The sequence below is a fragment of the Labrus mixtus genome, chromosome 7, assembly GCF_963584025.1.
Source record: "Labrus mixtus chromosome 7, fLabMix1.1, whole genome shotgun sequence".
NCBI lineage: Eukaryota > Metazoa > Chordata > Actinopteri > Labriformes > Labridae > Labrus > Labrus mixtus.
Window position 1 is genome coordinate 21,526,848 of NC_083618.1, and position 144,179 is coordinate 21,671,026.

General features: G+C 42.7%; 1 protein-coding gene across 6 annotated transcripts; it reads right to left on the reverse strand.

The window, feature by feature from the left end:
- Nucleotides 1–9,771: 9,771 nt before the first annotated feature.
- Nucleotides 9,772–114,395, reverse strand: LOC132976945 (plasma membrane calcium-transporting ATPase 1-like). 6 transcript variants are annotated; one of them, XM_061041231.1, is made up of 22 exons: nucleotides 113,836–114,395; nucleotides 73,648–74,105; nucleotides 61,109–61,306; nucleotides 60,668–60,925; nucleotides 60,045–60,170; nucleotides 59,084–59,209; nucleotides 54,976–55,011; nucleotides 47,910–48,092; nucleotides 45,307–45,521; nucleotides 44,885–45,127; nucleotides 42,698–42,939; nucleotides 42,372–42,609; nucleotides 39,525–39,704; nucleotides 38,735–38,822; nucleotides 38,411–38,517; nucleotides 34,812–35,003; nucleotides 30,616–30,829; nucleotides 30,304–30,515; nucleotides 28,397–28,504; nucleotides 26,245–26,427; nucleotides 20,536–20,746; nucleotides 16,274–16,431 (listed from the first exon to the last, which is right to left on the reverse strand). In XM_061041231.1, exons 2-22 carry the CDS (start codon nucleotides 73,841–73,843, stop codon nucleotides 16,427–16,429), a joined length of 3,561 nt encoding a protein of 1,186 aa, XP_060897214.1. In that variant the 5' UTR covers nucleotides 73,844–74,105; nucleotides 113,836–114,395; the 3' UTR covers nucleotides 16,274–16,426. The 6 variants fall into 6 exon arrangements, with proteins under 6 accessions (XP_060897211.1, XP_060897212.1, XP_060897213.1 ...); XM_061041228.1 differs by lacking the exon at nucleotides 20,536–20,746 and having other exon boundaries at nucleotides 9,772–16,431; nucleotides 113,836–114,392; XM_061041229.1 differs by lacking the exons at nucleotides 20,536–20,746; nucleotides 113,836–114,395 and adding an exon at nucleotides 81,165–81,329 and having other exon boundaries at nucleotides 9,772–16,431.
- Between the last annotated feature and the right edge of the window lie 29,784 nt (nucleotides 114,396–144,179).

The following is a 144,179-nucleotide window of genomic DNA, read 5'->3' on the forward strand; positions in this document are numbered from 1 at the left end:
CACACACACACACACACACACACACACACACACACACACACACACGTTACATAATCAGGTGATTTGAAAAGGAGGATAAAATTCAATTGAGGGATTATCATTTTTCTATTTTCTGGTCTAATCCGCCCATTTCTTTTGGAGAGACTCAAAGTGGTGAGAATAAAAAAAGAGGGTTACATAGTTGTGTAGGTGTTGAGGCTGCAGACACAGACACACACACACACACACACACACACACACACACACACACACACACAGGGATGAGTCAGTTCGTATAAACTGAGCGTCAGCAAACTGTCCGTCACTTCAGGTTTAAACTTTTCTAAACTCGCTCTCTGTGTAGTTAAGATGCTTGGCGCCTGGAGCTGCTCTCTCTGGCTCCCTGACATCACAACACTAATGAACACACAAATGTACCGCAGTCTCCGGTTGCCATGGTGTCACCTCACTACCTGACATGGACGCAGTCATCCTGACAACAACCTAACAGGGCGAGTTTCCCTCACACAGAAATGTGGGCTGCAGTCAGAGGAGGAGGTTCAGTGATTTAGTCCATTAGAGAGTGAATGACGGCGGTTTGAAGACGTTCAAAGACAAAAGGAGACGGACAGAGAGGACAGAACGCAGGAAGGAGATGAAAGAAAAAAGAGAATGATCCAATCAGCAAATGGAGTAGGCTTGAGGCCGATCAGATCAGGTTTTTACTCGCGGTCAGTTCAACATCAGATCCTGGGTCAGTAACATATTTACTCCTATTTGAACATTTTGACAAAAGAGCTTCATTTTTATTTATGTCCTCAATTAAAGGGGACATATTATGAAAAATCCACTTTCACAGTGTTTTTGAACATATCTTTGGGTAACCTGAGTGTCTACTGACCCACAAAATGTGAAATAAACCCATCCAGTCCTTTGTTTGTGGTCTGCATAAGTCTTACAACACAGAGACAAATGCTCCGTTTCAAATGCGCTCCCCTTGTGATGTCACAGTGGGATTCTGGTATAAAAAAATCCCCTCCCCTCACCTGGTATCTCCACCCATGGACTCCAACCCCAGACTAGAACAAAACTTTTGCACAGGTCCACCATTTTTATTTTCGCTAGTGTAGGAGTGGCCCGAAGTTTCTGTACACAGACATGAATGAAGAGCATTTATTTATCTCTTTTGTCGGCAGTAATAACATTTTAAGAAACACAAGATCATGGCAACATATTCATCTTCTAAGGTTCATTCTTTAAAGCATCCAGTGAGACCAGTTCCTGCTCCAGCTCTTTTTGTATTTCATTCCAAATAAAGAGAGAGCGTACATAAGTTCTTATTCCCTCAAAGATATTTGCAATAATTGACGAGATTAACCTGCATGCTCATTTCTTATTATCTCTCTCTGACTCTCGCTCACGCCCCTCTTGTACTTCTGTAGTACTAGAAATCGGTCTTGGTCTCAAGACTGGTACGATACCACTCTTTGAAGGTCTTGTCTTGGAATCAAAAGCATTTTTAACCGGTCTTGTCTCGGTCTCAGACTAGGCGGACGGTCAAGACCACCACTGAACGGTTATTTTTCCACCTCATCATTGTGATTAGAAGGAAACTCCTCTTTCTAAAAGAAGAAATTTATTCATAATTAGATTTTCATCCCCTGTTTATCGCCTCAACCTTCTGGGTGTTACGTCTAAGAGAGTGACACGTTCAACGTTGCACACAAGATGACGATTTTCATTGCTATTTATGGTCTTGGTCTTGGTCTCAGTCTCGTCCTGCCTTGGTCTTGGTCTTGAGTCGGTCTCGATCCCTAAATGTCTTGGTCTCTGTCTTGGAGCACTCCTGGTCCTGGGTATGTCTCGGTCTCAGTTAGTGTGGTCTAGGCTACAACACTACCCTCTTGCTCTCTCTTTTTGTCTGAGGTATTTATTGACTTATACTGGTTTTCTGGTGTTGAATTGTTGACTTTACCCTTCAATCATTTCTGTTTCGTTTTGTGTCAGTGTGAAGGCATGAGGAAATGTTTTCTTTAAATGCGTCTGAATAATCCCAGATGGGACGTGTTGAGGCCAGAAAGGAAAATAAAGATTCATTCATTCATATTTGACTGAATTTTTCTCAATCGTTGCCTTTATTTGGTAGGACAGTGGATGTCGAAGGGGAATGACATGCGGGAAAAGAGACGCAGGTTGGACCAGAATCTTGGCCGCCCGCCTGAAGGACCACAACCCCATACATCCTAACCGCCAGGACATCTGCAGCCCATCATAAAGGTCTTTATAATCTGCAAGATGGCTGCTGCTGAAGTGGAGAAGTCTGAATCTCCAGTGTGAGTATGAAGGAAGGCTGAAATTGTTTTGTGTAAGAAAACTGGAAGCAGTAAGAATTGGATGTGGAAACTAGCCACCTAGCCTAGCAACATAATGCTAATGTACTTTATTTTTTTGATCTAATTGGCTGCAGGGGCATTCAGCTTTGCAACCATTTAAAACAACCCATGGAGATGAGAAAAAGAACAGAGAGGTTTCAGAGTAATCTGAAGATGACAGACTCTCTAAGACTTTCTAATTCATTTATGCCCTGCCTCCATGTCTCCTCTCTCCTTTGTACTGCGGCCTGTGATGGGAAATCAATCACAACGCCATCTTGAAGGACGTCTCAATTCCTGAGAGGCATCTCGAGAAAGCAAAGGTGTTTCCTTTGTAGGACAAATAAAAGAGGTGCGACACATATTTGAAATAAGCAAAGAATAGAGAGAGAGGCCTACAGTATACAAAACATAAATGATCAGCGATGTGCTCATGTGAGAGAGATGATAAACAGAGGCGCTGCTTGTCAAGGCGGGCAACTGTTTAGGGCCGCAGGTCATTAGGGGACCCCTGAGGGCTCCAAGACTTTAAACCACAGCAGTACTTCAACAACCCTTTTCCCGTGAAAACCAAAGTTTGTCAGTGAAAGTCACCAAAGGAATGAAACGAAGATCCACCTTGGAGTGAAAAAAAAGAGGAAATAATACAGAAAGACAGCGTTAAGTGGGTCAGATAATGACGATTAAATAAATAAATTACTTAAGGCTGCTAATCAAGCCTTTACTTTGGGGTGGAGACACTTGAATGATGCAACTTCCAGCAGCATTAAATTATAGTACTTGTTCTTAATAATAATAATTGTGCAACAGTGCTGCTTATGTTCTATTTTGTTGTTCCAGCTTCTCAAAATGTTTCACACATAGGATTGGATTAATTGCAATATTTTACAAATAAGAAGCATTCAGCAAGCAAGATCTATGAAAGATGAATCAGGTCTGATTCGAAGCAGACCATGATAAACAGGAATCAGGTGTAATACCGCTCATCACCACCTGGTGGCAGTGTTGCACTGACTAACAGAGGAAAAGGAAGTCTTGTGTTCTCCCAGCTGGGACTGCAAATCCAGGAGAAGTCGAAAAACACTGACATTTTCTGATATGTAACATTAACTGTGAATACATTTAGAACTGTTAAATAGCGCCCCCTAGTGGAGGAAGTGTTTATTACAGCCCAATTCTTGTTAAGCCTTAATACCAACACCAATGAAAGATGAATTCAAATCCTCGACTTCATTTTGTGTATGTGAGAAATACCTGGATGTAAACTAGACCGGCCAGAATTTTTAAGTAAGAAACGAGAGCAGACTGGTCATACTAAACTGCCTCAAAATGCATTGCAGCAAGTGGCACGGGTAATAATAATAATAATAATAAATTGTATTTATAAGCACCTTTCAAGACACAGAAGGACGCTGTACAACAATCAACATTTTAAAAAACAACGATGGATAAATTCAGCATACAATAAAAGAAATGAAATGTAGGACAGTGCAGTTAAAATGTTAGAGTGAGTAGGCGATCTTGAACAGATGGGTTTTCAGTCTGGATTTGAAGATGGGGAGAGAGTCAATGTTGCGTATGTCAGGTGGCAGAGAGTTCCAGAGCTGGGGAGCAGAGCAGCTGAAAGCTCTGCCCCCCATGGTGCTGAGGCGGACAAAGGGCACGGTGAGGTGGATGGAGGAGGAGGATCTGAGGGAGCGGGCTGGAGTGGCGATGTGAAGGAGGTCAGACAGACATGGAGGGGCGAGGTTGTGGATGGCCTTGAAAGTGTACAGTTTGAAGACGATTCTTTGCTTCACCGGGAGCCAGTGGTAGCCTATCTGCCAGCACTCGCAACATGCACAGAGGCTTTTGTCCTCGAGAGCAGGCCGCCCAAGTTTGAAACAGACCAGTGGCAACTTTCCCCACTCTCTCTCCCCCCCCGGTTTCTAACTCTATCAACTGTCCTTTCTCTAAAATTAAGGAATGTAAAGCCCAAAAAATAAATGTTTAAAAAGAGCAATGCATACCTTAGTTCAATGGTTTCCAACAGCCTCAGTCAGGACCCACCACCAACTTCTTGAAGTGAAGATGCGTCACAAATTTCAGTTTGTTTTTTGAACCTACGCCCATCCAGGGTGAAATTACCAATTAGAGGAAGTTTCACAAATGAAAATCAGTAGAAAACTTGAGGTTTTAATTAAAGTAACTCCATGGAAATAATCTTAAAGTCAATGTTTGAAATGTGTCCTGAACAATGTTTACTTTTATCTATATGCTGTTCTTAAATTAATCACTGCTGCATCAAGGTGTAAGTTGGAATTTACTGCTCTGGATGTTTAGGGTTGAGGCTAACTTTAACGACCTTACTGTCGTGTTATTCAGTCTGCAGCAGTGCATCATGGTCTATGAGGTCATCCTGTCTGCAGTATCTGGTCTGGACTCCCAGGTCAAGCAGAAATCAATCTAACATCGTTATCATCCTCGGCTGTGGGACCAGAAATCATTTGACAGCAGACCGCAGGAAAATTATTTCTCCTTTTAACACGAGAAGGTAAAAGCTGTTTCTATGGTAACGAAGCGATCTAAAATGTCCACAGTATAAATGTGATTTGAGGGATTTTAATCCTGCACAGGAGCTCTCTGATGTTCAAATCCCCTCACTGTCTTTTTACCTTTTCAGTCAGTGATTTATGACATGCGTTAAAGAGACAGTACAGGTGACGACTGATGATCATTAATGACCCCAAGTTGCTCCCGCTGCTTCGTCGTCGGCGTATGAATGTGTATGAATGGGATTAGTTACTTCTGATGGTCACTTTACACAGCAGACTCTACCATCAGTGTGTGAATGTGTAGGTGTGACCTGCAGTGGAAAAGCCCTTTCAGTGGTCAAAAAACTAGAAAAGAACGATACAAGCTCAAGTAAGTCCATTTACCATTTACCAAAAAAGCTGTTGAATGTAGTTTTTTGGGCTTTATGTTTTATGGCCATTGTAGGTAGAAAAAATAAATAAATGCAGAGAGATCTTTTTTGAGAAATGAACTTTACATCTCCAAGAAAATAAGCTCAAGGTTGCATTCAGTCCCTGAGTAAAAAAAGGCTTTTAAATTGTGACTATGTCTTCATCGGATTTCTGATTTATTATATTTACAATTTCACATAAGTATTCCGTTTCTGATGTGTGACTTTAATCTTATTATTTTCTTGGTCATTTGTAACTTAATTATACCAGAGTTAATCAGAGTTATTTTTCATACTTCTGTGATCATTTTGACAGATTTACAACTTTCATTAAGAACATGTTCTGTTGTATGTTGCGTAATACTTTTTTCTATTTTCTTGTTTTGTAAAATTTTAATGTAAATTTATGACTTCAATATTACCAAATTCTGACGAATTTATTTGAATATTAACAACCTCCACTGACTCCCTATTGTCTCCTTTATTGTCCTAAAACTCTAAAATGAATCTTTACACAGAGACAATTATAATGTTGTGAGTAAAGTTCATATATGTGTTTTGTCGTTGTAGTCTTCTGGTTCTGTCTCAACCTAAAGCTGTGGGGACAGTTTCCAAATCTGTGCACTAGGTTAAGGAAACAGTACATGGAAATAGATTTGGTAACATCCTTTTCCTTGTTTTTTTAACCTGAACCTTGCAGGGCTCAGTACAGCTTCCTCCGGCTTCTTGCAGAGATGTTATAAGGGGTTTATATAATTCAGCAGTTTAGCCTACGTCCACACAGGCATTGTTTAATAGTCTGGATTATAAATGCTAAAAAGAAAAATCAGGAAATGAGAAAACATTTTCATAAAGAAAACTTAAAAATCACAAATTGACACTGATTTATTTCAAATTCCAATGGCTTTATTTTATGTATATAGATTTGTATATATTTATATATATTTATATATTATATATATATACTCATGTAACAACTTTTACTCAGTTGCTTGATTATCATCTTTTGTTCAGCTTAAGTTCAAACGACATGACACTAAGACCAAAGGCATTCCACACGATCATATCTTACAAAAGAGTAAAGAAAACAACATGAGTGTGTGCACTGTCCTGTCGTACAAACACACACACGTACATACATCAATGTACAGGTGTCGTGGTTCTGTTCGTAGAAAGAACTGAAAAAGAAAAAAGGAGGATAAAGACGGAGACGAGCAGACAGAGTGAGAGCGAGAGGGAGAGAAAGAGAGAAACCAAATGAACCTCTGGAGTCAAACTGGAGGATTCTGTTGCATAGATCGAAGCAAACAGGAGGAGGATGTTTGACAGAACGAGGGGGAAGGTGACGTACACACTGAGGAAACACAACAGAGCCAACACACACACACACACACACACACACACACACACACACATATGCACACACACGTTAACACACGCACACAGGGAAGCACAGGAAGTTTTATTTTGGCTCACAAACAAATCACTTCTGAGGCTAAGAATCTGCCAACCAGGACCAAAGACGCTGAGTTCATGTCCTCTGTGTTTTAGCAACGTGAAGGAAGTCATCTTCTTGATCTAAATAAGACATAGAGCTGGCAGCCGAGCGAGCTGCTGTGTGACTCTGACAGAGCAGCGCTAGAGCATATTAACTAGTTAAGTAGGTTAACATGCTACCAATCTCAATAATTTAATGTAGCCTGTTGTCATGGTAATATAAATTTGTTAATTTACCACGGCAACATCTTAATTTAACCTGTTAACATGCCACATTAGCGAAATACTCCTCTGTTACTTGAATCGGTACGCTAACATATTTGCTTGTCTTCCATCATTAATCTTATCTTAGGCTGTTACTACGCTAACATTTGCCAATTAACATTCTTAGCTTAGCATTAGAGTATTTTAATATTTGCTAATTTACCATGTTTACCATCTAAACTTTACCCGTTTACATGCTAAAAAAATTGCTAATTTAACGTGCTAAGCAGCTTATTGTAACCTGTAAGTATGCTAAAATTAGCTAATTTACCATGTTCACAATCTTAGTTTAGACTAGTGTCATGTTAATCATCTCAGTTTGGGCTAATTACATGCTAACTCCAGAATTTCTCATGTTTTATTTCTTAATTTAGCCTGCTAATATGAACTAATTACTTTGTTAATGTCCATATTTAGCTTCTACACATGCTAACATTAGCTTGTATGTTCACCAGCCTGTAAGTATGCTAACATTTGCTGATACAACATGTTTACCATCTTAGTTAAAATGCTAACATTTTCTTTTAGCATTAAACACAAAGGTACACTCGACACAGATGGGCATGACATTAGTTTAAAGGTACGTCTTCATACAAATAATCAACAGAGTCTGACGGTCACCAACGCTAGAAAGAATTTAACCTCTTCATGGCAAACTATTTCAAAATGTTTTTTAGATATTTAAGTCTGGATAACAGTATGGACTAACTGTCCAAAACCAAAGTCATATAACTTGGGAAAACCCAGTCAAACAGTAGTTCTCAGAAAGGTTACACGTTTTAACTTAAATCTCAAAATCCCTGAACATGTTTACAAATATTCTTGTTTTGTTGTGACAGCTAAATTTACAATTAGTCCATGTGGTCAAACAGACACGGTATTGGATCTCGTGACCTTTGGGAAAAGTTAACATGGTCCCATTATTATTTTAATCCTAACCATAATCTTTCCTAGAAATAACCAAGAGGTTCAGGTGCCTAAACATCTCCCATCAGCTACGGAAATCTGGTTAATTAAAATGATGAAATAGTCGCAGTTTGGTAAGATTAAGAAAAAGTAAATAGTTTGGAATAAAACACATCAGTCTTGAAACTTGGTGTACAAAGGGACAAGAAAAGATTGTCTCCTGGGTGAAAAACTAAAGGCTTTCTAGCAGGATACCTTGAAGGAACACATATCGTGCGACCACCAGGTGATGTGATTTAAAAGACTTTGGTCATTTTCCAATAATTAAAATGGAAAGGTTCATGTCTTTGGAGAACAGCCCCATAGATTACATTTTGTCACAAACTGCAGATAATCTAAAAAACTGAATAACCTAAATGATAAATTAGCATATATCTAAATAATTAAAGGGACAGACTTTATTCTCCTGTTGCATTGAGAGCCACTTGGGTTAGCGTAGCGCCCTTGTAACGTCTTAAATCCTGCAGCCTGATTTTGAAGAAGACTGAACACACAGTGTACTTTAATGCAACCAAAAAGTCCAACAATAATTTCAACATGATGACCAACTTTAATGCTGTGAATTATGTCACCATCACAGACACTTTGTATGTATCATGAAATGTTCTTGTTCTCCGTCTTTTGCAGACTGTCAGTTATTCTTTGTGCATTTGAAACAGACGTCGGACAAGGCCATGTTGTAGCCTAGCTTAGCACAAACACTGGAAGCAAAGGGAAACTGTTAGCCGGCCTTCATCAAAAGAAAATCAACCTTACAACAACTTAAAACTCTCTTGTTCATAATTTAAATGTGTTCACATTCAGGTGAGGAAATCGAACACTTGGAAGGACACATTTTGGTTTTAGCACAATTTTTTTGGTGTGTTGTAACTTTTAAATCAAAGACTAATATTGATGTGTTTAAGAGCCTGATTTTAAAACTAAGTTTGTGTTTTTTTTAAATGTTGAAATCCCCAAATAACTTTCTGATGAAGCAAACATCTGTTAATCAAAAATTAGGACCAACACGTGTGGGATTTGAATGTAGCTAAAACGACTGCTAGCATGCTAGTTAAATTATTGTTAAGCTAGTAACATTTAGCGTTCGGCTAAGTAATTAAGGAAAAAATGTTCTGCTTTTTAAACTGAATGTCATTGAGCCTTCGACAAGATGGAGGGATTTGAAGATGTCATCTTATACTGCCAGTCTAGAGATAAAATCATAAATTGGTTAATTGTAAAAAACAGAGGCAAATGCTGGAAGATCAATACATTTTGAAAATGATCCTGGTGGAAAATCTGAATAATGATATCTTAACTGAAGTGTCATATCAGCCAAAATAATCGGTCCATGTTGGGCTCTTGCATGAACACAAACATGAGCAGATGGAAAAAAAAAACTCTGTTATCCTCGTTTCCTCCTGAAAGTGACAAGTGGAGACAAACGGGAGGATAATGGATTGTGGGGATCGATGGATATGATCGGTGAGATGACAACACCTGCAGAGCAGAAGCCTACCTGAACAACATGCTGAATGTTTCAGGTCTGTAAACTGTCATCGTCTCCCTCCTCCTCTCACTGCACAGATGAGTGGGTGATGATGAGTTCAGGAAACATCTGTAAATCTGAGCGTTAGTTTGTCTTGTGTGTGGTCGGGACAGGAGGATGAAAAAAAAAAAAAAAAAGTTGGACAAGCAGACAGATTTGTTTTGTTTCTGGCTAAATGAGAAATTAAAAGTAAAAATCTTCATCTTTCATCAATCCATCCATCAGAAGTCACACAGTTTTAATTTCCTCAGTGTGTTTCACCTCACAGTGCAAATACATGTAAGTGTGTGAGTGTATGTGTGTGTCTGTGTGTTGGTAATGTTGCGCGTGTTTGGGGCGTGTATTTGAGATTCATTTGGAAAAACAAGTCGAAATTTAGGGATGTTTCATTCCATACTAAAACATGCAGAACACAGAACATTGAACACGTATACTGAACAGTTAGTTTTATCCAAATGCAGTTTCTCTTTTTTTTTTTTTTTATCTCTTTTTCGCACAGAGTGGCTTTAGGCTACACAGAACACGACAGAACCAATCGCACCAGGTTGGACATATTGCTTTAAACCACCAAATTTTTGTATATATGTCATGCATGCCACATAGATGATATTATGTTTATACAAAAATAACACCAACGCCTATTACTGTGTATCATAGTAATTACAGAAAACAACTTTTTCAGTCTTTTTTGCAATGAAGTTCAAACCATATATATGTCTATGTACTTATATCTAATATATATATACAAACATATATGCATACTAGATATAAATATATAGAGATAGTGTATAAATATATAGATATATATGTTAAGTGGTTATGACTTTTCCAACTATTCCAGTTCGTTTGGACCATTTTTTAAATCATGATTCTTGAGGTGGATGCCAAGGTTCTCCAAAGAATTCCTTAAAAATCCGATGACAGGTGCTGTTTCGAGAAAAGGCAGCGCTCTGAAGAGGAAGCAGTCAAAACGCAACAATGACATGACAATGATCAGAAGTGAGTTCCTTCGCCTTGCAGAAGTCCAGGTTGGAAAACTGTGGCAAACGGAGATTCCTTTAAACTCCAAGACAAATTGAACCTAAAAGCAGGTGAATATTTTCAGTCCGCTGCTTAGTCTCGTCCGGACTTTTTATTCATTAAACCAGAAGCACAAACAGGCCTGGAGCGTCTCTGATGGCGAGGCTGTACTGTGCGCCTGGCATGAGATTTGAGGGCAACCAGTCCAACCAGTCCAACAGACGACCACCACAGCCACACTGAGGCTATGGCAAGAGCAGAGGGACAATCGTATCCAAGCAGGAGGAAGGGAAGGGGGCATGTGGCAGCAAATTTTCTATCAAACTTGTGCAGAAGGAAGAAAAAAAACAAAAAAACGACTTTGGCAGAACATTCTTAAAGCTTTGCTGGGTGATGATTGGCTGATTGCCCCCTCTCCCGTTTCCCATCACGGACACAGACAGCAGGTACACTTCATTCATGTATATGACAATATTTACATTGTACTGACTGGAGGAGCACAGGTGTTCTGTCAATTCATTCAACAAAACAAAGAGGAAAAGCGTCATCGTTTTGACGGTGTGTGTCTCATTCACAGACAAACAGACACCCTGCAGGAAGAGGAAGTGATGTCACAAGCGCTTTAACAGTCCCGCTCTCTTCCCAAAAAGTGTTTTTTTTTTAAGTTTGTAGTTGGTACAAAATGGCAATGACGTCTACATCTGCATGTCCTGTCCCTGGCTCCGCCTCCTTTAATTCTTGATATTTCATGACCGAATTAAATATCAAGACTGAAGCTTAAAAAATGTGGCTTCCTGATCTTTCTTTGGCCAGAATTTGGTCAACAAAACCTTCAATCCAGGGCCGACCCAAGCTTTTTTAGAGCCTCGAGTTTGGGCAAGACAACCCACTAAGCCCCCTTACCCCCCAGTGTGCAAATTAGTTCCAAAACTGTTTTTGAAGATAGCATTAGTCAAAGCAAAATGTTGGTGTTGCTTTAAATACAAAAAATCTAAAGAAAGAGTTAACATTGGTTCTTCAAAAAGACTCCACATTTCATTTGGCAGTTTTTATTGGTCCTATAATTTTTTTAGCAACAAGATCCAACCAAAGACCCAAGTCAAGCTAAATTTATAAATTGGTCAGTCCAGTTAGGACATTGAATGTATAAAAAAAATGGACGTATCCTCTGGTTTTAAAGGTAATACCAACGAGGAAGTGCCTTAAGCCTGCATTGTTTCTAATTGCCAGTACATGGCGACTTTTGTTGTTTCAAAAAGATGTAGAATATTTAGAATCCGTTTCTCAATCCCTAGTTGAATCTTCTTCAATACACCACCATTGGTAATTCATATTGAGCAGATCCAATCATCCTTTGACAGTTTGACTGGGTCTTTTGGGTTAGAGCCTACAGACTTTATGCACACCCAGTTCAGGAAAATATTTTATTCCTGGTTCATCTTTGACTTCCTGGCTTGGGGTCTTAAAGCAGCTCATGGGTTTATTTTATGACTCGGGCCGGCTCTGCTTTGGTTCTAAGGTTTCTGTTTTTTGGTCCATCTGAGGGATCAGAAATCTTTCTGGACTTTAAAAGGAGGCGGAGCCCGAGTCGGGACACAGCTTTGATCCTCTTTAAAGTCACCAGCTCTGACATCAGTCAGTTAGAAAACAGAATCATTCCACTCATTCAAAGAAATCAGTCGTAGTAGCTTCAAAGTACAGAAACAAAGATACCCAGAGGTTGGATAAATAATTATACACTCCCATTTAATGTTTGATACAGTTAGCTGTATTCACGTTGCATTGGCTGAACTCTACTGGAGTTGGATAACTGCAAAATCACATAGGCTGTAGTGTATCACAACATCTTAGATAAAGTGATTATACTCAATTAAAGGGGGGCTGATGAGAATAAAATTGTTGGGATTCCAATTGGATGGCCGACAGGAAGTAAACAAGTCACTGCAGGTTTCTGAGCCCTAACATTAGGTGACGACACACGTGGCATAAATATTTAGAGAGCTGTAAAAAGACAGAGTCCACGTTAGATTAATCTCATTCATGTACTGTACTGTCACCAAACTTTTCAGCCTATACATATATATTCATATATCTCCAAAATATTAAAAAGTACTTAATATAAAAATACAGAAGAATTGTAAAAAATGAGCAAAACATTGAATTTTATATGAAAACCATGCAAGAAAGATTCCCCATTTAGTTAAATAGTAACTCTAAGATTCAGGAAAGCAAGGGAATGAAAGGGAAGTGGTCGGATGAGAGAAGCGCAGGCGAACTGCCATCCACTTGCTTTTCATGTAAACATTGTAGAGGTCCTTTAAACTTGGTTCGGCAGTGACGACTGAAGATTTTCTCCTTGCTTTTTTGGTCGTGTTTGGAGTAAAGGGCCAGGGGAGGAGGAGGAGGGGGAAGGATTGGGGTTGGGGTTAGGAAAGTCCAAAGGAAACCTTGATAACAATGAGATAAAAAACAATACAGACAACCTATAAAATATGGCTCTGAGTTACATAGAAAAAGCTCATCAGAGGGGAGAGGAAGAACCTAGTTGTGACAGGAAAGTTGGAAATATGGCAGTAGTAGCACATTACTTCAATAACGTGTCCTAGTTCAAAGATAGCTTGATGGTTACTAGTTGGACTAAGAGGGGATTAGACTCATCACTGCCTCTGATTGGTAGATGATTCCTTCTTCTTTTAAGACAGTAATCTGTGGACAACGGCAGGCAAGAAGTACTGAGCGGCAGCACTGACACACAGTGGGTTTTACTCTACAGGCCGACTGGTGACATCATCAGTCTCCCATAAACCTCAGCGTGGCAACCACACTGACGACTGTTAATCAATCACAGCAGAGCAGAGAGGGATGATGATTGAACACCTTCTCCTCTGCCAGCTGTGCAATGTCACTGATTGAGTTTATGTTCCTGAAACTCTTGACAAATACAGGAACAAAAACTTCAGAGTTGGTACTAAGATTTGTCTTAAACACAGAGAGACGGTCCAGAAACGGTTCAGAGATCCTTTAACTCCCTGTTTCTTGAACTGGAGATCTTCCATTGTGACTCAGAACAGACTTGTCAATAGTTATATCATTTTAAAGCTCCAATTCAGATGAACAGAAGTCTAGTTTTAGAGGCAATATCATAACATATGAAGTCAACTGAAAGCCGCATATGGCACGAAGATGATTGGATTAGCTGTGGTTGGTGAAACCTAAGACAAAAGAGATAGTTGAAGTGGTTAACTTTCTGATCCAGATGACTTGCTGTTGCTTCATTCTGGATTTATCTCGCTGCAGAGATTATATACTATCTGGTCTTGGAACATATCAGGGTCGACTAGGAAGAGTTTTGGGAGGTTTCTGGGGAGGAAAGTGGGGGCTACCTTTATTAATCTGACGCCACTGAAACTAAGAAAATGAAAAGAAAATTAAGTACATCTTTCAACGAGGATTTCTATTTCCAGGATGATACTTTTCATCCTTTGGCAGTACTGTTTTTTCGTTGACTCTGACACAGTAAACAATAACTGGATCTTTCTTTGTAGCTGTGAGGGTCCACTGGATGTAAATTTGGTCAACTGCAATGTCATTACAGCGGGCAGTGATTAGCGATGGGGGTCTCACCTCACAGTGTCATGGTCAGATGTGGTCTTTTACATTTTTGATTGGTTTACAGGAAAGAGAAGCAAAGAATGCAAGGAAGTTGGCAATGGAGTCCTTGATGCACAATAATTGTTAATCCCATATTTTGCATGAAACCAACCAATCTGTTGTCATCAACATCAGGCTGGTCCAGGCTGGGGGTGATGGTGTGATAGTTTCAAGGGAGTCTGCATCCTTTCTTTTCAGGAATCAGGCCAATCAAGTATCTATTGTGGCCTCATTTTATCAGTACTACCTCCGCTGTGACAACTGCAAGAGAGGCATCAATGGCTCAATTGGGAGAACCCAACTTTCGCCCCATGGGAGCTGGGATTGGCTCCTTGCCTAGAGGGAACCATTAAACTAAACTAAGGAAAGCATTGGTTGTAGGCAGGTCAACTGGGCCTTTGAGTGGTACACTTCCTTGTACATAGATTGGGGATGCTACCTAACCACTTGAGACAAACAGTGTTAACGATTAAACCAGATATTTTATGTTATTTCTATCAACGATATCTGTAGATGGCAAACCGGTTAGGAATGCCAGTTCAGGGATCTCTAACACAAGCTCTTCCAACATTGTCTTGTTGGTCAATGTTTCCGGTCACAGATCTGGATCACCTCTCCTTTCTCTTTAAGTGAAATATGAAATATCCTTAAAATCTGCTGCTATATGGTGAGACACTCTTAGTTTTAAATTATCTTCACCAGTATGACCAAGCTTGGATTATGCGCTGTATAAAAAGGTCATGTAATGTGAGTATGCCCGAACTACGTGCAACACAGGTAGCACCAACCACTGTAGCAATCCTAATGCAAACCCTAAACTTTTCTTCAGTTTTTCTCAACATGATTTGTCTATTGACAAGTCTGATCTCGTCCTGTTGTGCGAACAGGAAGTTCAGTCCCACATTCAGGAAGTTGACCGAGCTCTGAACAGAAGCTGCTGCAGACTAACTAACATAACATACGGTTGTCTAAACAGAATCCCAAATATTCATTCCAATGTTATCATGCGACTCAACACGAACGAAACATAACATGCACTCTATAAGAGGAGGAAACATGAAGCACACTCCTGTTTCCTATCAACACTGTGGACTTACCGGGGGGAGGGGCAGAGAGAACCAAAACCCCCAACTAAGGTGAGATGAGCAGAGAGCGAGCCCTCTCTTGACGCCCCAATGTTAGATATATTTATGTGCAGTTAACATTCTGTCCTTCCACATGCAACACAGCAGCTAAAGAAAAAGTGACACATACAGACACGATAAAGGGAAGAACATTATTTTAACAGTTGAACCTTGCAGACTGTAGTGTCACACTCACAAGACATTCTCAGGAGTTTGAATCAATGATTGGAGGAGGTTAAAAAAAAAAGACAAAAAAAAAAAAAAAAAAGATTACATTTTTGCATTTGCCTTAAAAATGTTCTGATCACCAAACCCCGGCCGTTAGCTGTGTAGAAGAGCAAAAGCGTATGTACATGAGAATCACTGCACTCTTTGAAAAGTTCGGTGCCGTTTTTGAGAAGCGTTACGCAGGAATGAAAGCGAGTACAGAACACGACATGCTGCTGAGAGTCCCGCAAAAAAGATTGAAATTGACATAGTTTAAAAACATATTTTTTTTAAAAGGATCATCAAGTTAAAAAAAACAAAACATGAATGGACCAGGACAGGCCTTCCACAGTGGAGACTCTGGACTCCACCCCTCTGCTGATACATGTATGGTGGTGGTGGAGGGACAAACTCACAGGCTGAACAACGCCACAGTCAGTATGCAAGACACAATGTGGCAGCGATGACTGGGGGGTAAGGAGTTGGGGGGTGGGGGGGGGGCAATGTGAAGCATGTGTGCGCGTGCAGGATGGCGGGATGAGCAGAGTGATGACTTCCCTCCTTGGTGCAACAGTTCGGTTGGCGGGATGACAGATGATGCTGAAGGGAGGAGGAAGAGGAGAGAGGAGCTCAGATTGATAACTCGCGTCTGCAGGGGAAGGCGCTCGGCGGCTCTCCTCCTCCTCCCGCCCCGGAGGAGGGGCTTGGTAGGGGTTCGATCTCGTCTCCGGTCTCCTCGATGGGGGGGATGCGAGCCTCCTCCTCGGACAGCGGGACGAACTCGGGATGGGCCATGAAGCTGTGGATGGAGCTACGGGACTCTGGGCTCTCCAGCCCCGCCGGGTACAAGGAGCTACGGAAAGCGTTCACCACCTTAATCTGAAACAAGAGCAGAAAAGAAACATCAGACGACTGGGAGAGGGACAGATACAGAGTCCAATTATGAAAATGTGATGTCAAACTGGCAGCGGGGGCTGATGGGACACAGGGTGGACGTGTGTCTGAATCCGGGCAAGGAGGTGCAAAACCACAAAACACAACAACGACAACAAGTGATGCAGGTCGGCTTGATGAGGAAACAGTGGGAGAACTGAAGTCTACAAAATATCAACACAAGCGTTCATAAAAATGATATTGCAATGCATGAAGATAAACTGCAACAAAAATCTACAAGCAGGCAACTGAATATGGAGGGGCGTCGCATCCATGCAAACAAACATGTTCAGTCACTTAAGGGCTATTTCATAGACTGACTTTCATTTTATGCGGGGTCACTTAAAGGATAACCAATGCTCCCTAAACCTAAATCTTACCTGAATATCAATCAAATCAATCCCTTTCAAATGGACCCCAACAGGCATTTTTGCCTACCAGGGATAGAGTCCCCAAAAAACAGGTCATAAGTCTGACGTATGACCCTGAAAGTGACTAAGTCACACACACACAGTCACACACACACAGTCACACACACACACACTCACACACACACACACACACACACACACACACACACACACACACACACACACACACACACACACACACACACACACACACACACACACACACACACACACACACACACACACACACACACACACACACACACACACACACACACACACACACACACACACACACACACACACACACACACACACACACACACACACACACACACACACACACACACACACACACACACACACACACACACACACACACACACACACACACACACACACACACACACACACACACACACACACACACACACACACGGGGTTAGGGCTCATTTTAATATTCAAATACTACACCGATGTGTCCAAAGTTTGTGAACAGCTGACCTTTAACCTTTATGAGGAAGCCAAATACGTGGCTGAAAAACCTTAATCGACTAGAATTATTTTACCAGCCTCCACTCTTCTTGATTCAGTTCCACCAACACTTTGGATCCCAGCTGCCGAGAGTTGTTCTCAAAAGCATTACTGAGGTCATCAAACTGATGTTGGGACTTAAGTTTTGGTTTCCAGTCAGCGTTCAAGTTCATCCCAAAGTGTGATTAATGGGTTTCAGTTCAGGGCATCAAGTTATTGCACAACAAACGGGGAAACAGGTTCTTTATGGACTTGGCTCTGACCAACAGGGCCACTGAAATGTTGGAATAGGAAACTGACTTTCACAAACTGTGAACACAAAAACAAAACCTCTGTTTGCTCTATAATCAAGAGTACATCTCTGTCAAATTGAGCAACATGTGACAAATCATAAACTAATATGTCTGAAGCATCTCGTTACTGCTGGTGAAGGGTTAAGGTGTAAAGACTGTGGGTGGATTTCATCACCACAGCACCCCTGCGGGGGTTTCCCCGGCAGCCTTGGGCTATGTCAACACAGACGGAGCGACTGTCTGGGATGGACTGTTACACCAAATCGTTTTTGATTACGACAAGACTAGTCTTTGAATCTGTGTCTGTTGGGGAGATGAGACGCTGCAGTCAGGGACTTCAGACTACTATAACAGTGGCAGAACAAATGACTTATCACCCCCCCGACATATTTTTAATATTTAAAACTAAAAACCTTTTGTCCATATGTAGACAATCCTCTGCAGGAAGTCTGTGTCCCCACAAACAATCACCCAAACACTGAGGCCATGTCCTGAACCTGAAGGCTTTTTGTGGTTTAGACCATACGGGGTTTCAGAAACGTTAAAGGAAGAATGTGCGACTTTTTGATCCAGTAGATGTCGCCCTTGAACACCAGCAGGAAACCAAAACAAACGGCTGTTTGGCCACACCTCCGCCCTCCTCCAACCCCCCTTTCTTGCGTTCGCACAAAAGGAGTCAAATCGAAGCGACGGACAAAATTGTCCTTTGCTTGAGCAGCAATCGCCTGTTGTCTGCATCGCTGTGTTAGCCTGCTAATGTTAGCGCTCTTTAGTTAGCTCGTAGCTTCACATGTAAATTGTAAAAATGTAAATTGACACCCAAAGGCTAAAACGCTGACGTGACGTTCAAATAATCAATGAGTATGTTACTCCTATTTTCTCTAGTCTCTGACAACAACACAGCCAGCGGGACTCGAGCTTCTCCCTCATTGTAGACAGTCATGACTCAGAGGATATACATAATTTCTGATATATTTAAAATGTTGCACAGTCTTCCTTTAAAAGTCAGAAAGCTTTAAATATTTTTGGACAGCTTGGTCTTGATTCATCTTCATCTTGATTTATAAAATTGTATACATAACAAAACAACCCCTTGACATGCATGGAAAATGTGACCTGTAGAGGCTCCGGGATTCTGCCTCCCGCCTTTACAAACCGGTAATTCATCCTTCATGGTGTTGGCAGCGAGATAGAAAATGTTCAAACGATACGCTGCCCCAGTAAACAACGCATGCACAGCACACACACACACACACACACACACACACACACACACACACACTGGGGAAAACAACAAACACATGCACACTCTAAAGTATTTATAATCACATTCAGAGCGGACCCATATTGTCCTCTAGCTGCTCTCTTCTCTGTGCCTTAAGTAATTTCTTCTGTCATGAATCCACAGAGGCTGCAGCTGATCACATTGATTTATACGCACCAGCAGACACTCTTCATCATAATTAATAACCCTGCAGTTCAAAGCTCTCTATTACTGAAGCACAGGAGAGCTGCAGGCTGAGCACTGCAGCTTAGAGCATACATGTTACCACCACACACTCACACACACACTCACAAGTTAAAAAAGCTCTTGGCTTTTAAACCATGAGAGACTTGCTGAGCCTGACAGATTTAACCCTGCTCAGGATTAACCCATAAAATTATCTTGCTGCCCAGGCTGTCAGGCTGTCGCCTCAGAGAAAAAGGAAGAGAATAAAAAACAACAAAGAAACTAGAACAGGGATTTTTCCCCCCCTCCTCTAAGTCACGAATCAGAAACGATCTGCAGCTTCTTTCTCTCGTGGTCGGCGCACAGTTGTGATCTGTCATCGACTCGTCAGGCAGCAAGTCACACAAGGGTTAATAGAGGCGCGTTATGAGTTTAAATCGCCACAACATGCAGGAGGGGAAGCAGCAGCAGCGGGCCGGATGGAAATGATGAAAGGTATTAAAGCAAGGAAGAGAAAGGATGGAGGAAAAGCTGCAGCAGAGGAAGGTCACACGTTGTCTGCACATGAAGCTGAATTTTTTTTTCTTTTTTCTTTATTTTCCAAATTTTAAAATCAAAGCACATAAACTAACAATATGCTAGCCTGTCTCTTAAACCTCCTTACTGTCTGACTTCCCTGATCTGAGTGTGACACACTGCTTTAAGTCTGCACGTCTTTTCTGAAGATGAAAATCTTACAGCTCAAACTTTATTTCATTTTAAGCAGCTAGGATTTTACGTTTCAGCTTTGGAAATATTTAGTAAACTTAATTTGTGTCAATAAAAAAAGCTCCATTATGGTTTTTTTTGATGGAGCAAGGTTAGCTGTTTCCTCCTGCGTTCTTTACGCTAATCTAGGCTAACCAAACTTAAACTGTATCTTTAAACATCCAATATTTGAAGCACTTTTGTATCTTCTAATCGAATATCTGTAGTTCTAATTATGGTGTGCTAATTCTTTTTAATAACTTTAATAACAAACTGAGCATTTCATTTTGTTACTGCTTCATATTTAGAGATTTCCAAGGAAAGGTTTGAGCACTTGCCAAACAAAATTTGATAAACCTTAATAACTAAATGTACAGCTTTGAACTTGGAAACTTTTGTCTCAGCTTATTTTTAGTTACTATGATGCTGTACCGGCCAGTTATTGAAAATGAAAGGTCAGAGAATCCCTCAGATTTTTCAGATGTGCAGACGTCTGCTGATGACAGAAACAGTACGAAGGTTTTTAGTGTTGGTGAGTCATGCAGAGTTCAGCGTTTCATGCATTTCAAACAGAGAAACAAAGAGAGTGCAGCCGGGTGAGGCGTCACCGACTCACTGCCTGCAGTGGAGGAGGAAGCAGCAGCAGCAGGGGGCGGAGCCCCAGCCGAGTTGGTGAGAGAGGAGGAGGAGCTAAGCCCTACGTGGGTGGGGCTAGAGAGAGTTTTGCCGGCAGAGGCGTCATTGTGCTGGCTGACGACAGACGGCTGGCGGCGCAGGGCACCGGGCACCGCCGCCTGGCCCGTCTGGAAGGTATAGACCACATCCATCTGAAGGAAGGACAGCCACAGTGTTAGAGAGCACAGAGACAGAGCAAGGAGACAGGAGAGGGAGACACCTATGGAGAGGTTAAAGAGAGTTAAGTGGTAAAGTTAGACAGCTTGGATTTTGAAGATCAGTTCTTACACAGTTCAAGTGAAGCACAAACCCGACAGACAGAAGAGGGAGAGAGAGAGAGAGAGAGAGAGAGAGAGAGAGAGAGAGAGAGAGGGAGCAGCAGCTGGGATGTGTTTATCTCTGAGAGTGAACATTTACTTCTCTTTAAGAGATGAAACAGAACAGAGGTGTGTCGGGAATCTACCGGATTGTTCTTACATAAAAAAAGAATAGGAGTATGATGACCATGTTTCCCTCAGCTGTGTCTCTTTTAAACTGTTTTTTTTTTAAAGGTCAATCGGTTGTTTGTTGGTCATTAAAGGTTTCAGGTGTCCAAAGACGACAGTCACTGAGCCTCTGTATGTTTAGTGCAGAATATCTATGTGTCATCACATCTAACATTTCTGATCTGAGCACGTCTGCAGAAGAGGTGGCGGCTTGTTATCTTTGATTCATTTATTTTTAAATAATGTGACACGTGTCATTAAGACCTGTCTAAATATTATATTATCTGCAACATTTACACTGTAAAATATCAAATCCTAACTAGTGTATTTGTCTATTTGCTAAACAAAAGTATCTCATTACACTTCATATAAAGGTCCATTCACGTGAGCCGTTCAGATTGACTTGTTTAATCTAATTTAAACAATCTTAACAAGTTATTATTTATGAATGCATTGACAGCCATTTGTACAAATCACCATCAATTCAGGCCTCATTCTTAGTTTGTAAAATCTCCTTATCTCCAGAAAACTAAAGTTTGTTTTCTGAGGATAACGTCGTCATTTGGGTCATTTTCTCGAGATAAAGAAGTTGTGAAAACAACAAATGTGTACTCGTCATGGAGAGACTGAGTTAAAAAACAAAAAAAGTTAAGAGTGTATGTCCACTTTGGGCTACCGTAGATTTGAGTTTTTGCAGTGATCGCCTTCATTATCATGTGTTTCTCCAGACACATCCAAACTCACATCAGGGGTTTATACAAGACGGAGATGATCTTTAACCTTTGATTTCATAAATAATGTTTAGAAAGTGCTTGAGCTGAGTGTTTCAGGACGAAGATAACACGTCTTTGAATAGGATGAGGTAAACAGTATTGATCCATTCTGCAGCAGAAACACACATCATCATGTCGATAGAAAGAAAACAGACAGGAAGTAGACAATAGAGAGAGAGAGAGAGGGAGAGAGTGAAAGCTGTCATTTAGTTCAGAGTGAAAGACAAAATACGAGTGTCCAGAAGCAGCTCTGAGAGAACGGAGTGCAGGAGGAGAGAGAGAGAGAGTGATGAATAAAGGGCTTTTGAATCGGGCTGAAAGCTCTCATGGAGGAGGGAGAGGAGAGAATGCGTCTCTCGGAGCGACTGATAAAGTTTCGTCAGCGAGGTGCTGCTTGTACCAATTATTCCCCCACTGTGTTTGACTGGCGAGGCGTTGAGCGGCACAACACTGCCCACCAGGATTAGAGAGGAGGAGGACAGGAAGAGGAGCGTGGAGAGATAAGAACCTAATTAGCTTGCAGCCTTTTTCAGAGCCCCCACCCCCCCCTCTCCCCTCCACCACCCCCTATCCCAAGAGGGCGACAGACTGATATTCAGATACACAGACATGACGAGAGAGGAGAGAGCGTCCCCTTTGCTGAGCAGCGCATCGGGTGGCTGAAGAGACAGAAGAGGACGAGAGCTTTATTTCTGTTCCTTCTTTCACCACGTTCTGCAGCTTCATGAAGACCTGCTGAGGATTCTTTTTTGGCACTCTGTGATTTAGAGTTCCTACCTTCAATCAATCAAACTCCGCACCTGCTCGTCTCTTCAGGAGCTCCTGATCGAATCACATCAACCAAATCTGCAGATGTTCTTGTAGACATTTGAACTTTTAAGAACTACAGCCTGCTTTACACTTCTGCGTCAAATCATGAGCACTACACACTTGTTGTTGTATCTGCGTCACTCTGCCTAAGAATGCTAATTGGCATTGCGATTAGCATTCTGGTTATATCGTCAGCTTCCAGTTCTGACACACCCTCTGCTTCTCTGTGTGCAGGAAACAATGGTGACTGAAATGTTGGCGTTGGAGATGATAAAAAGCGTTGTAGCGTTCTTCCTCCTGCAGATGTTTTGAACATGGCGGCGATTCAGGAAGTGTTGGAAATGCAGGAAATAAGATGCTATCCAGCGGACCAATCACAGGGCTCGCAGTCTGCTTTGTTTCGATGCATAGTTACGTCTTTGAGGAGGTGCATGTCAGCCTACATACAGTATGTAGGCTTCTGCATTGGTACAGGGTGACGCGACCCCTCAGCAGAGAACAGAACATCACTTCAGCCTGGTCTCTGACAGACCTCTTCACTTCATGTATCCAAAATGCGGCTTGATTTCATACAGTTGTTTATCAAATTTGGGGGATATCAGCATATTTCAGTAAAATCCAGTTTCTTGCGTTCCCAGTTTTAAGTGCTTTGAGCTCAAGAACAGCTGACGCCTGCTGCCGCTGATAACAAGAACGTTCCTGTTTGATACGAAAACAGCCGCGTTAAATGAGACGTTAATCGGATTTATGGAGCATAAAGGTGAAGTTTGATTTCAGGAATATTTTGTTATGGTTGTTTTTTTTTTTTTGGAAAGGACAAATATTGGGACCAATATTATTCAGTCTTTACTTTTCAGACTTTTCAGAGAGTGAAAGGTTTCTGAGGAAGCTTCGGCAGAGGTCAAACGGAGAAAGTGAAGAGGACTCAGCAGGCGACAGATAGAAGTTATCAATAATTCAGAAGATTTTACCCTCCAGCAACAATAACAACAAGTTAGTGCACTGCTGAGAGGAAAGACCTGACCTCTGCGTGTGTGCGCGCATGTGTGTGTTGTGTGTGTGTGTGAGTGTGTGTGTGGGAGAGAGCAGAGCCTCGGCTGTTGTTACTGTAGGTGGGTGTTAGCATCGAGGCTAATGAACCCCATAGGGACTGAATGGGGACTGCCTGTGGACATGCTAACGCTCAGTGAGAGCTGATCTATGCTGTAGGAGGAGGATAACACACACACACACACACACACACACACACAGTATTAAGTCCCAGACTGTGCGATGAGTCACAGGGGAAGGCGGTGCTGTGAAGGTGCTGCTGTTTGCCACCAACACTGACTGACTGACTGACTGAAGTGTAAAAATATCCAAAGTGCTTTTTTGTCCTACGCTGCTTGCCGTCTTCACTTTCGGCTTTTAATAAAGTCGTTCTGTGCCGTCGCTCTGCAGCAGAGTGTGAAATTAACTCCTGGGTGTTTGTGTGTGTGTGTTAAAAAGCTCCTGTTAACGTCCACACACTCTGCTGAGGTTTCATCCGTCTTTAACACAAACTGAAAATGTTGAACACGGAGGACGGTTCGAGTCAAAACGAGACGATAAGAAGCTCCAACCCATCATTTTTCTCTTTCAGATCTGAGACGTCCCTGACTTAATTTCTCTCATCGTTGCACCAAAACCGCTGAGCTTCTACTTTGCTGAGAGGCTGTTCCAACATATTTTTACATTTCATATTTTATCACCTCTCTGAGATATTCATAAAGCTCGTGTTTTCTTTTGCTGTGAGGGGCTTCAGTGTTGTGCTGCTCCACAGGGGGGCCGTGCTGCTGCAAGTCAAAGTGAAAACTACACTGCAGAAATAAAAATCTAACTGATTTAATCCCCCAGCAAAGATCATCTAAATAAATCATCCATGTGTCCTGCGGTCGGGATCTACTCCTCTTTACCTCGGGGCCACACTGCATCTCTTCAGGTATCTGAAGCAGAGCGCTCGCCCTCCTCAGCTGATCAAACACTTCTGACTTTGACTTGAGAGAAGGTTTTTAAATATTAAAGTAAGAGACGTGTTGTTCCCCTCTTTGTTGTGTGTAACTTCTAACACTGTACACCCTGTACGTTAAGTACTTATTTGAGTATCTTTGGTCAGACTCAGATTTAAAGGTATAGTACGTAGAATTGTATGAAAATATCAAATATCTAAATTAACTATAAATGTACTAAACCTATGTTATATATAATCTTTTGTTGAGTACTTGCATTACCTCAATGACAGACACAATGTCATGTTTATTGTTGCCATGGAAACACCAGATGTTACGTCAAAAACCGCTGCATATAAGTGTGAGCTGCTACTGAAAGCTGTCGTACTGTTTCTGTAAGAGGAGCTGCGATAAAGACGTCATGTGAATTATACTCAGATACATCGTCGGTAAACATATTCTCTTCCTCAGGTCGGTTTCGCCCCGGTGGTCTTGACTACGGTCAACTCAGAGTTGGTTTTCAGCAGGGGGGGGGAGGGAGGGAGTAGCAGAGAGAATCACTCCCATGATTCCCCGCTGGACTCGACATCATCTTTTGTTATTGTTTCGATTGAGAGCCCCCTGGTGGAGGAATTATACCGTCTGTGTTTATTGTCTTGACTTCTTTAAAGTCAGCGTAAAGCAGAACCAGAAATTGTTCTGGGCGCATTTTACGTGTTGAAAAAAAGGTGCTGAAAGGACTACTGGGGGGCGCCGGAAGCCTAGTGGTTAGGTTAAAGGTAAGTGGTTATTGTCCTCCAAGCGGGCGGCCCCAGGTTTGAATCTGACTTGGGCTCCTTTCCCGCATATCATTCCCCGCTCTCTCTGTCTCTCTCCCCACGATTTCTGAGACTATCCGCTGCCCTATCTCTAAAATAAAAAGATCAAAAATAAACCTTTAAAAAACAAAAAGGTTGATAACTGTGTGTGTGAATGGACGGTCTGGAGGGCTGCAGCTGCTGCTCAAACTGTTTCTAGTGATTCTCTGTTTATGTAAAGCACTTAGTGTAACATTTGTTGTTGTATGAAAAGTCTGATTGTTTGATTTAAAGTCTAATATCTGAACTCTGCTTCCTCCTGCATGGATCTGATTGGACAAACATCCACTGTAGCTCTAACAACCTGTCAGAAATGTTTTTTTTTAGTGTTCATGTCTCCTCTTTTTTATTTTACTGAAACATTTTTGCTGTGACCGTTTGGCTCTGCTCTCCGCTCTCTTTCCGTCCGTTGGTTCATCTCATGTTTGTTTGATTTTTGGGGGAGTTGAGGCGAGGAGGGGGAGTTGCAGCGGAGTTTGATTTAAAGTTTGTTCTGCAGACGAAACATTCCTGAAAAGCTTCCAATGGTTAAAACAATTATTCACCTGCAATGCAAACAAAAGCAATAATTATAAAAATAAAGAAGTGATCTCCTCTGCCTCCTGAATCACTAAAGATAATCATGTTCCTGCAGCTCAGAGGAAGAACAGATGTTTGAAGTCATCATCTCGACCTCAGGAGCCTGAATATCAGAAAAATCCTTCAAACAAAGAATAAAGTTTAGAGTGGGCATAAAGTCTGCGGAGCTGCGTCCGTACCTGCGTCTGGATGCGGTTCAGACCTCTGAACCACAGGATCTGGCCTCTCCTCAGCTCCATCTCGGCATGGTCGATCTCGTCGGCGCCCTCCGTCAGCTCCTCCTCGTGGATCTCCTCCTTCGTGGTGCCGTGACCCGCCTCCATCAGGAACTTCAGGTGGTGCGTGGGGATGGCCGAGATCAGCTGACAACGACGGAAAAATTAAGATTAGAAGTTGTCTAAAAATCACTAAGATTGTTTTATCGGTCAGGTTACCATGACAACAGTTGTATGATTTGGTGGGTGGCAGAGGAAAAATTCTTCACTATAGAAAACATTTTTCTAACTGGAGGAATTGAGTTTCTAAGACTCAGGTGATCCTGGAGAGGATTTAACGTCTTTTCATTTCAGTTAACATTTTATCTTTGCCTCAGCTGGCTCGAGCTTTCTCGCTCCGTGTCCTATTGTTTACGGTGAGAAGGCAGACTCAGAGGGCAGAACAAACACCTAGCTTTGGGAGTGTCACCCACCTGGGGGAGGGGTTACTGCCCTTTGTGATGTCATGAAGGGAAAATCTCCAAACGGCCTGTTTGAGCACACATTTTCTGAAAAGTGGAGCAGGCAAAAGACGGAGAGGATGGACTTTTCTCATCATTGGGAGGTATGAAAACAGACTAGGGTGTTAGAAAAGCAAGGGAAAGTGTATTTTACATCATATGTAACCTTTAAATATCAGGGAAGTTTGCCAAATTCTCATTTAAGTTGAGCTGTTTTCCTGCAAAAAACGCAAGAATTTCGACTCAGTTTTTGTCTTTTTTCCGTACTAAAAAACACTTTGCACATCTTTTTCACATGACAGGTGTGTGGGAGAGGAATGACTCAAACGCTTGCACGCTGTCTCACTTGCAAAAATATTCTTATAGTCTGTCAATGTTTTGACACTAGTAGACCTAGTTTTTGCTCTGATGAAATCCTTGTTGAAATTGTTGTTAGCCGGTGTGCAGGACTCTGCTTGTCTGGTTTTCACGTCAGAAAACACACACTTGTTTATAAGCAGCTCTGCATCTTGTCAACATCATTGAGTTTCCCCTCTTCTCCTTCTTCGTTCTGATTAATGGCCTCTCTGTCCTGTTTCCTGATTCTCGTATTAGATCACCTGTTTAAATGTTTTCTGTGTGAGTAGTGAGGAGGAGATTAGATTGTGTTTTCATCATGAAGTCTCTGTTTGTATAACAACTATTATTATACTGATAACCTACTTTATATTCTTAATAAAGAAAACCAGATTAGATGTGTTGTTGATTCTCCTGGTGTAAATCAGAGCACGGTGACGCACTGAGCCTCCTGCTGCTCTTCAGATTTTTATACATCTGTCACTTCGTCTCTGTTTGAAAAAAATAAAAGACAACACAAAGCTAAACAGACCTGAGATTAGCCTGTTTCTGTCAGAGTCTGTCTATTCTCTGTGACTGTCCTCAACCTGAACCCACAACGCTGCTCATCACTCAACTTTATTCATGTGTGTGTGTGTGTGTGTTAGTGTATGTGAGTGTGTATTTGTATGTGTCTGTATAGCATGAAATAGATTTTTTATGGTGTTCATGTGTCTGTATGTGTGTGTGCGTGTTGAGCAGAATCATGCATGTGACTGTTTGGTTGCATTTCATTTATGTTTGTGTGTGTGTAAACAGGAGTCGCACTGGTTTCATCTGCAGAGCTCATTACCATGGCGATTGTAGTGATGGCAACGCTGCAGCAGCAGAGTGTGACAGACGACAGTTTTTCTCATCCACAAACCTCACAAACACGTTCCCACCTCTTCATCGTCCTCATCCTCACTTTGTTCACTTTCTGTTTGTTCAGAAACACACACACACACACACACACACACACACACACACACACACACACACACACACACACACACACACACACACACACACACACACACACACACACACACACACACACACACACACACACACACACACACACACACACACACACACACACACACACACACACACACACACACACACACACACACACACACACACACACACACACACACACACACACACACACACACACACACACACACACACACACACACACACACACACACACACACACACACACACACACACACACACGGTTCTGGTTCTGGTCTCACCTGTCCCCACAGCAGCTCTCCCACGCCGATGAACACGCACCACAGCCACTGGTCGATGGTCAGAGCCGTGCAGGAGAACGGCTTCCCTCCGAACTGAACGATGATGATCTGAGGAGGAAATGAAACAGGAAATGATCGCTGAGTCAAAGGATATTTTTCTAAACCAAACAAAGACTGAGCTTGTAAACATTAAAAACAGTGAGCACATCAGTGACACGATACTTCATTAAAGTGGACACACTGTGATCTCATTAAACTCATTCAAACTCAGTCCTGCTGTTGGAAACACTCACTCACACAGCTTTAATACGACCCTCAAAAAAGTCCCCGACTTCTACAGTTTGTTAAAAACTACATCAACCAGCTGTGTCAGGAAGTGACTGACTTTTATTAACAAGAATGAAACTGTTTCGTTCCTGCAGCAGAGCATCAAGAGGTTCATGAAACATTAAGCAGATGATGAATAATCTCTGCTCTGTCATTATCAAACACAACATTTATGAAGCTCAAGTCTGGAATTTGTTACAACTTGAATTTCCCAATTGTTTTTTTTCTTGTTAAAAGAAATATCCACATCACATCTTTACGGTTACTTTATTTAACAGTGACACTTTACTGTAACTTCCTGTGAGATAAAAAAAAACTTCATTTAAAAGGGAAATTTTTATGAAAAATCCACTTTCACAGTGTTTTTGAACATATATTTGGTAACCTGAGTGTCTACAGACCCACAAAATGTGAAATAAACCCATCCAGTCCTTTGTTTGTGGTCTGCATAAGTCTTACAATACAGAGAAAAATGCTCCGTTTCAAATTTGCTCTCCTTGTGATGTCACAGTGGGATTCTGGTAAAAGAAAATCCCCTCCCCTCCCCTGGTATCTCCACCCATGGACTCCACCTCCAGCCTAGAACAAAACTTTTGAGCAGGTCCACCATTTTTATTCTCACTACAGAGGAGTGATGTCTACGGGGAAAACTCAGGGGGGGCTCATTGCATTTAAAGAGACACACACACCAAAACGGAGCGTTCTGAGAGAGCTGGTTTATACAGGGTCACAAACCTCCTCTGGTGATTGAGTCATGTTATATTTATCTATCTTTTACTGGTAGTGAAAGACTTTATAATCGTTCATTCTCTGACATCATGGCTCACCGTCTGCTCTGTACTGGCGGGTCTTTAGTGGTTTTGAATGGTTTTATATCTACAATCTCTCGATGTAAATGGAATTCTGTCCTAACTCCATATTGAAGATGAGGAAGCAATTTAATTTTTAAACGCACAATATGTAAGTTCCGCCAAAATGAAAGCTGAGTTGACCGTAGTCAAGACGACCGGGTGAAACCGACCTGGGGAAGAGAATACGTTTACCGACGAGCCAATGTATCAGAGTGTAATTCACATGATGTTTTTTACAGAGCAACAGCACAGCAGCTTTCAGTAGCAGTCCCTGCTTCCTTATGTAGCAGTGTCTGACCTAACAACTGGTGTTTCCACGGCAACGATAAACATGTCATGTCTGTAATGGCGGCCGTTTTGTAGTGAGAGTGGTGTGACTGTTCCAACTCAAAGGCGTTTGTAATCAGATCACAACTCAACATGTTGATGCCAGGTGTAAACAGGGTCTACAGCCAGCTGCTCACACCAGGATCACAGGAAAAGGTCATTTGATGCAGAGTGAAGAAAGCAAACAGCGTGCTTCTCTCCTAAACGCCACCTGGATGACTTATTGTGCAGCTGTAGTCAGCTGGTGCGTATATGTTGTGTTTGTCAGGGGGAGGGGCTTTAGGGTGAGGGGTAAACTGAAGGGCTGTGATGTCGATCAGAGCGATACGGTAACATTTCATACTGTAGCTCTGAAGGCGAATGAGCTTCCATGATTTAAGACAATGCTGATGGAGGCGTTACCTGCAGGGCGAAGGTTCCCAGTACGACGCTGCAGAAGATGGGGTTCCTGTAGATGCCCTCGAACACATTCCTCTCTCCGTGGATTTTCCTGGCGTTGATTTCGTTGAAGAGTTGCATCATGACGAACACGTTGAAGACGATGGTGTAGTGCTCAGACGGCGGTGAGTGCAGGGGAGCGTTACGGCCGTTATCGATGTCGAAAATGCTCTCACCTGAAGAACAAAAAAAGAATCTGAATTTCTCGCCCAACAATGTCGCTGATGATCGTTGTTTCTTCACTTGGAGTTGAATGTTTTCAGTTTTTGGACTCACCAGCGAAGAGCAGCGTGAAGATGATGACGAGCTGGTACACGGCGTGGCCCAGGATGTTCTTCATCATGGTCCTGGAGATGAGCGGCTTGTTGCGGCCGTACGGTCTACGCAGCAGCAGAGACTCGGTGGGTGGCTCGGTGGCCAGAGCGAGAGACGCCAGAGTGTCCATGATGAGGTTGACCCAGAGCATCTGGACGGCCTTCAGTGGAGAGTCCTGCAGGAGGAAGAGGACGACGAGGGGTTAAATTCACATTCAGACATGGTTCAGATGGTTCTCTTTTACAACAAACCAATAACACCACTTTATTTTCCTGCTGTTATTTCCCTCCAGTTTGCCTTCTGGCCGTTACATTTAGGGTACAGGTTGTGCAGCTTCTTCTCCTTTTATTAAATCAAATTTGACCTCTTCCCCTCAGTCCAGGTCAAACACACTCTGAGCGTCCCCTCATGAGGGTTTCTGTCTGCAGCAGCTGGTGTAACATTTGGACCTGGGCCAGGCCAAAACAGAGTTTCAAAGACCTGCCAAAGCTGACTGCACTTGTGAAACACAATGTTACTGCATGTCTGAGGTGCTGGGTCAGTCCTGGAGCATCACTGTTACTCAGCATATAAACCTTAAAGGGGACATATTGTGAAAAATCCACTTTTACAGTTTTTGAACATATCTTTGGGTAACCTGAGTGTCTACAGACCCACAAAATGTGAAATAAATCCATCCAGTCCTTTGTTTGTGGTCTGCATAAGTCTTACAACACAGAGAAAAATGCTCTGTTTCAAATTTGCTCTCCTTGTGATGTCACAGTGGGATTCTGGGAAACAAAAATCCCCTCCCCTCCCCTGATATCTCCACCCATGGACTCCACCTCCAGCCTAGAACAAAACTTTTGAGCTGGTCCGCCATTTGTATTCTCTCTACAGAGGAGTGATGTCTACCGGGAAAACTCAGGGGGGGGGCTCATTGCATTTAAAGAGACACACACACGAAAACAGAGCATTCTGAGAGAGCTGCTTTATACAGGGTCACAAACCTCCTCTGGTGCTTGATTCATGTTATATTTTGACAGCACAGATGTTTCATTTAGACCACAGGGGACTGTTTGAAAAGCGGGATAATATGTCCTCTTTAAAGGACATGTATTGTGGATGACAAGTTGTGGAACTAGTTGAATTATTGGAGGAAAAAAATCTGTTACTGTTTTCTTCTGTTTTGCTTTATAAGGGGGGTCATAAACGTGTTGTATAAAAGCTGCAGGAGCCATTAATGAATTGAAATGAAAAGTATGTGTTTGTATTCATCTCAAGGATGAGGTGTGTAATGGGATATATGTAAGTGTTTTTGGGGTATTATTTTATATAATGTATCGCGTGGTTATATTGAATAGGGCGGCAGCAGGTCATATTTTCAGTTAAACTAAACTAGTGAGGAGAAAACAGATGACTAGTTTTTTTACTGAGGCTCCTGAAAAAAAGGCTCACAGACATTCAGGATAGTGGAGACACTCTCCACTCTTTTCAGCTCTGATTGTCACCAAGACAAGCTCTGCAGGGGACAGGATGTTAGAAACATGCACCTGTCTGTCAACACATAACAGCACGCACGCTACGACCACCTTGTATCTTAAGTTTCTTGGCCAAAGACACATCGGACATGTGGCTGCAGGAGCTGGGGATCAAACCACTGACCTTCCGGTTGAGAGATGACCGACTCTACCAACGGAGCTTACTCTACTTCCTATATCTGACTGTGGCATTAGTAGAGGATTGTCATAAGGTGTGTAATAACCCCCCCCCCCCATCAGCCAACCCCCTGATGGGGGGGAATTGAAACTAGACACTAAAATCATAAAGTCATTAAAAAAAAATGTTTTTCTGATGTAAGAAGGGATGCTCCTTTTCTCATAGACTGAAACACAATCAGATTTCTTTCTTCGCCCCCTGCAGGACGTTAGCTAGAAAGCAGGTTAAAGGCTCCTCTGCATTGTCTTTGGAGGTTGAATCCACTTCTTATATACTCTCTGTTGTACAACCCAACAAAAGAAAAAAAAACGAATCCCTGTTTCCATGGCTGTCGTCATCTTGGCTCCATAAAAATAGATTCAAAAAGTGAGAATTAACTGAAGTCCAAACGTCTTGCAGCAGGTCACAGAGAGGTAAGCGGGTCAGAGTGACTCCCTAAGAAGAAGCTTTACGTTTTTTTTACAACACACAGATTTACTTTGTGTTTCACTCGTTTTCCGCCAACACCGAGGATCAGAAATATCAAAGTGCAGTGTGTTGGCTGCCGGACGGATTTAAAATGTATATAAATGCAGAATTCACACATCACAGGACGAAGCCTACGCCTCCCTCTGCAGACAATAAAGACCAGTTTACAGGCTCTAATGATCTGTGCCAACATGTCAGGAAACAAGCGCCGATGATCAGTCGTATAAACAGAGCGCAGACCTGCTGAGTCCCAGTTATATTTCAGGATGGTGATGGTGACGTGTTGCCATGGTTTCAGGCTGTATCTTAGCCTACTTTGAGCTCGGCGCGCTGCAGACGAGTTAGTTATCTGCCCTGCCAGCTGTGAGCCTTTCAATTAATACACAGCCGCAAGTAACTCTCTTTTTATATTGTGTCAGGAGTTCAGTTTCCTGATTAGAGACACATTAGGAAACAAAAAAAAAAGTGTGACACGCCGCCTCGCCTCCTCGCAGCGCTCAGACCGTCACATCAAAAATAAAAAAGAATGACTTGTTTCTTTCCAGTTTTCTGTGCAGATTTGATCAAAAAGGGAAATGTACGGATGCAATCTAAGAGCAGCAGATGTATCACACACAGTTAACCTTAGAATGTAAAACAACTTTTCCAAAACAAGTCAGTCGATGTTTGATCATCTGAAATCCACGACCACGACGGTAGAAATACTGCTGGTTTAGAAACTCAGCAGACAGGAAAGTTCTCTTTATCGAAAAGAGTGCTTCCTAAATCTGGTTTAAACAAATCCTGTACAAACGTCAAATCCACCAGAATGCAAACAATCATTGGATTGTCTTTTCTTACATCATGTGCAGGAAGTCAGACTCAGCTCTTCTTGTGATTAAAAACTCATCGTCTGAAAATGACAACATATACTGTAGGACCTCAGCCTCTGCACATAGGGGGGCGGCGACATAACCGCGAGGCTATCTGCGCCCCAGAACAAACACCTTTCCTTTTCAATCAACCAGGGAAACAATCGACACATGAGGTAGTTGTACCACAAAACATTTGGGATTTAATCATGTCTGTGATGTCCGTCTGTTTTGAGTGAACTTAGACTAATACTTTCCAAGAGGCTGTTTTTTTTATAATGACACAAACTTCATGCAACTTTTTCAGTGTGAAATGATGCAATATGTGCACAAAAATGCCCGATGGAAATTGATTGTGATTAAAGGAAGAATGTGCGACTTCTTGATCCAGTAGATGTCGCCCTTGAGCTCCAGCAGGAAACCAAAACAAACTGCTGTTTGGCCACGCCTCCTCCATACTGAAGCCTCCGCTCTCCTCCAGAGACACACCTCCAACACCCCTCTCTACTCGCGTTCATACTAAGGAGTTATTAATTGCACCATAATTAAGCACCATTAAGCGCAACAAAATCGTCCTTTGCTCCAGATGACTGCATTGTTGTGTTAGCATGCTAATGTCAGCACACTTTGGTAAACTCGTAGCTTCACATTGCACATAAATTGACACAGAGCGTGATCTAAAGACACTTACATGACATCCAAATAATCAGTGAGTATGTTATTCTTCTTCTCTCTAGTCCTTGACTAAAACAGCTTTTATACACAAGGGGAGGAGCCGGCCGTCGCGTCCATGTTAACACGGCTCTGACAACAACACAGCCAGCGGGACTCGAGCTTCTCACTCATTGTAGACAGTCATGACTCAGAGAGACATTTACACAGGATAGACTTGATTTACGGTTTATCTATATTTAAAATGTCTCACATTCTTCCTTTAAATCATTTTTTGATGATTGACAGCTCTTAACTTCCATAGCAACAACAAAGCTTTCAGCTGTAACGACGACTACGTGGACATTTTAAGAATTAAAACACTTAACGCCTCCAACATGCAGGTTCATTAACAGCAGATTCACGAGTTCAAAACGACCTCTAACATTATAAACAAAGAATTCCTGGCGACAGCAGGATGTATCTTACCTGTGTGATGCAGGCGCCGGTGAACGCCACGATCACGGCCACCACGTTGACGGTCAGCTGGAACTGCAGGAACTTGGAGATGCTGTCGTAGACGTTTCTTCCCCACATGACGGCTTTGACGATGCTGGTGAAGTTGTCGTCGGTCAGGATGATGTCGGACGCCTCCTTGGCCACGTCTGTACCGGCGATACCCTGAAGAGAAGCAGAGAGGGGATGATCACATCCTGTTTTAAGGTCTCAGAGAGTTTGAAGCTGCAAATGTGTTACTCTCCAGGATTAAAGGACTTTCAGAGTTTGCCTTTTGGAGCCCTTAAAGGAATACTTCACCCATTTGCATTAAGCTTTGTATCATTAGAAACCTGGTAGTATTTTTGAATGGTCGTGTATCCTGTCCTCATTTTCCCCTGAGATGGGAAATCTTTGTATTTTTAAGTCTGAAAAGGAGCTTCCGATGACGCAAAACTCGTCATTTGCCGCAGCATCCGAGAAACAAAACCAGCTTGTCGGCAGCAAGCGTCTCGCGGCTATGTTGCTATATTGCTGGACGCCGCAGGCCGCTGCCAGCTCGGCAGCCGAGACTTAAGGCCTGCCTGTCGGCGGCGGTGAGGACGAGGAGCCCGGGCCGGCTCGAGCTGGGGCGGACTGGTAGTGTCGGTGCTCTCACTGTTTGCTCTCACTACGGCCTTTATGTGTTGAAGTAAATATGTCTGTAAACCTGACCTTGAGTGGGAGTGGCCTGCGGTGCTGTGCATTCTGGGATTTGGTGTCTTTCATCCACATGAGCCAAAAAGACACTTTCTGCCTTTTCTCGGCCAAGAAGGCACCAACTTCAAAATGTATTTCACATTTCTACTACATATATGACCCAATGTCAATACAGATTCATGTTTCGACGGGTGAAGTATCCCTTTAAAAGAGTCATGGAGGGGTCGAACTGGGAACGTTGGACTGACAGACGATGATCGTACGCACGCTCAATTAAACACATAAAAATAAAAAGAGCAGACAAATCCTGGGGAACAGAAGACTGATCATGTCATTATTCTTCAGGTTGAAAACACCTGCTGTACAGGTTTCTACAACCTCAGCAACATTTATCTTGTGCCTGCAGTGCGGTGTGACAGGCACGAGGGCGGGGGGCGAGAGACAGAGACCAGCTGCTTGACTTTGGGGTTTACTGTCGACAGAAACACGTGAGAGTTTGTTTTTAATTGATGTTGTTTGAGATTAAATCCTGCCCAGCGACCTCCTGGTGATTTGAGTTTGACACTTGAATGCTGCTGAAGTGTGCAAAACTTTACGCGAGGACGTTTCTGACCCAATGAACTAACGGCTTGTTAAAAATAAAACAGGAACTGTGAAGAAACTGTGAACTCTCTCTCTCTCTTCTCTCTCCCTCCTCTCTCTCCCTCTCTTCTCTTCTCCCTCTCTCTCTCTCTTCTCCCTCTCTCTCTCTCCCCCTCTCTCTCTCTTCTCTTCTCCCTCTCTCTCTCTCTCCCCCTCTCTCTCTCTTCTCTTCTCCCTCTCCCTTTCTCTCTCTCTTCTCCCTCTCTCTCTCTCTCTCTCTCTCAAGTTAAACAGGCGATAATTAAACTGGGACATCGGGGTGGTAACTGAATGTTTTTCAAAGTGTCTCACATCAGGACGGGGAGGTCGTGGCTTTAAGTGTGACGTGTTTGGTCTGACAGCACAGCAGCTGCTCCGCCGCCTGCAGGAGAGCTCGGTGTTCACATGACTTTGTCACAAAATAAAGGTCACAACAACAGCAACAACAACGACAGGCAGAGGAGGCAGCGGATGGTACACAGCTCATCATCAATCCTTGCTTATTCATATAATCACTATTATATCCGTGTTTTTCACCTGATTCATCAAAATAAACCACATTCTGATTGAAAGCTGAAAACGCTTCTCTGTGGCTGCTTGGGACGTGATGGACTTGGGTCTTTTTGTTCATGTTGAGTCTTGGCTTTGACGGAGCATAACAACATCTTCTCCATGTTCTATAAAACACACATGTTCAGTTTTGACATTTTGACACTACAGTTCCCATAATGCTTTGGGTGATGAAACCCGGGGGTCAGTGAGTTCGCTGGTCTTGTTTTTAACCCAAAGTTTAGATCAGTCTGAACTGATTTGGATCACAGTCTGACCTCCTCGAGGGGACCGAAGAGGTCACACATCAGACTTACCAAAAAGTAGTTTACAGTGTTGATGTAGTAAGTACCGGTAATGGTAAGTAGAAGTGTTGTAGTCAAGACCACACTAAACGAGACCAGAGTGCTCAGAGGCAGAGACATTTAGGCCCTTTTTCAAACCAACCCCTCCCCCTCCGTGACGGCGTGCACTCCGTTAGAAGTCACAATCGCAGCTGAATGAAGTCCCCTTCATCAAGGTGTAGGGTAGAAATACAGAGGCAGGCTTTGGGAAAAACTTCCCTCTCTCAGGTGGAAACAGGAACTGTATGTTACCATGGTTACTCAGCGGCATCTTGCGGTAACAGCTTCTTTTTTTTGTAGCGAATGCATTCTGTAAAAATATTTATGTAGCCAAGATTATTCTTATTGGGGGACAGACTTAATATGGCGGACCCTCCACGAGGACGTGCAAACGGAGGGGTAGTGGGTAGGGAGAGTGTGTAGTGGCTGGTTTGAAAAAGACCCTTAGGGATCGAGACCGAGTGAAGACCATGTCACCTCATCTTGAGTGCAGGGGTTGTGTCACTCACTTAGGCCGTTACATCAGGAAGGTTGCAGCATTAAACGGGAGGGGGGGGGGGGGTGATCAAACTATAAATGAATTGAAGTTATTTGTTGTTTAAGAAATAGAGATTTCATTCTAATGACAGTAGTGATGTAAAAAAAAAATAGCAGGGGCGCGCGCCCCATGTATTGAGGCTGTCGTCTCAATCGGGTGGCCCGGGTTCGCATCCTGTCTGTGGCCTCTTTCCTGCATGTCATTCCCTACTCTCTCTCCCTGGTTTCCGACTCTGTCCACTGTCCTATCTCTCCATTAAAGGCACAAAAAGCCCGAAAATAAATCTTAAAAAAGAAAAAAATAGCAGTACCAATTCAGGAGTCCGCTCAGTCTGAGGCCGACACAAAAATGCTCAAAAAATGGTCGCCAAGACAAAGACCGAACTCAAGTACTACAACACCAGTAAGTAGTGAAGCAGTCCAGTAAAGGATCAGGAATCAGGATTTTGATTTATTTGGATGTCTAAATGGCTGTGAGAAGTTTTCAGACTGATGTTAACTGAATATTAATGAAACTATAAAAGACAGAAGCAGCCTCTCTGTTTGTTTGTCTTTGGAGAATAATCGCAGTAGCGCTGAGGCAGAGTGTGACCTCACTCTGCTGATGAACTGAAGCCTCTAACTTATTTATTGATTTCTTCTCCATTTCACAGCCTTCCTGATGAACCCCGGCACCGGCATGACGCTCGGAGAGAAGACTTATTTCATGGCTGCATTAGAGACGCAATCAACTCAAAGGGTTTTTTTTATTTCGTCGGTAATGATGCAGAGCGAGCTGAGGCAGCAGATGAGGAGAGGAGGAAAAAAACAAAGGATAAGAAAATGGAAAGGGGTTCTTCTTACCATGGCGAAGCCCACGTCGGCCTTTTTGAGGGCAGGGCCGTCGTTGGTTCCGTCTCCCGTCACCGCCACCACCTGTCGAGTTTCTCCCACCGTGCTGTCGATGATTCCTGATCAACAGAGCGGAAAAAAAACAAAAAGCAAATCTTCATTTTAATGAAGAGACGGGACGGACATGAACGCTCTGCCTCAAAAAAAAAAACAGACATAAAAAAATAATAATTACAAACAGCGGAAAGTATAATTCAGAGAAAAACCCTCTACCTCTGAATCCCAGCCTCCCCCTCCTTTAGAGTAAATACAGAACCTGCATTAGGATGAACCCACCTTTGACCAGAGTGTGTTTGTCTGTTGGAGAGGAACGAGCCAGAACGCGAAGTTTGGGCCAAACTTTGTCCAGACGCTCCTGCTCCACCTGAAAACGTCAAGAAGGAAGTTTCATTCAAATAATCTGTTTATTAAAATACATTCACAATGAATAAAGCCTCGCACTGGAAGATAGAAATACAAAGATTTACTCAAAGCCACTGGAAACCTGAACTGAAATATTACACATTTCTACAGCATGTGATGTCATCTACAAAACTCTGAGTGAAAATAAACATGCATCATTTTTGTTTTGATTGACCCATGTCATAATGCAGAGAAAAAGCTCACAAGGTTGGCATGTTGTTGAATATCAGCTAACTGGTTATCTCCTTGTTAGCCTACTGGAACCAGTAATGTTTCATCTACGCTTCTGATTGGCCAAACGCGGCTTTACAGTTAGGGTTATATCGTCGCCTTTCATGTGGACAAAGATGCTTTGGAGAGGCTGAGTGTGGATGTTAAAGTGTTTAATAAAACTTGTAGAACTTGTCGTTAATAACACCCCCCCCCCCCCCTTAAACCAAACTTTCTCCCACACAGCTGCAGTAAAAACCTCTGTGTCTCCATGTGCACCGAGTCAGAGACTTGTGCAGGCTCAGTTATGTGACCTCATCATTCAGTCTAAACTCTGCAGACACTCTCTGTGGCTGGGTTTATAAACAGGTGTGTGTGTGTGTGTGTGTGTGTGTGAGTGTGTGTGTGTGTGTGTGTGTGTGTGTGAGTGTGTGTGTGTGTGTGTGTGTCTCACCTCTCCTTGGTCGTTTCTGATCTGCTGGTTGAACTCTTTACCCTCCAGACACAGGAAGTCCTCCCCGGGCAGCAGGATGCCACACTTGGTGGCGATGGCGCGGGCGGTGTTGATGTTGTCTCCGGTGACCATGCGCACTGTGATGCCGGCACGCTGACACTTGGAAATAGCCTCAGGTACCTGCAAGACATTCAAGTTTTTTAGATCTTAAAAACCTCAAATTGAATAAAGATGTCGGAGAAACTTTTCAGTTTTTTTGTTTTTTTGTTTTTTTGACTTTTCTTTGATGATTTTCAAGACAGGGACACAAAGGCAGATTCAAACAGAGTGAGTCTGAAGGTCACTATTTCTAGAAGCTAGCCATGATAAATCAGAGCTGCAGTCACACCTCGAGACGCCGGGATGTGGGACTAAACGTGTGCCGGGGAATCCCTTTGTCGCTGACACTGCAGAGCTCTGCGAGGAGTCCATGTGGACAACACAGCAGCAGCGGTCAGTGGACAAACAGAAAGCTGTCGGCTCAACAGGAGGCTCAGCTGGTGATTTATGGAGAGCAACGGGAGTTCAGCGTTCCCTTACAAATACATTCACACTGCAGAGCTTTGAGTCACGCAGAGAGGAGTGACCTGCCGTGAGGACGGGATAGAAAAAGGGTCACTGACATCGGAAACATCTCCCAAAGCCCTTTCATTCTGGACGCTTATGTTTTATTATGGATATATGTAAAGACCTCCCTGTTCACCTGTGCAGAGAACAAAGCTGAACATTGGATAGTCACTACACCTAGCATCACATCTACAGCCAAAAGCTTTGTTTCTGACGCTAAATGCATGGCTCATTGGGTTACATAAATGTCCTCGTTGTTGGGTCACCCTCAGACAGAACAGCACCAGCAGCATATGACCCTGAAGCTGCGAAGAGACAGTTCAAAAGTAATCTGAATTGAAACGGGCAGCACCACAGGTACTCCTCTTCCAGTGGAGCTGACCTGCTTGTGACCTGACTAACGTGCTATATAGGTAACCACAAACAAAAACACGCCTTGACATTTCTATACCTAAAGGCAGGGTTGGTAATTTTCCTCTAGATCAACTTTTTAAGATTTTTGTTGAAATTGTCTTTAGGTCCTGACATGTGCTCTGAAAAAGGCTGCCGCGAGATACCAATTTTGAGAACTAATGCAAGCGATGAGCTGAGGTCCACTTCTGGAGCAACGGCGCTCGTGCTTGTAAGCGAGGGGGCGTGGCTTTTGAGGGAGCACAGAGGGGAGGGGGCGGGTGTAGACGGAGCACTGAGGGAATGCTGCTTTCAAAAACATGCTAGTTTTCAAAAATGTCCAACCCTGCATTTTAATCTTCACTTCCTCCAAGTCCCCTTTCTCCCTTTTTATCTTTAGTTGTATTTTCTTTCTTTATTTTCCGATGACTTTCTAACCCACTCTCTCATCCTCCTCAAACGTCTGTTATCACATTTCCACACAATAAAAAGCTGTCAGAGTGATGTTTCTGGTCATGAGCTAAACTTGTGCACATCACACCTCAGTTTGCTTAGAAATCACCTGGGAGCTGCAGAGCGCCTCCTGCTGCTCGCCGGTTATTTCCATCCCGTCTCTGATCTTGGTGCTCTGACATTAAAGCAGCAGGCAGCAGCGAGGCTTCCTGCGCTTCATTACAGGCTTCATTTAACTCATCGCAGCATCACAACTCTGCACACCTGAACGGGACAGAACGCGGCGGATGTCTTTCATGGACTATCGAGTTTTTACTCTCACACCCCTTTTTTTTTTTTTTTTTTTTTACACAAATACACTTTTCATGTCTACGAGCAGCCGTCTGATCAGCTCACACTTCCGCTCCGTGATGTCTCGGTTTCCTTTCAAGAATAAACTGAACTCAAGTGAATCTGTGTCATGTGATGGTTGACTGGGGCAATCGACCTGCACCTGCCTGAGCCGTTCAAATAATAAGAGACATATTGCAAATCTAGAAATGATGCAAATCCAAGAACACGTGGAAAAGTCCAAAATAAGAGCAGAGCCTGAAATGTGCAAAAAAAAGCAAAAACAGCAGAACATACTAGGACTCTCAAATGATTTTAAAAAGCTATAAATCGCTATATATTTAAATAGTTAATTGTGATTAATCCCATCTTTTACTGCATGTTTGAAATCTAATTTTAATGTGCTTTGATTTTGAGTACTTTACTTCCTGTTTGGATAAAAACCTGCTTTTATTTTGAAGGAACTTCTGTCGGATTAGAGGCAATGAGATTAATTTAACCACAGAAAAAGGACCACATTCCTGGTCGAGAAGTTAATGAAAACAGCTCAAAAGGATCGGGAGCAAAAGTGACATGTGTGATGTCATAAGGTGGATATTACTTTGGACTCGTCAGCTGAGCCGTCTGAGAGTTTGTTAAAGTGAAATGAGACATTCAAAGACGCTGCTGGGAGACGCTGTGGTTGTGGTGGGACGACATGCAATTAATGCAATAAAAAAAAAAAAGCACTGATTTCAGACTTTATTCAAATCACAATTAACACTGATAGCCCTCGATAATACATAAAGACAGCTAAACAGCTGAACAAGAAACCAGCAAACCCAACAGATCTGCTCCAGACCTGTAGGGGCGCTAGAGTGAGCGTCTTTATTACTCAGCCAATTTGATCGTATCATATCACAGCTTATCGTAGCATATTGTCAGGACTTCCTTGTGTCAGAGATTTTTAATGCTCATGGGAATGTTCCTCTTGATGGTTTAGTTAGAAATCAATAAATAAAACCCGTCTTTAAGACTCTTAACTGACTCCATCAATCTGAACATAACCATGGGAGATTGTCTGCGTACCTCGGGTCTGACGGGGTCCTCGATGCCGACCACGACGATGCAGGTGAGCTCGTTCAGGATGTCGTTCTCGCTGTCCCAGTCCGGCTCTCCGGCCTCGGCAGGAAAGTCCCTGTACGCCACACAGATCGTCCTGAGCCCGTCGCACGCCATCGGCTCGATCACTTTACGCACCATCTCGTCACGGTCCTTCGGCTTGAAGATTCGGGGCTGACCCTGCGCGTCCAGGATACGAGAACATCTGGAGGGGACAGAGGAGGGGGGGGGGGGCATTAGTTAGGGTCAGAGGGGTCTTCCACATCATCAGATTATTTGACCTCTGTTCTTACTTCCTCAGGACGATCTCCGACGCTCCCTTGCTGTACATCCTGTAGCCTCCGTCAGCGTTCTTCAGCACGGTGCTCATGGACTTACGGGAGGAGTTGAAGGTGTACACCTTGTAGAGTTTCTCTTCAGGGACCTCATCTCTGATTGGCTGGTAGTCTCTCTTCAGCTCCAGAACCAGGCCGAGCAGAGAGCACTCCGTCTTGTTGCCGACGTGGCGAGGAAGGCCGCCTTCTTTCTCCGGAGGCTGAGAGGGGACAAAAAGGTTCAGATTCAGGAGCACAGCTCACTTCTGTCTTTACAGCGGCTCCGTTGTGTGAAATTGATTTGAAAGCGTGTGGAAATGTGACTTGAAAATGAGGAAGTGCGTGCATGATTGAAAGTCTCATGAAGCTTCTAAAAAAAACAAAAAACAGACTAAACCTTCATGAAAATAAAATAAACTCAATCAAAATGCTGCTAATTTATAATATTAACACAACTCCTTGAAGGTGTGGCCAATAACATTTAGATTGCAATCTGTCTTCTTCTACACACAGCGAAGGCCGCTATCTGAAAACAATTCACCTGATTGGCTACTGAATTGTTTCAGCGCATATATAGTTTCGATTTTAATTTATTCTATTAATATTTTTCTATTCTTTAAAAAAAATGTTTTTCCATCTTATTATTTTACAATTATTTACTTTTTTTCTTGATATTTATCATATCTTTCACCGTCTTGTTTCTTGTTTGTCCCTTTTCGTGAAGCACTTTGGGCTGCATGCTCTGAAAGGTGCTGCAAAAATGAACTCAACTTGATTTGAGTTATCATCAGTGAGTCCAGGACGATGTTAAGTCTGACCGGAGCCCTGATGCTCAGGACTCAGGACTCGACTCTGACTTTTGCACTAATTTATTTACTTGTTGAGTAATGTGATATTAATGTTGATATTGTTTGTTGTGTGTATGAACTGACCAGGTGGCTAATGAGTTTCTCTGCTGAGGGTTAATGAAGTTTTCTGATTTTATCTCATGACTCGGACTCCAGCATTTACTGCATTCTGATCTGAAGAGGAGGACTCAAACTTTCAAACGTTTTTGGTATGATTCTAATAAGACCCTAATGATTTATTCAGTTTGGAGTGAAGGTTGACACGTGTTCCTTCTCGTGCCGTCTTGTTCAGCCATAGTTTGTGTGTCGTGAAGATGTGTGGATTACAGTCATATATCACTGTGGATTGGGCTACCGGGGTTGTAAAATTAGAATTTCTCATTACTAACAGGTGGGTTGCAGGTATTTCTGAGTTTATTAGACACCTGCTGTGATCCCACCGCAGCACAAACGATTAGTGCGTCTCCCTAAGAAGGTAGCGGTGTGCATTCATGCACGACGAACACCACAGTAACTTTATTAATAAATGAAATCTCAGGATCGTTCAGAATCTTATATTAACAAATGAAACATGTTTTTCTGAACATCCAAATGGTCCCACACAGTCAGTCGAGGTTCAGTCAGTTAAATGGTTTGGTTCTGTGCTGCTGCTTCTATTAAGACAAAGAGGGGCCGCCATTTCTCAGAAAGAGACAAAAACTCTCTACTTGACCTTCAAAATGTAGATATTTTTGGTGAAGAGTACATTAAGTCCATCTCTCACTTTTATGGGTTCTAGACATAAACGGTAAATATTAATGGATGAAGCCTGAGTGACGTCACCCATCTGTTACTGTAGGGGGCTTTGGAGTCCCATCGATGGTAGTCGCCATGCTGGACATGCTGTCTCAACCTATTTTTCAGTCAAGCTAACGACAGGCTAAGAGCTGGACCTGAGGCGGGTTTTAAGACTCTTGACAAATCGTTACATCACTCCCACTTGTCAGTCAGTTCAGCTACACGCCTTAAGGTGAATAAAACAAAACGGACGGAGTAATCAGAGAATTCCTCCCCTGTACAGTGTGTGCTGAGCGAGACGTGAGCATTTCTAACAGGCGTTTTTGAATGGGTGTGTATGTGACTTCCTGTGCTCCTGCAGCCAGCCTCTAGTGGACACTGAAAGAACTGCAAGATTTTTACCTTCCGCATAGGCTTCATTTTTCAACACCGGCGGTTACCATGGTTTCAGACTGTCTTTCAAGGTGAACGTTTTAGATAAAGGTGTTGTGTTGTGTGTTCATGTTGCAGTTTGATGCGGCTCTGACGACGGCGGTCTCACCAGGATCTTGGTGGTGTAGGCAGAGTTGATGGAGATACTGTTGACCATGATTTCCAGAGTCTCAGGTTTGATGGCGTCAGGTTCAGGAACAGTTTTGTAGTGCGTGTCACCGACGTACGCCTGCACCACCGTCATCCTGTTCATGGTCAGCGTTCCCGTTTTGTCCGAGCAGATGGCCGTGGCGTTTCCCATGGTCTCACAGGCGTCCAGGTGACGCACCAGGTTATTGTCCTTCATCATTTTCTAAAATATGGAACAGAAGGTCAGAGTCTGAGGTTAAAACCAAACGTAATCTTGCTTTAAAGTTAATGAAATATTTTGGTCATCAAATCTTCAGCCAACACGCCATTGTCTTTCACGTGGCGTTCAAACTTCTTTAATCTCAAATTTCCCAAAATGCCCTTTGCTTTAATCTTTCCTACCTTGACAGAGTAAGCCAGAGAGATGGTGACGGCGAGCGGCAGCCCCTCTGGAACGGCGACCACGAGCACCGTGACACCGATGATGAAGAACTTCACGAAGTACTGGATGTAGATGGGGGTGCACTCGGCTACCCAGGAGCGTCCCTGAACCGCGAATGTGTCGATGACGAAGTAGAGGATGAGGATGATGACGGTCACGGCCGACATGATCAGACCTGCAGAGCGAGCAGAGTTTAAGTCGAAGTCCACCTGTTTCAGCCGAGTCACTTTAATACTTTGAGTTTCTATCGCAGGTTTAAATTTGAAACAGTGTGATAAGCTTCTTTTCCCCAAATTTTTTCAAATCTTTGCAAAAGTTTTTAAACATCTCGTGGTGCATTCAGGAACCCTTTACGTCACCTAACTCATGGAAGTTTGAACAAGAAGTATTGACAAGTCAGATTAACTTCAGTGACACGAAGTAAAAATAGTAAAAATTTGACTTTGATCGTTTTAAAATAAGTTTGCAGAGAAGTTTCTTTCTGGACAAAACATCTGAAACATAATTCATTTAATTTAAATATCACTGCTTTGATTCTGTGTGCTTTGTTTTGCTCTTAAGGGCTAAGACACTTTGTGAATAACTTTCAACTTTAGTCCTAACTTTGAGGGGAAATTCTTAGAAAATGTCAAAGATTTTTCTTAGGATTTTGTCACTAGGAGCAACTTTAAGAATTCAGGAGGTTTCCTGCCCTCAAAGTTTTAAGGCCTCTTACATCTTTATTCTATTTTTGTGTTAATTAAAGTCAAATTCCTGGTCTGTGTAAACTGACTTGGCAATAAAACTGATTTTGACTCTTGCAAAGATTTTGAGTTTAGATTAAAAAAAAGTCTGTGTACGTCAGACAGCATCCCGATGAGTTCAGGTGAAACGTGTAAAAACCCACAGCTCTCGTTGCTCTGCTTCATTTCTCCTCTTAAAGTGTTTTGGCCCAGTTTGTATTTCCGCTCAGTTACGAGTTATGAGTTTATTACTGAAGCTGTCCTGAAAGCCCCTCAGTGTATTAAGGTCAATTGTAATGACACAGAAAATACGGCCAGCTCCGGGATGATTCGTGTTCCCGATAAAACATCTATCCAATAACAGTGAGTGCAGTCTGACCTTCAGATTCACCTTCAATCGTCTACAAATCTGTTTACTTCAGCGGGGACGGGCTGACCAGACGACAGAAGAGGCGAGACAGAACTCAGAGTTAACCTCCAACGTCAACGGTTCAGAACATGTACAAGTGAAATATTTCCTCAATAACAATCAGGTCAAATGTGTCACACTGACATTATTACAAGCTGGACTTATATTTTTTTAGTAATATATTTGGCTTTATTAGACAAGACAGCTGAAGAGAGACAGGAGCACAGAGATGACATGCAGCAAAGGCCCGAGGCTGGATCTGAACCCACGGCCGCTGCGATGATGAATATAGCCTCTGAACATGGGGCGTGCATCCTAATGATTTGGCTATCGGGTGCCCTGAAGCTGTACATTTGTAAACCTTTTGCAACATGCCACATGTCATCACGGGGCAAAAGTTCCTCAGTCAACAGAGATTAATGAAGGTGAAAGTGACTTTGCAAAAGGTCCTCAACACTAAAATGTTCACATGCTAATGTTAGCATGTTCAGAGGGGAGACAGCATCCTGCATGTCATTTCCTATTTCTTTTTCACCCTTGTTTTTTTTACAACTGCTCAGCCTGTTCAGGACACAGCAGCAGGTTCAGAGAATAATCAACAGATGAGAGACGTGAACGTGATCTCTGATTATGTCACTGAAGATAAGACTCCGATGATGAGCTTTTTAAACTGTTATAAATGCATTAGTGGAGAGCGCACTGGTGCCTTGCTCAAGAGTTACTCGGCGGTTCTGGGGAAGTGTCCTGACACCTCTCTCCAGCTACCAGACCAACTTCCATATTTTAGTCCTCACCGGGAATTGAACTAGCGACCCTCTGGCCAACCACAAGTCCCTACAGACTGAGCTGCCGCCCCCCCTAAACCCCTCTTAATTTATTTTTTATCTTAGAAGACCCCTTTGTTTACTTACCTCTTTATTCCCTGAAACAAAGTGGCATGCTAGTGAAAGGTCAGTGATTTCAATATAGTGTACATATACCCAGATGTTGTTTCTTACATCACTTTATTATAAAGGGAAATAATGTGGAGTAACAACCTCGTCTGTAGAGCCTAGCTTCTGTACCTGCACTCCGGCCGGTCTCTCCTTAAAGGGGACCGGCGTCTCCTGTAGCTAATATACTCACCATTGACAAGTACCTCATACAACCCCACTTCACATATACTGAACTATCGCTTGAAAAAAAACTTTATTAATCTCATAAGAGCGGTTCAGATAAAAAAAGCTCATATTTTGTTGTGGCAGAAACCTGTAATATACGTTACTACATGATTGATATTGTGTGTTTTCTTTCAGAACCAGATTTAATTTCATTGCATTATGTTTCAAACATGTTCTTTTTAATTCTTTTTTTCAAACATAGATATGAAACTGATGAGACGAATGTGAGGAGTTAGTGTGGTAGTGTGTGTGTGTGTGTGTGTGTTCCTTACCAGCCTTCCCGATCTGCACAGCCAGTTTGGTCAGTTTGCCCTGCAGCACCGACTTCTCCTTCTTTGTCACGTTGACCTTCTTCACTTGCTTCACCTCCTCTTTCTCCTCCTTCTCCTCGGACTCGGCGGCCTCCTCGCTCTTCAGCGGCTGGATCTCCAGGGCGATGCCGTCCTGGGTTTTGGCTGGTTTGGAAGAGGAGGAGGAGGTAGGGGGGTAAGGAAGTGGTCAGGGAGTAAAGGGAGGAGGAAGAGGAGTGGACAGAGTAAAGGATGGGATGGAAAATATTTTTTTAGGAATGAGAGGAAAGAGAGGAAGGTTTTGGTCAGGATCAGGGGGGCAGAGGATGAAGGGAGGCAGGTTTTCAGGTTGACAAAAGGTAAATGAATAAAATCAATAAATAATAACACATAAAAAAAAAACAAATAAAGAAGGAGGGGCAGGGTTCAGGAGCGGTTTGGGGATGAAGGGTAGAGAAGCAGAGAAATTGTTAAAGACTTGGTCTGCAGGGAGAGCAGAAAGCGGCCGGTCATTTTTACTCAGAGATCAGAGAAAAAAAAAGACCTGTGATATTTATCTTTAACATGGTGACCCTTTAGCTGAATGCAGGAAGCAGCGATTTATCATTTTATGATCACACAACATTCATGAAAAGGTCCAGGTAGCTTTCAGAGAGAGTCACAAACGAGCTGGGAGCAGCAGATCAGAACGAAGAGCAGCAGACAGAACAGAGAACAGCAGAAACAACGGAGAGGATTTCACCCCCTCTCACACACACACACACACACTCACACACACACACACACACACACACACACACACACAAAGACACACACAACTCTGTGTTTATTTCACATCAGAGCTCAGAGTTTGGAGCTCTGAAGCCTGACATGGCGTCTGCTCTCGCCGGCTCTGCTCCTCGTTTGCATAAACAAACTGTGTATTTGCATTTCACTTCATCAGCCGGGATCCTGTTTGGACTGTAACACTGAACGTGGAGCTGTTTGATCTGTCGGAGCTTACACTGAATCCAGCTTCCACGGCTGTTTGTCGTATTTCCATACCAAAGAAATGTGAGCAGGTGATGAATGGAACTCATGAACCTCTGAGCAGACAACACCGACTGAAAAGCAGAGGATTTGATCTGATATATACTCATGGTACGTTTTGAACGTTTAACACTGGAAATGTTCTGATTGGGTCGTTAAAGTTTTACACAAATACTCAAACATTGTCCACCTGTTAACTGTTCATAAATCCCTAGTGTGGAGTCACTGCTGGTAACAACGCCAACATCACTTCTGGAACCAACAATACCAACAGATCATGGACATAAAGCAGCGGAAGATTCCTGGATGACAGAAAGAGATTCTAGAGTTTGCCGATAAACTCTGCAAAAGAAGATCTTACCAAGAAGTTAATCATTTAAATCTGACGATGGTTCACTGCAGCAGGACCTGAACCTACTTTTGTCTTTGCTAAGTCGTCTAAGTTATGATCCAGGTTTTACATTTGCGAGTTTCAGCTGAAGAAACTATTACCGGAAGCAACCAGAAGAAAAGTAATCAATAATTTAATTTATAAAATAAGTTCAATCTGGATTCACTTCAGACGTTTTCCGCAGCGAGTTTTGAGCAGAAAGCTGGATCTGTAATGTATTTAAAAAAAATGAGCTGACTGGACCTCATGCAAGAACCATTTCTACAGACAGAATGTTTACCTAAAGGGACTTTAAAAGGATTTATCCTGCTTCCGGATTCACGCGCAGAGAGTTGAGACAGTTGTGGAAGAAGCTTATTGAGCTATGCTGCACACATACAGCGTGTTTTACAGTTTGAACGAGAGGCTGTGAGGCTTAAAGGCTCAGAGTCTGGTGTATACGGTTTAAGGTATTTAGGTGTGCAGGACAGTTTTGTGTTATAGTAACTGAAGATGTTTTTAGTGAGGATGTTTGTATTCTGCCTGTGTTAAGGGTTGTGGCTGAGATACTGTGAGACTTTAAAAATGCTGAACATGGTGTTTTGTCTTTGAACAGTCTTTTGAAAAGCTTGTTGTTTTAAGGTACTATATAGGACGATATGCCTCATGTCAAATTAGCCTGTATGATTTGCATTAAGGTTAAAGTTTAAGGGCGTCTACCCACTGAAGGGGATCTTTCAAATGCAAAAGATTCACTCCCATTGTGTTTTGCAAGCAGCTGACTTGTTCAAAGCATGCTGGTGCCGGAACCACTGATCAAAGATTATTTTGGGCCTTTTTTGCCTTTATTTAATTTGACAGCTCCAGAGAGAGTGGAGATATGGGGAGAGAGAGCGGGAAAAAACACACACTTTAATGAGGAACCTGTAGCCTCCTCACACGGGGCACCAAAAATACCAGCCGGTATGAGGTGCTTCTTATTGTTGTTCTCCACATTTACAGATGTGTGGGGAGAGAGGAGGTACTTGAGACCCCCCCCCCCCTCAATCTATGGGCTCATTGCTCAATCATACAGCATAATTAACACCTCTATTACAAAAGAAAATATCAATGCTCTTACTTTGTAAATCGACTTGACATTTAAAAGCATGACAACTAGTTTTGCGGGAATTAGGCTGTTTTTGTCTATTGATTTCCAGTTATGGGGCTTGAAGCAAAGCAAATTGAAACCCCACTCCTTTTTGTTCCTGTGTGACATTTCTGAACGTTTGACTTGTAAACAAATGCAGTAGAGACAAATTAATATATTACACCACTTTTCTCTATCTAGTTCAAACAAGAGATTTATGACCAGGGATGTTTGTACACGTTTGAACATACAGAAAAGCAAACCTGATGATACTAAATGGTTCCTGCATGATGCTCAATCTCTCTACAAAAAAAAGAAATCTGCTAAGATAACACACATTTCCTTCCAACACAGCAGTCATATTCTGCAGAAAACATCCACAGTGAGCTTCAGGATCTTTAAAGAATTGTGGATGTTACTGCAGATGCAGGAAATGTATATTGAAAGTGTGGAAATTAGATTTTTCTGACATAATTATTCCAAAAACTTCCTCCGCCGTCATCAACTCTGCCTTACTCTGAGTTTCTTCAGGTTCTTAAAAAGCTCCCACACAGAATATTTTGCCAAAAGGGAAGTAATTATTTCATGACTCAGCATGACATTTAGACGATCTGAATGTGGGTGTCAAACCAGGAAGCTGTGGAGCTTTATGCACATGGTCCACTCTGAAGACAAGCCACAACATAGAACTAACTGACACAGCTTCACATGAACAGGACTGAGACCCACTGACCAATCACAGAACTGTAAACAGGCGCAGCACTGAACCATGGGAGAGCGCACGGCGGGCAGAGGGAGGGGGGTGTCTGACAATCAAAAGAAGCAAGTCAACAAACAGAAGACGAAATCAAAGGATCACCCCAAAGAACTGAAAGAAACGACAGCGATGCAGAACCACGACAGAGAGGAACAGAGGAGGCTGCAGAGCTGTGGAGGCTGCAGGAGACTTCAGCAAGACAGAAAAATAACAGAAGAGGGAGAGAGTCAAACAGTGATTACAAGACAACATGAAGTCCTGAGCAACACCCTGCAAGGAGGCAACAGTGAGAGAAATGAGGAGTCAAAGGCGAAAAAAAAAGAAAAGAAACTGAAGATACACAAACGGAACAGACGACAGCTCACAGCCCAATAATACTGTGAGGGTGCAACTCCCACACACACCGACAGCCTCGCTTCAGCCAAAAAAACAGCGCTGCACTGTTTGCTTTCTCATATTTATCATCAGTTTAACTAAATGTTAAAACATGTGGTGGGAAAACTGACGGAATAGAATTTAGAAAATTCACTATTTCTTACTTTGCTGATTTACGCTAAATGCCTGACAGCAGTTCAAGGACAAAACCTTCCTTTCATAAAAGGCCTTTATTACGACTCATCTGCACTTTAGTGCAAGTTTAAGTCAAGGCGGATGCTTCCCAATACTTTTATCCAAGAATCTTCCATGCAGTAAGGCATCTACTTATTCGCTTAATAACGACTTTTAAATCAATGTAAAACAAAAACAATTACTTTAGCCCTTTTTATTTTTGCAACCAAAAGTCAAGACTTCCAACATTTGGGTCCTCAATATGTACACTTCTGAAAGGTGTCTAGAGCTTTACTTCTTCCATTTCATGCTGTATTATTATTTTTTTCTTGCGATGGTGGGGGGTCTTTTGTGGCTTTATTGTAGAGATAGGACAGCGGATAGAGTTGGAAATCAGGGAGAGAGAGAGAGAGTGGGGATCGACATGCAGGAAAGGAGCCACAGGCCGGACCCGAACCTGGGCCGCCAGCCTGGAGGACCACAGCCTCCGCACATGCAGCGTGTGCACCAACAACTACACCACCGGCACCCCATTTCATGATGTATTAAATGGGGTATGGGGGTAATGCGTGGGCTGAGAGTGTGGTTTGCACCATCCTGTTACAATTGAGCCAAGGGAAAATCAAAAATTGCAAGAAGCATTCACCTTTTTGCAAAAAAGCTAAAATAGCAGATGTGCCAATTTTGCAACAGAAAGCCCAGGTTTTCATCTGTTGCATTGTTACATTACATGAATGTCAATGATGTTATTACTTATGTTACATATGGTGAGAGATAATCCTTATGATCTAAATCAAAAACTACAATAGCTTAAGCACTTCTTATTTTCTTACACCTAGACTTTGAATGTTTTAGTCAAAAGTAATTTCTTTCTATTTCTTCTATTTTGTGACGACTTAAAAGGGAGTTGGGGTAATGCGTGGGCTGAGAGTGAGGTTTCCATTGCTTGTGGAAATGAGCTAAAATAAAAATTATAATCGCAGGAAGCATTTGCTGGTTTTCTACAGAAAGCCAAGGTTTCCATCTTTTGAGTCATTGCCTTTCGTATGCAGATGATGTTATAGCTTATGTTACATATCGTGACACACTTTCATTATTTTAGTGTTAACTAACGATGTCCCAGGAGATTGTGGTGAACTGATAACTGTGAAAACAATAATCCCAATGGGGGACTTTTTCTGTTGCCGAGGACTGTAGCTTCATGAAATACTTGATTTGGATCCATAATCTCTATTGGCTGATAGCAAAAGCCAAAGTATTAGTTTCCAAATTGGAACTGAGCAAGTTGGACTGCTGCATCTGTGTAGATAAGAACAGTAAAACTTAAGTGAATGTTCAAGGGCTTAAAGCGACCAATAAGCAGGATATAACTCTTACGTTTAGGATAAGACCTCTAAAAGCTGCAAAGACTTCCTGGCGACTGTCAGTGTTTCAGCAGCTTTTGTTCTCTTTCTGTTATTGTTGGAGGTCATCCGTGACTTCTGCTCTGTGAATTATTTCTGCGTGCTAAAGTGTGATGAGCGTCCAAGAGCAAGGAGTGTTGGTGTGTGTGTTTCTGTGTACATCAAGAAGCATTCTGTCTGCAGCAGATGCTCCAACCATGGGCGGTCGGGAGGAGGGGAGCCATGTGTGTTGGTGTGTGTGACAGCATTTGTGTGTGCGTGCTGAGACAGCTTGCAGAGGAAGTTGGACATGTGTCGGATCACACGGGACACTGAAGACGGTTGGCTGGTAGAGTTTGGAGGTTGGAGCAATGATGTCATCAACAGAAACATACAGTCGTCAAATCGATTAAAAATTAAATATTTAAAGGCACTGAGGGAACGTTTGATTTCTCCACAGGGACACCTGTGAAGGACACCTTAAAGGTCAGACGTGTGTGTCTGGGTGACCCTCACAGGGGGAGATATATTTGTGTCTCAGAGCGTAACGGGACATTTGGAGGGCAATCAGAGTTTTTCTAAGATCATAAACTTAAATTTATAGAGAAACTTTTATCACTTAAAGAACAATTTAATTAGAAACACTAAACAAAGTGTTGTTAAGTGGTCATAAATACCAATATTTTTTGTGCATCTAATACCTACCAATACTAGAAGAAATCCTCTCAAATCTAAAGGCATTTTAGTCAGATTCTATGAGATTATTTCCCATCATGCTCCAGGTGGAAAAAGGCAAGAAGACAGTGGAGCAGAAATAGAGGCAGCTGCTATTGTGTGTGCAGCATTTAGCATTTTCAGCACTGCTTGAGGCCTAACATTAGCGGGTTTAGCATTATTATTAGCGGGTCATTAGCAAGGAGCTACTTCCAAATCATAATCATGATATGTGTTGAATTTAACTAATACATAAAGATGAAGAAAAGATCTCAAGAAGTATTGAGATCAAACCATCCCACCTTTGAACCAATTTGCAATACTCTGACAATGAAAGAGCTTTTTGGAACGATGGCCAATTTTTAAGGCTTTCTGTGTAGCCAACAGTTTTTCAGATAACGTAGATTTCATGGAGATAACTTACAGCGATTTAAAGAAAGATAAATCATCGTCGGACTGCATAATAGTGTGCACCTATTTTGCTCTTCACAAGGAGCTTGAGCAACATGTGAGTGCTTTCTTAACTTTAAACTAGTCGATGAGTCTGAATTTAAATTTCTGTTTAATCGACAGGGAAACTAGTCGATAGGAACATCCCTACTTGAACAGTCTTGAGTGTCAGGTTAGCATTAGTTGGAGAGCAAAAGACCAAAATTGAGGTGTCGCAATCGTGTACCAATGTGAATATAAGATATAAACAAACATTTATGGACCCATTTATAAATATTTTTCTCATCTCACACAAAGTTCTTCTCTAAGTGATAAACTCTACAAATCATCATTTATGTTGTTTCAAAAACTCTTATCCCATTCTGAAAATGCCCCCACATGCTCTCAGAAGTTAAGTGAACAAATATAATCCCAAAGTCACCCATGGCCGTTACCACAGTAACTGTGGATGCTCTGATTGGCTGACAAGGACTTGCCGGTTGAGAGTTGCACCCTTTCACAGGTAAAGCAAGGCGAGAGAACGTCCCCCTTTGAACAGCAGAGAAGGAGCGAGAGAGAGATGGACTGGACACCCCCCTACTGCCGCTGGGTGGAGGGTGAGGAGGGGGTGAGTAACAGGGAGGATGGAGGGACAGAGAGAGGGACAGATGGATGAATGGAGGGGTTACCTTTGTTGCGATTTTCGGGGGGTCCTTGTTTTTTACCTGTTCGGACAGAGAGAGAGGGCGGAATGCTGATAAGATGGCTCAAAGGAAAAATAAGATCAAAACAAACTGAGGGAGAACACAAAGTTCAAACTGATAGAAACCCACAGGTGTGTGTGTGTCGTGTGTGCGTTGTGGGCAGGAATGGACCAATCAGAGGAGAGAGACACAAGACTTCTGGCTGCGGAGAACCAACAGTTACACGCTTCTGCAGCAGACCTTTTTTTCAAAAATATCTTAGTAAACATATTTTTTTTAAATGTAGAGTTCAATCCAAACCAACAAAAATATATCAAACAATTATTGGCTTGCTTCAAAGTGATGCTCTGTGTAAATCAAATACATACTATCCTATTGGTTGGATGGTATATGGGCTTGGGTTATTACCTTCCCCAAGGAGATCAAGTTTGGGCACGTTTTTGTTTGTCAGATTAGGTTAGCAGGAATTACAGAAAAATGAAAGGCCTGATTTAAATGATATTTGGTGGAAGGTTGTGTTTAGGGTCAAGGAAGAAATAAGTGAAAATTTAGGCCTACTCAAGGCTAACTTTAGGCCATAAACAACAACAGTTTATGGACTAACAAAAAGTAAGAGGTCCAATGGACTGATAAAAAGTACAAAATGATTTATTTTTGGCTGAAGTGAATGGATAAAACAGTTCTAGACTTGGAAGTTTTGGTTTGTTTGTTTCCCACTTTGATTAAGATTGAAACAGTTCAATCCTAGCCAGCAGTCATTGATGAAAGTGGAAACAGTCAGTGTGAAGGGTTTGAAGTCTTTGGTACAAACTGTTTTAAATCTGGTGGGGGATAAATGTTGCATGTTGCCCCTGAGGTTTTAAGAGCAGTGCAGGTAAACACATAACCACTCCACTGGATCGATGTGTAACCACATTCAGCACAGGCATGTGGACGTTAACAAGCAAGGATGACTGAAAGCTGGTGGGGCTAGTGCTGCTAACGTTAGCCACACTCTGCAAACCAATTCAACACTAATAACCTGCATATTTAAGCAGTATAAAAAATAGCTCCTTCATCCATGTCTTGGTAACTCAAGGCTTGATCGACTTTGTTAAAGGTCTTGAAGACGTTTCACCTGAAAGGCTTCGTTTCTTCAGTTGTAAAATGACTGGTGGAAGGAGCTAGAAGTCTAAGCCTCCACGAATCATTCGTGTACTAATGATCAACGGGAGTCGTTAGCTGACCCAAGGCTTATATTTCTATCTCCTTCCACCAGTCAATAAAAATTAAAAAAATATTTCACGGGAGTGGTCATAAATGTCTCCAATACCTCAAATGTTTCAAATTGAATGGGCCACATGCAATATGGGTTTCGTTTGGTTCAATAAATTGTGCCAAAGTTTAACTGTTTTCTGGGTATTTTCTCATCTATTCGACTGGTTTGAATTCATATTTACGTTTAATTGACAGGAAAACAAGCCATTTGGAGCATCCCTAATCTACAAGGGACTGGTATATGTCAAAGAAGTTGCTGATTGTTTAACTTGTTAATTCTTCTTTAAGCTTTAACACAACTGCAAAAAAAAACCTTCACGTTCAAACCTTAAATCTGATGATTATGGTTGTGTTATTTGAATGTCGAGTATGGATGCATATGTACTTTACATGTTGACCTTAAAGTCTGTTATTGGGCCGTTTAGCTGATTAAATACAGTAAGGTGACAGCGTGTAACAGGTGCATTTCTCTTCTTTATGTTGCCCTAATATGGAAGTATTTGCTTTTATTGTGATAAAAGGTTTCTGCAAGCTCAAAGAAGGCACCCCCCACCCTACACACACACACACACACACGCACGCACACGCGCACGCACACGCACACACGCACACGCACACGCACACGCACACACGCACACGCACACGCACAAGCACACACACGCAAATAGCTCTTTGTTATTCAGCTTGTGGTTTGTGATTGATGAGATTTATGTGTTTGTGTGTCTCAGTGTTTGCACTCACTGACTCTTATGCTTGTAAGATAACAAATGGGTGTGACTTTACATGAATGCATGAATGTGTGTGTATATTAGTGTGTGTACAGTGGGTTGACGTATCCATGCATGACAGTAAAGGCTGCTTTGTGTCTGTTGTTACTGGAAAACAAGAGACACAAAACTGTGTTTCTCTGATGGTCCTGTTTTCCATATTTGCGAGGACCCATTAATGTCAAATGAATGGTAGGTGGGGACATTTTCTTTGGTTGGGAGTGAGGGAATCAGTTTTATCAATGGGTACAGATGCATGTTAGAGATGCTGTCTAATAGAAATCATTCAACTGTTTCTGCAGTCTTGTCTTGATGGTTTGAGTTTTGAAATCAGTGACTGGAGGCCGGATGTAAACCTGAGCGTCTCTCTCCGCTGAGCTGGTTCATTCAGCCAGTTCACAATGAATGCCTGACAAACTCAAAACTTTAGCCAGTAAAACAAATGATGAGACAAAAACAAACTAAAGAAAGAAGACATGGGTAAAAGGGGGTTAGCATGATCACAAGCAAATCAAAAGCAATAGAGACCGACTGCAGAAGCCTGTTGGTTTACATCAAATTGCTCTGTGATAGTACGAGGATCATCTGGACTTTGGCTTTTGAAGGGTTCAGCTCCAAAAAATGCAAACAAAGCATGGTACATTTGGCATTTTTAACGAACATCACATTAATGGCAAATTAATGCTTCAGTTAAGTGGTCATGAAGAACCACAAGTTAATGAATCAATGAGACCATGATGTAATGTTTCTACAAACTAATTATGTGTAATGCATCTAATTATTTTGTTCTTTTTAAGATCTATTTCAAAGTTTGGTGGCTGATTTAATCACCTCTTGCAGGGTTATGCTACAGGGATTTCCAATCAGCTTCATTCAGCAGAGCCTACATGTATCAAGCTGCATTGCCACAAGCAGCCAAAACATTGCTATGCTGCAGTTTTTGGGAATATCTAGTTAAGAAAATGACTGGCTGAAAATCCAAGTCAGCCAAATGCATCCCCTGAAGTCACATTTTTGGGATGCCATTTTTCCTTTGAGTACTGAAATTTGCCTCACAAGCAATGGTGACTCAGCTAAAAAAGCTTGTATTTCTTTAGGGCCACCATATACATCAAATGAATGTGCTGGCTGCGAAGAACAACAAATTTGTCAGCGGTATTCTACTTTACTTGATAATTATTTGTCTCAGTATCCTAATGATACCTAGTATCTAAATATCTCTTAATATTTCTGTCTCTCTGTAACATGCTTTAAAATGTGTGTTTATTGGTGACATATATTTATCAAAACAGTCCAAGATATGACTTAGAAATATAAAGGTTTTCATTGCAGATAAAGGCTAAGTATCCACTGTGTTGCAGTAGAGTTAAGCAAGAATATTTGATTAGGTCTATTTATTGAAGACAGAGCCTTCATTATATATTTAGACATTTAGCAAACACTCATGCTATCTTAGCACTCTCTCGTTGTACAGTATATCTCTTAACCTAACCCCATGTTCACTGCTTGAAGATGTAGAAAAATCTGAGGGACCTGTGTCTTGTTTTGGTTGCTAAATCATGATAGGGGGTGGATAAACTACTTAATCTTCTGCTGTTGTAACGATTCCTTTTTAATTAGATACCAAAGTCTCATGTCGGTTGAGTTATGTTTAGCAGATTTGATCATTACTGGTGAGCTCAGCCATGGTCTCATTTATTCACTGATGATGCTTTTTGTGATCAGATTGAAGCTCTCTTTAAGCAAACATATTATATTTAGACCCTTCAAACAGCTCTGCTGTAATCAACTCAGACTGGATGAACTCTACCTGCTGACAGAGTCGGCTAGTACAACAGAGGAAACTTCAAATCAACACCAGCTGATAAAAACGTGCAAATATTTCCATTCTGCACTGTTTAGACAGTAGAGTAGAAATATTCAGTAGCCGACACCAGGGTAGCCATCTTTCTAGCCAAACTTTCCTCCCAAAACACTTCACACACTTATTGCCCTCATATGACCTTGAGTACTTCAACATGATCTGTGTTTTCTGTGATGTTTGTGACATTCTTTGTCTCGTGTCTTACTTTTCTTGACCTTCTTCTCCTCATCGTGCTCGCTGGCGCCCAGTAGAGTAAAGATGATGCCGGTCTGAGAGTTGAGGCCGACGGCTGACACCAACATCCTGCCCGATCCCTCCATGACATGGGTCCCTGAGGAGAGATTCAACAGACTTTGAGTCACAAGTGGTAAACCTATCACTTTTCAGTAAACTTTGATTGTAACAGCTAGAGAGCAACGAAAACTTCAATGTAAGGATTGGATCCTTTTCTTATTGGCTCCTCATTGAAATTGAGTTGGCATGCTTTAGCTCCAGTCATTACATAATAAAAGATCCTGATTCAGTTCCAATATTGTCATCTTCTGGAGTACCCCATGGATCAATCTTGGGGCCACTATATTTTAGTTGTTTTTGAAGGTTAATTTTGGGGTTTTTTATGCTTCCATATAGAGACAGGTCAGTGGAAAGAGTCAGAAGACGGGGAGACAGAGAGTGGGGAACGATATGTGGGAAAGGAGCCACAGGTCGGCTCGAACCTCGGCTGAAAATGAAATGTGATATTTGATCTTTATTTGACTGAGAATGTAAACGGGTGTGGTCATAATGTTATGGCTGATCAGTGTATACTTAAAGTAATGTTATCCGAGCTTTGTTGTTCATATGCATTCGTTCCTGACTGTTTATAAGTGCCAGTTGTTATCCTGTAAACACCTCATAGATCATTCTGAATGGCACTAGTCTTTATAAATTGATTTTTTTAAACACCTGTTGATTTATTTGTCTAATCATCTATCCTGACAGCTTGTCTGTTGTGTGATAGATTTATTTAAGATCTGAAACCACGTTCTGGCACAGACGCTTTTCCTTCTAGACAAGAATCAAACAGTAATAGAAAATAAGGGTTTAAGGGGATGTTATTATCTGCAGTACTCGAAAGAAGAAACCTCAGCCATTGTCATATGTTGTGATTCTCAGCATTCACTCACCGGACAGAAGCATGGGGTCTTTCTCCATAGACTTGCGGACATGGTCGGATTCACCAGTCAGAGAGCTTTCGTCAATCTTCAGGTCGTTGCCTTGGATCAGGATCCCGTCAGCAGGCAGCAAGTCTCCTGCAGACATAAGAGTCAGAAGATGCACTTTATTCCTTTATTAATGCTTATTCCTTTATTCCAAACAGCTTTGGTGTAAACAAATGTGTCTGCAAATATGAGAGATCATTTTAAAAACTTTTTAAGTCCCTAGGTACACATTGTATGACTTCTGCTATTACTGCTGAAAATAAAGTGCAACTTCACTTAACCTTCCCACTCTGAAGATGTTATTGTTAAAAAACATGAGACCTGAAAGGTCCAAGAGACTCATTGTTTTGTTGTGTATGACCTCAGATCTCAGATGTAACTATAACCATTTAGCTTGTATATGTTTGGTTCCATCTTTTTTAAATAAGTAATTATGATATATCATTTTGTGTGTTTGTCAATATTTCCCATTCATCACAAACTATATGGCCAAATGGACAGTTCTGTCCAAATACTACGAGCAGAATGCTCGTTAAACAAGAGCCAAACTGTCCTGTTTAAGTCGGGTTTTATGCTTCGTCTCGTACCGTATTTGATCTGAGCGATGTCTCCCACCACGAGCTCGGCCACAGGGATTTGGATGACCTGGCCTTTGCGGATGACGGTGAACTTTTGTTCTTGCTCGATGCGACTTTGAAGACCGCGGAACTGCTTCTCCTTGGACCAATCGTTGAAGGCCGTCACCAGAACCACGATGATCACAGAGAACAAGATGGCGGCGCCTTCTATCCAGCCAGCCTGGGACTCGCCCTCGTCCTCGACGCCTCCTGCAACTTGTCCGCATGCTATGAGAAGAGAAGGACATGATGAGTTCAGTTCAGTTTTTATAGCCGTTGTGTTGCATATTAAATCTGACAGTAATCATTTCATCTGTGGAATTCTTAATTTTCATCAATGGTATCTACAGTCCTGTCTTTGCAGTATTTTTGCTGGTATAAAACCTGAGTTCAGACTCTGACTGTACTGACCTTCACTATCGCCCCCTGGTGGATGGTAGAAGGACAAGCCCAGCGAGATGATTGCAGCGATTTCCAGGATGATAAGCGTGACGTCCTGCAGAGCCTCCCACACCAGCTGCAGGAATGTCTTGGCCTTCTTTGGGGGGATGAAGTTCTTGCCGAACGCCGCATGACGTTTTTCCAAATCGACGGGGTTTCCAGACAAACCTGCAGACACAAGAACAAGACTTTAATGTACAAAACTATACAGAACAAGTCGCTTTTGTTTTTGTTTTTTACCAAAGAAGAAACTGTGTAAATTGATAAACCTTCGGGTGAGTAAGCCAAACCAAAGATGGTTAAAAGACCTTGCAAAAAACTTGATTTCTTTAAAAGAAAATATATAAAAAAGACAATGGTTGTATTCATTAACCACTGGAAGTGTTGAAACTTAAAAGGTTTTGATGAAATACATTTCCTATGCAGCCATTCTTCTTTACAGTCCCTGTCCTTCTTATGAACTCAGGAATCATTTCTGCCCCCGAGACAAACTAAATTCTTTCATCTCAAGTCCGCAGAAATGATAACATCATAATATCATCACCGTGTAGCTGCAGCCGCTGTTAAATAAAAGACATGATGTAACTTTGTTCCCTATTTATTCCCAGTTCTAATAGATGTTCGTGCTTTGTGAAGAGTGACAGTCTCAAAGTCGTGACCTTTCTCACCACCGGTTCCCCAGCGTAACCCAAAATAAATTAAATCTTTCCCATCACACTTTGTGTAGTACTCAAAATCAGTCTTGGTCCCAAAGACTGGTCTCGAGACGACTATTTGAAGGTCTCTGTCTGTTCTCGGAATCAAACCATATATACTCTGTCTTGTCTCGGTCTCAGACTGGGTGGACTCCAGATTTTAAATGAAGACCAGTGAAGACCACCACTGAAAGGCTATTTTTCCTAGTTTTAACTGTGATTAGAAGGAAAACGCCTCTTTCATAAAGAATGAATCATTTCATTTATAATTTGAATTGTATACCCCTTATCCAGCCGCAACCTTCCTGGTGTTACGGCCTAAGTGAGGGACACGCCCGCTGCACACAAGATGAGGGTATTTTCTGTCATATTTATGGTCTTGGTCTTGACTCAGTCTCCCCTGCATTGGTCTTGGTCTTGGCTGAGTCTCAATCCCTAAATGTCTTGGTCTTGTCTCGGTCTCAGAGCGCTCTGGTCTCGGGTATGTCTTGGTCTTGGTTAGCGTGGTCTTGACTACAACACTAGTTCACACATTACCTATAAGAAAATGAAAGGTGTTCCTGCTGGTTCATTTATTTGTTCTCAGTGAAATCTAAATCCAACACCACAGTTTCTATTGTGAAATTAATCATTGATTTTTTTATCCAGAAACAAACACCAGACTTTAACAACCCTGACTTGTCTTCCATTCCTTATATGTCACACCACTTTCTTCTTAAGTCAAGTCTTTAAACTTGTACAGAATTCTGTCCGCTGACACCTAAGATACCAAAATCCAGGCCTGTGTTTGCAATTTATTCATTTGTAAGCAAAATCTGGACACAGAAAAAAACCAAGTATTGAATAACAACCATATAAACATTATAAAACCATTATCCTGTAAGACTCTAAAGTTAGCCTCCTGATAAATCATGTGGAAGGTTTTGTTCACACATTTTCCCTTTAGACGTCAGCGTTTTGTCACTTGTGTAACTTTCGTTCTATTCATCCTTTGTCCAAACTGCTCGAACCTCAACTTCTCCCGCCTTAAAGCTTTTTTTAAACTTTGATAACTTTGAGGCGTAGCGGTGCTCCTACACAGTGAGAGGCAGAAGATGCACTGTCGTTATAAAACATCCAGATTTTACACGTTTCTATAAACAGACGTTTTTGCAACATGACCTACTTCTGTTTCCATGACAAGACTGCAGCCTCTACACACACACACACACACACACACACACACACACACACACACACACACACACACACACACACACACACACACACACACACACACACACACACACACACACACACACACACACACACACACACACACACACACACACACACACACACACACACACACACAGAGTTTGGGAGAATCACCAACACAAATGTTCCACCCAGAGATGTTCTGTATCTGCATTCATTATTTCCTCTTCTCTGTCTGGAGGATCGGACGAAAATAAAACACTCAAAAGGTCAAGAAAACGGTGCTTTCAGGTGCAGCCACAGAAATTGGAAAAAAAAATTCCCATGATCACAAGTGAATGATAAACAGCTGGGAGTATTTGTGATGTCTGACATGTTTAAGTTACCACTGTTTATTTGTAAGTGTTGCTTGGTTATTTTAGACCCCTCCCAAGCAGCTCTATTTCTTAACTGGATGCAACCCCTTAAAGAAAACCAGAAAATCTTTCTGTTTTTGGTCATATAGTTAAATGAGAGAATCATTCACTGAAGTTAGTGTTCTGTTCGATTGTCAATCATCTAGGCTGTGACTTCTGATCTTTAATCTGTGGCCCTTGGTTTGGGAATCTCTGACAGTAATGAGGCGATGGCAGCCCGAGCTGACCTGAACCCTCCCAACATCCCCGCTGAACACACAATCTGCTGCTCCAATGGAGCCAAAATCCTGCACATAAACATGACTCCACCTGATCAGACCGAAGCCAGTTTGAATATGCTGCGTCACAGGAAAAATACTGTAGAGGAAACACGGATTGAGAAATCATTAAATACTGACCAATTCCACTAAACTGACAGATTACTCGATGGACTTCGATACGAGTAAAAATCAAACTGTATCGATTGCTGCTTCAACAACATAAATCTAAGTCATAGGCACACAATGAGAGGTTACTTCCTGTTTTGATTTCCCAAAATTACAAGGAAACACCTGCACATTGTCTAAGTTGCATAAATACATTGACAACATTTCAGTCAATGTATTGGTGCAATTTAGACACTGTCACCTCCTCTGCTCTCTGTCTGTTTTTAAGAGACATCAACCTTACTTTGCATCTTAAAGAGACAACAAAAAGTACATGAGAAATTGAAGTATTTGTGCACTTGTAAATTTGAATTGACCGCCTCTCTCTCCTTCTCTCTCTCTTGGTTGGCACGGGACGTTTCTGGGCGGGGAGCTGGTGTGTTTCCTCCAGCCAATGACACAGTGGCACAGGTGAGTTTAGGAGTGGATACAGTTCAGGGATTGGAGGCGATTCAAACTGGTAAAAAATGAAGGAAATGGACGTAGCGGCAAAGAAGAGAAAAGACAGTGAGGCTGAAACACCAAAGCTTGTTCCAAAACTGGGGTGAACATTGAGTTGGCTTTCTGTTTGACAGGCAGTTAGCTTGGGCTAGCTTGCAGCAGTGAGTGTGAGCCCAGGAGGAGCGGCCCAATTTGAATGTTGAGTTTACAATCTGCAATGAAAAATGCTACTGACCCCACCTTTAACCAACCATCGGATTTCTCCATTTAATTGATTCTAACCCTGTGCGGGAAAGATTTCCCACAGTCCTCTGCCAACTGAAGACCAACTATTATCTGTGATTTTCCTGATTCCAGATGTGTGACCGTCATTTTCCAGCAGTGACTCATCCCTCACGCTCATTCATTCTCCATATAAAGACAATAAGAAGAGTTCTCTGTGCAGCCGGATGCTTTCATGGAGGGGGATTCGTCTTCAGAGCTCCTCATGTTTGGTTCTTATTACGTCTGGGTGAGAAGTTCATATAAACCCCTTCACCAGTTGGAGTTTATTTATAATGCTCCGTCAATTAATGAAGTGTAATCAGCAGCCCGTGTTTATCTTCTCTTTCCAACACCGGAGGATTTTCTGAGCTCAGTTCATCACCACAGGACCTCATTAACCGTAACTTCAGCAATCTGTGTTTACTCGCAGCGGCTTCTGCAGCACAGGGACGAGAGTGAATGAAATCGAGACTCACTGATCCGCTTCCCCTTTTTTTTTTTGTTGCACTAAATCTGGGTGTTTTTCAGAGCAGTGTGCGACTTCCTCGGTGTGATTGCAAGGGCAGAAACATGGCTGCTGTGTTTTCTGGGAGGAATTGGGAGATGTGCAGTGGAACGTGATGTGAATTTCAACAGGCTGCAGTGCCAGGATTCCTCGTGAAAACAGGACTCTGTAAGTCAGCGAGAACATGAGCTCAGGCGTGTTTCTGTCTTCTTCATGTTTTAGTAATGACCTCCTCTTCTTCTCCGAGGATTCTCTCTGGACACATCAGATGAAGAGTTCTCCTCCTCCTCCTCCACTAAACTTCTGTCCATCTGTCTTTCTTTTATTCTCTATAGATACTGTAATCACCGAACGATTCTGAGCAGGGAGGCAAGATAAATATCAGAGCCCAACCCTGTCAAAATGTGAGTCTTTTCAAGTGTATTTGTCTAATTTCAAGTCAGAAATATGTCATTACGCTGGAACTCCAATAGCCTAGCGGTTATGTTGCACGCCCCATGTGTAGAGGCTTTAGTCCTCGTAGCAGCGCCTGCTCGGGCCCTTTGCTGCATGCCATCGCCCCGCTATCTCCTCCAAATATTTCCTGTCTCTCTTCAGCTGACATATCCAATGAAAGGTACAAGTTTTTGTTAATTGACGAGATCTAAAAAGCTACTACAGTATGAAATTCATCAAAAAGAACTCAGCCTCAAACCCCACAAAGAGGAGGACAGTTTCCTCCTGCCAGACGGCATTACCTCGCTGTAATCCTGTTGATTTGGTCAAATTTCTCAGAGTAGCGCGGTGCTGCTTTAACTCAGTCTGTATAGAGCAGGCGCAGCATACACAGAGGCAAAGTCTTAGAAGCACTGATCTGTAGTTCGACTCTAACCTGTAACCACTCACTCACTCTCTCTCTCTCATGTTAACTCGCTCTAATCAGCTGTCCTATCTAATTCATAGCTTTCAATCATGTGACTGGCGCTGAGGCCTGGAGGGCAAAAAAGACCTTAAGATAAGAAAGTGGCATCCACCATTGAACACTGTTTACCCTATCCCTCTTCCTGCATCCTATCCCCCCATCTCCCCCTATCCCATTTTTCAAGCCCGTCAGTTTTGTTGGATAGCTGTTTCGTCATGATTTGCCTGAATTTGCCCAAGATTTCTGCCTTTGTAAAGGCCTTTTTTTAATCTAGCTACTTGCTAAATGTTTCTATAGTGCTCATGACGGATGAACGCTGGGTCTTTGTAATATAGCAAAGAGTGCAGTCTTTTACCTGCTCTTTATGTAAAGTATCTCGAGACAACACTTGTCATGAATCTGCGCTACACAAATAAAGATTGATTGAACTCTCTGTGTAGCTGCAGCACAGGCTTGTTCATTTACAATCTCTCCAAAACGATGCAAATTTACATCACAAGACAACCACTGAAAAACAAAGATATCATGATAAACTGAAGGTTTTGGACAATGACCTCATGACCTGTGCCATGCTACCTTCATTAGACGTCTTTAAAGCAGGAATTATAGATGTAAGATCTATATTGAGACATTTAATGAAGAGATGTGGTGAGATGAGAGCAGATGAAGAAGGGTTGAAGTGACCTCTGAAGATGAAGAGTTTTGATCTGAGATGAGCGATACGATGAGGAGACAAGATGCGTTTTAAAATAAATCTTTGAGTATTCAGCTTGCAATAGCCGTTCACGTGTCCAAAAGAGCCGCTCTCAAACACGTCTGAACACAGGTTATAAAAATACACCTGCTGTCAGAGTCTTCATCTGCAGTTTGTCGTCTCACTGTGGTTTCATTTTAAAGTTTGGTTTGATCCGTTTGAAGCTGCTGAATGATGCTGAAAGCTGCCGTCTCTATAAAACACAGAGAGAACAAACAGCAGAGCTCTTTCTCTGCCTGTGGTATCGATACCAGTCTGATTTGAGCCTGTTTTTGTTTTTTTGTGTGTGACTGTGACAGCAGGATTTATTTGATGACTGGCGTCGGCCCGTTGTGTTGCCGAGCGTCCCCGCTGAGACGCAGATTAAAGCTGTGAGACGATGTTTCTGGAACAAGCAGAGCAGTCTGCAGCACGCTCTGCCTTCACACGTTTAGGAGCTTCAGGTTTATCAGCCAACATGCAGATGCACATTTTTACTCAGTTTTCACTTTCAGTCATTCTCTCTCTTTCACAGAGCAGCAGCACGTTTCAGTGTCCGCTCTCATTGTTCAGAGACTTTTTGATGTCCACTACAAACACAGACGCCTGTTTCTTCTTCTTCTTCTCCTTCGTTCTCCATGTTGGCAGAACTTACTCCTTTTTATTCTTGATCGTCTCTGTGATCCATACATCAGCTCTGTCTTTACCGACAATCTTTTTTATAATCATCCTGCAGCAGGGATGATATGATATGTATACTGGTATGATACTGGGTTCAAAATATGATTTCATCGCATTTATTTTAAAGAATGTCTAAACTTCATACACTCATCAGATTGACCACAATTTATGATTAATTATGATTTTTTAAATTGAATTCTCTGACAAATTTGAAAAGTATCTTGTTTCCTTATTTTTCTTTATGAATGTAGGAATACTTTTTTATTTGGTTTTACACTTACCAATACAAGTAGACAGTTACTACCAGTATCGGCTAATTTTATCGCAGATATGCGCCGATATTACGAGATTTATTCACCAGTCAAATAGCTTTTCATTTGAGTTTCATTGTATTACACTAGCAGTTCTTTATCACCAGCAGAGGGCGCTATATGGGTTACAACAAGCATCATCACTCTTCAGTGTCTCTACAGATTGAAAATGTATCTATGACCTGATCTATTATGACCTGCTTCATTATTATTCATTATTATCATTGTATTATTGTATTATTATTATTATTATTTTTTTTTTTAGCATCAACATATATATACTGTACATTCTATATATTTTATTATATTAGTCTATATTATATAACATTTCATTATATTATTCATATTGCACTATATTATATTATACTACATTATATTATATAACTGCACTCTGCATTACTGTGGTACAACACTGCCTCTCTTCTCTGCTGTTTACATTACTTGCTGCTATTTATCATACCAAGTCACTTTAATCACTTGTCACTTTATCTTGTCATTCTCTGCAAATACTGTCTCAATTCTCAATTCCCCCCAGTTAACTTCTTCATTCATTTTGTACTGTATATACCCCCTGTTTTTATTTATCTTATCTATTCTGTTTAATGTGTATTTTTTAGCTTTCTTGTCTGTGCTGCTGTCACGCCCAAATTTCCCCTCTGGGGATCAATAAAGTATTATCCTATCCTATCTAAAAAAGATATCGGCAGATGGATCCGAATGTTTTTCCTCGCCAATACCGATATCAGTATCGGCCCTAAAAATCCCACATCGGTCCGGCCCTAAATTCAAAAGTGACACTGAAGATATCTTTGTTTTGGTTAAAGTTTAAGAAAGATTTAAAAGAAATACTTGACATGCATACAGTTGAACAGTTGAATCATGTCACCCCTGTACCCCCGGGTGGGCCACCCCAGTTAAAATAGTCTGGAAACGCCCCTGCTCATGTCTACATTCACGCTATGCAACAAGACGCACTGTAAAGCTCAAACTCCCTTCCACCATGTCTGTACGCATCTCATTATTAGTGTATACGAGTCATAAAATGCTTTTTTTAAATCACGTGTTGATTTCATATAAATGTTTATATGTTCTGGCACCTCTCCAGCTACCAGACCAACTTCCATATTGAGCTACTGCCGCCCCCAAAACATCATCTCAGCTGACAATGCCCTCGATGAACATCCTGTAAACAGTTAATTATATTCATTATTACAGTTAATTTCCATGTATCTTTCTTTTTTATTTCCTGCTTCATGAACCTAACATCTAATCATTCTGCTAACTGCTCCTTTAAGAACTCTGCGCTGTGTGTCACTGTTTGGATCACAAATGACCACATTATTCAGATTTTTCCTGCAATGAAAGAAACCTTTCACTCTGTTTAAAAATGCATGAAGAAATGTGGCTCTATAGCATGTAATGGTATGTGATGGCATGCAGGTCACGCACATGAATGCCCACACACACACACACACACACACACACACACACACACACACACACACACACACACACACACACACACACACACACACACACACACACACACACACACACACACACACACACACACACACACACACACACACACACACACACACACACACACACACACACACACACACACACACACACACACACACACACACACACACACACACACACACACACACACACACACACACACACACACACACACACACACACACACACACACACACACACACACACACACACACACACACACACACACACAGAGTATGTTATGCTGCTGAATGTTCATGTACAGCCAAGTGATTTGTCATTTCCTGCAGAGGTGCATCTTGGGAAACCATCACATTAACTGAACACATCATCTTAAAGCTGAAAGTCTTTGAACATAAAAAGGAATTTCATTTATATTCAAGCACATTCTGCAGCTATCGGAGCCAAACACATCTCTGCCTGTTCATTATATCAGCCAAACTGACGTCATCTGTGATTGGTACGGAGTAAAAACCACTCACAGTGTGTGCGAGAAACCATGCTTCTAGAAACTAAAGCTACAGCATGACGCTAACTCCAAATGCACAATATGTCATCATCTTTTCTTTTGTAACATGAAGATCTGATGATTTTTATTCATTTAACCTTGAGTCAGGATTTTCTGGCACAACTTCACCAACTGTAAACTATAAACATATTAGACGGACGCTTTTCGGCTTGTGGCGTTCATCAGAGTCATCAGTTGACCCTGGGGTATGAAGTGTGAAAACCCGGCAGGAGATGCACAGTCAAACTCTTCTGGCTTCAAGTGCCATCCTGCAACTTTTCTAGGAATGACTGGCATCCTGCACCCCAACACTGCGTCTAGTTCTCCTAACACATGCATGAAAGCGTCGAGGAATAAGGAGGGAAAGCCGGAGAAGCGTCCAAGAAAAGTTTCTAATGGCGATGAAAGATTAAAAAGTAACTTAGTGTTCTGAGGGAGGGATCCAATCGAAAACAACGAGCAGAAAACGCTGATGACTGATGGTGTGACAGTTCCTTCTTTGAGACAAAAGAGTAAAAAGAGACACACCTATCGACGGCGCTCTCCGGGAACATTCTTCTTAAGCTTTTCTCGTGGTTGTGGTCGTAGGAACAAACATCTCAGATGATAAAAGAACACTGGATTGGACAGGGGAGTTTCATTTAGAAGCTAACGGCGAGGTGGGAGATTGAAAACAGTTTTCCAATCTTCCGTCTCCTCGCGCCGCCGTCTACAGGATATAAACCTGCCTTTAATACAGAGACGCTCACATCCTCTGCTGCAGAATGATGCAACCACCAAGCTCCAGAAACCCTCAGGCCAATAAATCAGAGGCACGACAAAACGACATATTTCAGCCTCTCTTTGTAAGGCTTGTGCCAGACTTGTGGCTCGTCCGGGGTAAACCCAGACTTTCTCTCTTTGTCAGCCAGGATTCATGTAATTTAAGGGGTGATAAAGAAATGCATCACTACTTTGCACCTCGTATTTTACAATTAGAGTTTATCCAAAGTGCTCAAAATCAAGCATCCATTCTTAAGAACGTGCAGCTAGAAGACGGAAAGAGGGATTCAGGCTTTTCAGCTTTTCCCATGACATTTGAGAACATTTCAGAGCGTTGGGCAGAAGAGCGAGAACAGGTGACTTCACCATAAGAGATGAGAAAGAGTGAAAAAGCAAACACACAAAGACCCCGAAGAAGAAGAGCGTTGCATGTCTTGGTGTCTTTATCCCTCTCGCTGATCACTCAGAGGAGCATTCTGCTTCAGCTGGCAGAGGCATGGAGGACCTGAGGCTGTGTGTGTTTGTGTGAGTGTGTGAGTGTGTGTGTATTGCAGTGAGTGAGTCTCGGGTCACGCAGCTCAAGCAGGGTCTCAGATTGGTGGCTGACTTCTCACACCACGGAGCTCGAGAAAAAGATCTGACACGCCAGCAGGCCGAGGAACCTCTGAACCTTCAAACATGAATCCATGAGAGAGAGAGAGAGAGAGAGAGAGAGAGAGAGAGAGAGAGAGAGAGCGTGAACCGATTTGTAGCCCAGATTCAGCCTGAATGATGAGGCGATGTTTCCTTTGAAAACACATCTTCTTTGAAAAACTTTTATTTATGGCCGTCTTTTTCGAGGGTTTGGGTTGAGACGGATTCTTGTTCTGATTTTTGACCGTGTCAGCAGACAAATGTTTTAAAATATGTTCACTATTCTACTCTCACAAAAGTGAATCCAGAACATTTAGAGCTCCGCCTACTGACAGCAACACAGGCAGTTAAGCAGAAGTCATTAGCACAGTTTCAGTTGGACTTTAATAGTTTGATTTCAGCAAAGAGTCAGCAATGGAGACATCTACTTCTCTCCTTTTCTTGATTAGCTTCATCTAATCCCAAGTTTCTGAAAAATCAGCACACGAGAGATGAAAAAGCCCAGAACTGTTTGTGCGTCACATTAGCATAAAACATCTGAACATCAGCTGATGAGTCAGACTGTGACAGTTTAATCCATTTTTTTAATTTTCTGCCTGTTTCAGCCTTCAGTGCTGAATGTGTGTCTGTGGAGATTTTAATCTCACATGAAGGAATAAAAGTGAGAATAAATCAGCTCCTGTCTTTGTCTCACCTGAGCGCTGACAGAACACGCTGACGTTCATTAGCATTTTCCTAAAATAAAAAACTGTATTTTTAGGTACGCATGTGTGTCTCTGTGAAGCTCTTTGTAACCCGTGTCCTTTTTAAATAAAGTTTACATCTGTCAGATCGCCTCGCACCAGGAGGCGGCGTGTCCCTCTCAACATGAAATACACTCAGATTTTGTAAAATGCTGACGATCAATGACTTTCAAAGAGGCAGCAGACTGATTCATCAATACACATTAACCAGCGGGGTTCAAAGCTGCCGCTCACTGACGTCTGTGTGTGTGTGTGTGCGTGTGTTTGTGTGTTTTTTCAGGTTGAACTCAGAATTCAATCAGTGTCATTTTTTTTTTTTTTTTCATCAGAGTGAAAGTGAAGCAGCTGCAGAATAAAACATGTCATTATCACAGCGCTGATACAGAGACACGGTTAAATATAACTGTGTGAACTCTCTGACTGCTAACATGACGCTAATGGGAATGAGCTGCACAGGTTAGCTAGCTCTCACCTCGCTATAGACAGAAAAACAAGGTCGTCTTTTTGGGGGGGTTTTAGAGCGAAAGAGAGACGGGTTATAACTTCATCAGTTTGAGGCCCAGCTGGTCAGAAGTCGGATAGAAGATATCTGAGCGGGGGCCGCCGGTAGCCTCGTGGTGAGTGTGCACGCCCCATGTACGGAGGCTGTGGTCCTCACTGCAAAGAAAAACCATGCCCCAGTGCATTATGGGAAATGTAGGAGGCAGTGGTTCTGAGGCTTGATGTGAAAAAAAAAATGTAAAAGGAACATTAAATGCTGAGTAACTGACGTGTGATGAAATGTGGGTGAACACAAATAAAATGCCTAAAAAGAAAAGAAGAGAAGTCCTGCAGCAGAGTCAATGTTCACTCACACACTCGTCCTGCATCACGTTAGTTCACTGTAACAGTCAATCACTGAGTGTGTGTGTGTGAGAGAGTGTGTGTGCGTGTGTGTCTTTGGCCTCAATCTTACATCAGGGTTTCCCTCCCCCACATTCCTCCCTCCCTCCCTCCCTCCCTCTCTGCAGTGAAAATATAATTACAGTTTCTTCATTAAAGTGAGTAATTTTCTTGTGTGGAGGACGAGACTACAGCTGTCCTCTGATTACTAAATGGAACAGAGCAATGATCTATGGAGCCATTAGGGGAACGGGCTGGAACTAATTTCAATCCTGGAATGGACCCGTGGTTGTAAACACTCGCGCACACACACACACTCATAAAAGCACACAGAGTGAGAGGGATCAAAAGATGAAGGAGGGAGACACAAACAGCCGGCTGTCAGCCATTTTCTGGCCTCGTATGAATCTCTGACTGAAATCCAAACGGATCTTCTATCAACACTAAATATCGACCGCGTCTGAGTTTTACCAGAAATGTTGTCCATCTGTTCGTGGGAATTGTCATTGTTTAGTGCCTCACACTCTGTCACCTCCTCTCTGTGTGTGTGTGTGTGTGTGTGTGTGTGTGTGTGTGTGGGGGGCTACTGGCCGTAGCCTCGGCTAATGAGCCTGCTCCCTTCGCTCTGCCGCCTGAATAAAACAACAAGCACAGCGAGCGGATCATATTGTAGGAGCAGCACGGTTTGGCGAGCTAAAAAATGGAGATAAAGTTGTACGTATGTTGTGTCAGACCAGCGCAATGCGTAACCACTTTCAGCGCGGGCTCGCCGTCAGGACGTCAAGCTAAATCCCTCAGAATTTTCGTTTCCTGGATATGACTCTTATGAAGCAGGAAAAGTACATGTGGACTACTGAAGTCTTGTTTTGTGAGCTAATCGTGTCTTACCTTCTATGGGTGATGTTTTCAGGCGGCGGCAGATGCCCTGCACGTCCGTGTACGTGTCCGTTATCTTGTTGACTGCCTCGGCGCTCCGCAGCTCCATCAGGTCCCTAAGGTCCTCCGTGGTCATCCCAAAGTCCCCGTCATGGTTCCCCTCGGCCACCGAGTTCCCCGGAGGGTGGTCCGCCGTGTTGTTGGCCATGTTGGTCCTCTTCACAGCAGAGTTGTAGTTCTTGTTGTTGTTTTTGTAGTTTTTGTTCCTCTGAGTGTTTTTTTTTTTTGGTTTGTTTTGTTGTAACACTGATACAATAAATGTCAGAGTGTGTTTCTGTCAGTTCACAGGAATTGTGGGTAGTGTAGTTCTCACAGGAGGCAGGCGGAGGAGACGAACGCTGAGGCTAACTCCTGACCCGGATGTGCATGCTCCTCTGGGGTTACCATGGAAACAGGGATGTAAACATGTTCTGCAGGAGAAACAGAAAAACAGACTTTTAAAAATCAGACAGAAAACAGTCGAAAACTCGGGATGCATAATCAATTTAAATGTTCTCGTCATCACAAAATGAGCTTCCACAATAAACAAATCGCAGAAGTCTGAATTCATCGCAATAAAGAAGAAAAATTATTTTATACAAATGATCGCTGCTTTCTCACTCAGCATGTGAACATTTTACACGCTATCACGCCATTTCATGCAGTCAAATAAAAGTCAAGTTCACCGTCAGCTACCCTCAGAGTAGATTTAGTGGTAAACATTTATCTAAAGCTGCAGAATCTTTATTTATCACCCTTCATATCATTATCAGAATATATCTATATTTTTAAAGGTTTATTTTGGGGCTTTTTATGCCTTCATTTAGAGACTGGACAGAGGATAGAGTCAGAAATCAGAGAGAGAGAGAGAGAGAGAGAGAGAGAGAGAGAGAGAGAGAGAGAGAGAGAGAGAGAGAGAGAGAGAGAGAGAGAGAGAGAGAGAGGAAGGACATGCGGAAGGGGAAAGGAGCCAGAGGTCAGATTCGAGGCATGCTACTGACCAATAGGCCACCAGCTATGATAATCACAATATTGATTGCAGCCTAAAAACAGACTTAAATTCCAAAATAATTAAAGGGGACATATTGTGAAAAATCCACATGTAAAGTGTTTTTGAACATACATTTGGGTATCCTGAGTGTCTATTGACCCATAAAATGTGAAATAAATCCATCCAGTCCTTTGTTTGTGGTCTGCATAAGTCTTACAACACAGAGAAGTTTTGCTCAGTTTCAAATTTGCTCTCCTTGTGATGTCACAAGCTGGATTCTGGTAAAAAAAAAAAAAAAAAAAATCCCCTCTTCTCTCCTGGTATCGCCACCCATGGACTCCACTCCCAGCCTACAGCAAAACTTTTGCGCAGGTCCGCCATTTTCTCTCTACAGAGGAGTGATGTCTACCGAGAAAACTCAGGGGGGGCTCATTGCATTTAAAGAGACATACACACCAAAACGGAGCGTTCTGAGAGAGCTGGTTTATACAGGGTCACAAACCTCCTCTGGTGCTTGATTCATTTTATATTTTGCTAATTCATAGAAACTGACTGCACATGTAAAATACCTTCCTGTATTTTCTCATATCACAATATAAAGCTCAGAAAGAAAAGACATCACAGTGTCACTTTTTTACATCACCGCTCAGTCGACGTCTAAACACACAAACAGCAGACATGTCCGAGCTGATTTTTCTCCATTAACAGCACAGAGACTAATTGGGCCAATTAGGGGAGACTTTCTGATCTTTGGTTATTAAAAGAGCACGCTGAACCACAGAGGTCGTTATGATATCAAGTGATTATCGGTTCACGCTGCTCCTCGGGGATTCATAATTAGTCTGTAAATATCTGCTCTCCCTGAACCGTCTGCTCTGAGATCAAGACTCTTATGTAGAAAAAAACAGTCAACACTTTAAAAAATCATTTCTACATTTTTCTGATTGATGCATCAGTTATATTTCACCTCTGCCAACATCAAACCAGTGAGAGCATCACCTGGAGATGACATCCACACATCTGTTTTAATCTGTAAATCCAGGTTTGAAAGATTAACATATCTACATGTAACACTGAGATCAGAAGGTGTGACAACAAACAACAGCCAGGAGGACAATAAGAACGATAAATTATATTTAAAACTACATCTCCCTGACCCCACAGTCCCCTCTTTAATGAATCTATAAATGCTCACGCTCTACTTCCTGTGTGTGTGTGTGTGTGTGTGTACAGCCACACAGCACGCCTAACACACAAGCAATACGAGAGCTACGAGCTGAATTCATCACTTGAAACAATTCAAATTCAAAACCCATCACCTGATGTCGACCACTGCCTCAAAACATTGAGGTCATTAAACGTTTTGTGGCTGTGAGTAAAGACCGTGAGTCATTTAAGTCAGATACAGCGATACTGTATGATGGGAATTCCCGCTAATGGCGGCAGGGATCGATTATAGACTTTTTCACGTCCATGTTGTCCCCGTGCTTGTTCTCGTGTATGAACTGCAGCGTGCTGAAGCTCACCTCTTCTAACCGTGCCAGGGCCAAGGAAGTGTAGCGTGCTTGAGCATGGTGTGGAGCGGTCGGACTAAAGGAACTGGGCTCAGAGTGAGACACGGTACAGATCGCCCCCCCGCCGAGATTGTAATTCAGTATTTCTGATTTGCAGCTATGGTATTCGTCCAACCAGAACAGATGAGTCTTAACTCACCTCACCGCACAAGATGTTCAATAAAAACTTCAGAAAATTCTGACTTCCATTTCTTCTACTCTGCTTTTTGGTGACTTTGTCAGAAGGGGGGAATCGAACCAAAAACAGGCACGTGTACACCGCTAAAGTGATCAGGACCGCCTTCTTTTTGTCTATTTTTTCTGCTCTTTTTTTATTGCACTGCATCTCTATGATGTGTGTATTAACAACCCTTCTATCACAGAGATAATTATGAAACAATGAAGTTTATATCAGGTTTTTTTTTTTAGTGAATAAAAGTCTAGAGTACGAGGGATGCTGCTGAAGAGGAACAGGGAAAGAACACTCTGCAGCTCTGAGAGCCAATCAACAACAAGCGAGTACCATACAGTAAATGTGTGTGGCCAAAGTGTGGCATTCCAGTCCATCAACACCGATTATGTAAGTGCACATCAAAGGCTGTCCTCCATTTTTCACAGTTTAGTGTTCTGTCATGCACGCACACACACACACACACACACACACACACACACACACACACACACACACACACACACACACACACACACACACACACACACACACACACACACACACACACACACACACACACACACACACACACACACACACACACACACACACACACACACACACACACACACACACACACACACACACACACACACACACACACACACACACACACACACACACACACACACACACACACACACACACACACACACACACACACACACACACACACACACACACACACACACACACACACACACACACACACACACACACACACACACACACACACACACACACACACACACACACACAGGTCAGTGAGGTCACTGGTTTCTCAAACTGGGGGGTGCATCCCTGTAAGGTTACACTCACAGCTTCATTCAGACGTGACGATGTGAGATTCATGCCGCCTGAGCTACGGTTGATCCACAGACGGAGCAGAATCACTGATTAAACAAGTCAAAAGATTAATGTAAAGGGAAATGAATTCTATGATAAATGGATTCACTTTTTACTCTTCACAGTTTGATTTGATAAATGTTCATCACTGTCTCCCTGCTACGAAACCAAAATCCTCTAACTCAGTGGTTCTGAACCGGCCGAAGCTCAAGACCCACCACTAACTCCTTCATGAAAAACAGCGACCATATTTCTGATATGTTTCAACCTATCAGATTAGAGGGTACAAAGCGTGATAGAACAGATATACAGAAACTTGCTTCATCGACCTTTTGACACAATCTTTCTTCCAGGCACACCTTCACGACCCACTGAAAATGGCTCCACGTCCCACTTTTGGGTCCCGACCCACCAGTTGGGAACCACTGCTCTAATTGCTTCTTTCATGAAGCTGAAAGACTTATCCTAGAAGAAGTCCAAACATTTCAGAAGCTGCACATTGTTTACTTTGTCTACATAATCTGACTTCATAACGGTTTTAAGCCGGGCTCACACTTAAAGATTTTCTAAATTTTACCGTTTAATCTCCGATTCAAAATCAGAGATTAAACCGTTTTGCTCCTGTAGTGTGGTGTGTGTTGTTTCGGTAACTTTGCTGCTCTACAAACACGAATACATTTTATTCACCAAACACAAGCCTGACTCTCAAAACTGGACCTCTTTACTTAATTTGTCCCGGTGAATAAATGTGAAAGTATTTTTTAAGAGGAACTGCTTTTCTCCTCCACTTATTATTCACTGGTTTTTAGCCGGCTGTGACACTTCTTTCTGTTGGGATAAAAAAGCAAACGGTTGAATTTTTGGGGACACAGCGGTGAAATTATTTATTTTTAAAAAAGGAGATTTTGAAAAAGAAATTCTCAACTGCTCTTATCTACTGTACGTGTTAATCTACTGTCTTTTACTTATTTCAAGCTGTCATTAATATCTCCACAGTATCCGGTTTGAACAAGCGCTCTGCCAGTGTGTGTGTGTGTGTGTGTGTGTGTGTGTGTGTGTGTTGTCCCCTCTCTGTGTTCAGTAATTATCCGTCCGTTCATTGACCAGAAGTCGAGTCATTATAAGAAGTGAAAAGAAGTGCCTGCAGACCCTCGGCACATGAATGTTTGTTGTTGATTATTACACAAACACTCGCTGATGTCACGGTGATGAACGTGTTAATTACAGATTATGAGATTACTTAATTATACGGGCGCTAACGAGAGGAAACACACAAGTATTTCATTAGAGCAGATCAAATAGGTACATAATTCTCCATGAGCGATTCACATTACAGCAACACAATCTCTCCTCGCCATCGATGGAATTAATGATCGTAAATTGTTTTTATAAATAATAATAATACTAATAATAATGAATGTGAAGTTTCCAGTGAAGTGGTTTTCACATCGTAGGGAGGAGATTTTACTCTCCTGTCTCGTCTTGTGGATTAAAACTGTTTCTAATAGTGCTAGTGTGAGCCAATAGGAGGGGGGAGTGATGTTTATATCCTGTGACTGCTGCACGGTGCATAGGGCGTCTGCATGCGACCGCTACGATCTTATAGCGTAATATAGCGGACTCTGTTGCTTCGCCCTCTACTTCCGCGTTCTGCCAGGTCAGGAGAATCTCCGCAGCAGTCCTCCCGAAATGATATCGATATTTTCCGGAGTGCATATGTGAAAACGGCTCAACATTGACTTTTTCATTTAGGGGGCTGCACGGTTTTGCCTCACAGCGAGGAGGTTCCTGGTTCAAATCCCCGTCTGCCCCTCTGTGTGGAGTTTGCATGTTCTCCCCGTGCATGCGTGGGTTCTCTCCGGGTACTCCGGCTTCCTCCCACAGTCTAAAGACATGCTCGTTAGGTTAACTGGTGACTCTAAATTCCCCGTAGGTGTGAATGTGAGTGTGGCTGGTTGTCTGTCTCCGTATTTCAGTTCTGTGATTGGCTGGAGAACAGTCCAGGGTGTAACCCCGCCTCTCGTCCAATGACAGCGTGGATCGGCTCAGGCGCCCCCCCCCCCAGGTGGACTTTTTCATTTACTGCTGTTCCAAATGTTCCTATAACACAGTGTGAAGACACACTATACCACATGGTCGATCAGATAAAGAACATAGAACAGATCTCAAAGAGGGTTCAGCATATTGACACCACGGCTTTGACTCTGGTCATTGTTCTTGTTATTGGTAATGCAGAGATGGTGTGGAGACGAGTGAGTGGCGCTGGTGGTTTTAAAGAGCCCAGCGTAACTGTGCCGTGGTCCATTGCAATTGGATTGTAATGCTGTGGCTTTTAACTATCATCGCTGAGCAGAAAACACTTAATACAAAGTCCTAGAAGATCATTCACTCTGACTGTGACATTACAGATGTCCGCTTCACATTCATGAATTTTTCCTGATGATGTCTTGAAAATAAAGTGAGTAAAAAGCGTTCTTTGGCGAGCAGGTTTTGCTGATGTTTTAGAGCTTTAAGGGGTATTCTAATACCTGCGATTTGAAATCTGTGTAAAGAAGATGACTTTCTTCCTTTGTGCAAATCATTTGAGCACACCATCAGAAGTAACTAATCCCATTCGTACACATTCATACACCACAGATTAAGCAGCAGGAGCAACTTGGGGTTAAGTGTCTTGCCCAAGGACACATCGGTCATGTGGCTGCAGGAGCCGGGGATCGCCCCATGTCCAATCACACAGTGGGTACACCATGATATTACAGATGCAATGTTCGAGTACATAGGCGTAATGAAGGAGGTACTGCTGCAGGATTTCGGTGAATTAACGGCTACAGACACCTGTGTTGTAAAAAAAAACCATTATTTTTCTAAATACTCAGGTTACAAACATTTAATAAGATCTGTTTTAAAAGTGGTTTAGCCAACTTCACTAACAGTTAAAACCACAGCAGAGAGCGCTGAAACTGCTAACCGGGGGAGTCATGCAGCCATCCGTTTCTGTCACACTTTCATGGTTTATGGTTTGAGGTAATGACAGGAAGTCTTGTTGTTGCTCCTGCATTGGTATAGGTAAGCTAAAAAAAAAACAAAAGGGCTACACCGTTAGCGACACCTTTACTCTGAACCAACGGGAAAATGCTGGATTTGAACAAACTCCTGAAGTCATTCCAACAAGAGAGCCAACAGGAGTGAAAACAAACCAACACATAAAATACATAAAAATGATTGAATTACATTTTAAATCAATTTCTGCCTGAACTGTCTGAACTGCCTTTAAACAGAATCAACCAACCTGCTTTACTTCATGCTGGTTAAGATGCTTTTGATGGAAGGTTGTCTGCAGTGAGTCCAGCAGAGCTTCAGTACACAACTCACTGATCAGTTTGAGATTTGATAAGATGTAAGGTGATCATGGTGTGAGGTAACTTGACTGTTTTAGTAGTAAGACAAGTTGTATGACACGTTCATACGGTCAGGTGTGGACAGAGTTGGGAGACTTATGAAAGAAAGAAAGAATGACACAAATGACAGATTTCGGGTGTAGTTTCACAAACATCACACACTCCTTTTTTGTTTTGTTTTGCTTGTTAGCTTCACCACCACACCCACTGAGGTCTAAAGGTGAGAATTCCTATCTTTAGACCTCAATGACATACCTGCTAACACACACACTCAAGTTCTGCACACACACTCACCTTTTCCTCCATGTCATGTGACTGAGTGTGCAGCTTTTAACGAGTGACACGGACAAATATGTACGCACACACACACACACACACACAGATAACACACCCTCCGCCAGCTCTCACACTCTGTTCACTCTGCCATTCATGAAGCATTAGGTTGTGTTGCAAGAGAAGATAATACGCACATAAAGAGATGAAGCGCTGTCTTCATCCCATGAACACGCCGCCTCTTGTCTCCACGTTTTTACTCGTCTCCATTTTTAAATCCTTACAGGTTCTGTTTCTGTCAGATTCAGCGTGGCTCAAAAAACACCTGAGCACCTGCAAATCCTGCCGAGCAATTCAGAGGTGCGGATGTTTGCTTCCGGGTTAACAAACCAGCCAATGAAGAGTCATTGTGGGTGTGGCTAAAGTAACCCACAGCATGGGTTAAGGGAGTGTCCTACATTATGTTAGTTTAAGAGCCATAAAACTCTAAACACTCCGAGGCTTAAGACAAACACAACTTCATTCACTCTGAACTTAACAAGCTGCAGTGGGGGCTGTTTACTTTTTAGATTTGTGTATTTTAACATGTATTACTAGCTAACTAACTGTTTGAGATCAATTTACAAGACAGTTTAAGACCCAAACAAAGACAAATAGATCTACTATATTTGCACCACATAGCATCTTTGCACATCAGCGTCCATGTGGGACTCAGCGCCACCTCTCTCAAGACTTCTCAGTGATCTATAATGACAAATCAGAGACTCTTTAAAGGGATACTTCACCCGTTGAAACATGAATCTGTATTGACATTGGGTCATATATGTAGTAGGAATGTGAAATACATTTTGAAGTTGGTGCCTTCTTGGCCGAGAAAAGGCAGAAAGTGTCTTTTTGGCTCATGTGGATGAAAGACACCAAATCCCAGAATGCACAGCACCGCAGGCCACTCCCACTAAAGGTCCTATATTTACAGACTACACATACGGTCGTTTCCTCAACCTCTTTCCGAGATTTCTTCCTGAAGGAATTGGCATCTTGGAAATTCCTGGCAGAAAAACAGACTCTATGTCTGTGTCCATAGGCAAACAGTGAGCGCACCGACACTACCAGTCCGCCCCAGCTCGAGCCGGCCCCGGCCCCTCGTCCTCACCGCCGCCGTCAGGCAGGCCTTATGTCTTGGCTGCTGAGCTGGCGGTGGAGGCCGGCCCTGGCCACTATACAGCGGCTCTTAGAGATAGCCACGAACATCCGATTCGAGCACAAGACCTTCAAAATCCCCTTCTTCCATATCAGATTTTTCGCCATTATCAGCTTTCTCCATAGAGCCTGTTAGCATAGCTACCAAGCAATATGGCGGACGTTAAGTTTCGATTCTGGGCGTGAGTTCCCACCCACTGATCTGTGATTGGTCTGTAGCTTCACTGGTCCAAAATATGAGAAACTAGCGTTGTAGTTTCACCCCGCTAACCGCAACCGCTTCGATGACGCAAAATGACGATTTTTTTTTTTGCGTCATCGGAAGCTCCTTTTCAGACTTAGAAATACAAAGATTTCCCATCTCAGGGGAAAATGAGGGCTACCTAGGTTTCTAATGATACAAAGCTTAATGCAAATGGAGGAAGTATCCCTTTAAGTTATCGGCGGCAACCCTGTAAATATATCAGGACTTCATTGTTGTGCAGATTTGATAAGTGGTGGTTACCTGGTTAAACTGTTCTTATTTATTATATTTAATATGTTTATTATGATCACAGCATTAAACAGCTCCGGTTTCTCCTCATGCAAAAAACAAAAAAGGAAGATATGAACGGCAGCTCTGATATCTCCATCATGCCTACAGAAGAAATGGATTGGCTGAGTGGAGTGTTGCACTTTGACCTCACAGACTCATTTAAACTTTAGTTGGTAAAATAATGGTGAAACCAAACATTGATCTTCTTCACTATACTATATCAAGTCATGTGATAAATGTAATCCTCACCAGTTACATTCTACATGTCTTTATTTAAATAGGGCGTAGGGTGGAGACTCCGTCTACTGGGGTGGATTGGTACCTATTTTGGACAAATATAAGTTAGTCCCGCCCTCCTGTGTGTGTTTGAGAAAATTGCCTGTTACACACTGAAGAAGAGCGAGTGCTCGAAACGTTCGTGTGGCAATTAAAAATGTAGTTTATCTTTTCATTTGGTCCCCCATTATTAGTATAGTGCACACGATTAAACCCAGAGAACACATCTGGATTGTGAAATAATGTTACACTTAATGTTCGACTGTGATTGAGACTTTGTGAGGTAATCACAGTTTGAGCTCAGCTTCACTTTTCTACAAAGAACAAACAGGTGGGACAAAAATGTTCAATGAGAAGCTCGACAGGACGAGAGAGAGATGAAGAGAGAGAGAGAGAGAGATGAAGAGAGAGAGAGAGAGAGATGAAGAGAGAGAGAGAGAGAGATGAAGAGAGAGAGAGAGAGAGAGAGTGTGTGAGGGAGAGAGAGAGAGAATAAGAGAGAGAGAGAGAGAGAGATGAAGAGAGAGAGAGAGAGAGAGATGAAGAGAGAGAGAGAGAGAGAGATGAAGAGAGAGAGAGAGAGAGTGTGTGAGAGGGAGAGAGAGAGAATAAGAGAGAGAGAGAGAGTGTGTGAGAGGGAGAGAGAGAGAGAATAAGAGAGAGATGAAGAGAGAGAGAGAGAGAGTGTGAGTGTGTGTGTGAGAGGGAGAGAGAGAGACAGATGAAGAGAGAGAGAGAGATGAAGAGAGAGAGTGTGTGTGAGAGGGAGAGAGAGAGAGATGAAGAGAGAGAGAGAGATGAAGAGAGAGAGAGAGAGAATAAGAGAGAGAGAGAGAATAAGAGAGAGAGAGAGAGAGTGAGCATCCACAGGATTGTTAATTTCTGCTGAGATTATTTGTGTCTTTTGAACATGTCATGATATGTTACACAACAGAAGCCACACGCTTCCTGCCTCATGCTGCGCTTCCATCATAAAGAGATGGAAACACTCCCGTCTCTATGATTGTGTCGTTGCTTTTTTTCCCCCATATTCTGATATAAATGTGTTTGATAATCAGCCCACTGAGGAGCGGAGGGGAAGAGGAACAGATTTGTTTCTATTGTTTTCATGATGTCTCCGTGTTGACTCTTTTTAGAAAAGACCTGAAAACATTGAACCGCGCAAACGTCTTTGTCACATGTAAACAGTTTTTCAGGAATAATCCACCTCGGCGAGAACATGACGTGTGGTGAAGCAGATCACACGGCACACATGTCAGGATTGCCTTGAGGATTACCTTCAGTTAAATGAAACAGCTCGAAGAAGGAGAGTGACTCATGCTGACTAACATCCCATCCACCATTTTTAACATTCGGAAATAATGTTGGATTTTACACAGAACGCTGAGGTCACATGCTACATATGATTGAAGATATTTAAAGAAAGAATGTGTAACATTTAACACATAAATATATCAGAAATCGAGTCTATCCTGTGTAAATGTCTCTCTGAGTCATGACTGTCTACAATGAGTGAGAAGCTCGAGTCCCGCTGGCTGTGTTGTTGTCAGAGTCGTGTTTACATGGACGCGACGGCCGGCTCCTCCCCTTGTGTATAAAAGCTGTTTTAGTCACGGACGAGAGAGAAGAAGAAGAAGAAGAACATACTCACTGATTATTTGAATGTCGCATAAACGTTTGCATGCAATGTGAAGCTACGAGCTAACTAAAGAGCGCTAACATTAGCATGCTGACACTACAATGTAGCTCGATACAAGGACAATTTTGTCCACCCCTTCATTTAGTGCTTAATTATTATGCCTTCAAATTTGATTACTCCCCTGGAGGCTTCAGTATGGAGGAGGCGTGGCCAAACAGCAGTTTGTTTTGGTTTCATGCTGGTGCTCAAAGGGCGACATCTACTGGATCAAAGAGTCGCACATTCTTCCTTTAAGAAGGACGTTTACTTTTGTTAAAGATGCCAAAAAATTTGACCAGATGTGTCATACGGTCTCAAAATGTAATCTACAGAGGCTCTGAAGGCTCAACTTGAAGTGCATTTTGAAATCACAAGAGGATAGAGTAAACAACAACATCTGACCGATGTAAAACATGGCTAATGTGCTGTTTATGACAATGAGCTTCTCTGTTTACATGTGGAGTGTTGTTTGTTTTTAACGGGTTTATTTGTTGATTTAACTGTAGAGGTAGCCAATCGTATCGCATCAGGAAGATGATTTGACGAGAAACTGTCTGAGAGAGAAAAGAAAACCAAACACAGGAGAGCTGCAAGGAGCACTGACTACACAGAAACCTTCTTCTCTAAAGCGGGACGTGAACAGAAATCTGGACTCCAGAGCTTCAGCTGCATAAATAAATCAAGGCACGAGGAACACTTTCACAGGCTAACAAGCCAGCGATGGTGAGACAGCACACACTCATACTTGCTAATTAGTGCCAAGATGAATAAAATACAAGCTGAACGTTGCTGAAGGTAAAAAAGCTGGCGCACAGACCTCTCAGAACAGTCTGTTAGGACACTTCACGGCACAAGAAGCTCGATTTGTTCGTCTGATTTTTGCATGAAAAAGGATGAGAGGTCAATAACAACCAGCTGCGTTTCACCGGCCACGCCAGAGCATCACGCAGACATTTTAGATACATGTAGTCATTATTTAATGAGTTCCTTATCAGGATTAGTTCCTCAAATGTTCCCCCATCAACTATGTTTATAGGAAGGAAGTATGTTTTTTGTCATGCTCCTTTTTAGAAGCTTGTTAATCTTTTTGTTTCTTTGTCTTTCAATCGTCTTTTGGATTTTCTTGCACATTATTTTGTCTTGATGTATTAACTACATTTTATTTTGAAGGGTATCTATCCAACAGATCTAATCTAGCAGATTCAGAGTGTTATGTGTCGGAGGCTGTTTTACTCCCCTGGTCTTCATTTTTATTTTACATACTCAATTCTGGTTTGACACTCTGTTATTATGAGACATGCTTCTCACACACTTAGGCCCAGAACTACACACACACACACGTGCACAAACAGGAAGTGTCGACATGCATTAATGGAGAGCAGTCTGGGACATCAAGCAGCACGCCAGAGAACCTCAGCAGTACTCAGGAAGTGCCCTGCCATCTCTCCAGTTACCAGACCAACACCAGGACTTGGACCGGCAACCCTCCGGTTCCCAACCCAGGCCCCTACAGACTGAGCTACTGCTGCTCCCCAGTTAAGCTTCTGCACAGAAAATATAGATGGTACAGAGGTAATATAAATAACAGGAGCTAAAATGTTAAGCACGCTAACAGCAGCACTTGACAAGAGTTGTAAATTAAGCAGCTTCTTATCTGACACTCAATGTCATTAACTCTCTTTTTGTCTTCACTCACTGTAGCCAATCAGCATCCTCCCTGCTCAGACGAGTTTACCATGCAGGAAAAGAACAAGAGTTGAAACTAACAATACTATCTGTAAGATTAGAGTTAAAACTCACTACACCCCATCTAACTGTAGGCCCTCATGTTTTTATGAGTTTTAAATTTTTATGAATAATCCCCTGAGCTTGTCTTGGAGGGGTTATCATTTCATGGGATCTTCTTGCCCTAAAACCTGTCTTACAGGTAGTATCAATGATGGACTTCAGAATATTTAGTGCTCTCTTTGGTCTCTTATAATTTACATTTCAAATAAGAAATCAATGTGCAGCTTCTGATTCTGTTTCAAAGCTGCACATGTAGAACACACACACACACACTCACAAACGCACACAGGACCAGTTTCAGTTCATGAAAAAGGCTGTGTGGTTTTTCTTCTTCTCTGTTCTTTAAATTGAGTCAGACCGTCCCCTCTATTCAGCAGCTGCTCTCCTTCTTCTTCTTCTTCATCTTCCTCCTCTCTGCTCTCTGCCTCTGCAGACACACCTGCTCTGCATACTAAACCAGCAGCCTGCGCCGCCCTCCTGCACACACACACACACACACACACACGGACACACAATCACAAACACTCAATCCCTCTATGCAAACTCCCTGCAGGCCACACCCTCCACACAGAGATGAACTTTTTCCTTGTTGCAGCCAGCAACAAATCACACACACACACACACACACACACACACACACACACACACACACAAACACTCCCATTGAATCCATTGAATCCTGTCACAGTGGCTTCACAGACATTTTGCATGCAGGGCACGTCAAACACTGAGCAGGGAGTGTGTGTTTGGTCTAGACGGGGATGTGTGTGTATTATAGAGAGAGAGAGAGAGAGAGAGAGAGAGGGAGAGAGTGTCGCAGCATGCCAGACAGAGCAACAAGAGAGCGAGTGAGGGAGGGAGAAAGAGAGAGAGAAATAGAGAGAAAGGCCAAGAATGCAGGAGACCACACCCATGTCTGCAGTCATGTGACCGGGGTGGAAAAAGGAAATCCCCACACTGCAGAGAGACGAGGCAGAGGGCTGGAACACACACTCTAACACGCACACACACACACACTAGTTGAATGAGTCATCACAGGAAAAGGAACAGTACAGATGTGGACTTACTGGCAGTTTCCTGTTAGTGTCTTTATGTTTTTTTTTAACCTGCTCTCTCAACCCTTCAAACTCTTCTGTCTGCACAAACAGAAAGGCGTTTGATGTCGACTAAGCCTGATAAACCATGAACAACAGAAGGATTAAACAATGAGGGAAAGTGTGTTATTGTCCTCAAATGTTGTCTTACATTTAATACTAAATTGCAGTGGGAGTTTGTGCTAAAGACAGTGAGCTTTACCCTTTACAACTACAGGTCAAAGACACACACACACACACACACACACACACACACACACAACACACACAACACACACAACACACACAACACACACAACACACACAACACACACAACACACACAACACACACACACACACACACACACACACACACACACACACACACACCTCTTATATGTAAACAGACAGCACTGCTCCAGTGATACACTGTGATGTCACACCCCTGTGCCCGACTTTAACGTGGACGTTAGGTGTAAAAGGTACTATACACTGTAAATATGAATGGATGAAGCCTGAGTGACGTCATCCATTTGTTCCTGCAGGGGTCTCCGGAGGCTCATCAGCAGCAGCCGCCATGCTGGAAAGGCTGTCTCAGTCTAACTTTCAGTCAACCTAACGACAGGCTGAGAGCTGGAGCTGAGGTGGGTTTTAAGCCTCTGGACGAACCTTTACATCGCGCCCACCTGTCAATCATATCAGCTATGCGCTTAACTATGGATAAAGCGTATCGTTTTCAAAAACCAAACAGACAATAACTAATCAGACCTATTTTGTACCAGGCTGTAAACATGTTCATTTATGCTGTAAAAGCAGATTTTTTTGCCTGTGGTGGGTATGGGACTTTCAGGTGTTCCTGGAGCCAGCCTCAAGTGGACACTCGATGAACTGCAGGATTTTGCACTTCCGCATTGGTTTCATTTTTTAACACCGGAGGTTGCCGCTTGGGTGGCACGTTCCTAAACAGCAGTGCTAATAGCAACGTGCGGTTATAGTGAAAATAAACCTGGATGAATAGAGTTGGTGCTGACGGCTGCTGTAATGCTCCGACTATCCAGTGATCATCACAACTTTCCCACCCGTTCATTACAGTCAGTACATATTACAGACTGGTCAACCAGAGCAACAATCTATTTGGACGAGCTGCTCATACGTAAGCTTTTACGTTCAAATTGAAATCATATCTGAGAGGCTTGACTTCCCAATAAACTGGAAAAGTTATCCTCTCCACTCCCTGTCCCATCCAGATAAGAATCTTTGTGGACAGAAATGAGCTGCATCATGATGAGAGTGCAGCTTCGCCCGGTACAGAGAGGCGGTGCAGAGAGTTTATCTCAGCAAAACAGGAGCAAACTGCGCGGAGAAGCAAAAGTTAATGTGCAGGGTTTTAAGCTTGAATATCATTAGCACACTATACCTTGAGATGGAGCGGATATAAAGCGGCTAATGATGCACGATTCACGGCGCCATCAGCTGTGCCATCCACTCTTTTTCCACCCAATGGATGCTTGTGTACCAAGTTCGATCCTCGAGACACTGGGAAGTGTTTTAATGGTTTTTCTATTTTCAGCACTGAAGGCTTAAGAAATCTGAACCCTAAGCAGATAAAAGCTCTGCTGTCCAATCAGAGGATGAGCAAACTGATCGATAAATGAGGAAGATGCTCAGTTTGATTTTACGACAGCAACGTCCGCAACCGGAGAGACTTAGTGCAGTTTGATGAGCTACAAGTAGGTCGAGATTTGCAACACAACAACAGATGATGTTACAGCCCACATCAACATGATGTGTGGTCTTGTATATCATAGTGACAGAGTGATGGAGTGATGGCGATCATGGACAGATGAACCTTGATGCAGTGAGATATTTCAGGGGCAGACGGCTTGGACAGACCATAAATAATAAAAAGACACACACACACACACACACACACACACACACACACACACACACACACACACACACACACACACACACAAGAAAATCAACAGTCTTTGGTTTCATGTAGAAATCTCATTCCAGGGATTCCTCACACACACACACACACAAGAAAATCAACAGTCTTTGGTTTCATGTAGAAATCTCATTCCAGGGATTCCTGACCGACTGACTGGATGAGAGGACAGTGTTGACAACCTGAGGCCTCCACTGTTTATTGTACTGCTTTGTCAGTGTGTGTGCGTGTGTGTGTGTGTGCGTGTGTGTGATAACTTGCTGTCCTTGCCTTTCACTGCAGCAAAAGAATCAAACTATGGCAAGCTGGTTGGCCAAACACACGTGGTTCCTTGTGTGTTATATCACTCACAGTTTTTGTCTGTTTCTGTATCTACCCTCCAAGTTTCTGCCTCCTAAAAGGTAAAAAGTTGGAAGCGTCTGACGTTAAATGGGCCAATAAACAAGTGTGAACACATCCGCCCACGCAGAGGGTTGAAGCAGAGCTCCGTCTGCGTCAGCTCGGGATTAAACTCACTCCTTGATGTTCGAAAGTTAGAGACTGCACAATCTTTGGCTGAGCAGCTCTGGAGACGGAGAGTGTTCAATAGCAAGCCTCACATTTTTGTAATCACATCCTATTCGCTGGATGTTTCTCCTCATTCTTTTAGTGATTTTAAGAATCAATAACTGAGCCAAGAAAATATGTTTCCCCCCGCCCGAAGCTTCAGTGCTATCTATTTGCTGTCTCCATCACATCAGTGGGTGAGGGGAGTTAGAAAAGGGAGGCATAAAGATGTTAAATACTCTATTTTCAAAATGTTAAGTTTTACGATACTGGGTTCAAAATAAGATTTTATGACAGTTTTCTTTTTATATAAAGTAATGAGACTGAAGACAATTTATAATGAAATCTAATTAATCTATTTAAATTCTCTGACAGTAAAAATTATATATATTTTGTCAAATCGACTATTTGTATCAAATGAGGGATCATTATATGGAGTCATTTTTGAAAATGTCCACCAGCTGCAGCCTCAGTGTAAAGATCAAATGTTGATATGTTTTATGAATCTAAATAATAAAGCGCCCGCCATCAGATGAAGCGACAGAGGGGAAGCGAGGGAGACAAAAAGGCGGAGGAGGCGACACCGCTGATGAACTCAGAAGGACACCGGAGACGGCTGCACGGAGAGACGACCTTCAGGAAAGAAGGCGTCGCCCGGGATGAGACGGATCAGAACCGAACAAAGAGCAGCAGCATCTGGAGAGCGTCCAGAGATCCAATAATCCTGTGTACAGCCTGAAGCTTCAGCCTCTTCATCACTGACTGTACATACAGCGTGTGTGTGTGTGTGTGTGTGTGTGTGTGTGTGTGTGTGTGTGTGTGTGGACACATCAGACACCAGTGGTACCGGTCGGTCCCCAGGTGTGAACGACGTGCAGAGAGGCAGTCAGATAAAAGGCTCCATTGTTGCAGCAGATGAAGGACAACAGGCTGCAAAAATCAAAACACACAGCGGGCTGAAGGATTTAGAGCTCTGTGCCTTTAATGTCGGAGCTTTTCATGAAACAATACGCTCCATTAGGGTTTCTGCACAGCAGGGGAGGGAGTCAGGCCGAGTAAACGGCCAGGTTCTGATGAATATACTGGAAAACAAATCAATAAAAACTGGCTGATTAAACCCGTCGTTACAGAGGTGCTTTTCATAACAATGTAAAGAAACTTTGACTGGAGGGTTTTCATCACATGGGCCCCTCAAGAGTTGTTCTGTTTTTTTGTGTGGCTGGTAAATGGACTTGAGCGTGTTCTGGTCTTCTGACTACTCAAAGCGTTTTTACACAGCAGGTCACACCTACACATTCACACACTGATGGTGGAGGCTGCTGAGTCCATCAGAAGTAACTAATCCCATTCATGCACATTCAAACACCACCAACCCAAGGGAGCAACTTGGGGTGAAGTGTCTTGCCCAAGGACAAATCGGACATGTGGCTGAAGGAGCTGGAGATCAAACCCCCGACCTTCCGGTTGAGAGACGACCGACTCTCCTGAAAACGACCACTACGACGTAGCGACAGAAAAGATCACATGCAGAAGTATTAATCAGGCGTTAAAGTGGAACCGAGACGTGTTAAGCCTTTTTTTTTTGTCTAAGGGCATCTCTGAACTTTGTTTTCTAGAAGTAACTTGATGAAAGTGTGTCTTTTTATCTGCAAAAAACGATGACTATTAAAACATACATATTGGGTATGAATTACATATTTTATTATTCGAATGCAGCATAATTCTACTTTATCAGATTACTCAAATTTAAGATTGAAATCACAAGACGTTATTTACAAACTCTCCTCTTAAATCGAGATAATACTTTATCTGACATCACAAAAGTTAACTGCTCCTGGCAAACGTTACTACAGCTGCAGCCTTAACACAACATATATATATTGAGTTCATTTCAGTGTCACTCTGAAAAAAAAAACGCTGTACAGTGAAAAACACTCAAATGACCACAAAGCCAGACTGAAGAAAGGAGAGAAACTCAGTTTGATTATGAGCATTCAGTGATGTTTTAAAATCAGATTATCGAAAGTGTTGAAACTCACACAGTGGTGTTTTCTCGTCTGACCACGACACCAGAGGAGCGTGTTTACTGTAAACGCTGCTCGACGTTACAGCAACAATCACAACACTCTGCGGTACCTGGGAACAGTTGATCCAATCACAAGCCATCGGATCCTTCTCAGACATGAGGGTATTTTTCTGTCAAAGCCGATCCACCTCCACCTGTCACACCTGGCCCTTAGCCGTGTACTTCTTAAACTGTGAGAGTGTTTACATGTTGAACTGTAAACACTGCTGGAGGGGAACTCTCTGAAAACAGGCTGAGCAACCAAAAACACTTTTCTGTCAGAGGTGCAGTTTGTGGCCAGCTCAGATCACGTTTCATATTTAATTTATCTGAAACGACCATGTCCATCAAATCAACACTCGGGGGTTGTTGTAGCTTAGAGCAGTGTTTATAAAGGGGGGGGGGGGGGTCACTGAGGGGGGCTTGGATACTTGTACAATACAATAAAAGGTCCATAAAGAAAGAGATTTGCTAGTTTAAGGTGAAAGCTTGTATTTGTTTTAAAGGTGGTATCAGTAGAAATGTTTTTTTTGTAGCTTGTGAACACAACATTCAAACGGGGCCCCTCCCCCTGGGGTCATCGCCTAAAGAAGCTCACACTCACTGCAGGATGTAGTGTGTACCTTCACTGCACGCTAGCACTACCTCAGGTGTTTGCCTGTCCAAAATCAAGGCAGAGGACAGGATCTCTCCAGACACAAACACACATGTTTGGAAGGCCAGAAGTGATGATTGAACAGGATTCTTTTTTTTTATAAATATACAGTATATTTTTTTTGAAAGGATAAAGCTACTGACTCCATCTTTAATCTCATATTATCCATGAAATATTGATGAACAAATGCTTAATTAAAAGAAAGGTTAATGTGCCCTTCACCTTGTTCTATAAGGAACCCTCAGTCAAACTGTTTAACATGAATTCATGCATTTATTTATGTTCCTCCTCCCGCTCCGACCCGCCTGCTCTTTGGAGGGGGAAACGTTTGAAGTGCGTCAGCAGCTGTGCAGCCGAGGAGACCCTCCCAAATCACCTCCGACAGCTAACGAGCTCCGCAGGGCTGCGGGGGCGGGGCGTCCCCGCTTTGATGAGGCCCAGGTGAAGGCACCTGCAGCTGGGGCAGAAGCCAGCTGACCTCCCCTGAGCCGCTCACTGACAGGTGGAGCCCCAAACCAAAGAAATCCTCTGAGGGGTTCAATCAAACTCTGAAGCAGAAGGTTCACACTGAGCTGTAACAGTTGATGCTGGTTAACTTCAATGCTAATACGTTAGCAAAGTGGCAGGAAACTCTTTGAGTTTCAGCCACTCCAAAAACGGAGGTCGTTGCCCTCAGAGACGTTCAAAATATAATTCAGTGGACTCCTTCTCTCAGACACGATCCAAAAAATGTAGAGGAGCACAAAAATCACTGAAGGCAAATTTATTTTGCCGCAAAGGACTAACTAAAATAAATGTGCCGTAAGTTATTTGTGGGCTAATCAGTTAGCCTTGCACCTTAAGAGAAACCAGAGCTAAGCTTCTAGCTCTGATAAATAAATAAAAAATCCCTAAATTGATATGGAGACAAAATAATATAAAAAAAAGCCACATCCAATCCAGTTTGAACAACTTGAAAACAACTTTTGCGTCACAACTTTCCAAGTTCACATTTGCACATTGTCACACACCTGACCCTCCTCCATCGCCTGCTGTTGTTGCTTTTATTCATTACTGTGTTTTAAAGATGCTATTTTGCTTCTTGTGTTGCATTGATGGCGAGTTCCCAGTGTTGCCTCACAGCACGAGGAGTTGAGTTCCCTTCAGATACTCCAGCTTTCGCCTACAGGTTAAAGACATGCTCATAGGTTAATTGGAGACTCTTAAATTCCCTGAGGGTGTGCATGGAAGTGTGCATGGAAGTGTGCATGGAAGTGTGCATGGAAGTGTGCATGGAAGTGTGCATGGAAGTGTGCATGGAAGTGTGCCTGGTTGTTTGTATCTGTCAGCCCTGTGACTGATTGGAGTCCAGTCCAAGGTGTAACCCCGCCTCTCGTCAAATGACAGCTCAGATCGGCTCCAGCCCCCTCCCTGTGACCCTGAACAGGTTAAAACTGTAAAGATAATGGATGGATTGCTTTTTTTTTTTTATAGGATTTTGTGTTTCAGACTTTGCATCTGTAAATGTAACCTTTGAATTGCTGCAGTTCTCAAATAAAATATCTCAGTGAAATTACTTTACATGATAATCACCGAGTGAGAAATGAACGGTTTCCCCTCTAAGAAAATTAGACAGCAGATTTTCAGGAGTGTTTGAGTGCTCTGTGTGTGTGTGTGTGTGTGTGTGTGTGTGTGTGTGTGCGCCATGGGGAGTGTCTCCTCACAGGTTAGATAACAGCTCTGTCTGCAGCTCGGTGATAAGCGGGGCACACCGAGCGGGCCACGGCAACATTTTTCCTCACAAGGTAAACGAAGAGGGAGACAAAGCTAAAAATATGACGGCGCTGCTCTGTGAACATCCCGACAAGATAACACGAGCACACAACACGTCCGACAAAAGGCTGTCAGGCCATGCCCCTTCCTGATGACATCGCTCACATACCATCGATATCGGAGCAGGCAGAATCAGCTGCATGAGAGCGTTTAAGAAGAGTGGACAGACACATCACTTTGTCTCCAAACTTCAGATATCAGGTGGCTCCATTATGGAGCTATTATTGTGGCAAAACTATTTGAATAGCTCCATACTCCATGTCACAGGAGAACAGTTTGTAACGTTCACAACATCAGGTCTCTGAAGCTAAAACCATAACTCGAACTTCTACGGGTAAATGCTGAACATGAGCATTTTTAGGAAGCTGGTAAATGAAATTATAGATTGGCTTTCATGAGACAGCGTCAAGCGGATTGTTTGCTACCTTTAGCTGCTATAATGTTATGTTAATGTTGGCAACTTTATAATTAGGAGGGGGTGGGGCAGTGGTGCATGGAGGCTATTCCTCCAAGCAGGCGGCCCATATAGAATCTGACCTGTAGCTCTTTTCCTGCATGTCAGTCCCCTTTCTCTCTGTCCCTTATTTCCGACTCTATCCACTGTCCTATCTCCCCAATAAAAGGTACAAAATAAAAGAATGAGGAGGGGGTTTCATGTCAGAAACGTAGCCAGAAACACCTGGAAAAAGCTCGCTAGCTGACCTCTTAAGTATCTTACAATGCATAATATAATGTTATTGTATGAGTCGCTCTTGTCAATGAAGTTTTATCGCGTCGTCTGAACGATCTCTCTCTTTCAGCTCTCACCAGCACGATCCTGAGAGACGGCAGACGACGGTTCAGAGAGAGAGAAACGATCGGCACCAACAGAAGCCGGTTCAATCTAAACGAGGGACAACAGCATGGGAAACAAATGAGTGATGATGATGGTGGTGAGCGTGAGCCCTGCGTCTGACTCATCTCAGCTGCTTTACATGTGAACATACAGCGCTTATCTTAACAAGAGGATGTTGTGGTGCAGCGATTTATAAACAGCTGTAGGAAACGGCTTATCTCCTCTGGCTGAGGTTTTGTTTTAAAGCATCTACGAGGTTTTTATTTAAGTGGTTATAAAAACGCCTCGGTTACAAACGTGTGACCTATAAAAAAAAAAAAAAAGTCTGACTCCACCACTGTGCCACCTTTCCCATTTGTGTGAGCATCTCAACAAGAGGGAAGTCTTTTCTGCCCCTCCCTCCTTACAGAACGTTTGTTCACCATTGTGGCGGTTTGGGTCACTGTCTTTATTCCCACGGTCTTTTACAGCCGACAGGTCACCCGGCAACCTGAGGAGCATTCAAAGTCAGCCAGTGATCACCTTTTTGTTGATACAATTGTGGACTCTTACTGAACAGACTTGAATCTCCAGACATTGTCCTCCGAGTACTCTCTGAATCTTGACATTTCAATCCTCCCGCTGTGTTTTTAAGACCTCATCAAAGTCATATGGATGTTAAAGACGGGTTATTTCAGCATGGTTATTCTTAAACTGTCCCCCGGAGCGATCACTAACAAAATTAGACTCAACTCGATATTCAACCAGAAGAGCCTTTAATTACAGTTTCCCAGGCAAATCACTGCAGCGATTACATCACTGACCAGTGTATAAGAAGCCAGAGGTGATACTTGTTGTTTTTTAAAGTCATATTTTCTAATAATAGCCGACACAGGGGCAGGACATGCAAAGGGGGGAAAAGAACAGAACTGGCCAAAGAGCAATAAACAATCAAAGGGATCCAGAAAAAAAAAAGGTGAACATGAGAGTCGACCCGGGTTGGTTATTCAACAGATGAAGAGAATTGCAGGAGTTGAAGTGACACTGAAATGTCCCTGTTTCTTCTAAAACAAATAATAATTAACAAATGATTTATGTCGTTTTTATTCAGCATTGTTTGGAATCCTATCAAAGAAACGTCCAAATCCATAGAAACAAAACAAACACTTGATCAGCATCTTTATAAAGCAAGGCAATGGTTCTTATAGTCAAAGTAGAAACACTACCACTTTTGTCCACAGGGGCCGCCAGAATCAACAGAAAATGGAAGTTCCTCCAGCAACCATCCACTCGAGTTAATACAACCCAGCTGAATCAAAGATCAGAAGCCCCTGAATCCTGTGTACTGGGAGCACTGGGAGCATTCAGCAGCTTCCTGCAGCTCAGATTTAATGTCTCCAAGAGGGAAATGGGATCAGCAAATTTAGACAGATGGGTATGTTCTCTCAATGTTCAATAAGAAACACTGATGTGAGCAATATTTCATCTCTATGGAAGTCGACGCTACAGCTTCATGACTCGGAATATAGTGACTTCTATAATGTCGTCTGAAAAGCATCGACTCCACATGTTCGACAGGAGACGGGCGCCGTCCTCCACAAGATAAAAGAGCAATTAGCAAAACGATACCCCTCAAGAAAATCTGTTTAGACCACCTCATTCAACTGTCTTCAGAAGGATTAAATACAGTGTGTTTAAACTTGATCCTAGGGACGCAGGTTGCCTTGAGGTTAGTGCACTTGCCCCGTGTCCAGAGGTCTAAAGGCCCTGACACAACAAGCAGACGGCAAAGAACTAGTGGTGACGAAGGCTGACTTGTCTTGGGCAAAAAGTTGCACTTGAACACACCACAAAGACTACAGCCAACGACCAACCACCACGTACGTTCTGCACATGCATGAGAGGAAATAACTCTACATGCCAGCAGGCGGCGGTAGTCCGTTGTTCTGATACGAGACGATCATTTTCACACGGCTGTCGCTCACCACTCGTATTATAGGTAGCCTACTAATGGAGAATAATGTCTGATAAAAAGTTGAAAAAGGCGCTGGCGTTGTCAGCCCTCGGTCTTTTAGTGGAAAAAGAAAAGAACAGGCGGAGGAGACAGATAAAGAGAAACCGCACTAATGGATGAAAGCATGGATACTACAGCAACATGCTCAAGGGGCTTTACTGAACCTGAGTCGAGAGCTGGAGAGAAATGAAACCTCCCAACAGCCAATCAGAGAGATCCCTCTCACCGACCGCGCAGACGCCGACCGACACTGATTTGAATCGGCCAAAAAAGGCAGACGGGGCCCGATCTCCTTGGTGTGTCAGGGCCTTAAGTCCTCCAAGCAGGCTGCCCGGGTTTGAATCCGACCTGTTGCTCCCTTACCGCTCCCCACTCTGTCTCTCCCCTGTTTTAAATACATATTTCAACCAGACGAGTCTCAAGGTAAGAATACGCTCAAATTTAGCGCTATCTATAACACGGCTAAACAGAGGATCAATCATGTATTGGCCTTTAGGTAACCCAGGAAACAGCAGAGGTCAGAGGAAGTGTTGGATGGATGGAGTACAGGCTGATAGAAAAATATTCAAAGCAACATTTTTCATGCCAATCGGCGGAAACAAAACGAGAGAGAGAATGAAAAAAAAAAAAATCAATGTGAGCATCAACTGAAGAGGTCAGGTGTGCATCAGAGAGCAGGAGTCATTATGACGACCATTATTCATGTGGAGCTGTGAGGTCCACGCTGATCTGTCTCTGGAGAGTCCTGCAGAAGGAGGGGAGGGGAGTGGAGTGGGGGGGGGGGGGGGGGGGGGGGTTACCTGTCTGATTGATTGATTCTGCTGCAGCCTCACACTGTGCACTAAAAACATCCTTCAGGTTAATGTCCTCACAGACAGGAAGTCAACCCCGGAGACACGCACAGACAACACAGCAGCCGTCTCTATTAGTCTCCCTACACCGCGGGCCCTTTTTAAAACACGATGCAGCACCGCTCCTTTAAGGATGGCTTTAGATTTTGTTAAATAGGCAACATTAGAAATGCGCTGAATCGGCCTTTATTATTAGTTCCTGTTTCCACTGCTCTTCTGATTGTTCAGAACTTCGGGTCACTGGGAGGCTTTGACGCTGTAGAAAAATGCTGCAGCTGTTCATACATTTTAGTTTCGCAATAACATCTTCACGCTCTCTGCTTTTGAATTTGGAAGAATATATACTTTTTTTAAGATTTATTCTTGGGCTTTTTGAGAGATAGGACAGTGGATAGAGTTGGAAATCAGTGAGAGAGAGAGTGGGGAATGACATGCAGAAAAGGAGCCACCGGTCGGATCCGAACCCGGGCCGCCCGCCTGGAAGACACCAGCCTCCATACACGGGGAGCGCCCACTAACCACTGCGCCACCAACGCCCCAGAAGAATCTACACTTCATGATGCAATCCTCCTGGAGTCTGGGACTTTTCCCTCCTTCAGACTTATTCTTTAGGACTTATTGTGGAAACTCCTTAAGAGGCTGTCATTGTTGTGCAGCCTCATACTGCGAGTATACCAGATGTTATGGAGAAGTAGAGCATGGACTTCCTGTTTAACAATGGATTCCAGCACAGCTAGATCGGAGAGCTCAGCTGTTTGTGTTCACTACATGATGAATGTGACGTTTGCGGACAGCTGCAGAGCTGGCAGCACATCAGCTATATCATACAGCACAGAGTGCATTATTAATGAGGAACAGTAAACAATGTGATGCTAAATTAATCACAAAACAAAATGAGTCATCAACATCATACGCTCACTAATGGGAGTTTTAATCTGAGCAGCGAGCGGCCATGTTAGCAGAGCAGAGATCCTGTTGGAGGTATGTGTGTCTTGTTATAGAGTTGAAAACAGACTCCTGATACTGACGCTTTAAAGCGATTAACACAGTGGCCAAACGGTGTAAATACAACCGCCTGTGTGAGGCACGCTCTCCCCAATAGTCTTCTAATTGAGTTGTGGATGAGGAGTTTTTAAATCAGTCAATTCATAAATATCACGTGAGGAAAACCCAGACAGGAGGAGACGGATTAAAGACGCTCCGCTGTCCACGCTATGGGAACAAAATAAATATCGTGTTAACTTGATTTAAATATGACAGACATTTAACTAACATGACTGCCCCAGGACACAGTCTGAAAGTGATCCTGATGCTCTCATTGGGTAACATTAATTAGATTATTTCAGCTAGTGATCATTCATGATTCGATGATGAATTTCTCGCCCTTCACTTCCCAAACGGCGGCATTATTCACCCAGCCACTTTGAAAATACGTTAAGCTGTCTTTACTTTTGGATTCTCCTCCTAGTATAAGAAACCATCACCGAAGTGAAGGTCCGGCTGAGGACGTTGATGTTTTTAATGGTTGATATAGTCTATTTTTCTGGGGTTGTCAGGCAAAGTAAACATGTGTTGTTATGAAGAGATGGAAAACTCAGAACCTGTGCTGCAGATCCACAGAGTGTTCAAAATCAGACGGTACTTTCCGCAGATAAAACGCCTTTGCCAAAGGTCACAGTGACCTTGACCTTTTGACCACAGAGATAATCTGCTGATCCTCAGTCCGGGTTAATGTTTGTGTGGGATGTGGAGATATTTCCTGCTCGCATTCCTACGATATTGCGTTCACAAGAAGGGGGACGTACAAATGCATAAAAAGGGACGGATAAAATAAAATGAAATATTAAGAACTGCAGCCGCAACTCTGACCTGCCCAGAAGCATTAAAAGGGGTCCTGGTTCAGGTCCAGGTGCTGCAGGAAAGAGAAACTACAGTAACGTTTCAGTTTCACCAAATCACACCTGAAAACCATCCTTACACTCTCTGCAGCCCTGAACAGCTCTTCTGTGAAACATTTTCTCTCCTATTGTGCAGCGAAACAACCCTTCATAACAGCCGTCAGCCTCTTGCAGTGCTCAGCAACTACACACACACACACACACACACACACACACACATTACTCAGCCTCAGATGACTGCTGGTGGAGCATCTTGTGACCGAGTGGAAAAAAAGCTTCACAGTCTGCTGTTTATTGGCCTGAAAACCAGTTGGACAATGTGACACCACACATTCCTGGGTTTTTATGAACAAAAAAAATAGCTGTTCAGGCTGCAGAGAGCGGAGTCTGAAACACAAGCTGCCATTCATGTTCAGGGGTGTATCTGACCAACCAATCAGAGGGCAGCTGAGTGTGACAGGGTGGTATTCAGCGCAGGAATGTGATGATGTGAGGAAGTGATAGAGGATGTATGTTTCTTTCTTAAAGGGTCAATATGAAGCTCAACAGAGAATCCTGAACGCACCACGGCCTCAGGGTGCAGCAGCACCTCTTTAAGTCTCGAGTGTTTTTAAAAAGTGTTCACAGCTTAGCATGAAAACAGAAACAAGAAGCGTGTGTTTGGGAGTCCTCAGGAAGAATTCATACAGGAATATGAAATAAATAAGCTTCCTATAGCGTCATAAACCTTTTTCCATCAGTGGATCAAAGTATTTCCTGCACTTATTTTCTGCAGGTCATTTTGAGTTTACCTCCTGCTAGCTGTCTCTTATCCACAACTTCCACCAGATACGCATGCACTGATTGTCCGCTCCTCTCCCTTACAACTCCGAGCTCCCTCGGCCGTCATCTCTGCACATACACTGTAAATATGAATGTTTGAAGCCTGAGTGACCTCACCCATCTGTTCCTGCAGGGGGCTCTGGAGGCTCATCAGCAGCAGCCGCCATGCTGGAAATCCTGTCTCAGTCAACCTAACAGAATGAGAGCTGGAGCTGAGGCGGGTTTTAAGCCTCATGATGAACCGTTACATCGTGCTCACCTGTCAATCATGTCAGCTACACGCCTGACTATGGATAACAAATATCGTTTTCAAAATTAAAGCTAAGCCGTTTAAAAAAAAAAATCACCCCCTGTACACTGTGTGCCAGTGATGACAATAACTAAATCAGATACATTTAGTTTTTTGTACCAAGCTGTAAACATGTTTATTTACGCTGTAAAAACAGCTTTTTGGCCAGTCATGTGTATGTGACTTCTGGTGTTCCAGCGTCAAGCGGACACACTGCACGCCTTTATACTCCATTCAACATTTTTTGCTCAGATTCGATCTTTTCGGTCTGGCTGTTTATATTCTTTTTAAATGTTGAGTGTATCAGACTCCTGTGTAAACCGGTCAACAGACAAGACGTTTACATGCAGCACGTTGTTAAGAGAGATTATTTATTATCTGCAACCCCCTGCAGTGGTGACGTCATGTTTGGTTGTGACGGTCGCCTACCATGCTCCCTGGTTGGCTTGTTAAAATGATTACGATGACCTCCTCAGTCTTAAGTCCTCAGTTCATGAGCTGTAAAGATATGAGGAGGTGGAAAACCAAGCACCAACTCTGCAGTTTGACCCTGATTGTTCCTACAAGTTACGTGAAGGAGTTTGACATGTTTTGTTCAGAATATTACTTATATTATATATTTCAATATATATATTAATTAATATATTATATTACTTATATATTATAAGATATTTGCATTTTCAAAACTTCCTATGCTGTTGGAATGCGAAACACAGAAGTATGACATGTTTAAAAGTCACATAAAAAGCTGTGAAAGTGTAGCACGCACACACACACACACACACACACACACACACAGAGCTCTCATGTGCCTCCACCACCCTCTCCTACGTGTTGGTTTCTGTTGAACTTTGAAATGAAAAGCCACTTCAGTCTCAACGAGCACATGATGTCACAGAGCCGAGGCCAGGGGGCGAGCCCAGAGTCCGCCTGTGACAAACACAATCACAGGTCAGGAGGACAGAACTGCAGATCTGATTCTGCTCACCGCGAGCCCGATGTCACCGAGTTAAAACGACACAGAGAGTTCAACAAACTCGAGCGGAGTGAAGTGTTTCTTTGTAGAGGAGTTCCAGATCAGCGGAGCGGCAGCAGGACCGTGGTGTGTCTAAAGTTTTTACCCTTTTTTTTTTTTTTTTATTCGGTACCGGTTCACCATGTGCTGGCTGTGACAGCAGAGTGTGTTCACATGTGAGCCGTGTGTGTGGGCTGTGATGACTGGCTGCGTGCTGATCATGTTCAGTCACCGCGGTCAAACAGAGCCACGCCCAATTCTGCAACACAAACACTGCATTCCACCGGGTCCACCACACACACACACACACACACACACACACACACACACACACACACACACACACACACACACACACACACACACACACACACACACACACACACACACACACACACACACACACACACACACACACACACACACACACACACACACACACACACACACACACACACACACACACACACACACACACACACACACACACACACACACACACACACACACACACACACACACACACACACACACACACACACACACACACACACACACACACACACACACACACACACACACACACACACACACACACACACACACACACACACACACACACACACACACACACACACACACACACACACACACACACACACACACACACACACACACACACACACACACACACACACACACACACACACACACACACACACACACACACACACACACACACACACACACACACACACACACACACACACACACACACACACACACACACACACACACACACACACACACACACACACACACACACACACACACACACCAGGAGGACCTGAGCAGACAGACCTGGTAGATAGAGGTAGTTACGTGTGTGTGCTGGCAGCGCTCCCGGTCAGCTCCACATCACACTGTCAGGAGGGCAGAAAAGAAACCTCAGCGGGGGACTCTGTGCAGCGTCTGCAGTCTGAACAGGAACCAGGACTGAGCGTCTGCAGGGTTTCCCCCACACAGCTCCTCATGCACCTCGGCTCGTGACCACCTCTGGTGACCTTCTAAAAACGTGTTGCACAGTGCGGCCCGCTGCACCGCAGAAGCGACACTCTAAACTCATTGAATGTGACACAATTTTAATTTTGAAAATGTCTCTCACTGATTCATAAAGCATTTGTAGGAGTGGGTTCACGTGATATCAGATATCACTTTCTGAGCTGGATCACATACACATGGAATCATTCTTCCTATTGGTGGAGTCACTTTTGATTTCAGGCGTGGATAGGACTGAAATCTGAAACACACACACACACACACACACACACACACACACACACAGCACCTGTTAGCTGTACAAGGAAGTGAAATCTCGACTGTTGCCAACACAACATGAGGAAACCATCAAGCCTTCACTTCCTGTTGGCTCTCCATCCGCCCTCCATCTGCTCACTTCCTCCTCTGACCCACACCTTTCTCTCAATACCTCTGAGGGGATTGTTCACTAACACACACAAACACACACACACGCACACCTCCGCCCTGCAGTCGATGAGTACCCTTCAGACTGAAGTGACTCCAGAGTCTGAGTGGAATCTCGTCCTGCTGTTGAACTGCAGAGTTCTTACAATGATAGAAAGACTTGTTATTCTAAATACTTCTACAGTCCAAAATGTTCAGCCCTCATCAGGAGGCAGTCGGGTCGGGTACCACGGCGATATTCCCCGCCCCGATCTAGTCGTTTTAATTTACACCTCTGACTCTTCTCTTTAATACCTCTGCTTGTTTTAACACTACAGTTGTGATTTTTTTTCAGTAAGTCGATGCCACAAGTTCTAAACGATAAACTTCAGATCAGCTGGCGCAATCGAACCAAAGCACCGTCTAAACTGCACGAAGCGGGGGCGCTGTTGTTGGCGCAGTGGTTGGTGCGCACCCCCCATGTACGGAGGCTACAGTCCCCGGTTCGAATCCGACCTGCGGCTCTTTTCCCCCTCTCTCTCTCAGTTTTCAGACTCTATCCACTGTTCTCTCTCTCCAATAAAGGCCTAAAAATAAATCTTAAATTGTACAAATTAAGATTGCACAACCTGCTCACTGTGCTTTATATCTTGTGTTTCACTCATGACAGATAGCAGCCTTTATTCACAATGGAAGACAATAAATGTAAACACTCCTTTGTGTTTTCATTGTCTTTTTCTACGTCTTCTAAACACAACAGCAAAATCTGTGAACACAGCTGTTTGTCACACCATCATCTCCCGTTTCAAACTGTCCATTAACCCACACGAGGTTCATATTCTCCATCTTCAGGAGTGAAGACACAAACCAAACGGAAACATTATGAAAGTAAAGCTTTAAAAACAAACACACACATACACACAATCACAATCACACAGAACGAGGTTTAGATTAGACGCGAACAGATTTAGGTCGCTGCGGGGCTTCTGAGGCTCGGAGTTTAGACAGTGATGAAATAATGAGCCTCTAACTGAGTCAGTTCACTGTCAGAGTGTGTGTGTGTGTGTGTGTGTGTGTGTCTCACTTCTGGCAGCTTATTTGTAGAAAGCTTGGGCGCTCTGTGATACACACTCTCTCTGCCGCAGCATTCCTCTCTCTATTCTCTCATCTTTATCAGTTGTTAACATGCTGCAGAGGGATGCCAAGTAAGCTGCCAGCATCACACACACACACACACACACACACACAGAGACACACACACACACACACAATGGACAAGAGAATCTCCACCAACACCCGTCTAAATTACACAGCTGCTCCGAGCTGGCCGTGAGTCTGTTTGCTGCAGTCTGTATAATATATAATATATGAAGGCCAACATTATGGAACCTTCAGACAGCGAGCGGTTCTTATGAGGTCGTCTCCTTTTTGTAGACTCGGAACACATAGAGAGCGCACAGCGAGACGCTCTCCACCTGTTGCAGTTACAGCGCCGTGCCACTCAAGCAAGCTCTGTTATATAACGTGATGTTACAAAGAACGCAGAAGGATTATTGGGGCTCATCAGCAGATCAATAACAGAGCGATCAATCTGCTGAGACTGAATACAGACGATAAAACTCCGCTAACTGAGATGTATTGATTCTCAAAGCAACTGTTGACGCACATCAACACTGTCACAAGACACAGAGCCACACACACACACACACACACGTGTAACACACACACACACACGTGTAACACACACACACACACACACACAGCTGAGCTCACCACATTCACAACAAGCTTCAACACCTCTCTGCACCAACAGCTTCATCAGGATTAAGACACACACACACACACACACACACACACACACACACGCTTGAATGTGTCACAGCAGCACTTTCACCTTCAGGAGGTGAGAAAAGTTAAAGTTAGAGCACAGAGACGGAGATATTTGCTGGAAGAGACACCAACTCCAGGAATCTCTCTCTCCTCTGTTCAAGTGTTTGGACTCAGTTTACTCTGAAGAATAAAAACGATAACGGAGTACACTTAGTTTAAAATATTTATACACCGTTTCTTTGGACCTTAAACGCACAGTATATAAACACCACCACCAGAGGGCTCTCAATCACAACGATAACAAAAGATGACGTCAGGGCTGTCGGGGAATCATGGGAGTGATTCTGTCTGCTATCTTATTCATACTTCATGTTTCTTCTTCTCTGTTCCTGCTAAACGTTAAACGTCACACCTTTAGCACCTGATCGCTTGGTGTCAGGTGAGTTTTGTTTCCATTTCATTTGACTGTGGTAAACAGAGCTGCCCGTCCCTTGTGGTTGGCCTACATGGAGGTCAAACGATGAACACAGTTTGGTTTTAACAGAGGAAAAGAACAGCCTGGTTTTAACACCTCTGAATCACCGACCACATCACATCGAGGGTTTTTTTTTTTGTTGTTGTTGATATTTTGATAACAGGTGACCGTTTCCCTGGATGGAAAAACTACTGACCAATCAGAACTGTGACGTCATGGAGCCAAACGAAATGAGCTGGTGTCCCATGATTTGCAAAAAAAACTCTCGCACAGGAAACAGCTGTTCATGTAGGTTACCAAGTGAAACCAGTACTCAAGCCAAACCAGCATCTTTTTCCAGAACCTAAAAAAGCTTTGGTGCACAAACCGCATGTGTGGTACAAATGTGTCACCCAGTCATTGAGCACGACATGTTTCTTTATTGTCGTTTGTTACTCCAGTTATGTGGCAGAACAAATGACGCACACAGGGAAGAATTAAGAACTAGAAATCTAGGGAGAGTATTGAAATGTATGAACACCATGTAGTCAAAATAAAATCAGCTTTCAGGAGCTGATGAGCAGTTTGTAGGTGCACAGGTTGTTTTATATTTCTTAGACTAATACTAACTCATTTCATGCATATCGATCAGGTATATCGATTAGGCAATATGACACAAGAGGGATTGATGTGGCTGGGTGAAAGAGAATCACAGCAGAGCTGATATATATGAGTATAACACCTCAACCTTGAGTGTGATGCTGCTCTCACACAGCAGCTACACGAGCAGGAAAGAGTATTAAAAAAAAAAAAAAAAAAAAAAAATCAACAACAGATTATTTTATAACTCCACCAATTTAACTAGTTCCACAATTTAACTCAAACTAGACTGTTGCCAAGCAACCCAAACATTCTATTCCACTGCACTCTAACTACTCTGTTGGTGTCCATGGTTACAGCAGAGCAGCTACTTTAAATGAACCTTCACTTGGATGTTTAAAAGGAAGAATGTGTGACATTTTACAAATACAGCAGAAATCAAGTATATCATCTGTGAATGTCTCTCTGAGTCATGACTGTCTACAATGAGTGTGACATGTGAGTCCTGCTGGCTGGTGTTGTTGTCAGAGCCGTGTTTACGTCGTGTTTGTGGACGGGACGGCTGGCTCACCCCCTTGAGTATGAAAGCTGTTTTAAGTGATGGATCAGAAAAAAAAAAGGAATAGCATACTGTACTCACTGCTTATGTGCATGAAATGAAAGCGTAAAATTTAGAAATGTACAAGCTACGAGCTACGAGCTAAGTAAAGAGCGCTAACATTAGCCTGCTAACAACAATGCAGCTCCAGACAAGGACAATTTTATCCGCCGTTTGCGCTTTGTCCCTAATTATGGTGCGTTCCAGTTTGATAAGTCCTTTGTGTCAAGGTGAGTAGAGAGGGGTTGGAGGTGTGTCTCAATATACATATATGTACTGTACATTGTTGAATGTTCTTCCTACTGCTCAAACCTTCCTGTCACACACAAACTCCCATAAACCCCCGTATTAAAAACCTGCTAGTACACACACACACACACACACACACACACACACACACACACGCACGCGCACACACACACACGCGTTATGTAAGTGTGTGTCAGGAGGAGGACACTCGGATGGTCCAGTTTCAATCCTGCTGACGCCTCCATGTCATCTGTTTGGATATTTTCAAACAGCAGGTGCAGAATGAGCCCTCAGAAACAACAACACAGCAGCATGATGGAGCTCTGCCGGCGTCTGTATGGTGACACGTGTGCTGAGTCTATTATTGAACAATTCTCACCGACCAGAGTTGGTGTCAGGCGCCCCAAGTACAGAGGCCATGGTTCACGCCTCTGAGGCCGAGGGTTCATATCCGACCTCGGCCTTTTGCTGCATGGCATCCCCTCTCTCTCCTCCAAACATTTCCTGTCTCTCTTCAGCTGTCCGATCCAATAAAGGCAAAAATGACCCCCCCCCCAGAAAATATATATGTATGCAATAGTGTAAGATGCGATAGGATAACCTTTATTATTCATAAAAGGGACACATTAGTGGGACTCCAGTGCTTGTTCTCTTCAAACTGAGCTTTTTGTTGAAGCATATTAAGATCAATTCTACGCTGATTTTAAAATAGACCCCGGTCAGAAGCTGCGGTTTGAGAATGAACGCCGTCTGAACTTACTCTGAGTTTGTCCAAATGAAAAGGCTGCAGACCTCTGCTGACTGTTCCAGCCCTGATTAAAAGGTGCTGATTAAATATTGTCCCTGTGTAGAGCTGAGGGTACCTCTCTCACACATTCATTAAAAGGTTAGATTTCCAAATAGATAAATTAATAATCATGCACGGTCATTCTCCAGCAGCTCTCTACTACAGTGGGGTTTTTTTCTCCTTCCTGCCAGCGGGGTCATAAAATAATGATAAAGGCCAAAAGCTCTATTATACCCATAAACACAGAGGACCCGCTGAGCAAAGAGCTTCCATATCTTAAATATAGGACGGAGACATTAATAATGGATGTGACTTACATAAGAGACAAAGTGTGCGCTGCAGGATCTGCTTCACAGGCAGGGATTCCGTCTGCAGAGGGGATCCCACTCTTCACTGAATTTTAAAGAGAAATCTGTCCACACTGCTTCAGGAGCATGAGGAGGATGACTCACTGAAGGTGTACGACTGTGTGGCATCCACACATAGATGGAGGTCATCATTTATGACCCGTTGTCACCAGTACCCGAGGGAAGAAGTTTCTACACATCAGCTTTCCAACTGCAGAAACAAATAGTGTGCTTCTGTTCGGACAACAATGTTGCACAACATATCATGCATGATATTTAAAGTGGTCAGCCATCAGTGATTTTGCTTTATTGTTCACACAGAGGTTTGATCTTAATGTGTCAATAAAATGATCAACTACTGATTATGGATGAGTACTCGCCGTTGACCCCATTGTTCGAGTAACATTTCGTTACTCGCGCACTTGTGCAAGCGCTGCTTTTGGCTACAAAACTTGAACTCATACAGCGTTACATGTGTGACCCAGCTTTTTCTTTTCGCCTAACTGAATATACCAGGTAGGAAAATAATTAACGGGAAACAAACTTATCACTTCTCCGGCCACGGCTTCAGCTTTAGTACACACCGAGACAGATTTCAGCAAAAAACAGCTGTTTTTTTTACGGCAGCGACGGCAACTCTCTAGGACCATATTATTACACCGAAAGCAAAAGCACAACAAATACAGAACCGTCTGCTACACCTGCGACATGTCAGTCAAGAGAAGTGATGTCTGGAAGTACTTCGACAAAAACGATGAAGTTCATGTGCAGTGCAAGATATGTGGCGTTAAACTTGCATACCATAGGAATACTAGTTCGATGCTTAACCACATGCGCTTAAAGCTCAAGTAGAAAACAGCGGAGACAGAAAACAGGCAGTCTCGCATCACGTCATTTGCTAGCCCTGTTAGCACATGTCGTTGGTAGCGACGTCGTTGAAATTGAAATTCTGTTGTTGGTTATTTATTTATATTTATGTTTAAATATTGGATGTTTATTTCATTTTACAGGCATAAAGTCTACAATTCTGGTCCGGGAGGACCCTTTTTTTTGTTTACGGTTAAAAAAATAAATAATAATCTGCGGGTACTCGGGTACTCGTTCATTAGGTAATTCGAGTAATCGAGTAGAGGGATTACTGTAAATTCCCATCCCTACTACTGATTGTCCTCTCTGGTTTGTTGTCTATAAATAGTTTCTGAATTTTTTTTGCCTAGACATTTGCAACCTCATCTTCTACTTCCCACAGGGCCTTATGGGAAATGTAGGAAACAACACACTGCCTTTTTGCAATGAAGTGAGAAAAAACATGCTGTGATTCAAATGCAAATGAAGCCAAAATAATGTGTTCATTAACATGAGCGATCATCCACGTCAAGCAAACCAATCAGAAAGTTCAACATCCTGAGTAAGAAATAGAAGAAAAAGCACACCGATACTTCACAGGTTTATATGGATGCAACTCATGAGGGGGAACTTTAATTTCACTCTTTGAACTGTCCTATCACAACCTCTGATGCAATCGAAAAACAGCTACTGAAAAAGTACAGCTGGAACTCGAGGCGAAGTCTATGTTATCGAAACAACTTCCCCTAAACTTTGATTATATACATTCATAAAATCATATATTTACCTGGAACTTGAAGCTTACAATAAACAGATTTTCTGCAAAAATGTCTAAAGTTTTGTGACAGGTAACGGACATGACAGCGTCTTTATAAAATGACTGCCGGACTGACATTAATCACAGTGAAATATTCAATCTACTCCTCTTATTACCGCTGGATGAGTCTGAGCCTCCAGCAGGACGTTCAGAGGAGGACCACATGGAATAAGCATCTGCCACTTCCTGTGGTTATCAGGAGCTAATGGCAGCTTCGGACATACACAGAGGACTCATCTGTCTGCAGACCTCACTGTATGTCTGCAGGTAAGGCTCACTGTCTACAGGTAACCCCCCACAACCGCCCATTAATGGCCAAACGAAACACTATACAGGACAATCAGACGTGTTGTAAGTGGAAAGTTTAAGTGACTGGTTATTAGGTGCAGCAGAGTAATGTAAACAGCAGTGTGCATAAGAAGGGACAGCTTAGCATGTCTGCAGGTAAGAAACTGTACAGTATGTCTGCAGGTAATCCCAACTGTATGTCTGCAGGTGAAGTTGTGTGACTGCATGCGATCACTGAAGTTTATGAGTAGAGAATTAAAAACCATAAGGCTCAGAGACTGGAAGTGGACACCCATCCGGCAGAGATTGGCATGGCACCAGCCTGGTTTTAGTTTTAAGAAGTGTAACTGGATACGATAATATTATGCTAACATCAGGGATCTCACGCAGTGTTTTTATCTGGAATTTAGGCAATCCAGGCTGCAGGTAAGCAAACATTCACAGGCGTCATTCGGACCAGGTCTCTCGTCTGTTTCTTTCATAGATGATGAATTAAAGATTTGAGGCTGATTTTCAAAAGGAAGCACTCTTGCATTTAGTCGAACTTAATGGCAGGAAGTCTGGCAAGGAACAAGGAAGCCCAAAGACAGTGTTAAAAAAAAAAAAAAAAAAAAGAACGAACGAAGATGTACTAAGTGAAATAAGCAGGACATGAAAAGATGAGCAATATTTTTCTGTGAAGGAATGCTTACGCTGTGCAAAAAGATCACTTGAGATAATGTGCTGTAATGTTTGCCAAACATATGTCTCAACAGGATGTGAGATCAACCAATCAGCTTCCTTGACACAGAATGGTCTACAGTCAGTGCTCGCCGCATGTTCATCTCTGCAGACACGTTACTCCAGCTCTGTAGTAAAGACTGCAACTCAACAATTCATCGCATCATCAATTCATCATCCTTCATGATATACTGGAGATGCTGAACTGGCATTAAAACAAAAACGCAGCGTCCTCACTAGAAAAAGATAGTACCGGTTCCCTTTTTTAATGAAAAAGTTGCCCCAAATGTTTCTTTCAATTTTTTTTTTCTATTAATAGATCGGCAGTTGTAAGCAGCTTAAAGCAAAAACAACCTTAGCTCTGCAAAAAAATAGAATATTTTATGGAAAAACTACATTTTTTAACATCAGGGTACCAGAGCAGTCGCCATTTCTTGAAGGAAACACCTTCACATGAAGTGTAGGTATTTTCTTCTTTTAATGAATGACATCACAAGACATGATTGATACGGGGCAGACCACCGTAGCTGAACCATTCTCTGAGACGGCAATTATGCCATGGTGGAAAATTTCAATAAATCCTCCGATAAAGACACCCCCAGAATCCTTCACACTAAGTGTTAATAATGTCTGAGGTCTGAGGATGGAAAGATACTATAGTGAAAAGTATGTGATCCTATGCATGCACCTGTCAATAAGCCTCTGAATCTGTCATACTGATCCAATAAATCAGATCAGTGCTTCACTAATAATCTGCTTCTTCCTTAAAATGAGATAAATCTGAATAGGTTTTGGTTGCAAAGACAACCCTGTAGACTTAGACAATATCAAATCCATCAATTATTCCCTGAGGGTGCAGTATGCAACATAGTCGCCTTATAACGCCAATTTATCAACCTATATATAATCAACATTTTCCTATAAAAGAACATTAAAGTTTTCCTTGCCAGTGTATTTCCCTGCAACAAGCTTTCTCTGTTTGGTTGAATTTAGAAGCAGAGGAAAGCAGAAGGAGCAATGCCCTCGTTTGGAGGTCACAAGCTGAGGAGGAGTCACCATGAGCCAAGATGCGGGATCCCCCCTCCTTCCTAACGCAATAAGGCAGGACACACCCAGATAGAGAGGGGAGGAGGTGGAGGAGCAGGAGCTGGAGAAGGATGAAATGAGAGGAGAGGAAGAGAAAGAAGCAAGAGCAGCTACTGGTGCTCATCCGCCCATCTCTGCAGATGACGTAAGGACAGTTGATCGCGAGCTGAATGCCCGTTAATTAAAAATAAAAACCAGTTATGTAGAGATTTTTCTTGTTTTCCTGCCTGAAAAGCAGAAGTAACCTAGTGTTTACAATGTGACAGTGCTAAATGTGGTCAAACGACTCCAACAAGCTGAACAAGCTCCACCTGAAGGCGCCGCATTCATGACAACTGTGCAAGGACACCACCGAGACACCAGAAACACACACAGGCTTTAATATCAGACTGCAGCAACCAGTGTTAGTTGGGGGGGAAAAAAACGCGTATTTTTTAATCAAGTTTCATGACACAGTGTAATTTCACTGACGACAAAGGGGGGTTCCTTCGGTTACCAGGGGAAATATCACACGGAAAACAAAACATTGCAGGCATAGAGACTGTGAGCAAACTGTTTCCAGACACTCGGAGACATCATCAGGCGGACTGAGTCCTGCCTCTCAGCCTCCGCAACAGTCGACACTGTCGCCCGGGGAGACCCCCCCCCCCCCCTCACAACAGTGCCATTCATAATCTCGCAATTTAACATGGATGTCCTCTTTAAACAGGGTGCACGGGGATTTTTCGAGCATTAAAACTCACACTTAGCATCAGTAGAAGCACCTCTTTAATTCGGCATACCTTCAGTACGTGAACAACATCACAATTTACTAAATTGTTAACTTTAACCAAACGGTACGCACCCATCGTTCATATCTGGAAAACACACAGCAGTGGGCGAATGAAAGTAGCCTGTACACAGCACTGCGTACCCAGTCTAAAAGTTAATATTTGATCAAAATGACAAGATATGCGATGTATCATAAGTGTTATTATTTCTAATCGATCTTATAACTATACTTTGTTTTGTCGAATAGTCGATTTTTTTTAAAGGTCCAGATTTTTGAATGGAGACTTGACAGCGTTTACTGCAGACGAGGGAAAGGCACGTAACGTTACCGGGGCGAGAAAAAGGGGGGAGAAAACGTGTCTGGTGAGTTTGTGAGACACTGTTGCGGCTATCGCTGAATATACGATAAAAAAATTAAGGTTACATTGACTCTTATGAGGTTAGTTGTGCGCTCACACCTGTGGGAAATCCAACAACAAAAAAATCGCCTGTTGTCGCTAATAAGTGGGTGTCAAGGTAAAGAAACGTAACCCGGATGCTAAGCAGTGCGGACAACTGGGAACACGATAGACTCCTTTAAAACGCGTAAAATTCACTTTAATTGAAACAGGCAACCGCACAAATGGTGGTTTTCTTGTCTTTCGGCTACAAGTGAATCGAAAGAAATGGGACTTGTAGCGCGTAAAGTTTGGAAAAAAAAAAAAACAGAGAATATAAGACCTTACCTCCTCTCGGGGATCCTCGTCCAAATCAAGTCCTGTGGTTGTGTTGGTGAGGAAGAGCGGCTTCTTCACTTCAGAGGGGTTTGTCCATTTCCCAACAGGGCTCCCAACTTGACAACTGCAGTGGTGGGGAAATGATTGACACACCGGGTGGAGAAGAAGAAGAAAAAAAGAAAGCTCTTCGGCGTCCTTTTGTTCCGGCGCTTAAACCAGTTTCTTTGCCAGTCTAATTAGCCCACATTCGTGGCTGCATCGAGCTGTGTGGGTCCTGCAGCGGAGGACGCAAGATCCAGAATGAGTCCGAAACCAATCCGTCAGAAAAGGAAGAAATAAACTTCCCTTCTCTCTCCTGGAATAAGAGAGGCAGAGGAGGGGAAGGCTCTGATAACAAAGCGCAGATCCAGTAAATGAGGACTGGTGGTGTGTTTGTGTTGGAGAGCGGTGGGTGGGACTGGGGAGGGGGTAGAGGGGGAGGTGGGGGTCCGACACATTCAAACAGGACCTTAGAAAAGACCCAACGTCCGGATCACCGTCTTTTTCCTGGCGAGCTGTGGGGGAACTGAAAGAGAGAGAGAGAGAGAGAGAGAGAGAGAGAGGGAGGTGAACTGGTGCTGGTGGAGACCGCGAGAGAGAGGGAGGGAGGGAGGGACCAGCCCGGGATTACCCTGTATTTAAGGTGGATCTATGAATTAATGAGGTAATCAGGCAGAAACAGAACCCTGCTATCGAGAACATCAGCCCCCGGGCGCAGACTCAGCCTGCTGCAGTCCTGGAAACTTGAGATGAAGCGTCATATGAGAGGAGAGAGAGGAAATCCACATCTGGATCTGGTCTGGATTACAGTATGGAGGCTCACTTCCGCCCATGGCACAAAATCCACTGATGAGATATTATCACATTTATTATTTCATAGTTTCTTCTATCTTATTTTTCTACTATACACTATTAGGAGTGGAGGGGGAAATGCACGATAAGGGGAAATAAATAGATTTAGATTAAAAAGTTTTTAAAAGTCACAATATTTTCAGAATAAAATCGCAGTGCGTCATGAAAAAGAAAAGTTACATCAAGATTAACGTCAGAGTATTTCAGCAAATATGATTAGTAAAACAGTAAAAAGGTTTTAGCGTACAGAAGGAAAATTACAATAACATAATAACTGATCAAATCAACATGAAACTACTTTATTTGTTGCGGTATATTTTGCACAAAAATAAAATAATTTGCAGACAAATTAAAAATAATATTTCAAGATAGAGGAAAAGGATTAATGTAAGGCCAAGACAAATTTCCTCACAGGGACAATAAAGTAGATCGTGTCCTATCATATCGTGTCCTGTCATATCGTATCGCAAGGTCAAACATTTCAGTATTTTAGATGTCCAAAATAGTAAGTCTAATTAAAAGAACGAGATTTCTGGAGGGGTCGGAAGTTCAAACAAATTATGTTGTGCTCGTTGGTGGGGAACACAAAAATTCAGAATGATGGAAAAAAAACCAAGGCATTCAAACAGATTCATACACCGCCGCCGCCGCCGACGAAGCAGTGGGAGCAACTTTTGGTTGAATGTCTGCAGCAGGTGGAGATCGAACCCACAGACCTTCCAGTTGAGAGACAACCGACTCTACCAGCTGAGCCACAGCCGCCCCAAAGAATTACTACAGGATTCATTAAAGGTGGCACGTCAGTAAGATATTCAGATTGAATAAATGCTGTTGTGACTGGATCTGGAGCCACAAAAAAAACACTATTTACACTTTTACGATGGCACAACTCAAACGTGCTGTAAAAGATATTCAATTGAATCTGAGCTGAATTGAAATTAAATGTCAGCGGAGACAGATGAGACAGAATCTAATTTGAGAAGCGGATGTTATTGTATGTGTTGTTTTAGATTGTCATGTAAATCGATTTCCGCTGAGAAGTAGTTTTTTTAAAAACAGCTGCAAAATCTGTGAAACTGCTCCTACTGAATCCTCAAGCGCTCAGTTTCACATCTGCTTAATATGCATTTATGAAACAGACAAATCACATCCTTATAAATAAGAAATGGAGAAGCACACTGCTGAGGCTGTGCTCGTGTTCGTCGTGAACATTTCTGATCCAAACACAGAACATGAACCAAGAATCTGAAAAGAAATTTCTCTCTGACTGCCAACTGGCCACTCAATCAGCACAGCCTCCTACGCTATGCTAATGACAGGGAGGCAGAGAGGTGGTTAAAGCTGCCATTTAACAGCACAGTACACAGCTTCACTTTCAGTACACACTGACTGCAAGATGAAGGAGAGCTGCTGATTCTCATATCTGCTCCCAAAAAGTCTCCATCAGTCACAGAAAACCACATATTCTCATCCATTGTGTGTGTGTAAAGCTGTGTACAGATCCAAGAACTGGACATTTTTCATTCAATTTTATCTGCACATACAGCCCAGTATCACACATAACAAATGTGCCTGGAGGTGTTTCACAATCTGTACATCATCTAACACCATCTATCCACAGTCCCTTGGTCTCGATTAGGAAAAAAACTCACCTGTTAAAAGAACATTTTAAGGCGGAGAAATCAAAGAAATCTCAGGAAAAAATTGTGTCAGCCCCGTTTCCGCCAAGCGGGTCAGGTTTGGTTCAGTACAGTTTGGTATGCTAAACCCTGATCTTGCTTGCGTTTCCACAGCCAACCGTTCCCACACATCACCAAATGATTAGGGCGGCAACAGCTCACTCCCGACGCTTCCTCCTCTACCTCTTTTTTTCCTGTTTCTTTTTTCTCTCTTATAGACGGATGAATCTCCCAAATTTTTCTTTGTTGACCTTCATTGACAAACTTTGTATTTCACAGCAATAATGCATGGAACGCTTATCAGGGCACCAAAAACGAGTGCTGTCAGACGGGGCCCCCTTAGGGAGGATTCCTACTGTCATTGCAGAATTTGCACATTTTGGGACATTTTCTGGTTGAAAGTTTTTGAGCCCCCCCCTGCTGGTCTGGGGCTCCAAGCAGTTGCCTGCCTTGCCTGATGACAAGCAGCACCTCTGGGCACCACAACAGGAAGGTACCAATAAAAGTAGGAGGGTAGGGATAAATTATTTTGGAACCCTTCCTAACTTTTGACAGTGGAAACATGAATAAATGTGTACCGAGCTGAGCCGGACCGCTTGGTGGAAACGGGGCCTCCAGCTTGGCACTGGGCAGGCAGGATTCAGTTAGTTTTGTGGCATCATTCAGGCGGCATTACATTTCCCCAAAAGCATTTCTGCTGTAAGTATATAACCATCATTTCTGGAACACGGGCCTGCCAGGTGGTCATTTTGTCTTCTGTCTCTACAATCAGCCGTTAAACACTAGAATTAAACTCTTCACGTAGAAAAGTTGGCTACCTGCAGGCTCTCAGTGGCTTGACATCTGAATGAAGTAAATGTCTATTTTTTTTCACACAGTGCAAATCAGAGTGCTTACCTGTGACCTGAGCTTTAACCTGTTGCCATTATTCAGAAGGATTTCTACCGGTAAGGTGAGGCACTTTGTGAGGATGACTCCAGAGGTGTCCAACTGATCCGTCCAGAGCCAACCGGTCTGCAGGTTTTCATTTGAATCACCTCAACAGGTGGTTTCACTGCTGAGTTTATCTTCTCCACCTTAATGAGTGCTTATTAGTGGGTGGAGTGTTTGCTGTTTGTTGAGTATAAACCTGCAGTCTGTTGGCTCCTCACTCCTCCCTGTTATTGATGCTTTAGGTCATAGTTGGTACAAGTTGTAAGGCTTCATATTTGGAATATACATGCTCAGGTGTGAAGACATGTTCAAAGGTGTTTGAGGCGACTACTTGCACCTTAAACTCATCAGGTGGCGGGTCTGTATTGTTTCCAAAAAAGAAAATAAGAACATGATTGAGTTGCATTTAGAATAACAATGGATGGCTTTTTTTTTTTATTTTTTTTTTTTTATCAGAAAACACTTCTGACATATGAACAGGACAAAATTGACAAAGAATCTGTTTTGTCGACAACAACCCAAAAGTTCCTCACAGGAGCTTTAAGCCAAAATGAGCACAACAAATACAGGACATCAAACTGAGTTGAAGGCCTAGTCCACATGTAGGTGTTTTTTATATATATATATAATCCTGTTCACACGCTCAGTTGTCAAAGATATCTTCATCCACATTAAAACGCAACAAAACATATTGTTATGGCATTTCTTTGACATGGGAGATTTTTCTCTCCATTCTTCTGCAATGACAATTTCATTATCAAAGTTGTCCACCACCCGAAGTCTGACCGGGTCTCATCCAAAACTGGTTTGTGTTGTATGAAGCAGAAGTGATCTCTGTGGTCTATTCAGGCGTCTAGTCAACATAGTGGGAAAGTAACTGTGTATGTGTGTGTAAAAAGTCCAGTTAGCGGACGTTAACACCAGCACCAGTTTGAATACGTCTGCTGTCGCACTATTCTCATATAAACAAAAGTGACAGCGTCGCACAATGATGTCAAGCGGGGGAGAAACTCTGTTCTCCTCATCTACACAATAAACACCTTAAACTGAGTTTCTGAAAGTCTTCACCCTGGAAGGAGTTTTCCAAAACACACATAAAACGCTACGTTTTCAAAAGATTACCACCTACTTTAGGCCTAAATTTAAAAAATGTAACAATTAATTTTGTATAATAACTTTCAAATCAACATTCTTGCAAAAGCCCAGCAGGGAGTGACTGCTGTTTGCAAAAAACAGTACAACTAAGTCTATGAGAAAAGAGTCGACCACTATTATTTATTATTCATTATTAATTTCTTACCTCACTCAACATGTTCATGGTGAGTTGTTAATTTAAGAAGTTTCAAACAAAAGTTCCTACAAATGGCCAGCAGGGGGCGACTCTGGTGGTTACAAACAGAAGTCGGTTCTTGTTATGGTCGCAAAAAGAGGATTTTAATGAAAAGAATATTTAAGTTGTAATCAATATTTTCAAGTTCTATTAAATATTCCATCATGTTCATTTAGTTCATAAGGGTCCTGTTTAGAGTACATTATATGATAAAGCAGAAAATGCTTTGAATTTTTAACCTCAAAGACTGGTAATGTGTCATTTTCTCTGTTGCCTCGGTTTTATGTAGAGATGTTTATCACCTTTGGTTACGTTTCAGTGTTGGTGTTGTGCCTCTCCACCTGTTCTACCCCCTGCTGTGGGTCAGATCGGAGGAATGTGCCGTGTCACGACTCACCTGCCTGATTCACTGCAGGGTTTCGCTTCCAGTCCTGGACACACTGTTGCCACAACACACACTGTGTGTCTAATGTCAATATATTCTACAGAGTGTGTCTGAGGCAGGACAGGCCAGAGAGGAGACAAACATTAAAGTCTCAGTGATCGCCAATGTTTAAGCCTTCTTTTTAAATCAGTGGGAAGAGTGTGTCAGGGCATTTCAACCTGGTGAGAGATATAAATATTACCACAGACACTGATATACAGTATTTCATAATCTGGTTTACTTTTTTTTAAAGAAACATGCTCCCAGATGTAGCCCCGCTGTGTGACAATAATAGTGAAGAAGTCAATTTTCTTCACTGTTTACTGTCCAGAGTTAACTCCATTTTGGATGAACACATTCCCAATTCTTTCTGAAGGCTATGAATACGGCATTCGGAACCTGGCCCTCTTCTGGTGCTGTTTGAAGTCTCTAATCAGTTCCCACACAGTTATCATGAGAAAAACACTTGTCTTAATGTTCTGGAAGAAAGCAGAAGCCACAACTGTTCAATTTCTGGATGAACCAAATTGTAAAACTCTCATATTTGGTGAGAATTCGGCACCATTTGGCGTCCCAGTCTTCAACAGATTGAAGATGCAAACTTCATAACTGAAAAGTAAACAGACTGCTAACCCCTTCAGGACTTATTTTTAAGAAAGTATCAACAAGAGATTTGAACCAAAGAGAGAAAGGGTGGGGATTAAAATGCGGAGAAAGAGTCTGGGGTCAGAGTCAAACCCGGGCCACCCAATTCAAGGACTGCAGCATCTGTACATGGGCCTGCAAAACTAACCGCAAGGCGGGCTGCCTCTAACTTTTCACAGACCTGTGGCATTATTACCTTGCAAAACTCTTATTCATAACTTTTTCAGTTGGCTTATACCATAGACTGTATAAAACATGGACGTAAAGACTCAGTGACGTCACCCATTGGTGTCTGAAGAGATGTTTCAAAGCCCAACGATGGCAGTCACCATATTGGAATTTCCATGTCCACTTAACTTTCGATCACTCTAGAAACAGGCAAAGAGCAGGAGTAAAAGCGGCCTTAAGCCTCCTGGCAAACTGCTCCAACACGCCCACCTGTCAGCAAAATCAACCACGCCCCAATTATTCTGCTCTAATTTAATCAAAGCCCTGATGAGTCCTGGAAAAAGCTATAGAGACCGTAACTGTAGACCGTAACTGTATTTTGAACCAGGCTGTAAACATGTTTATTTCTTGGTTTTTAAAGCCAGCCTCAAGTTGACACTAGAGGAACTGCAGTGTTTTGCAATTTCTGCATTTGCTTCATTTTTCAACACGGTGATGCTTGGTTTATACGATGGTGTTAGAGTTTTGCATAATTGAAAAAAAAAAACCCAACCCAAACGCATTCTGTGATAGGAAGACAAGTTGAGAACAAAGATTTAAGTCTTAAGATATAAGGCAGGCAGGCAGGTAGGTAAGTTGACATAACTAATGCTCAAACAGAGAAACAAAGCAATGAGTACAACCGGAAACTTAACAATGGAAATGGTCTGGTCTTTATGGAGTAAAAAGTGGAGACAGGTGAGCAGGTGGGGTGGAGAGTGTCAGATACCTGCAGGGCTGATTTGTAGCTGTGAGGTGTGTGGCTTGACAAAGAGGTAAAGTCTAAGGACACCTGGTGGAGAGGTAGAGAAACTGCAGGAGGAACAGGAAAGAAGAGCCTGTGGGAGGTGAGCAGAGGCTTGAGACAGCAACGGAGACAGGGGATGCAAGGGCAGAAAAATTGAATTGTTCTTAAGTGGAATAGTTGGCTGGTCGTTGTTTACCATTGAGGCTTCCTGTCCCCATCATCCTCCAGGGAGAGGAGGTGAAGTTGGACTCATACTTAGGGCTAGGTTGTAGCTTCATTCTCAATCTAACAGGGAAAAACCCGGGGCTCACTCATCACCAACCTGACATGCTGTTTCTCTGGTAATAAAAAAAAAAATCGTGTCAGTAACTCAGAGCCTGTGATCTGGTTTTCAGAGTGTATGCATAACAAATGGAGCTCCATCTTCTTGCCCTCCAAACAATCTCACTGTGAAGACGCTGTCCAGAACCATTCTGCTGCAATTATTCAACAGACAAGCTGTGCCTGAATGGAGCTTGAAAAGATTGATAAGCTGCTCAGATGCATTTCTCTCACACGTCATCGTTGTGTGACGCATTGAGAGGGATGCTAGTGACACTTTGAAATGAGATTTTAGCACCCAGAGCATCTGGATTGAGACACATCTTTAGAAGTCAGATAAGAATTGTATCTTATTCAACCTCTAAATGTGCTTTTTATGAGGCTTTTTGCTCTCCAGACCTCCTGGATAAAATCTTCACGTGCAAGACCATAAATAAAGAGAAAGATGCTTACAGATACAACAAGGCCTCAGGCTTAACAATTATGATATCAATAAGATTATTTGTATCTGTTCGAGTCACATCTGCGTGTGGTTGGTGGAGAGAGTCTTTGCAGACATTTGAGTTTATAGAATTTACATAATTTAACTAAACATTACATCATCTGCCACCAGTTTGTCATTTTTAACCTGCGGGACAGTCAGCAGACTAAAAATGAGCAGAACCAAAACACTCTGCCCTTGTGTTTCGATTATAAAAGAAGGTGGTGAGTGAAAAGTAAGAATGACTCAGAGTCTGACTAAGACCGACAGTGTCACTGTTTCTAAAGCCTTTTTTCACACATACATTCCTGAAAATTTATAGAAAATTGAAGACAGGCTTCCCCTGAAATGTTCCTGAGTTGCCTGTTCACACATGCGCCTCACAGCAGGAAGTTTTGCCTGTCAGATGAAGAGGGTGGGAGGGTCTCAGTTGGCAAGCCATAACGTAGAAAGGACACTGGGGAAGTCCAAGATGGCAGAGGAAACAAAAAGTCACACACAGTATTTACAACTTGTGATTTAATATCAACGCTACAAATCATTGGATGTATTCACAGTATCAGTGAACGAGTGGAAAAGAACATATTGGTGAGCAGAAAATAAAAAAGTGGTACATTTTCCTGAATCTTAGCTACATTACCTACATTCACACATCAGCTCACCATGACTTCATGCCAAAATTTGACTCAGGGGGCCAGCACCTGCGTGAACAAACCAGCTATTTGCGTTCACACATCTCAAAACGCAGCTCAACCCAAAAAGTTTTATTCATGTGTAAAAAAAAAAACATAGCAGTGGATCTCACTTTCCCTCCTAAATGGATGGTTTGAAGGAAGTTTGAGGCCGCATACGTGTTATGGACGGGACTCTAGTGCATGACATTAATCTAAACTAAAGGCGTTCCAGAGCCTGAAAGTGTCCTCGGAGACTCAGGCCACATTTACACTAAAAAAATTCACTGAAACCGTTTGCGTTTCTAAAAAAGTTCTGCACTCAGATGACGTTTTGATAACAACCAAAACACAAATTAATCTGAAAGAATGACTTAAAACAATGTAGTATTCATGCCAGGCCAGTAGTTGGCGGTGTGACTTTAACATAAAAACCTACAGAAATGGCTAAAGCAGAAAACATTTGTGTGGATGGAAGGATGAGGAAGGTTGTTACTCCAAGTGACCTGAAACTGCAAAGCGAGTAAATTTCAAGAAATGGCGACTGGGAGACATGCCAGTTGAAATACTGTGAAACCTGCCATTGTTGTTGTTGTCCACCTCCAGATATCTCCGTTTTCAGAGGTACTGCACAATGTCAGTTTACATGACAAACCGAGACGGTGCTGTTTTATAAAGTTTGCACTCTGGAGTAGTTTCCAGAATTTGCATTTTCAGGCACCCAAAACGCTGATGTTGTGTAAACCGAAAGCCAAAACGCAACAAAAGGTTACCACTTTCTGCCCACTTTGTTGTGTGAACAGGGCCTCAGTTCAGTTCAAAAATGTCACCTATCCACCTGTTCATGGACTCAAAGGCAACATTAGCTCACACACAAACACACATCACTCAAAAAAGGAGGAAAATCGACTCGTCACTGGACATTTTCCGGAACCTTTTTTGAAACCAGTGACCACATCATCTTCAAGTCTCACATTCATTTTCAGAGTCAGGGCAATGAAAATGAAATTGCAGGCAATAATACAAAACCAGTTTCCCTCAACGGCTTGTCACTAAATGGATTCCTGTTCAGCCAGTCGATGTGGCCAGTCCCACCAGTCTCATAAAGTCACACATGACTCAGCCTTGCTTCTAAATCAGCTCCTCTCAGTTCCCGCTTCAGTGGAAATGAAACTTGTAGCCCTCCTTCAGCACCAGCACTATAACCAGAGTATCATTAGACATGTATGAATGATTTCATTAACTAAGAGTGTTAATGGTCGAGGTCTTTGTGAGCTGTATTTGTTGAAGCTTGGTGCAGTACAGATTGGAGCCAGCTGCTGACTGATCTTGTTGTCTGCAGCGTAATAGCGTCATACATCACTGTGCGATGTGTTATTGGGGTTTCTGCCCCGCAGTTTCACAGACACAAAAGACCGATTCCACCTGCAGCTCCGAGTCACTGCAGCGCTGAGCAGGTGGCTTCATGGAAACAGGACTTTATATTTCCTCTTTTATTTTTTGTCACAGTGGCTTCGATGCAATTTGTACAGAAACGGGCTTTGGCGTATGTATGGAGCTAAATCAGTCCATTGGAGAGCAAAAGCAGGCTGAACGAAATCTACTGTAACGGCAAATGTCTATCTGCAAATTGAGCTAACAGTCTGTGTTTGGTTAGAAGATTCAAAATGGAGCGCTGGTTTAGCACAGCTGGTAATGCAGGCGCCCCTTTACAGATGCTCCAGTCCTCCCTGCACTGGCCGCAGGTCCGACTCACGGCCCTGACGCTGTTTGGTGCATGTCATCCCCAACTCTCTCTTCCCCAGATTTCCCATCAATCCAAAGCTGTCCTGTCTAAGAAAGGCAAACGTCTAAAAGATTTAGATTTCCAGACTTCCAGAAATGCATCATCAAACATTTCAAAAGTTATCTTCTCCTCTCTGCAAACTTAAAACTTCTTAATGCAAGAAACTCACCACCACATTGGTTTTGTATTTGGGGTTCATTGCAGCTACAGTAAGCCAGAGTGAAGCCTCTGTGTAACTTTCTATTTACAGTTTAACTGAGACTCCATGAACGGACTCGACTCCAGGGGATGTAATGAACCAGGAAAAGATGGTTATTATTTTGCAGACATTTCTATTTTGCTTCACTTTTGATCTGAACACACTGTCGCTTCTGAAGTTTCTTACTGGACTGTAGACAATCCAGCGCGCAGAAAATGAAGTCCTGACTAAAAGTTGTTTCCTGCTAACGGCTGGCAACACTGAAATTACCAAGAATATATATATATTGGCATCAGACAATAGCCGATGTGTTTTGAGGAATGCTCAGAGGTTTCTTACCAAACAGCCAACAAATTGCTTATGAATTGCCATGTGCTTTTCCCAATACATTTGGCGACTTGTAACCCTTTAACTTGGTGAAAAAAACAAATCATTTTGTTGTAAACATACGCTCCTGTCCCCTGTAATGAGTCCCCATAATTCCTGACTGGCCGTGCACTCGTCCTGCTCACTGGGGCCTCAGGTTTGTTGTCATCGATTTTGTTTAGTGAGTTGCAGAGCGGCAGCACGTTCAATCAACCAATCAGCAGCCACGCAGAAACACCCTCCGTCCTTCAGTTTAGTGGAGTTTTTAAATATGCTGTCTGTAGCAATATTTCCATGCTAATGCAACAGTAGTGACTTGTTTTACATTCACCAGGAATGACTGGTTTGACTGGTCAGTGGCTGGGGATGGTGGAGGCTTTGGGGGCTTTTATCAGTTTTGGCCGTGTACTTTTTAATTACTTTGTCTGACACCAACCTGGCAGCAGTTATAACAGACACTGAAGTTATGTAGAAATAGTTGATCTTCTTACTGATGGTCTAAAGTGTTGTTGGTTATACAGCCCGGTCCTAAATATAAATTTATAGTCTGTTTCATAACCTTCTAAAAACTCTACTGTATGATTTTTGTTTTTCAAATAGATCAACTGGAAGCAGCAAAGAATTTTTAAATTTTAGATTTCCTCCTCAGAAAAATGAAAATGACTGAAGTTCAACCTCTCCTCCCTTCACACCATTTCCCTCACATTTTATTTAAATGTCTGATCCTAAAAGAGAAATTCTGGCACTTTTTCTGTGCCCTAAAATTTCCCTGAATGGAACAAAAGGTAATGTCCTTGGCATGTACTCTCTCTCTCTCTCTCTCTCTCTCTCTCTCTCTCTCTCTCTCTCTCTCTCTCTCGGTGATGATGTTATGATGAGGATGATTCAGTGTCCTAAATTTCAAGCTTTCTGCTCTCTAAAGAAACCACCAAGTGTTCATTATGTAGGGGGAAGTGATTCAGCGAGCAGGGGGAGATTTCAGACCAGTTTTTTGATTAGAATATTTTCAGAATGGATTCAATTTGTTTTGAAACCTCTGAAAATGATCCATGCATTTATTCAGCTATATTTCCAGGCTTTGTACACACACACAAAAAAACATGTTAACACCTTAATTGGAGGCTTTCAAGGTCTGAAATGTGGGAGTTGAAAGGGCGAGAAAAGATCAGGAACTCATCAAAAACCAGTGATAATCATGTAACCATTGATCCTGCAGGAATGCCCCACCGATTTCCAGATAAACTTTTTTCAGCATTAGTGTTAATTATGAAATGGAGGCTGTGATTCAAATCCATCAGGCTTATGTAACGCTGTGACTTCCTGGGGTCAGGATCCACCTACACTGCAGCTATCTGACAACACACAGCATTTAGACAACTACTTGAGGTGGAAACACATAAATCTCTCCATATATGCACTGACAAGGGTGACTGGATGTTGTATCCATGGCTACACTCTCACCACGTAATCTGAATTATTTTTATCACAAAGACTTTGCAGTTTTTTTTCCTCCCGAGCTTACAGCTAACATCATGTACACAGATCCAGTTCTATATGTGAAGGAGGCAGAACCAAACAGAGTCAGAGTCGTAGAGAGAGGTTCAAATCAACATGAGCATGAAGAACCTGGGGTACTGGACTTTCAGTGATATGATTTAATTTGTTCCTGGTTTGCCAGCACATTTGAACATTCATTTTCCTGGGCGCTCCTGAGCTCTCAGGTCTTGTATGTTCCTCGAGATTGTTGGTGAGGAATGCCTGCTGACATGGACCCGCCTCCCCTTCCATGCTAGAAGCCCAGGAGGCCTTGTCCCGGCAGCAGAAGCCGGCTCTCGAGTAGACGCAGCTCCTCCATCCTTCATCGAGGTGATCTGGCACTACTACTACCCGACGTCCCAGACGCTCATCCTCCACCATTGGACTGTCGAACTATTTTGGTTGTTATGGCAACTTTGAGACAACTGTTTTTGCTTGTCATACCCCTCTGTCTCCCCGGTGCCGCGTCTTCCTCTGCAAATATCTTAAAAATTGAAATCCTCTCCAATAAATAAATAAAAAAATATTTTTCCTGGTTTAGATTTGGGATCTGCTGAGAAGCTGGTGCTCATAGCAAGCGTCAAACCCAGAGACTGCAACAAGTGAAAGGGAACAAATAAACTGAATAAATGCTCAAATCAAAGTGATCTATCTCAGCATAAGTTGTGGGTGGTCAGCAATGTTTTTCTAGCTTAAAAGTCCAATATGTAACTCGGACACCTCGTGTTAAAAATCCCCCCGTCCCCTCCTCTCTAGAGTCGATGCTCACGCAGGGTGTCATGTGGTGGACACTGAAGCTTCAGTGTTTATCCAGCTCTGCATCGGTCTGTAAACCTTTCTGTGTTCTAACCTCTCTCCATTTTTCAAAAGCATCTCCAATATTGATCCTAGTTTGAGCACGTTTCTGCTCGTGGAGCTTATTAGAAACATGCAGAGGCTTTTTAGGTCGGGTACAATCACTTCTATCTGAACCACTTCTCTTGCCCGCTTCCATCACTGCAACACCTGTTGGTTTGACCTGATAACTGCTCTCATATCTGGAAAACTGAGGGGCGTCCAAAACGGCCGTGTGGGGTGCCGCTTACTTCAAAGCAAAAACAAACCAATCGGAACCGAGATCGAAACATAGAAGGAGGGAGCCACTACCAGCATTTCAACATAGCGCGTGTCCTTAATGTCTGATGATGTAGTAAGGTCATGTTGTGATTTAATTCAGTAGATATCTTACACATTGGACTTTTAATATTGATTTATAAATTGTAAAAAATAACACAAACTTGGTTACGAATACAAATATTGCAATTGTACGTGTGCTGACCCACATGCAACACACAGGAACTCAAAAAGGGATCAATATTAACAATCTTTATTGATGTATTCTGCAGGTACAGCTCAGTTCTGAGGCAGGGAATAGGGGGAAGGCAGGTTGGGACCAGGTGGAGGATTGGGGAGCCAGCAGGTCAGTTCATGTAGTAAAGAAAAGTTTAACTCAGTAATTAGCACAAATCTAAATAAACACTGGAGCCAGAGGAAATAGCCTTTGTAGGTGGTTAGTCACCTATAAGTACTGTGGGAAAGTTTTGCTTTGTGATGAGGCCGTATTAGAAGCCAGAGGATCAACAAAGTTATTACAATTCAACTTTCGGGTAACACAACATATCGAGACCTTCATGTTGGTTGAGAAGGGGAAAGGAGGACAGGCCAGATTTCTGAGCATTGCAACACACGGTTTGTCAGAGCAGGGGGAAAAAAGGATTAGAGAAGATTACGGAAATAAATTATTACAAAGCTGCATCTCAGCAAGCCGAAAAGTCTGAGCAAGTTCAATAGACATCGTTTTGGGCCACTGATCAGCTTGTACCGGCGTCTGAAGACATGTGAACCCTACAGAGGAAATCAATAACAACAGAAGCTCCACTTCAGCCACTTCTGTCCGTCCTGCAGCAACTAACTTCAGTCTTCTATCAAACAGAAAACAAAAGGGCGCCCTAAAGCCTCACGGTTATGTTGTGCACCCCCATGTACAGAAAAGGCTGTAGTCCTCGTTGCAGCAGCCGTGGGTTAGAATCCGACCTCGTTCCATTGCTGCATGTCGTCCCCTACTCGCTTCCTTCCTTGTCTGTCTCTCTTCAGCTGTCCTGAACAATAAGGGCAAAAAGATGCAACAAAAAAACAACAAAAATAAAAAATGTTTGGGTCAGTTTTGCAGTTTTTTATTTATTATGTATATCTGAAACACTTTTTTTAACATGCTCTTTAAATACATTAAAGACTGCATACGGATGATTCTACACTTCTGCAGAAAAAGACCAGGATCTAAACAAAATGCTTCAGGAAGAATTGATGCGGGTTACTAAACTGGGTTTTGGTTGATGCGGGTTACTAAACCGGGTCTTGGTTGATGCGGGTTACTAAACCGGGTCTTGGTAAACAGGCTAAAATGAAACATCTCAAAAACAACGAGTGTGATATTTGTTGCTGGAGCTCAAATTACATTTTTTATGGATTATTGAAGACAAAAGCTCTGCATATATGGAGCTTTTAAATTATGTAAATGTAACCATAACACATTCAAACATCTGCAGATTAAACAAGACCTCAGCTGTTTCCAGGCTTGACGAAGAAGAAATACGGCCTTCAACAGCCGAGGTCAAAGGTCAAGGAAGAATCACTACGAGGCGACGTTGCTTCGGATCGAAGCATTAATCCCCATCACCTGCTCGGGGAGTTTCCCATCATCCCCGGCTCGGCAGCTCCTGCAGCCAGCTGTCAGCTGATGGATACCGATGCAGAGGGGTCCCCGCCCCGGGAAGCAGAGGGAGGCGTCCCTCCTGGTCTGGAGCTCCGCCGGTGGTCCCTGACATGAAGTCCAACCCTGTCATTACTGCGGCCCGGGGGGGAGGGGCTGCTCGCTGATACCATTAACTTTTCATCAGCAGCTCCGGGTGACAAGTCAGTGGAGCTGCTTTCACTTCAACTCTCCAGCCGAGACGTGCAGAATATACACATCGACAGTTATAAATATACTTCTCTCATAACCTTCAAACATCTTATTACAAAATCACATTCACTCTGCAGTCTGCTTCTTACGATAGAATTGTGTTTTATTTTTAAATTGACCGATCGCCCTTTGTGTTTCCTTATCTGACTTCAACAAGATTGAACACATCAGAAATGATGTATCTGACATCAATTCAACAAACAAACATTTTAAGTTAGAATTTTCTCTTCTTGAGGACGGATGTGACAAAGCTTTGACTTTGACTCTTTACATACATGGGTCATGATGTTGTGATTTCAGCAAAACTTAAAACCTGTTAAATGAAAGAACATCACACAAAGAAATCTGTAAATTCTTCATGTTGTTACCACTAAGGTCAGCCTCTGTGTAACTTAGTATTTACAGTCTTACTGAGTTAATGTAGAGAAATCTCCACAGAGGATCAAATGAACTGAATAATGTTTCTGTTTATTTTGCCAACACATCTGGAGTGGGGAATGTTTGCTTTGCGTTTAATTTGAACACACCCACATGAGCCCATACGTTCAAAATTGCACGTAACCCAAGGCACACACATTACATCTTTTGTGAGGTCTGGAAACTCACCTGCGATTGGCTGCCAAAGACGACAACAAAACTCAGATTTGAACAACTTGTATTTAAACTTCTGCTCGGGACTAAACAACACCTCTAATTACCTGTCAGTCTTACTTGAACTTGGTAAACACTTCCTGTTTCTCTCATTTTTTAAAACCTTTCCTGCTTTTTTCCACCTCCTCATCCGCTCAATTTTCCTCCCTCCCTCATCCCTTTTCACATCCATTCACTCTCTCTCTCGCTCTGTCCCTCTCTCTCTCTTATTCAATCCTGTGCATACCTCTCCAGTCTCTCCATGTAAGTACCGTCTGGGTCCTGTAATCTGCTCAGGTGACTCAACTCCATAGACAGACTCCCCACACACTGAGTCTCCTGCTCTGCGACCTTCAATATATCTGAAAAAAAAAAGAAAGAAAAAAAAAGGACGGACAGCTTCCTCCCCCACATCCATCCTCTTCCTCACACCTCTCATCCATCCTCAACGTCCATCCAGGTTCTCTTCGTTTCATGAACCTTTAAAATCACATCGAGGTGTCGGGCTTCCTGCTTGTGAACCAGAAGATTCATTTCAGAGGCCATAAGACGGACGTGACAAGAGAAAAAGTGTTGTAAAAAACGAGGAGAAGAAGACGTTAAGATAATGAACAGAAGGGTTACAGTTAGGTATGCATGATGTAGCAGAGATCTGGGAGAGAGGAGGTTCAAAAAATAAATTGCGACAAACAGATTGCAACATCACCGTCGCTGCTTTCGAGATGCCAGTTATTGATTGAAGCTGCATATCCATGTGTTAAAATTTCACTGGCTTAGCTATCGGCCCAGTTGCGACCAATTGCCTGGGGGGGGAATGCATTCATAAAAATGAATGATTAAAGAAGAAGCATTTGTTAATTGGGAAAGCAACCCAAGGATCTTTACTGCAGAAAAGTTCAAGTGAAGGTTTCAGTTGGTTGCGTTCACACAAGTTTTTCAGGAGTTTTGTGAAAGCGTGAAAGCGCTACATGAGACAATCAGGGAATGAATCTTCATGTGCAATTCTCCTTTCACTGTCATAGTCATTTACAGGGATTCTGACATCAATGGTGTGCAATCCGATATCAAGACAGAGCTGCATCATATCGCTAAATGCATTACTTAAATAAAATCATGCACACTTATAAATAGTTTTGAGCATATTTGATTTCATTCTTTGTAAACACAACTGCATGAAAACATTTCTGCATGTATCATACAAACAGTCAGTCCTTATATCTCGGTGACAGGAAACAATCTCATGACAGCAAATGAAAAGATTCACCGCACACAAGATGGCTGAATTACGTCTTCTTTTTATTTAATACATACTCCAGCAGACATCCTCTGCATGGCTTCATCAGGTATAAATCTTAAATCTGTGAAACGTCTCATTTGAGCTCAACATTTATCTTTTGTTTTTCTGCACAATTAGTTATTTTTTCCCTGTAATTCAGAGGGTTGTGTGTGTGTGTCTCATGTCGTCCTGGATCACTGTGAATTCAGCATTTGGCTTTAAGTGAATAGAATGATTGATATCGATATTATCACACTAAGAGCTCTGGGGGTTCCCCTGGAGGGAGATCTCCACTCAGAGACCCTTTCAAATTATCACTGATCAGTGCTGTCATGTTTAAAAATCCAGACAAACCTATATACTCTGAGTACTCTGCTGCACACGCTCAGTATTTGTCCAGCGCTGGCTGGTGGAGGTTTTGTCTGGAGAGAATGTGGATGTGTTGGTGGGCTTGATTTGATGCTCTGCAGAGAGGCAGCAACACATCAACACATCCCGCCTGTTCTCTGATTCTCCACCAGGAGAAGTGTGAAATGGCAGGTTGTGATTTTGTGTGTGTGTGTGTGTGGTGTGTGTTGTGTGTGTGTTGTGTGTGTGCGTGTAGGCGGGCTCTGGCCTTTTCCCCTCCTCTCCCACGTCTCCTCCAGCTCTGCCGCAGCATTAGCATGCAAACAGCAGCTGCAGCGCTGCACCCCATTGCTCACTTCAAACAGCAGCACAACCTCAGCTCCCACACACACATACACACACACACACACACACACACACACACACACACACACACACATATACACAAACAGCACCACACTATGGCCATGTAGTACAGTTCATATATCACAACAGTAAGAAAAAGCACTTTGTACATGTCAATGAGATGCATTCATTTGACATTCAACCCACGCAGCAAGTGACATACACACACACACACACATGCATGCATGCACACACACACACACACACACACACACGCTCAGTTAACATCCCACACAGTATAAGTGATGCTCGCACACACACACACCTGCACACACACTCACACTGCTAACCTGTTCTCAGTCTGTATCTGTCCAGAACTGTTGAGCGTATCAGGATGTTTTCTTGTTCCTTCACTTTCCTGTCACATTCAGTCTGAGCTGGGTTTAAACTCCAGCATTAGGAGGTTACAGCATAGCAACAGCGCCTCAGGAGTCTCCGTGGCTGCACCACCTCCTCCACCACAGCTGACAGAAAATTCAAACTACACACTGGGGGTATGGGGACGGCGCCCGGACAAAAAAAAAAAATGAATGAACAATTTTTGTGTTGTGTGCTCTGGCTCTGCACTGAATACAAAATAAGTCCAGGAAATAGTCCCAGCCTTGAAAGCATGAGGCTGACACAGACAGTTGCTCAGCATATATGCCAGAAACATTTAGATTTTTTTCACAATTTCCAACATTTTATTTAAGCTGTACCCAACATAAACCAATCCATCACTCTGCAGCCTCCCTTTTCCCCACATGAGCTGAACACATTCTTCACAATTTCATGACAGTCAGGTCCTGAGATGCTCCCGACTTGCCTTTTTACACATGCACCACACAGCCTGAGATTGTCTGGGTCGGACGTGCTCTCACAACTCCCCATTTGATTTGTGTGAGGGTTGGATTGTGCAGGAGGAGATATACAGTATGTAAGAACACATGAGGGTGTTTCTGGAAAAGTAGATAAATTACAGGCCACTGAGGCGACATGCACGTCTGAAAATCAACATGATCAGTCCGCCCACTCGCTCGTTGTGAGTGATACAGACTATTACCTGCTGCAATCATATATCTGAACTAAACAATTTCAGGCAGTTTTTGGCAGGACTGGTAGGAAAAAGTCCAGGACAATAAATTCACAGTTTAGCATTCTCACATGTGAAAGTGATTCTTTGTTTACACCTGGTATTAATATGTGTTTTTTTTACCAGACAAGGAAAGACACATTACAATGGAAATACAGCACCCATGTGATTTTTCAGTGGCTCACATCAGGATTTCCTTTTCAAGAGACGATGTAGACTTGGGGGTTAGAAGGAGGGTAAGACCAGGCACTATACGCCCGATCACGGCCGATCAGCGCACAATGGGGGCGGAGCCACTAACCAATTCCTTGCAAGCAGGATTTATTTTCCTGATTGTGCCTACGACGTCCAAAATCACCGTGGCACCAGCAGGCATGCCTGCTTAATGTGGCTTCCCCCTCCTATCCTGAAAGAAATGTTGGCTGTAGATATCTGCGGACCTCAAGCTGAGAGGGATTTTTATTTCAATGATATAGCTTTAAGGGGCGGCTGTGGCGCTATAGTTGGTAGAGTCGGTTGTCTCCTAGCCGGAAGGTCAGGGGTTCGATCCCCAGCTCCTACAGCTACATGTCCAATGTGTCCTTGGGAAAGACCCCCGCATTTGCTCCCACTGCTTCGTCTGCGGGGTATGAATGTGTATGAATGGGATTAGTTACTTCTGATGGTCTCACTACTCACAGCAGCCTCTACCATCAGTGTGCGAATGTGTAGGTGTGACCTGCGGTGTAAAAGCGCTTTGAGTAGTCAGAAGACTTGAAAATAAATGTACACGCTCAAATCCATTTACCATAGCTGATGGTAATTTTGTGATTATTGGTGATGCTGTGTCAGAGTGAGAACGTTTATTGCCGGTGAGCATATGAGACAACTTAAATCTATGGACAGTTGTGCATGCTCTGGCCTGATTTCCTGTGAGCTCTCCGGTCGTGCCTGACAATCCGGTCGTACAGTTTGAGCACATACAGTAAATTGTGAGCTTTTGCTCGTGCGTCATAATCGTCATCGTGAGCTGATTTTCCACCATGAATGTTATACAATCTGCGGTGTACGCCGGGCTCAGCACCAACACTGAGCAGTCATAGCATGAGCCTGCTAATAACGGGCACAAGGATGAGAACCAGATTGTGACAAATCAGACGTCAGTTTGCTGATTATCATGTAAAACCCCTGGATTGATGTGTGAATGACCCGGGGACTGATCTGTGCTTCAACACAGATGGTGGTTTCTAATTACACATTCCCAACATTTCGGGGGGCTGGTGGGAACAAGAGCAAGAGTGCATTAATTAGCCGACATGTTCGGATGGAAGCTGCTCTTTTCACGAGCTGCAGATTAAGACTCTGGCAAACTGACTGTTTGATGAGCCTTACTGTACGTGTCCGTGTGGCTTTATGTGCCAGGGTTTGTGAACAGAATTATTATGCTGATTCTCAGAAACGACTTAGTCTTCCTCACTGTGATTCAGGTTCTGTCCGCAGAAGATGTTTATGTGATTAATCTCCTGCTTCAATCCATATTTTTTTAGAAAAACAAAACAACATCCTGTTACAATCTTCTAATGGTCAGGCTGCCCGTTTGAATCATTTAGGATACCTCCTGAGAAACAATGTTTTATTTTTCAGTCCGGCATGATGTTGCTCTGCTCACTACATTAATTTAAAGTGACCTGATGTGAATTGAAGATTAAATTCAGGTTTAATCGACATCTTAAGATGCACCTTGTACATCACAGCTCACTTCTTCCACAGGCTTGTACCTTTGACCTTTCCTTCAGAGAAGCAGATATTTTCAATCACTATGGTTCATTTTAATCCGATGATCTAATCAGAAGAAAATCATTCTGAGTCATGCCTTGGGTCATCCCCAACATTTAGCGAGGTTTGGGTCATAAATGGAGTTTAGGTCGAAATACAAACCAAACAACATGTACTCACTGAACGAGAGAGACCCTTTGCTGCACAGAGACACATTGCCACCATGGACTGTAAATATGAATGTTTGAAGCCTGAGTGATGTCAGCGCTCTGTTCCTGCAGGGGGCTCTGGAGGCTCATCGGCAGCCGCCGCCATCTTGGAAATCCTGTCTCAGTCTAACTTTCAGTCAACCTAACGACAGGCTGAGAGCTGGAGCTGAGGCGGGTTTTAAACCTCTTGATGAACCGTTACATCATGCTCACCTGTCAATCATGTCAGCTACACGCCTAACATGTATCGTTTTCAGCCTCAAGCGGACACACGACGAACTGCAGGACTTTGCACTTCCGCATTTGCTTAATTTTTCAAGCCTGGAGGTTGCCGCTTGATTGCTACACAGTGTAGAGATTAAAGTCTGTTATCAGCCAGTTACCTTCTTTTTTTTCCCTACAGTGTTTTGTTTGGAAAGATACTGAAACTTTTTGACAATTAGTATGAGTTTTGATCCAGCACTACACCAAATGATCACATTTGAAACATGACGACTAGAGTAGTGGTTCTCACCTGGTCCAGCCTAAGGACCAACCACCTTCATGAAAAATCACAACCCAAATGTTGGATATCTTTTAACTGATCAGAGAAATGTAATGAGAATGATGCAGTGTGGACCTCAGGCGGTACAAAACATGAGATGGAACAATGTAACGGACAAACAGGTTTATTAAAGCGCTTTATCGGGAGTCAGAAAGCCCGGTGGTAATCTCGAGCACCCCCAATGTACAGAGGCTATAGTCCTCTCATATAAATATCTGTCCTTCTGACTATCTGGTCGGGAAAAAAATGTAAGGAAACAACATTAGAAACACAGAAGTATAAAAACATGTTATGGCCTACATATAGCAAACATGCATATTCATCCTATGATGTAAATGTTATATTTACATGTGTGCATATGCAACGGAGGTGGAACCATTTAGAGCAGCTCACAAAAGCAGCAGATTCTAAACACTGTTTTATGTCTCTCCTCCCTCACAGTGACACACACTTAATTTGTGTGTGTGGTTGTGTGTGTGTGTGTGTGTGTGTGTGTGTGTGTGTGTGTGTGTGTGTTGTGTTTGATTCAGATGTGACTGTGCCACCTAAATCATGTAGGCGCTGCAGCAGAGTGTCAGATATCGACGCCATGGCAACAACACAAAGCTGTGTGGTTACATAAAGACGATCAGAGTTTCAGAGTGAAAAGACAAACTGCTGAGAAAAAAAAAAAAACAGGACAAGATTTCTCTGAGGAGCTGCTGCCCTCATCTGATCCGAACCGATCGGATCTCAGAACCCCATGTACTGTACCCCCTTTCACTAAGTTTTACAAGAAATGGGAGTTAAAGCATCCAAGAAGGGATCGATTTAAAAAGAATCAATGAAATCTAATTGTATTCAAGTCCGATGTTCAAACATTTAAAAGCTTTAGACATACAGCTTTTAGTACAACGTATGACTCCATTAGTGATTGATCTCGGGATATAGAACACATCTGGAGGTACTTATCTGTCCATGGATCTGTGTCGACGTACACCCTGGACAGATCGCAACCACAGACTGTATAAAAAGATGAACGACATGACAGCTCCCCTTAAGTGAAGCCAAAAGTTCAGGCTGCGGTATAGGTCATAGGCTCCGCCTCCTCCATGTTAACAGAAGGGACATGGATCAAACTATACAAATGCAGCTGTGTCCTAGTGGAAGGAAGCTGGAGTATCCAGAGAATACCCAGGACCGGTGTTATGCTGAGAAATGCATACCTGCCAAGAACTAGTCAAAGAACTGTATCACTCACTTTCTCAGGGAAGATATGTGATGACAAAGTATCTCAGTTTATACTTTAATCATGAAGTGTCCTTATTGTTGTACTCGATAAAAGACACGTTTTCCTGATTCTGCGTGAACACGAGCTGTTTGACTCCAAAGTGTCTGAAGAGGAACTTTAAGGGTGGTTGCAAAATTCAGAAGAATAGTATTTTGTGTCTGCCTTTTTTATCTTAATCTCCTTGGAGGTGCATGCATGCATTTCTCACAACACCGGCACAACGTTACCCGCTGCATCGCCATGCACCAAGACATCACATCACTCCAAATCAATCCTCCTTACACCGGCTGCCAGTCAAGCTGAGGATTAATTTTAAAATACTGCTGACTGTGTTCAAGGTGTTGAATGCTTACCTTTCAGATATCCTGTCCCCCTTTTTAGCTGGTAACAGATCTAAACCTCCTGTCCATGCATAGATCCAGGATCCAAGGTGTTACAGGAAACCAGGTTTTTTCTATTTCCAGACCAAAATTGTGGAACTCCAAACATCCAATTTTCAATAACCCGTCAAACTCAAGGATCCATAGCTCTGTGCGTTTTGTGTTACACAGTACATAATTGTTACCTGTTCTTTCATCTCGATTGTTGTTGTATGTTACTTTCTTCTTGTCACGTTCGGGGGAAAAAAAACAATGAACTGGACCCACGTGCAGAATCAAATAAATATTATTTAATAAATATTGGAGGCTGTAGTCCTCCAAGCGGGCGGGCCAAAGTATGAACATCATCACACGGGTTGGGGTCAGTAAAGGTTGATGACAGTAGTGTGAGACTGTCTTCCCTGCAGATAGACGGAGGCTGTCGTATACTTTTACACACTTTACTCTAAATCAAACCACAGTGATGAGGATGTTATTTAGAAATACTTAAATTATGTTTAAAAAAACTAAAAGCAGACCTTCAACGTATCAAAATTAACTCACATTTTCCCTTTACTGCACCGAGCCTGATGACTGCCTCAACACTTTCTATTAACACGCCTCAATCACTCTAAAACATCTCTATCTTTAGACCGGAGCCCGTTTGTCAGCCTCTCGTTCACAAATTAAATGAAGCCCTTCAGTGTAATGAGCCATACGCGTAAACAGTGACGGGAAGCAATCACTGCTCAAAATGTAATTGAATGTTAGGAAAGAGCCGAAAATCTGACCCAGTGATCTGTTCACAGTTTCTGGGCTGTGACCCAAACAACATCAACTAGTGCCTCTGCCCTTTTTCATTGACGCTGTTGTAACGACTACGGTCGTTATGAAAGTTAATGTGATGATGTTGAAGAGGTCGCTTGATGGTTTGTCACAGAACGTTTGTAGAAATCTGCAGCTCTCCTCCACTCTAAAGGGGCGTCATAGAAAGTTTTAACTCATTTTGAGATTAGAGTTTTAACCCTTATTTAGTGGTACAACTTTGGCTCACTTATTATAGCGATGATTTGGACGGCAGCAGGCAGCTGTATTCAGAGAAAAAGCCGTTTTGGGGGGCATTGGTTTAGCTCAGTCAAGAGAGTGGCGCCCCATGAACATAGACGATGTCTCACTATATGGCACTGGTCCCAGGATCGTCTCCTGGTCCTGACACTGTTTGGTGCGTATCTAGCCCCTCCATCCATCCATCCATCAGTTTTCTTCCGCTTATCCGAAGTCCCAAGCAACGTTTTCCAGCTCTTCCAGGGGGATTCTGAGGCGTTCCCGGGCCACACAGGACCCAGTGAACTCTGGGTTTTACACCAGGGTCTCCAGTTGAACATGCCCAGAAAACCTCCAAAGGGAGGCGTCCTGGAGACATCCTAATCAGTTTACCTAAACCAGCTCAACTGGCTCCTTTCAATGTGAAGGAGTAGCAGCTCTACTCAGAGCTCCCCCCCCCCCTGAAGGTCTGAGCTCCTCACCCTACCTCTAAGGCTGAGCCCAGACACCCTCCAGAGGAAACTCATTTCAGCTGTTTGTATCTGTGATCTTATTCGTTCTGTCACTACCCAAAGCTCATGACATTAGTTGAGGGTTGAAACGAAGTTGGAGCTGTAAATCCACATCTTTGCCTTCGGCCTCAGCCTTCTTTGCCAACATATTTAGTTGGGTCAGTATTTTAAATAACAGTCTCCGTTTGCTGATAATCTTGTTTATCTTATTCCACTTTGAGCAGTTAGAATAAACTGATTTAATAAATGTCCTGCTCTGATTTCCGTGTGAAACTTTTAAAACCTTCATGTGAACCCTCGACAACTTGCCCGCTCCCCGACGACACTTCTCTCTTTTTTTTTTAGACGCAGTATTTTACTTCAACAAATGGTTTAACTTCATGGAGATGTTTAAAAACAGCCGCAGCTCCTCGTATCCACTGAATGACTCGTCAAGTTTGAATACTTCAGGTAAATTACTGTCATCAGTAGTCAGGTACCTGACAGGTGCAGTAAGTGGTTACTCCTTTAAGGGGGGAAGGAAGTGCAGATTAAAGAAGTATACACACTTAAGGACTTCTATTGAGAAGGAAATGAGCTTTAATTTGAGCATTTAGGTCATTTAAACTAGAGGAGAACATCCACTGCAGGTTTATCTTTTACCTTTTATTCTGAAGGGAAACTCTGCGATGCATGCCTCTTATAGTCACACCATTACAGCATCATGTATTTATTTTGCCTTGAAGCTACCTTGCATTTTTTGGTATTTCACCAGGTGTCACAGCATTTAGCGTCTATGTTTTTACTCAAACATTTTCAGAGCGTGCATGGAAACTCTCACCTGCTTCCAGGGAAGAGCTCATGAATAATAATTTCACACTTTCCAAACTCCCAAACACTTGAGCTGTCTGCAGACCCGGGGAGCTGGCCTGATTATGCCGTTTGCTTGTTTACGCACAACATTTTGCCCAGCAGTCTCTGCAGCCGCTCGCTTTGCTCCATCTCAGGGGTCCGAAAGCCGTCTGGATCACGCTGCTTCTTCATCCCCTGCAGCGAAAAACAGACGTCTCTATTCTGCAACAGAGTTCACTGCTGCTGCGAGGAGGATTTATCAAAGCTCTGCTTAAATAAATAAATAAGGATATTCTCGGTTTGCCTCTGGGATTTAGCTCCAGCTGTATAATAGCACATGCATCTGAATAAGTCTTTCCTCCCATTAAACCGTATGTTCTTTCGCCTCTCTCACTTTAAACGCTCGCGTAGTGACAGGAAGAGGAGGAAATATTTTAAATGATCATTTCAGAGTTTCTTTGGAGAATTTTACCTTTTCAGGATGATTTTTAAAAAGCAGAAAAGTAGTTGAGTCTATTTACGTCAATTCAGAATCATGTCAAATCTCAAACTCCAGCAGCTTGGCATGATTTCATTTATATCCATGAAACCTCGTCACTCCCAGGAGGTTTGTTTTACCTGCAGACGATCGAGGAGGGATGAGAACATTTTTTTAATTCATTAGCGGGAACCTGCAGGTTGATGCTATTATTGACCATTTATTTATTATTATTTTGTGTAGCCTACATTTGTATGTGTGCATACATATGTATTTATAGCAGAGGTGGGACTAAGTCTCAAGTCCAGAGTCAAGTCCCGGGTGATAGTCTCGAGTCGAGTCAAGAGTCCTCACCTTTGAATTTTGAGTTCTGTTCACCAAATGAAATGCCATTTTAAGAGTAAAAATCTGTTACATTTACACAAATTATGATTGATTATTGAATTACTTTATCTTAAAAAATAAGGGCGGAAAAAACAAGTTTCTAAAATAATACATTCAGTATTTTCAAATCATTGGGCTCAAGTCCAAGTGAAGTCATGAGTCATTGGTGTTGAAATCCAAGACAAGTTGTAAGTCCTTAACTGTTTTGTCAAGTCGAGTCTGACTCGAGTCCAAGTCATGTGACTCGAGTCAACAGCACAACATCGAATGTCATTATCAAACAAAATCATCATCATCATTAAGGTCGTAGGTGTTCATAAAGAGCCGGGTCTTCAGCTTTTTCTTAAAGGTGCAAATCAAATGGAGTTTGGTAGTTTGTTCCACCACCAGGGGGCAACAGAGGAGAGGCTTCGGACCCTGTTGTGAAGGTTGGATTCATATTTACACTCTTTTCTTTTTACTGTAACTGCTGCACAGAAATGTTCCTTTGGATGAAGAAAGTACATTTTTACACAAAATACTTACAGACTAAACTGAACCGTGAGACTGAGCAGAACAACAGGCCTGTTTTAAAGTCAGATGAGTCTGTGTGGTTTCATCATTAATCCATCAATACTCGGTGTGAGGCCGCCAGATGTAGTTCCTGTCTCACTGAGTCGAACATTTTATAATCTGAACATGATCTGACCCGTGGAAACACTGAGTGACAGAAACGAGTCGAAGTCAATAAAAAGGGAAAGTGTTCAGGGTTCACAGCTGACTCCGTGACCTTTGGTGACCTTTGGTGAACATGTTGCTTAGTGTGGGAGAAGATGCTCCTCGATCGATAACGCCCACCTGACTCATCTCAGCCCGAGGAGAGAGAGCGAGAGAGAGAGAGAGAGAGAGAGAGAGAAATCATATCTGCAGCTATCAGGAAGTTTGTCAAGAGTGTGTGTGTGTGTGTGTGTGTGTGTGTGTGTGTGTGATCTGGATATCATTCAGTTTCCACTTAACATGTTCTCATTCACACAAACCTCTCCTCCAGGCTGTGAGTCAGGTTTTATATCCACACCAGTATAAAGTCTTACTACTGCCCCCTAGAGGTTGAAATGATCATTGAAGGCAGAAAATGGACTGAAAAAAAAACAATAAGCATATTGATGGTAAGTACGGTGGCCCTTAGAGCTCAACACACTGCAGTTAAACCAAACATGTGCACTTAGACAAAACACAAGCACATCAAGAAAACAGCTTTTTGAGTCATGATGAATTAATGAATTTATGTCAAACTAAAAATGAAAAGAACAGGAGTAGACAGAAGTAAAACGCATATATCCCTCTTTCTAACTTTTCTTCTGTTGAATAAAATACAAGACAACTATCAATTATTATCTTTAAATGAAACATAATCACAGCAAGATAACCAAATAGCACAAACAATCAACATACCAAAAACAAAAGTGCAATCAAACGTCACATCTAAACACACCAAAAAGCTGTCAACCCAAGAAAATACTGTGCAATACCCAACAACCACTGCACAAATAAAATACCTCCAACACAACCAAAGAACATAACAAGAAAAATAGAAAAACATGAGAAATTCTACAGCAGCTTCTCCTGCTTCTCTTTGATGCTCTACTTCCTAAAAATTTCAAAGACCCCAATCAGCCACGTGGCAGAGCTGTAGGCCGCCTCGTCACACGTACTAAAATACGACAAAGGTGCTAACATGTTGGACATCAGACAGCCGTCGACCTCCATCAGGCTCAGCAGACCGCAGCAACTCATTAAACTCTCAGAGGAGCTGAGTGAGCATCTTCTTCCACACAGCGGCTTAAAGCAGACGCACATCGTGCAGACGACCCACATGCACGGGGGGATGACCTCGTGTAAACCTGTTCAGGTCTCAGAGGAGCAGCTGATCCACATGTTGTCACATCGGATGGCAACACGCCTGTTAAGTCTGTGTGACCAAACAAATTAGAATCATGTTATTACGGCCGTCAACACAGAACTGTTCATGTCTACGTCCACCTTAAGGAAACTCCATTCTACTTTTTGTAGAAGTTTATTCCACATAAAATGAAGCCAAGTACTTCCTATTTCCTGTCCATAGATCATAACATCCATGCTACTGTATTTATTAAACAGACTGCCCAATAAAGCCGGGTGTACGCTGCAACACTTTCAGTCTGATTTAGACTCAGATTTTTAGTCTAAAAGGCCTGATAGCTCGTCGTTAGTCATTGCTGTTCCTGGTGCTGAGCCGGTACAAAATGATGGCTCACTTACTTCTTCTGTTTGTTTCCAAGATTTTGCTTTGTAGCTCGAGATAGAACCTTCTGACCCTACAAACTGTTTTTCCTACAGCATCAAAAGCACCACTTCATCATGCTGAGGGTGCAAAAGGTTGCAATACATTTTCTTATTGCATAAGGCCTTTGAATTTACTGTTGTAGTCAAGACCACACTCACCGAGACCAAGACATATCCGAGACCAGAGAGCTCAGAGACCAAGACAAGACCAAGACATTTAGGGATCTAGACAAGACCAAGACAATTAGGGATTGAGACAAGACCAAGACATTTAGGGATCAAGACAAGACCAAGACATTTAGGGATCAAGACAAGACCAAGACATTTAGGGATCAAGACAAGACCAAGACAATTAGGGATTGAGACCGAGTCAAGACCGGTAACTGGGGGATCAAAATCAAATTATGAATGATTTTAAGTCATTTGTTCTTTGAGAAAATGGCTGTTTTCCTCCTTCTAATCTCAGTGGAAAAATAACCTGTCAGTGGTGGTCTTGACCAGTCTTGATTTAAAATCCGGAGTCCGCCAAGTCTGAGACCGAGTAAAAATGATTTTGATGCCAAGACGAGACAGAGACCTTCAAAAACACTACCACAACACTCTTTGCAGGACACCAAAACCTCACAGCTCACCTGAGGTTCTCACTCAAAGTTTGATTACAGCAGCTGTAAGTATCCAGTATTTTACAGCCCTCTGAAAATAAAAAACGCGCAGGATACATTTCTCCCAGTTTCAGTCTCTTAGTTTGAGCTGCAGTCGAAGCACTCTGACCTTTCAGAGAAATCAAAGGATGAGGAAAAGTCCAGAACCAGCAGGAACATCGGCTCACTCCTCACTCTGCTCACTAATTGGTTTAAATTGACTTCAGCTTCTGCGTCTGTTTAACTGTCCAGTGAGTGAAACCGACACAGACTCACTAAATCACTGCCAGTCTTTTTTTTTTTTTTAACAATATTCAAATAAAGGAAACATGCACAGGGAGAGGAAGAATATAATTGGCACTAACTTTGCAGACATCTTTAGATCTTTAGTTTGGTGGTTGTTCTGTCCAAAACTTTATTATAGTGCTTCAAATGAACTCTGCAGCCTCGACTGCGTACAAGCAGAATCTTTTACAAGACTTCCCTGGAGATTTTGAAATCAATGTTCCCTTGTTGATAATAAATTGTGAAATTGATCGTTGTAGCCTAATACTGGAAACTATGTACAAAACAACATCAACAAAAAAATCCACTCAGATCTCAGGGGTCTTTATTCTTATATAACTAAAAGGATTTTGTTTTTTTGTTGTTTCATACAGCGAACAAATTACCAGTTTTGTGCCAGTTTTGGTTTTTGAAATGTCACAGTTTGATAAGGTTTAGACAAAAAAACTTGCTGAGGTTAAGGAGTAAAATAAGAAATATTCTGCTCCAGGAAATCATGTTTTTTAACTAGATGATGCAGAGCTTCAGGACGCGAACACACAGATTCACAAATCCTCAGCAAGAGGCAGAGGATGTGATTATACTTTTGCAATTTATTACTTATTACTTTTACAATTTATTTTGCAATTTATTACTTATTACTTTACTTACAATTTAAATACATGCACGCAAGTTTCTGTGAGATCTCATGTCTGAGGTGTGTGGTCTTGCGGTCTGGCTGAATTGTGTAGTGTGTGCGTTTGGAGGATTGTAATTTAGTTGGAACTGTGCTCATGTCTGTGGTCTCCCAT

Coding starts and splice junctions, on each gene's coding strand:
- LOC132976945 (XM_061041228.1), bottom strand. CDS start 73,843: ATGGCCAACAACACGGCGGACCACCCTCCGGGGAACTCGGTGGCCGAG. Junction 60,171..60,667: donor CATCGCTCAGATCAAATACG/GTACGAGACGAA, acceptor TTATGTCTGCAG/GAGACTTGCTGCCTGCTGAC. Junction 45,522..47,909: donor TGTGCAGATCGGGAAGGCTG/GTAAGGAACACA, acceptor CTCGCTCTGCAG/GTCTGATCATGTCGGCCGTG.